At 44.8% G+C, this 144,179-nt stretch overlaps 1 protein-coding gene across 1 annotated transcript; it reads left to right on the top strand.

Annotated features, from left to right (window-relative positions):
* The first annotated feature begins 38,056 nt into the window (after nucleotides 1–38,056).
* On the top strand, nucleotides 38,057–86,296 carry LOC144754191 (E3 ubiquitin-protein ligase TRIM39-like). Its single transcript, XM_078641774.1, has 7 exons — nucleotides 38,057–38,521; nucleotides 47,405–47,500; nucleotides 54,089–54,319; nucleotides 57,927–57,949; nucleotides 73,730–73,782; nucleotides 82,898–83,505; nucleotides 83,752–86,296. The coding sequence occupies exons 1-6, from the start codon at nucleotides 38,108–38,110 to the stop codon at nucleotides 83,407–83,409; spliced, it is 1,329 nt and encodes a 442-aa protein (XP_078497900.1). The 5' UTR covers nucleotides 38,057–38,107; the 3' UTR covers nucleotides 83,410–83,505; nucleotides 83,752–86,296.
* The last annotated feature ends 57,883 nt before the right edge of the window (nucleotides 86,297–144,179 follow it).

Genomic DNA, 144,179 nt, shown 5'->3' with positions numbered 1-144,179 from the left:
CTTCATCAGCCCGCTCGCTCTCGCCTCCTCCGACTACATCCTCCTTGGGGACCTCAACTTCCACCTGGAGAACAACAAGGACAACAACACCACCTCCCTACTAGACAACCTCGCCAACAACGGACTCAAGCAACTGGTCAACACCCCCACCCACACGCTCGACTCCGTCTTCTCCTCCAGCAACCACATCTCCTTCAGCCACGCCACCGAACTTCACTGGATCGATCACAGCTGCGTCCATTTCAACTTCAGGAAAACCACGACCCACCACCGCCCGCAACAAGCCCCCCGAAAATGCTGGAGCAAGATCACCACCGACCAGCTCACCACCTCCCTGAGCCAAAACCCACCCACCAACACTACGGACCCCAACGAAGCAGCCCGCAACCTCACACAGTGGATCACCTACTGCGCCGATGCCCTTGCACCACTGAAGAACCCTCCAAACAACCCCGCCAGCAAGAAAGTCTCATGGTTCACCAACAACCTCAAAGACTCCAAGAAGTCCTGCCGCGCCCTCAAGAAAGCCTGGCGCCACGACCAGTCAACGGAAAACATGACAGCCCTCAAGAACGCCATCCGCAAACACCACCAGCTGATCCGCACCACTAAAAAGGTCATCTTTCACAGAACGACTGGACAACAACACCCACAACAGCAAAGAACTCTTTAGCATCATTAAAGAGCTCTCCAACCCCAACGCCAGCAACAACGACATCACGCCATCGCCAGACCTCTGTGACTCACTCGCCACGTTCTTCCACCGCAAGGTCGCCGATATACACGACAGCGTCAGCGCTCAGACCACGTACCCAACCACCGAGCCAGTGCCCCCCACCACCACCCTCGGCACCTGGACCCCCGTCAGCACGGAAGACACCACCCTTGTGATGAACACCATCCACTTAGGATTCCCAGCCGACCCCTGCCCACACCACATCTTCAACAAAGCTTACTCCATCATCGCACTCCAACTCCGGGACATCATTAACAATTCACTTGCATCCGCCACCTTCCCGGAGAGCTGGAAGCATGCGGAGATCAGAGCCCTCCTGAAGAAACCCACCGCAGACCCCACAGACCTCAAGAACTTCCGCCCCATCTCGCTCCTCCCCTTCCTCGCAAAAGTCATCGAGATAACCGTCAACATTCAGCTGACCGCCTTCCTTGAGATGAACGGCTCCCTCGACCCATCACAATCCGGATTCCGAGCGAACCACAGCACCGACACCGCCCTTATCACAGCCACCGACGACATCAGGACCCTGCTTGACAACAGGGAAACTGCCGCCCTCATCCTCCTCGACCTATCGGCTGCTTTCGACACAGTCTGCCACCGCACCCTGACAACCCGCCTCCACCACGCCGGGATCCATGGAAAGGCCCTGGAATGGATCACCTCCTTCCTCTCCAACAGAACCCAAAGAGTCCGTCTCCCGCCCTTCCGCGCAGCGGCCACCAAGATCATCTGCGGCGTACCCCAAGGCTCCTCGCTCAGCCCCATCCTCTTCAATGTCTACATGAGCCCCCTCGCAGCCATCGCACGCAAGCACAACCTCAACATCATCTCCTACGCCGACGACACCCAACTGATCCTCTCCCTCACCAACGACCCTGCCACCGCCAAAGCCAGCTTCCATGAAGGAATGAAAGACGTCGCGGAATGGATGAAGCTCAGCCGTCTGAAACTGAACTCAGACAAGACGGAAGTCCTCATCCTCGGCCCATCCACCTCTGCCTGGGATGACTCCTGGTGACCCCCTGCACTGGGCACCGCCCCCAAGCCCACGAACCACGCACGCAACCTGGGATTCATCCTTGACTCCTCCCTCACGATGACCAGGCAAGTCAACGCTGTTACATCTTCCTGCTTCAACACCCTCCGCATGCTCCGTAAGATCTTCCGTTGGATCCCCACTGAAACCAGGAAGACGGTCACCCAGGCCCTCGTCACCAGCCGACTGGACTACGGGAGCGCCCTATACGCTGGGACCACTGCCAAACTACAGAAGAGACTCCAGCGCATACAGAACGCATCTGCACGACTCGTCCTGGACATCCCCCGACACAGCCACATCTCTGCCCACCTGAGAGAACTGCACTGGCTCCCCGTCAGCAAGAGGATCATGTTCAGACTCCTCACCGACGCACACAAGGCTCTCCACGACATGGGCCCCGAATACCTCAACAACCGCCTCATGTTCTACACACCTTCCCGCCAGCTCCGCTCCGCCAGCCTCGCCCTCGCCACCATCCCACGGATCCGCAGAACCACTGCTGGAGGAAGATCTTTCACCTACCTTGCGGCCAAGACGTGGAACACCCTCCCCACCCACCTACGACTGACCCAGAACCATCTCTCCTTCAGGAAGCAACTCAAGACCTGGCTTTTCGAGCAGTAGCGGCACCCCCCCCCCCCCCCCCCAGCGCCTTGAGACTCTCGTGGGTGAGTAGCGTGCTCTATAAATGTTCCTGATTGATTGATTGATTGATTGATGAATGGGACCTTCTGCGTGTCTTCATCTGTTTGAAAAGCGTGACGGGGGCGTCTGTTAACAGCTGCCAGTGTCTCGGGGCACCTGCTATTCACGGCTAGGCTGGAGTTTGGCAGCGGCTGCCCAGTGGAGAGGCTCCCGGGCTCGTACAGCACTGCGGCCGTGACAGGCAGAGCCAGAAGAAGTCTGCGTGCAGGAGCATCTCGGGCACCCTCATTGCTTCCCTGCCATGATATTCTCAACGCTGAGACAGGTGTGGTGTATGGAAGGTTAGAACAAGAGGCTGTCCCTGCACAGTAAAGATACGGCCTGCATGACTGAAGCAGCCCGTTTGCATAGAAGTGTAGAAAAAGCCTTCTAATCTTAGGGTGCAGAAAGCCATACTTCGCCAAGTGAGGAGATATTCACCACGTGCTCTGTGCAGAAGTGAGTCTCAAGCCTCTCTCCATTTGTTCCACCCCATCCTCGGCCTCTCCCAGGGACATCTTAAGGATTTTGGGGGCCCTGGGACAAACATATTTTGGGGGCCCCTGTTCAGAACAGCTTTGAATTTATGATCCAATTTGAGCCCCTGTTTCCCACGTTGTTTCCGCTTCCTCAGCTGCGTTAGCGATCCAGTTTGCATCATAGGCATTAGCCAATATATTCCCGATGTAAACAGATGCGCACAGCTGACAGCGGTAGGATTTAGTGTTTCCTGCCCTGCTAATAGGTTTTTAATACTTTGTAAATTGTATATGTGTGGCTGAATTACTCTGTGCCTTTTAACAATTTCTCCTACCTATGCGCACTTGCACTTTACTTGATTCTGCTTGCCTACACCTCCGTAGCTGCTTCGATTCGCATCTTGCTTTTCCTCCAGTCCTGGTCCGCTGCGGCTGATACACCAAGTGTGCAGGGGGCTGGGGCTACTATCAGGCTCCTCACTTCCGCCCATGCGGTTTCCGCTTCCTCAGCTGCGTTAGGGATCCAGTTTGCATCATAGGCATTAGCCTATATATTTCCGATACAAACGGACGCGCGCAGCGGGCGCGCCGCTAGTGCGCCAAAGGCAAGTCCGTCTGCACCCGTCAGAGTCCGGGAGGCATCCGGTGCCGGGCATGCTGCCCTGGTTCCTCTCCAGTGAGTTTCTTCCACTATATTACTATAGGGAAAAACTGCTTAGCCTTAGGTGGCTAACATTATGGCAGTGTACAGCGGCTGATCCGAGCTAGGAGGTACACTTTCGATGTAATAAGTGCAACTTGTTTCTCCTCCAGCCCAGGAAACTCGCACCCAAGATACTCCCATGCAACAATAAGTGTAAAAACAAAAAGAAAAAAAGAGGACTTAAATGCCACCCTCTTAAATTGTCACTGAACCACACATTTATGACCTACTTTTAGATGAACAGCCTGATGCGATTGGAAATTGTATTACTACGCTCAATACAGCCACCACCTCCCTGGACTTAAAATACAACAACTGCCTTATTCTGGGAGATTTCAATATACATATGGACAATGGAAAAGACCCTCAAACTATTTCCTTGTTGGAGACGCTGCAGGCCTGCAACATGTTTCCATCTATATCTTCTGCCACTCATGAGAAGGAGCAAATCTTTCACAACTTTGACATATCAGTAAGCCTACTACCTGGTCTGACCACCTCTTATAAACATTCGTCATTCCCAACTCTGCTACAGCCCCTCGGGCTAACGCAGGGCAGAGGGTCCCTAATTACAGGACGTTCAATAAAATATCCATCCCGATATTAGCAGATGCCCTCGGTCGTTCCTCACTGTAGCTGTCTGGCTGCCCTGACTCTGACGCCCTCTCAATAGATTCATGGCTCCGAACCAACATTGGTGCAGCGGTGCCGGTTGTTTCCCGCTCCTCAAAGAGGTCGGCCCCACTAGCTCCACGGTTTAATGGTTCCCTCAGATCTAGCAAAATAAATTGTAGAAAAATGGAACAAATGGTGTAAATCGTATCTACCCGAGGACAGAAAGGTGTATAAAGATACCTTAAAAGATCATTACATTCTCGCGAAGGCAGCCAAGAAAAACTTCTTTCAATCCAAGATAGAAAATGCCCAAAATAAGAGTAAGGAAATCTTTAGCATAGTTAAATCCTTTCCCGCCGAAAACAGGCGCAAAGTAAGGGCCATGAACGGAAGAATTGCCTAAGCCAATAGCTCAATTCTTCCACAAAAAAGATCTCCGTGATCCAACAAGCCTTCATTAACATCTCAGAGGAAGAACTGCTCTTCGACCTTAGCTCTAATAGCAAATTGCAAATTTCACCTCTTGGATCCTCCATCTTTACTAGCTTTCCCAGAATTTCAGCTTGAAGAGTCACTGACAGACCCTTCTCCAAAGCATTAGGTCTGGCTCTCCTACCGACCCATGGCCAGCGAATATTCTGAACCTATTAACTCCCACCATAAACCCCCGGTAAACCAGCCCTTTAATGCTTCCCTCTCCTCAGGCAACATGTCGAAATTATGGAGTAATGCTAAGATTCTTTCACTGGTAAAAAAAGACTTACGCCAAACCGACGGACTCTGCCAACTACAGACCAATCTCCCTTCTTACTGCCCTCTCCGAAGTATTAGAGAAGCATGAAAACAAGGCCCTCCAAAAAAACATTGAAGATGGGACGGTCCTTCACGGGCTAACTACAGTACTGAATCCGCTCTGCTGGCAGTGACTGAATTTCTCAAGGGTAAGCTGGACCAGGTAGACAAAAGACACACAATTGACGGACAAAATGCAGAACAAATCAAAACATTCACCCCCCAGTCAAGAGATCTGGATTGAATCCATCATTCTTTTGCTCACCATGCCACCAAAGTTTACAATGGATTAAGGCCCAGATCTCTGTACTGGGGTGAATGTACGACATTGTTCTGCATTCTGTCCATCAATTGTTGTTTTTGCATTTTTAATAACGAGTGGGACTGGTATGCCCAGACGTGGGTCCAGCGCTCTCCATGCCACTGGAGTCAAGCTCTCCTGGCTGATGAGGGCTGAAAGCCCGAAACCGGTCCTAGGATGCTTGTGTCCAGTCCACGGAGGACCTGGCCTGGCAGTTCGGGCTGGACTGTTCCCATTGGGCGCAGGGTCAAGACTGATTTGCATATGGCTGGGTCCAAACTGGAATGGCATGGTGAGCAAAAAACCAATGGATTAAGGCCCAGATCTCTGTACTGGGGTGAATGTACGACATTGTTCTGCATTCTGTCCATCTATTGTTGTTTTTGCATTTTGTCACCCCAAGTGGGACAGGTATGCCCAGACGTGGGTCCGTGCTCTCCATGCCACTGGAGTCAAGCTATTCTGGCTGATGAGGGCTGAAAGCCCAAAACTGTTCCTAGGATGCTTGTTTCAAGTCCAGGGAGGACTTGGCCTGGCAGTTCGGACTGGACTGTTCCCATTGGGAGCAGGGTCAAGACTGATTTGCATATGGCTGGGTCCAAACTGGAATGGCGAGCAAAAAAAGGATGGATTAAGGCCTAGATCTCTGTACTAGGGTGAATGTACGACATTGTTCTGCTTTCTGTCCATCAATTGTTGTTTTTGGACCAGGTAGGCAAGGCTGTTCTGATACTGCTCCATATGTCGGCGGCCTTCGATGCGGTCACACATGAGAAGCTCCTGGAGAGAATTGCTAACGTCAGCTTGGGGTGACTGCCTTAACATGGATGTCATCCTTCTTGGCAAATAGATCTCAGGACATATGGCCCCCCCTTTCTCATCCCCGGTTCCAGCCATGAATGTAGGAGTCCCTCAGGGCTCCATTCTCAGTCCTACCTTTTTAATATATATCTATCATCCCTTGCACTTCTGGTAGAGGAAGAGAGCGCCAAAATTGTTTCCTATGCTGATGACACTCAGCTGATTTTTACATGTGAAAAAGGAACCGACTTTGACGGGGCAATGATTAGATCTTGCCTCACAAAGGTTTTTAACTGACTTAAGATCAATCAGCTGAAGTGCGAGCCTGACAAAACTGAAGTTGTTTTCTTTAGTAATCCAGAAACGCCTAACTGCAGCTCTTGGTGGCCAAAAGTTCTGCCGCCCCCGCCGGCGGAAAAGAAGAAAGTCAAAAACTTAGGAATTGTCATAGACAACACACTCTCCATGCACTTTCAAATCCAAAATCTAACTGGTGGTTGCTTTGGCATACTCCGGATGCAAAAAAAAATTCTGCCACCATTACAGCTTGAGAGCAGAAAGATCGTGGTGCAGGCTCTGGTGACATCAAAGCTTGACTATGTCAACAGCTTATACCTCGGTCTTCCCAAATCCCTTATTCAGTGCAGTAGTGAAGTAGTGTGGCTCACTGGTTAGAGGCGGCAGACCCGAGAGCAGAGGACGGCCCGGGACCAGGGTTCGATTCCCGGCGCGGCAGGTTTCTGGACCAGGGTCAGCGGACTCGATAATTCTCTCGCCTCGGTGCCCACTCTGATCAGCGTTCACACTTGGCAATTCTGGGCATTAGCTTGCCTCATCTTCACTAACGGCCCCACCAGACCGCCGGGGATGCCTGGTCTCACCCTGGAGATACCCATTAAGGGACCATCTCTCAGGGAAGCCAGGAAGGGTTTCGCAGCGGTCGAAGCGCCTTGGGACCCTACGGGTAAGTAGTGCGCTATATAAATGCCTATACATACATACAGTGCCTACAAGGGGTAAAAAATGCAGCAGCCAGATCAATCCTGAGACCTAAACCCAGATCTAGTACGACCCCTATTCCTAAGTCTCTACATGGGCTCCACATAAAAGAACGGATCTACTTCAAAGCGATGACCATCTTCCTTAAAGCTTTCCACAGCTTAGGAGCCGGCTACCTAAATAAGCGTGTTAATCGCTACACAACATCTAGAACCCTAAGATCTTCCAATGCCAACCTGGCCAACATGTTTAAATATGCCGTGCCCGCACTGGAGGCAGATCCCTCGGCTTTCTAGGCGCAAAATTGTGGAAAAGACTCCCTGAGTCTCTGAGACTAACCACAGACCTACTCTCTTTCAGGAAGAACTTAAAAACCTGGCTTTTTAAAAAATAACTGATGGGTTTTTTATACACGTTTTCCTCCCGCTGTCACGCGGCAGGACACTCTAGTCTGAGTAACTGCGCGCTTTATTAAATACACTATGTCATTTCATTTCATTAGGTCCCTGACAGTGCAAAGGAACACACGTCCAAATTCTAAAGGCCTTATTTATGAGGCCTTGCTTCACTTTTATGCCGCCGTGCGTCACTTTTTGTGACGCACCAGCACCGTAAAAAATTTACCATATTGCGCCGTATTTACAAAGTGACGCATCTAGGCAAATGAGTCTCTTTGTAAACCCATGCAACACATTATACCTGCGCCAGGTATAATGTATGCAGAGTGGGTGTTCCCTCGCAAAAAGCCTCGTAGAAGTGGCGCATTGAAATCTATGAGAACTCAGTGCGCCACTTCTAGGACGCCATTGTGTCAATATCTTATACCTGCCTCGCAGCAGTCGTAAGACTGATGCAGGCCCTTTCACATGGGGCTTGCCCCACGTGAAAGGACACATTGTTGGAGTTGCGTCTATTTTCAGACACACCCCAGCAATGCATCACTTTTGTGCCTACAGATACGTCAGAAATACTGACGTTATCTGTAACTCATTGCGATATGATGTGTCATACAGTAAATATGACGCATCCGTTATGTCGCAAGGAGGGCGCACTAAGAAGTGACGCATCCCTGTTTTCACTCAGCGATGCATCATTTCTCATAAATAAGGCCCTAAATGTGTTTACATCTAATATTCAGGGATAATTATGTGTGTTTTCAATATTGTAACACAGCAACAGCTCACCAATATTACTGCAAATAATCTCTATGACGCCCTTCCATTTCTTATATGTTAGGCCTTGTTTTGATCTGAAAGAAACTTTTTTTATATATATTGCACGAAACATAAACACAACATTTTTCTTCAAAATGGCTGTACTAGACTCTCAGTTATCAGGTACATTAAAAATAAATTAAAGGAAAACAGTATTTAAAACAATCTGTTACAGAAATATTCAAGTTCATTAGGGCAAAACTCTGGAGAATGTGGATAACTCAGCCAGGGGGCCCCCTGAAAGACTGGGGCCCTGGGCCAGAGCCCACTTTGCCCATGCATTAAAACGTCTCTGGCCTCTCCCCCGCATTGCTTTCATGCTGCGCTCAGCCTGAAGAGTAAGTGGCTTGATAACGCGGCGCTGATTTTTAAAGCCCCTTTATGTTTCAAAGGGGTCAGAAGGGGGGGGGAGTGGGGTTTACGTGTGTTTATAATGTAAGCTTTCTTTAAGAGCAGCGTCTATGCCTTCACCCAATGACATCAAAACGTACAAGCAAGGCCACATGCTTAACTCACGCCAATAAGTTCAATCACGAGATAGGCAGCGCATTGCAAAGCCGAGAAAGTTATTTCTTTGCACGTTTTTTTTTTTAATTCGCTTCCTTCTTTGCCCACAGTTGTTGCAGGATTAATTCGTCCAGAATGATAAGTATCTCATCAGAGTAGTATTTGTCAAGACAGCAGCACGTTGCACCAAAACCACCAATACCAAGACATCCATTCACCAGAAGCACACGGGGTGCGAGCTAAACTTTAAATCTAGGTGCACAAGAATTTAAAAAGCTTGAAAATAAGTCCTTTTAAACAACATTGCATATCTACATGTATAATGCAAGGCATTAAAAAGAAGTGGATGGTTCAAAATCAGTAAGATTTTCATTATGTCTTTCACACCAACCACCTCTGCAAATCGATACAACCCAGAGAAAATATAAGCAAAAAAAAAACCACTCCTAGGAAAAAAAATCCCTGACGGCCTCAATAGTAGCACTGCATACTGTCCCCAAAGGACCAGACGAGAGCATGCATGTGTCCCAAATAATGAATCCCAGAGCCCCGGGGCAATTATCAATGGTAACTCAGTAGGCGTATGTGCCTATTACCTGAATAATCGATACTGCTTCTGGGTCATAGGTCCAGACCCTTGTGAGGCCAATCAGCCTTTCATCATTCTGAGATTAACAATTTGAGCGCAGCATTTCACGTATTTACAGTTCTCCATCAACAATTGTACGTTGTATATGGGTCCAAAGAGGACCACTGTTGCGAATGGGCCTTTTTGAATTGTGGTATTTTAAACAATGAGATAAACATGTATTACAGGGAGCAGGCGCCAGCTCTGGGGTTGGGAAGTGTTACTGTAAAGCAGTGAAAAGCAAGGGTTGTTTCTCAGTCCTGTGACATAATTACTGCAGATTGTGAGCCTGTTCAGACAGCTGTATGTCCCAAACATAAGAGATCAGTTCATTATAGGCAATTGTTATTTTAAGCTCTGGAAGTAATATATAAGACAATTGATGTAAAGTGTAAGTGAACTTCATAGGAAAGGTACACAAATATATCTCCCTAGAATTGAATATTGCAGCTGTCCCACCCTCTGGGGTTCCCCTTTTTCTTATAAAATGTCAACACAGATTTGTTTTTCTTTTTAAACCGTGTCAGCACTGAAGCCTCCCTACACTTATCATTGTAGAAAGACTCCAAGCATGCAAGGATTCTATTGATGTCATTATTTAGGTCTCGCCTAGCGAACGCAGCGCATGGGTTGCTTCACCTTGGCGGGGCTCTATTGTTGTGGGTTTGGTGCGCGAACGGAGACAAACCATGTGCGTGCACGGACAGGCGATGTGCACATGCATGGCATCTCCTCTCTGCCTCACACGCTCCCACCATACCTCACCTTGCAGCCTGCTGCCCACCCTCACAGCTTCCGAAGGGAGCACAGAGGCGGTTATATAGCATGATGCAATCTACAGCCCCTCGCCGCTCCCTGGCAGAGGCTGCAAGCCCAGGCAGCGGGCCTGTCTGCCGTGCGCCACCCGTGTCTAACAAATGGTGCTCCAGTGCTGCGGTGTTTACACAGATACCTTCGCACCACCGACATGTCAGGGAGCCGGGGCTTTGTTTTCGATGTATTCCCCCCCCCCGCCCGTGGAAAAAGACACTGAGTCTGGCTTATGACACCCAAGGGCCTGTCTGCTATGGGTGTATGGGTTAGTTATGGGGCTGGAGGAGCGCTCAGATTCATCAATTTGACGCCCCCGTCACAGTGCTGCACTCATGTAACAGCTGTGATCACGTTTACAGTAGCCTGTGATTGCCCTTTTACAAGATAAACAGCAATTAACTCTCTTCAATACTTCTATCTTTATTATGGTTATTGTAGGAAGGTGAATATCTGACTATGGTTACCCCCAACTCTTTGCCTAGTGTTTAGCTGGTTTTCGACCTAGTTGGCCTGGGGCCCTGCTATTCAGGACCCCAGACTAATTGCTCTCTCTGTAAAATGGACTCCATGTACCTTAGGTACATACCTAATTGGAGGCTGGGTCACCTTATCAGCCCCTGTACAGTGTACCTTAGGTACCCAGGGCATAGGTGTACCCAGGGCCTACCAAGGGCTGCAGCATGTATTATGCCACCCCTGGCTGGCCATCCAAACTGATACAACTGGCTGCTAAGACAGCTGGGGCAAGGTGGTGTAATCACCCGTTGCTGTAGATATAGTATACCTATATCTAACCCCAAGATGGACACATATATTCCTATAAGTCACTCCTATGGCAGGCCTTATCAATCCTGAAGGCAGAGTGCTTGGAATTATGTGAGATGGTGCTCTAGCATGAGCTGAGCCTGTCTGCAGCTTTTGGAACCAAGTCCTTTAGCTGTTTCCATGATAACGCTATACCATATACTCTTAAGTGCATTATAATCCTCGCGGTTATTGCTAACTTTGGTATAGCATTATCAAAACATGTCGAGTAAGGTGTCATACGATTTGGAATACTACCCCCTCGCCAGTTCTGGCGATGGGGGTAGCATTCCACCCTTTTAGAGGGACACGACATGTATGTAACTGTGAACCCCGGTTAAAGTTAAACGAAGCCTCAGCATCACAAAATGGATGCTGCTACCACAGACACAAGTCTGACTTCCTGCTGCTGGGAGTCCGTCCAGCGAGGGAGGCCTGGACAAAGGGTTTCCTGCCTTGGGAGGTGCTAGCACCACCCCAGACAGGATTTTGTGTATTAGGTAGGACAGGCCTGAAAGGAATGAGACATGCCTGGGGCACACAAGGTATCCCTCTGCATACCCCGGTTCAAACCAGTTGCTGGGGCACTCCAGCCCCAGCTCTGGTGCGAAACCGGACAAAGGATAGGGGGTGTAACCACCCCCCTTCCTGGTCCCACCCATAGGAGGGACCTAGTCACAGTACAGCCCCCTTTAGCAGGATAAAGGTAGGAGCTGGTCCCATTCCAAATTAGATTATCCTGAACAACTTTACAAGAAGAAACTCTGGACTTCGACGTTCTGCTCAACAGAAGACTGAAGAATCTCCCTTGTGGACAAAGAGTGTCCACCCTGCAACTGCAGGCACCACCAAGCGTCCTAGCGGTTCACTTTGTCATCCTTCCTGCCGGATCCAGACTTCAGAGCCCGACGAGACCCGGATTCCCAGACCTCTCCGACCTCTACCTACATCTGCAGCACAGCTGAGACCCGTGGGTGCAACGAGACACGTGGGTCCGGCCATCTTGAAGAAACTGCACTTCGCTTCCAGCACGACTTCAGAGGCATCCTCGAGAAAGTGCTTTGGGAATTGAGAAGCCCCAGCCCTGAGCAGCTCCTGCACCGAAGACCAGCCCTCCAGCATCCACGAGATCTGCATGGGGCCCTTTTGCTTGGTTGCTGCTTGACGCGTTGTCTGGTCACTTGCCGGCTGGCTAGTGACCTCCTAGACGACGAACCTTGAAATCTACACTGCTGGTCTGGTTGCTCCAGACTGGCCCTTGCTCCCTTCCAAAAGAGGAGCACCCCGGACCCTCCGGGTCCGCACCAGACGCCTTTTCCACTCACCGCGTGGGTTGCCTTTGCTAAGGCCTGTTGACGCCGAATCCGGAACAGGCACCGCCGACAGCAAGAGCCTGCGTGGGACAGCTCGTGCCTCCAACCTGGTTGTCGAAGACACCTCCTGGTCCACGTGGCTGCAGAGTCAAGCGTCCACTCTTCACCTGATCGCGACGACGACATCTGGTTCCTTCCTGGTTCCACACCGGTCACTGGCTAGTGACTTTGAACATTGTCCCCTCTGCTTTCAGGTATTCATCTTCCTCGATCCACCCGTGGATCGCTCGGGACATCTTCCTCCTGGTCGCCTGCAGCATCTTTCTCCAAGGCTCCATAGACTTCGACGCGGAAACCCAACACACTTTGACACCTATGCACCCGCAGCCCGTGGGTGAGGTAACAAGAGCATTTAGGTGCTCAAGGGTAGATTGACTCTCCTAGTGTCCAGGTATCCTGTCGTTTTAGTCATAACTATTAGGAACTGTCTTTTACTTACCTTTTTGTAATTTGTTCTGCCCATTGACTTTGTTCCGCATCTCACGTGTGAGTTCACACTCTGCACACGCGTCCCATGGGCCTCCCTTTACTTACCTAAGGTTAGGGTAGGGTAGTCCCAGCGAACCTACAGCCTCTGGGCATCTTCATTTCCTAAATCGTTCTACTTATACCATTTACTTATAGTATATGGTTTGCCGTGCCCCTAGGGCACCATTGTAATATTTTTACAGACCACCCAACTTGTTACAACGGCAAACCTCCATGTTTGAGAGAGATAATCATAGGGAAATAAGGCAGTTTAGATATCCTATACCAACCTATAATCGTTTTGACGCACTGAACTCCCTAGAAAATATTGATTGACTGGACCCTGTGGTTTTTCTCGTGCCTCCCAGTCCTGTAGCCAGGAATAGAGTAGGCACGATAAAAAGGGATAATGATACGTCTTCTGCATCACCCAGACATGCAAACAGGAGTGAAGCTGGTACACCAGCAAGGAATAGTGACAACCTCCCCCCAAAAATTGTAGCCGGAAATATTAGAGATGGAACTCAGATCACCAACACAAGTAACTGTACTGATGATGGCAAACCTCCTTCCTGTAATATTGTATCAGGGAACATAGCCGGGATTAATGCTAAATTAAATAATTAACTATGGTGGGACTTTATTACCAAGTTTGAGATTTTGTGTCTTCAAGAAACTTGGACTAAGAAAGAGATACATCTGAACGGATACAGGACCTACCGTACACCAGCAGTTAATGTACAGAGTGGGAGGGCTAAGGGTGGTCTGTGTACATATATATGGAATACTCTAGATATAAAGAATGTTACGCTGCTTGCCAGTAAGAATTATTACCACCTAATTAAACTGTATGTGGATGCAATACGCTCCATAGCCTTAGTAAATTTTTATAATAACATTCCGGTAAGAAAATTGGGCAATATTATAACAAACATCTCGCACTCACTGAAATTAGCCAACAGAGGAAAGTCAGAAGAAATCATGATATTGCCCTCTCGTAAGAGATTTAGACCACATAGCAACAATGACCAATTGTTGGGAACTATAACTATTGGAAGTACCAATGGATACTCCCTTCGGTGGGCAGCCGTTGACCAAGAAAAACTTACCAATATAGTGATACAGGAGTGTAAAACTGATATAGACCTCTGTTTGAGCGCAGAAGCTGCCCCTGAAAAGATTTTAGCTTCCTTTATGGGTATAACCACCGTTATAAGCGAATACCTTATTAGACGTAAGAAGAATAATGATTCTCAACGTGGATGGTTCGATTCGAAATGCACTCAAGCACTTTCCCGGCTTAAGAAAGAAGTGCAGAAAATTCCTAGAAACGTTTCTGCAATAAGGCTAGCCAGATAGGCATATAGACATGCTTTAAAGGCTAGAAAGACCACAATGAAGAATGAAGCTCGGGAGGCCCTACATGAGGCCTCAGTAACTAACGATAGTGCAGCGTTCTGGAGGGCAATTAGAGCCCATTTCCAGAATAGTGAGGCGGGCCCAACTATCAAGATAGCCATACCTGAGGATCAGTGGATTGACCACTTTTCCCAGGTATACAAAGGAGAGGGTAGACCCCTCAAGGACGATAATCTCCCTCAGGATACTTCCTGTAGGAAGGCGGATACCTGACTATGGTTACCCCAGATTTTTTGCCTTGTGTTTAGCTGGTTTTCGACCTAGTTGGCCTGGGATCCTGCTAATCAGGTGGAGTGGTGTGGCTCACTGGTTAGAGGCGGCAGACCCGTAAGCAGAGGACGGCCCGGGACCAGGGTTCGATTCCCGACGCGGCAGGGTCGTGGACCAGGGTCAGCGGGCTCGATAATTCTCGCCTCGGTGCCTACTCCAGTCAGGGACCACACTCGGCAACTCTGGGCACTAGCCTGCCTCATCTTCACAACGGCCCCCCAGACCGCCGGGGATGCTTGGTCGCACCTTAGAGATACCCATTAGGGACCATCTCTCAGGGTGAGCCAGGACGGGTTCCCCAGCGGTCGAAGCGCGGAGATACTCCTCCGGGAGTTGATTCTAGCGCTATATAAACCCACAATTAATTAATTAATTAATTAATCAGGGCCCCAGGCTGTCAGCTCTTTCTGTAAAATGGACTCAATGTACCTTAGGTACATACCTAATTGGATTTGGGTCACTCTTGTGAGTCCCTGTACAGTGTAATAGGTACCCAGGGCATAGGTGCACTCAAGGCCTACCAGGGGCTGCAGCATATCTTTTGCCACCCCTGGCTGGCCATCCAAACTGACACAACTGGCTAATCACTCAGCTGGGGCAAGGTCATGTAATCACCCCTTGCTTAGATATAGTATTCTTATATCTAACCTTATATCTAGACACATATACACCTATAAGTCACTCCTATGGCAGGCCTTAACAATCCTGAAGGCAGAGTGCTTGGTTTTATGAGAGATGGTGCTCTAGCATGAGCTGAGCCTGTCTGCAGCTTTCGGAACCATGTCCTTATAGCTGTTCTAGAATATTGCCATACCATATACTCTTAAGTGCATTATGAACCTTGCGGTTAAATGCTAACTTTGGTTTGGCTTTATCAAAACATGTCGTGTAAGGTGTCATACGCTTTGGAATACTACCCCCTCGCCAGTTCTGGCAACGGGGGTAGCATTCCACCCTTCTACATGTTACTTCCACTAATCCTGGTTAATCCCGGTTAAAGTTAACCAGAGCCTCAGCATCACAAAATGGATGCTGCTGCCACAGACACAAGTCTGACCTCCTGCTGCTGGGAGTCCCTCCAAATAGGGAGGTTTGGACAATAGGTTTCCTGTCTTGGGAGGTGCTAGCACCACCCCAGACAGGCTATAGTGTATTGGGGCAGGGAGGGCTGAATGAGATGAGACACTGCCTGGGGCACACAAGGTGCCCCATGCATAGTCCAGTTCTAACCGGTGCTGGGACACTCCAGCCCCAGCTCTGGTGTGAAACTGGACAAAGGGAAAGGGGTATAACCACCCCCTTCCTGGGCCCCACCCATAGGAGGGACCTAGCAGATAATCCAGCCCCTAAATTTGGTATATAGGTAGGAGCTGAGTCCCAAGACTTTAGATTTATCCTGACTGAAACTCTGATACGAAACTCTGGACCTTCGACATCCTACTTGACGTAGAAGACTGAAGAATCTCCCTTGTGGTCAAGGAGTGACCACCCTGTGCAAACAGGCACCATCAAGCCATCAACGGTTTGCTTTGTCGATGCTCCTGCCGGAGCCCGAGCACTGAGCCTGACAAGTCTCAGACTTCCAGACTTCCAAAAGCCCGATCCACAGTCTCAGCAGAGCTGAGAACCGTGGAGGTGACGAGAGAAGTGGGACCGGCCATCTTGGAAAGCCAGCGAATTGCTTTCTGTGCAATTTCTGAGGCACCCTCGAAGTTGTGCATTGGGGATTGAGAAGCCCCGAGCACCAACTGCACAGAAGATCAGAACTCCACGAGTTCTGTGTGGGGCCCTTCTTCATTTTCCTGCTCGACGCGTCTGTCCGGTCACTTGCCCGTTGGCTAGTGGCCTCTGTGACAACAAAACTTTTGATTTGCAATGCTGGTCTGGTTGCTCCAGACTGGCCCCTGCTCCCCTGAAAAGGAGCAGCCCATCAGACCTTGCTGGTCTGATTAAAAAGCCATCTTCCTTTTCTGCGTGGGTTGCCTTTGCTAAGGCTTGTTGACTCCAATCCGGAATCCAACACCGTCGACAGCAAGATCCTTCGTGGGACAGTCCGTATCCAGCGCCTGGACGTCGTCGACACCTCCTGGTCCACGTGGCTGCAGAGACAAGCTTCACGACATCACCTGATTGCTTTGCGACATTGCCTGGTTCCTTCCTGGTTCCATCCTGGTCACTGGCTAGTGATCCAGACTCTGTCCCCTCTGCTTTGAGGTACTCTTCATCCTCGATCCGCCCTTGGATCCAACCGGACGCTTCTCTCCTGGTCGCCTGCAGCATCTTTCTCCAAGGCTTCATAAGAATCAGCGACGAAACCCGACACACTTTGACACCTATGCACCCGCTTCCTGTGGGTGAGGTAATGTGAGTATTTTGGTACTCCTGTGGGTATTGACAATCCTAGTGTCCTAGTTTCAAGTAGCTTTTCCCTAGTCCATCCGGAAGTGTCCTAAAAGAACTCATTTCCAATTCTTTCGTTCCCATTCTAACTCTATGGTAACTCGCGTGCGTGTAAAGACACTGCACACTCATCCCCTGGGCCTCCTGCTCTCTATCCATTGGTAGTACAGTGTAGCCCCAGCGATTCTACAGGCCCTAGGCCTTTCGTTTGTTTGTGACGGTGTTCTTATACCACTATTTTAGTATATGGTTTGAAGTGCCCCTAGGGCATTACTGTATTTTGTGCAACTTATTGTATTTTAATTAAGTATCTTGTACTGTGCTGGTGCCTCTGAACTCATAAAGAGTTCAGAGGATTGTGTTAGAAATAAATACATATATATTTTGATATACAACCTGTGTGGTGTCCTTTCACTTGGTGTTAAAGGGGTTACATATGGTAAAATAGCTGGCTTCACATGCCCTTTTAAGTTTAGCCTAAGACTGCTTTGTCCATGCTACCACTAGGATACTGGTCCATAAGGTTCACTTTACAACCATCACCATAAGGGTTGTTTGGACTGATACAAGGTGCCCACTAGAATAGTGGACATCACATATCAGGACACCTTCTCACATTGGTGTGCAGCAGTTGGGATTTGAGCTTGCTGTTGTTTTACCAATTGTAATCTTTGCAATATCATTTGAAAGATCATACAGGTACCTATAGGTACATATAAAACAAGACTTAGAATACTTAAGTTCTACTGAACTTAGTTGTTGTAGGCCAAAGGTCCTAGCACACCCTGACAACAACTCCTAGGGAGGTTTAGTAGGAAAACACTTAGTGTAGGTAGGTGCACACACCACACCTCACAAGATCATGTCTACCACAGGTGAGCCAAGTGTGCCTCTACCTGTGGGGAGGGACCCTCCAAGGGCACCCTCAAGACATAAAATACTCAACTTCCAAGAGCTGAGACACTTGTGTACCACAAGGAGGTTGAAACAGGGTTCCAACCCTACCCTTCAGCACCTGATGGAAGTCCTAGAAGAGTATGATACCCATAAGGCATCTGGCTCAGGTCCTAAAGGGAATGCAGATGAGGTCAAGCCCTCAGTAGAGGATACCACTGATCCCACTATCATAGATAATGAAGATGATGGGGAGGCAGATGACTCTGAAGATGGGGAGGGAAGCCATGGCCAGGTGGAAGTCAGAAGACTTAGCCAGGCCAACTTAAGCCAATTTGGGGCTGAGCATCGGGGAGCCCCATTCAGGCCTTCAAGTTGGTTTAACCAGAGGTATAGGAGGGACAGATCTCACTCAGGTGAATCTCTCCACTCCAATGGCTCTAGAGGTTCTCAGAGGGGAATGACTTCCTCTCAAAGGAGAGAACATGAGGCTAGGATGAGGGAAGTCCAACTCAGAATAGAGAAGGAAGAACTTGCCCTAGCCAAAGCAAAACTTGCTTTCGCAAGGGAGCAAAAGTTAAGTGGATTAGATTCCACTGGTGGCAGCAATATCCCTAAGGATAAAGACAGGCATATGACAATAGACACCTGAGTAAGAGTGTGCCCCCCTACAAAGATGGGGATGACATCCACAAATGGATAACTGCTTTGAAGAGGGCTTGCAAAGTACAGCAGGTACCCCAAAGTCAGTGGTCAGCAATCTTGTGGCTCTCCTTTTCAGAAAAAAGGTAAAGATAAGCTCCTCACAGTTAGTTATGAGGATGCTAACAATTACACTGTCCTGAAGAGTGCTCTGATTGATGGGTTTGGCTTAACCACTGAACAGTACAGGTTGGTGTTCAGGGATACCCAGAAGACACAGACTCAGGACTGGACTGATTTTGTAGATTGTGCTACTAAGGCTCTGGAGGGCTGGTTATTGGGCAGCAAAGTACAGGACTTTACAGGATTGTATAATTTGATTATGAGGGAGCAGATCCTTAGTAATTGTCACAACCAGCTTCTATACCAGCACCTGGTGGACTCAGATCTGACCTCTCCACAAGAATTGGGTAAGAGGGCAGACGAATGGGTCAGAACCAGGATTAGGCCTAAAAATCAGGGTAGTGACCAGAAGAAAGATTCTACCAAACCCCAAGAGAAAGGTGGGGATAAATCAAAAGACAAATCCTCCACAGGGCCCCAAAACTCCAATGGTGGAGGTGGGTCCCAATACACTTTCTCTAACCAAAAGAAACCTTATTGCCATGTCTGTAAACAGCCTGGCCCCTGGAAGACTGACAGCAGTTGCCCATGGGCCAACAATAAGGAAAACATTCCCCCAAGTAATACTCCCAGACCTCCTGTTACTGTTAGTAGTAATCCCCCAGGTGGTGGGAGTGCCCCCAAGAATTTGGCTGGGTTTACTTTGGGAACTCATGTGGACTCTGGCCTAACCAGGTCCCCTAACATAGCTACTCTTGTCTGTGAAGATGGCACGGGGTTTGCCAACTTCACTGCTTGTCCCAACACTTTGGGCAAGTACAGACAGGAGCCCCACATCAATGGCCAGAAAGTTGAAGCCTACAGAGACACAGGGGCTAGCATCACTATGGTGACTGACAGTCTAGTCCCCTCAGGACAACTTTTACCTGGGTTCACCTATCAGGTGACTAACATTGATGGAGTGCAGAAAGTTCATCCCATGGCAGTAGTAAATCTCAGCTGGGGGGGTGTCACTGGCCCAAAGAGAGTGGCAGTGTCTACACACTTGCCTGTAGATTGTCTACTGGGAAATTATCTAGAGATCCCAGCCTGGGCTGGGGTAGAACAAGAACCCCATTCCAAAATGGTAGGCCTTCCAGAAAAGGTTAGTGGGGCTGTGATGGCTACAGCCCCAGCTCAAGCAGAATTCCTTCCTAAAGAGGTTGGAAGGGCTGTGATGGTCACAGCCCAGGCTCAGGCAGACTTTCCTGAAAAGGTTGGCAGGGCTGTGATGGTCACAGCCCACACCCAAACAGAGTTACTTCCCGAAAAGGTTGGTAAGGCTGTGATGGTCACAGCCCAAACTCAAACAGATTTTAGTGCTGTGAAGCCTGAAACTATGGATCACTCCACTCAGACAGAGAGCATTGGGGAGGAAGAAAAGTCTCCCTCCCACCAGACATTAGGTGAGAGTCAGCCTCCTCAGGGAACTGACCCTCCCCCTTGTGAAGAAACTGCCCCAGAGGTAGCCAGGCCTGGCCCGACAGAGCCTCTGATGTCAGTGGACCCTTCCAAGGTGGGACCCAGTCTGGAGCAGGTAACCTGCCCCTCTCTACCCTGCCTCAGTCAGCCCAGGGCTGTAGAGGTCAGGGAGGCCAGTGGACCCCAAAGGGCCCCCTGTCCACAAGAACACCCCTATCAGCAGATTAGGGGCACCAAAGCTAGCAGCCCTAGCAAGGTGAAAATTGCAAAAACTCCTGAGGGATCTCCATTACTCCTAGTTAGGAACCTCCCCCAGTTGGACACTGCTGGGCACAGCCAAACATGGGACCCAAAGGCCCCAGACCTGACCTATCCCTCCAGTAAGCCAACAAAAGGGACCCAGCCTCCAGCTGTAGGCAACCAGAGGTTGACCCTGAGAGCACAGTGCAACTCAGTCATGGAAAGAAAGGCACACATGGTGGATAGTGATTGGAGGAAGCTGAGCCCTACATTAGTGGAGCCTCACTTCAGTACTCCATCTCAACACCAGCCTTTTACTTTGCCAAAACACACCACAAGTAGAGATTCCCTATGGTGGAGACCCTCTGATACCCCTAGGGTGAGGGATTGCTTAGTTCTACCATGAGACAGGGGGTAACCATGCTAGTGCAGGGACTTCCTTATATGGCCACTTAGGCAATATAGGCTTACCTGGACAAGGATAGCCTTATCGCCTTTCGTTTGGGGGAGTGGTTGTGTAGGAAGGTGGATACCTGACTATGGTTCCCCAGATGTGTTGCCTTCTCTTTAGCTGGTTTTCGACTTAGTTGGCCTGGGATCCTGCTAATCAGTGCCCCGGTCTATCTGCTCTTTCTGTAAAATGGACTCCATGTACCTTAGGTACATACCTAATTGGATTTGGGTCACTCTTGTGAGTCCCTGTACAGTGTACCATAGGTACCCAGGGCATAGGTGCACTCAAGGCCTACCAGGGGCTGCAGCATATCTTTTGCCACCCCTGGCTCGCCATCCAAACTGACACAACTGGCTGATCACTCAGCTGGGGCAAGGTGGTGTAATCACCCCTTGCTTAGATATAGTATTCCTATATCTAACCTTAAATCTAGACACATATATACCTATAAGTCACTCCTATGGCAGGCCTTAACAATCCTGATGGCAGAGTGCTTGGTTTTATGTGTTATGTGAGATGGCACTCTAGCATGTGCTGAGCCTGTCTGCAGCTTTCGGAACCATGTCCTTATAGCTGTTCTAGGATATTGCCATACCATATACTCTGAAGTGCATTATGAACCTTGCGGTTAAATGCTAACTTTGGTTTGGCTTTATCAAAACATGTCGTGTAAAGTGTCATACACTTTGGAATACTACCCTCTCTCCAGTTCTGCCGATGGGGGTAGCATTCCACCCTTCTAGAGGGACAAGACATGTTACTTCCACTAATCCTAGTTAAAGTTAACCAGAGCCTCAGCTTCACAAAATGGATGCTGCTGCCTCAGACACAAGTCTGACCTCCTGCTGCTGGGAGTCCCTCCAGTGAGGGAGGCTTGGACAATAGGTTTCCTGTCTTGGGAGGTGCTAGCACCGCCCCAGAGAGGCTATAGTGTATTGGGGCAGGGAGGGCGAAGGAAATGAGACACTGCCTGGGGCACACAAGGTGTCCCATGCATAGTCCAGTTCAAACCGGTGCTGGGGCACTCCAGCCCCAGCTCTGGCATGAAACTGGACAAAGGGAAAGGGGTGTAACTACCCCTTCCTGGGTCCCACCCATAGGAGGGACCTAGCAGGTAATCCAGCCCCTAAATTTGGTATATAGGTAGGAGCTGAGTCCCAAGACTTTAGATTTATCCTGACTGAAACTCTGATATGAAACTCTGGACCTTCGACATCCTACTCGATGTAGAAGACTGAAGAATCTCCCTTGTGGTCAAGGAGTGACCACCTTGTGCAAACAGGCACCATCAAGCGATCAACGGTTTTCTTTGTCGATACTCCTGCCGGAGCCCGAGCACAGAGCCTGACAAGACCCAGAGTTTCAGACTTCCAACAGCCCGATCCATAGTCACCGCAGAGCTGAGACCCGTGAAGGCGACGAGAGACGTGGGACCGGCCATCTTTGAAAGCCAGCAAATTGCTTTCCGTGTAACTTCTGAGGCACCCTCGAAGTTGTGCATTGGGGATTGAGAAGCCCCAGCCCCGAGCACCAACTGCACCGAAGATCAGCCCTCCACACTCCACGAGTTCTGCGTGGGGCCCTTCTACATTTTCCTGCTCGACACGTCTGTCCGGTCACTTGCCTGTTGGCTAGTGGCCTCTGTGACAACAAAACTTTTTATTTGCAATGCTGGTCAATGCAGCCCATCAGACCTTGCTGGTCTGATTAAGAAGCCATCTTCCTTTTCTGCATGGGTTGCCTTTGCCAAGGCTTGTTGACTCCAATCCGGAAGCCGACACTGCCAACAGCGAGATCCTTCGTGGAACAGTCTGTATCCAGTGCCTGGTTGTCGTTGACACCTCCTGGTCTACGTGGCTGCAGAGACAAGCTTCACAACATCACCTGATTGCTTCGCAACATTGCCTGGTTCCTTCCTGGTTCCATCCTGGTCACTGGCTAGTGACCCAGACTCTGTACCCTCTGCTTTCAGGTACTCTTCATCCTCGATCCGCCCTTGGATCCAACCGGACACTTCTCTCCTGGTCGCCTGCAGCATCTTTCTCCAAGGCTTCATAAGAATCAGCAACGAAACCCGACACACTTTGACACCTATGCACTCGCTTCCTGTGGGTGAGGTAATGTGAGTATTTTGGTACTCCTGTGGGTATTGACAATCCTAGTGTCCTAGTTTCAAGTAGCTTTTCCCTAGTCCATCCGGAAGTGTCCTAAAAGAACTAGTTTCCAATTCTTTCGTTCCCATTCTAACTCTATGGTAACTCACGTGCGTGTAAAGACACTGCATGCTCATCCCGTGGGCCTCCTGCTCTCTATCCATTGGTAGTACAGTGTAGCCCCAGTGATTCTACAGGCCCTAGGCCTTTCGTTTGTTCGTGACGGTATTCTTATACTACTATTTTAGTATATGGTTCGAAGTGCCCCTAGGGCATTACTGTATCTTGTGCAACTTATTGTATTTTAATTAAGTATCTTGTACTGTGCTGGTGCCTCTGAACTCATAAAGAGTTCAGAGGATTGTGTTAGAAATAAATACATATATATTTTGATATACAACCTGTGTGGTGTCCTTTCACTTGGTGTTAAAGGGGTTACATATAGTAAAATAGCTGGCTTCACATGCCCTTTTAAGTTTAGCCTAAGACTGCTTTGTCCATGCTACCACTAGGATAGCTGGTCCATAAGGTTGACTTTACAGCCATCACCATAAGGGTTGTTTGGACTGATACAAGGTGCCCACTAGAATAGTGGACATCACATATCAGGACAACTTCTCACATTGGTGTGCAGCGGTTGGGATTTGAGCTTGCTGTTGTTTTACCAATTGTAATCTTTGCAATATCATTTGAAAGATCATACAGGTACCTATAGGTACATATAAAACAAGACTTAGAATACTTAAGTTCTACTGAACTTAGTTGTTGTAGACCAAAGGTCCTAGCACACCCTGACTACAACTCCTAGGGAGGTTTAGTAGGAAAACACTTAGTGTAGGTAGGTGCACACACCACACCTCACAAGATCATGTCTACCACAGGTGAGCCAAGTGTGCCTCTACCTGTGGGGAGTGACCCTCCAAGGGCACCCTCAAGATATGAAATACTCAACTTCCAAGAGCTTAGACACTTGTGTACCACAAGGAGGTTGAAACAGGGTTCCAACCCTACCCTTCAGCACCTGATGGAAATCCTACAAGAGTATGATACCCATAAGGGATCAAGCTCAGGTCCTACAGGGAATGCAGATGAGGTCATGCCCTCAGTAGAGGATCCCACTGATCCCATTATCATAGATAATGAAGATGATGGGGAGGCAGATGACTCTGAAGACGGGGAGGGAAGCCAAGGCCAGGCGGAAGTCAGAAGACTTAGCCAGGCCAACTTAAGCCAATTTGGGGCTGAGCATGGGGGAGCCCCATTCAGGCCTTCAAGTGGGTTTAACCAGAGGTATAGGAGGGACAGATCTCACTCAGGTGAATCTCTCCACTCCAATGGCTCTAGAGGTTCTCAGAGGGGAATGACTTCCTCTCAAAGGAGAGAACATGAGGCTAGGATGAGGGAAGTCCAACTCAGAATAGAGAAGGAAGAACTTGCCCTAGCCAAAGCAAAACTTGCTTTCGCAAGGGAGCAAAAGTTAAGTGGATTAGATTCCACTGGTGGCAGCAATATCCCTAAGGATAAAGGCAGGTCATATGACAATAGACACCTGAGTACGATTGTGCCCCCCTAAAAAGATGGGGATGACATCCACAAATGGATAACTGCTTTGGAGAGGGCTACCCCAAAGCAGGTACCCCAAAGTCAGTGGGCAGCAATCTTGTGGGTCTTCTTTTCAGAAAAAGCTAGAGATAAGCTCCTCACAGTTAGTTATGAGGATGCTAACAATTACACTGTCCTGAAGAGTGCTCTGATTGATGGGTTTGGCTTAACTACTGAAGTACAGGTTGATGTTCAGGGATACCCAGAAGACACAGACTCAGGACTGGACTGATTTTGTAGATTGTGCTACTAAGGCTCTGGAGGGCTGGTTATTGGGCAGCAAAGTACAGGACTTTACAGGATTGTATAATTTGATTATGAGGGAGCAGATCCTTAGTATTTGTCAAAACCAGCTTCTACACCAGCACCTGGTGGACTCAGATCTGACCTCTCCACAAGAATTGGGTAAGAGGGCAGACAAATGGGTCAGAACCAGGATTAAGCCTAAAAATCAGGGTAGTGACCAGAAGAAAGATTCTACCAAACCTCAAGAGAAAGGTGGTGGGAGCCCCCAGGAATTTGGCTGGGTTTACTTTGGGAACTCATGTGGACTCTGGCCTAACCAGGTCCCCTACATCAGCTACTCTTGTCTGTGAAAACGGCATGGGGTTTGCCAACTTCACTGCTTGTCCCAACACTTTGGGCAAGTACAGACAGGAGCCCCACATCAATGGCCAGAAAGCTGAAGCCTACAGAGACACAGGAGCTAGCATCACTATGGTGACTGACAGTCTAGTCCCATAAGGACAACTTTTACCTGGGTTCACCTATCAGGTGACTAACCTTGATGGAGTGCAGAAAGATCATCCTATGGCAGTAGTAAATCTCAGCTGGGGAGGTGTCACTGGCCCAAAGAGTGTGGCAGTGTCTACAAACTTGCCTGTTGATTGTCTACTGGGAAATGATCTAGAGATCTCAGCCTGGGCTGGGGTAGAACAAGAAACCAATTCCAAAATGGTAGGCCTTCCAGAAAAGTTTAGTGGGCTGTGATGGCTACAGCCCCAGCTCAAGCAGAATTCCTTCCTAAAGAGGTTGGAAGGGCTGTGATGGTCACAGCCCAGGCTCAAGCAGACTTGCCTGAAAAGGTTGGCAGGGCTGCGATGGTCACAGCCCACACCCAAACAGATTTTAGTGTTGTGAAGCCTGAAACTATGGATCACTCAACTCAGACAGGGAGCATTGGGGAGGAAGAAAAGTCTCCCTCCCACCAGACATTAGGTGAGAGTCAGCCTCCTTAGGGAACTGACCCTACCCCTTGTGAATAAACTGCCCCAGAGGTAGCCAGGCCTGGCCCGACAGAGCCTCTGATGTCAGTGGACCCTTCCAAGGTGGGACCCAGTCTGGAGCAGGTAACCTGCCCCTCTCTATCCTGCCTCAGTCAGCCCAGGGCAGTAGAGGTCAGGGAGGCCAGTGGACCCCAAATGGCCCCCTGTCCACAAGAACACCCCCATCAGCAGATTAGGGGCACCAAAGCTAGCAGCCCTAGCAAGGTGAAAATTACAAAAACTCCTGAGGGATCTTCCTTACTCCTAGTTAGGAACCTCCCCCAGATGGACACTGTTGGGCACAGCCAAACATGGGACCTAAAGGCCCCAAACCTGACCTGTCCCTCCAGTAAGCCAACAAAAGGGACCCAGCCTCCAGCTGTAGGCAGCCAGAGGTTGACCCTGAGAGCACAGTGCAACTCAGTCATGGAAAGAAAGGCACACATGGTGGATAGTGATTGGAGGAAGCTGAGCCCTACATTAGTGGAGCCTCACTTCAGTATTCCATCTCAACACCAGCCTTTTACTTTGCCAAAACACACCACAGGTAGAGATTCCCTATGGTGGAGACCCTCTGATACCCCTAGGGTGAGGGATTGCTTAGTGGACTATGAGACAGGGGGTAACCATGCTAGTGCAGGCACTTCCTTATATGGCCACTTAGGCAATATAGGCTTACCTGGTCAAGGATAGCCTTATCGCCTTTCGTTTGGGGGGGGGGGTTGTGTAGGAAGGTGGATGCCTGACTATGGTTACCCAAGATTTGTTGCCTTGTGTTTAGCTGGTTTTTGACTTAGTTGGCCTGGGATCCTGCTAATCAGGGCCCCGGTCTATCTGCTCTTTCTGTAAAATGGACTCCATGTACCTTAGGTACATACCTAATTGGATTTGGGTCACTCTTGTGAGTCCCTGTACAGTGTACCATAGGTACCCAGGGCATAGGTGCACTCAAGGCCTACCAGGGGCTGCAGCATATCTTTTGCCACCCCTGGCTCGCCATCCAAACTGACACAACTGGCTGATCACTCAGCTGGGGCAAGGTGGTGTAATCACCCCTTGCTTAGATATAGTATTCCTATATCTAACCTTAAATCTAGACACATATATACCTATAAGTCACTCCTATGGCAGGCCTTAACAATCCTGAAGGCAGAGTGCTTGGTTTTATGTGAGATGGCGCTCTAGCATGTGCTGAGCCTGTCTGCAGCTTTCGGAACCATGTCCTTATAGCTGTTCTAGGATATTGCCATACCATATACTCTGAAGTGCATTATGAACCTCGCGGTTAAATGCTAACTTTGGTTTGGCTTTATCAAAACATGTCGTGTAAAGTGTCATACACTTTGGAATACTACCCCCTCGCCAGTTCTGCCGATGGGGGTAGCATTCCACCCTTCTAGAGGGAGAAGACATGTTACTTCCACTAATCCCAGTTAAAGTTAACCAGAGCCTCAGCTTCACAAAATGGATGCTGCTGCCTCAGACACAAGTCTGACCTCCTGCTGCTGGGAGTCCCTCCAGTGAGGGAGGCTTGGACAATAGGTTTCCTGTCTTGGGAGGTGCTAGCACCGCCCCAGACAGGCTATAGTGTATTGGGGCAGGGAGGGCGAAGGAAATGAGACACTGCCTGGGGCACACAAGGTGTCCCATGCATAGTCCAGTTCAAACCGGTGCTGGGGCACTCCAGCCCCAGCTCTGGTATGAAACTGGACAAAGGGAAAGGGGTGTAACTACCCCTTCCTGGGTCCCACCCATAGGAGGGACCTAGCAGGTAATCCAGCCCCTAAATTTGGTATATAGGTAGGAGCTGAGTCCCAAGACTTTAGATTTATCCTGACTGAAACTCTGATACGAAACTCTGGACCTTCGACATCCTACTCGATGTAGAAGACTGAAGAATCTCCCTTGTGGTCAAGGAGTGACCACCCTGTGCAAACAGGCACCATCAAGCGATCAACGGTTTTCTTTGTCGATACTCCTGCCGGAGCCCGAGCACAGAGCCTGACAAGACCCAGAGTTTCAGACTTCCAACAACCCGATCCATAGTCACCGCAGAGCTGAGACCCGTGAAGGCGACGAGAGACGTGGGACCGGCCATCTTTGAAAGCCAGCAAATTGCTTTCCGTGTAACTTCTGAGGCACCCTCGAAGTTGTGCATTGGGGATTGAGAAGACCCAGCCCCGAGCACCAACTGCACTGAAGATCAGCCCTCCACACTCCACGAGTTCTGCGTGGGGCCCTTCTGCATTTTCCTGCTCGACACATCTGTCCGGTCACTTGCCTGTTGGCTAGTGGCCTCTGTGACAACAAAACTTTTGATTTGCAATGCTGGTCTGGTTGCTCCAGACTGGCCCCTGCTCCCCTGAAAAGGAGCAGCCCATCAGACCTTGCTGGTCTGATTAAGAAGCCATCTTCCTTTTCTGCATGGGTTGCCTTTGCCAAGGCTTGTTGACTCCAATCCGGAAGCCGACACCGCCAACAGCGAGATCCTTCGTGGAACAGTCTGTATCCAGTGCCTGGTTGTCGTTGACACCTCCTGGTCTACGTGGCTGCAGAGACAAGCTTCACAACATCACCTGATTGCTTCGCAACATTGCCTGGTTCCTTCCTGGTTCCATCCTGGTCACTGGCTAGTGACCCAGACTCTGTACCCTCTGCTTTCAGGTACTCTTCATCCTCGATACGCCCTTGGATCCAACCGGACACTTCTCTCCTGGTCGCCTGCAGCATCTTTCTCCAAGGCTCCATAGGAATCAGCGACGAAACCCGACACACTTTGACACCTATGCACCCGCTTCCTGTGGGTGAGGTAACATGAGTATTTTGGTACTCCTGTGGGTATTGACTATCCTAGTGTCCTAGTTTCAAGTAACTTTTCCCTAGTCCATCCGAAGTGTCCTAAAAGAACTAGTTTCCAATTCTTTCATTCCCATTCTAACTCTATGGTAACTCGCGTGCGTGTAGCATCCCGTGGGCCTCCTGTTCTCTATCCATTGGTAGTACAGTGTAGCCCCAGCAATTTTACAGGCCCTAGGTCTTTCCTTTGTTCGTGACCTGGTTCTTATACCACTATTTTAGTATATGGTTTGAAGTGCCCCTAGGGCATTACTGTATTTTGTGCAACTTATTGTATTTTAATTAAGTATCTTGTACTGTGCTGGTGCCTCTGACCTCATAAAGAGTTCAGAGGATTGTGTTAGAAATAAATACATATATATTTTGATATACAACCTGTGTGGTGTCCTTTCACTTGGTATTAAAGGGGTTACATATGGTAAAACAGCTGGCTTCACATGCCATCTTGAGTTTAGCCTAAGACTGCTTTGTCCATGCTACCACTAGGATAGCTGGTCTATAAGGTTGACTTTACAGCCATCACCATAAGGGTTGTTTGGACTGATACAAGGTGCCCACTAGAATAGTGGACATCACATATCAGGCCAACTTCTCACACTTCCAGTATGAACTGTTCCTTGCAGAACAAGGAACTAGAGTTTACCCTAGAGGAGGTGGAGCAGGCCCTTCATGTTAGCCAAGGTGGCAAAGCTCCTGGCCCAGACAGGGTTCCCGTTGATATTTTTAAAATAAACACTCAGTTGTGGGGGCCCCTCCTGGTACAAGTGCTCAATGCTAGTTGTAGCACTAGTCTCTTGCCTACCTGGGTAGTCTCCACTATCGTGCCTATTTTTAAAAAGGGTGATAGGCACGATCCAGGATGTTACAGACCCATCGCCTTATTGGATGCAATAATGAAGGTGGTAGGCAGAGTTCTTCTTGAGCGTCCTCAAGACTGGGCTGATGAGAACTCTGTTCTGTCAGACATGCAATATGGCTTTCGGGTTGGGGTGGGGACTACTGAGCAGGGTATAAACCTTTCTCTATTGGTGGGGAAATACACAAGGGGTAAGAAAGATAACTTATTTTTAGCATTCGTGGACCTCACATCTGCCTTTGACTGTGTGGTCCATAATAAATTGTGGTCAATTTTAGAAGTCATGGGGGTTGAACCAAACATTATTCGTTTTATTAAACGCTTTTATTGTGAGGCCAAGGCCCACGTCCGCTATGGTGTGAGGGGAGAATGCTCAGAAGCCTTTCCGATTAAGAGCGAGGTCAGACAGGGTTGTGTCTTGGCCCCGTTCCTTTTTAACTTGTATATAAATGGACATGGGGAGGCGCTTTTTAGGGATAACCAGGATTTTCAGATAGTAGCGGACGTCCTATTCCAGCCCTCATGTACGCAGACGACGCGGTACTGATGTCTCGTACCCAAATAGGTCTTCAGCGTGTTCTGGATAGTTTCTCCCGCTTTATGAAGGATCTAGGTTTAAGAGTAAATTTGTCCAAAATGTTCATTATGCGCTGTGGTAATGGCACTAAGAAGCGTAAGAAAATTGCAGAAAACAAGGACCCCCTGAATAGTGCCACTGTATTAATGATTTTTTTTTTTTTTTATATAAATTAATTTTTTTGGTTGTTTTTCTAGCAACGGTTTTATTTCATTTATGTATGTATATGTATGTTGCATTTTTGGATAAATGAATAATTCCTTATGAAAAATTCAATAAAAATATAATGTTTTTATAAATCTTTGATTCCTATGTGTCTTCCCTTAGCTACTTGTGCCCCCTTTCTTTGACTAATTGCCTAGGATTTGATACACGCAATTAAGAAGCGTAAGGACATGTTTGTGGCAGGGCAGAAAATTGATGTTGCAAATAAGTTTTTCTACTTGGGCATTCTCTTTGCCCATAACGACACCTGGGCTCAAGCAGTTTTAGCTAAAAGGTTGGTTTTATTACGCACTACATCTGCTTTAATCACTTTTGCTAGGAAATTAGGGAAAAGACCCCCCGTAGAACTTTTTAAATTTTATAAAGCAAAGTGCATTGCAGCGGAACTCTATGGTAGAGGGGTGTGGGGTTTTGCTGATTTACTCTCGATCCAGAGAGTGGAAAACTCATTTTTAAGATACATTTTATGCTTACCGAAAGGTTCCACTGCAAGCGTTTGTCACGCAGAGTTAGGGCTTCCATTTATCTCCGACCTGATCAGGGTTGAACCTGTGCTTTTAAGGCACAGGTTGTGGTCAAAAGATGAGGCCAATTTAAATAGAGAAATCCTTGCAGATACGTTGAACCTGGGAGGAGCAATGAGGATTCCATGGCTAAGATATGTGCATAACTTTTTTAAGGATCTTGGTCATCCCGAGTTTTTCACCGATCCCCGCTCCCTTTAGCTTATAACAAAGAAGAAGCTAAGAAAAGAGGGTATGCTGCTGCTGGACTCTAACAGACTGTTGTCTGAAATCTTAAAACCACCAGTTCTGCACAATCAGATGGTTTTAATCACTTTTAACATTCAACCTTACCTGACTTACGTACAAAGTGCCTATGATAGGTTCCTATTGACCCGTTTTCGGTTGGGAATTTTTTATCGACTAGTTACCTTTCCCACACCAAGTGACTGGTCCCAAAATCTCCAATCATGCCCCTGTGATAATTTGTCCCCACAGTCCATGATCCATGTTACCCTTTTTTGTAAATTTTATACTGCTGCAAGGGCCCTGTACTTGTTGCCTATTTTTAATCAGCTTGGGTTGCGCCAATTCCGACCAGCCATTTTGGCTCTACAATTTTATGTCAAAGGCCCGGAGGCCAACATTATGCATATATCCCTTTTATTACTGCCCAAACACAGCAGCAACATCACTTAGAACTTAGAATACTACCAAACATTCTAGAACTTAGAACATGAATAAGTCCCCTTGAGCAGCAGCCATCTTCCTCTTTTGTTGCTGCTCAAACATAAGATGAGTACCATAATTTTATTCTCTGTTTGGATTTGGTTAAACAAGAATGATTGATTTGCTGATTTTAAGTAAATTTGATTGGAATACTAAACGGAGTATGTATGTCAGATGAAAGGTTTTTTGGAGGAGAAAGATAACGTATATTTTTAGGAAACGATCGTATGAAACTATAACTGAGGTTTTTTCTTGTATTTATCAGAAAGGAAAGGTATAATAGAAGGTTATTTGGGTTTGGATGTAAGAGGTTAGGTTTTTTACCTTTATTAGGGTAAATTATCCGTTGGTGTGGAGTGTCTCGAACGCTTGCTGCCTTGTGTCTCGAGCGCACTCTGTGCGCGTGCAGCGTGTTGTCGGTTAAGAGCGCGCGAGGAAGAACGACTGCAGACACGAAGGGAGAGAAGCGCACGCCGCGAGAGGAACGGAAAACTTAGCTTTCTGGACATTGGGGGCCGCCGTACGTTCGTTACGTGCGGCGGACATTTTGGAAGATTGGGAAAACAAATAGTGTTGGTTGGGTGACGTGGTCGGCCATATTTTGGGGAATTTTTTTCTTGTAGTCTGACTGAACGAGTGTCAGTTTCAGTCAGACGGAGTTCGGAAGGTCGGGAGGTGTGTCGTTTAAGTGTGTTGAGATCGGTGAATTGGATTTAGACTTTATTTAGAGGAGAATACTTTTAGGAAGGATTGAGGAAGGAGAGGAATAGTTTATTTAATAATAATTTGAAAGGAAGGAAGGTAAAGATGGAAAATGAGGATTTGAGTATGGAGGATAGGATGAAGGAGTTTATGGAAAAGAAATTTGGAGAATTTTGTGCTAATATGGAAAAGAAATTTGAGAACACAATTTCAAAAAAAGCTAAGGAAGGTGAAAACAGACAGGGAACTGGTGAGGAGGATGGTTTTTACACCACAGAGGAAGTTGAGTTAGAGGCAAGTACTTCTTCTGGAGGAGTTAAAAGGAAGGAAAAGAAGAAGAATGTGATTAAGAAGAAGATAACAAAAGATATGGAGAATAAGGGAAAAAAGGAGAAGGCTATAAAGGCCAGAGAGAGTGCTATAAAGGCACAAAGAAAAGGACATAGTACTGTGGCATGTGATGATAGTTCAACCAGTGGGGATGTAGAACTCACATGCAGCTCTAGTATGGATGATTCGGATGTGGAGGAAGTTAAGGTTAAGAGAAGGAAGTTGGATGAGGAGATTAAATTGGAGTTTGAGGATTTTGTGTATCCTCAAGGGGAACAGATGTTTGATCCATTGTTGATTCAACATCCACTATCTCCTCAATGGTCCCCAATGGAACACGTTGCAAAGTATATAAGATATTGGATCAGGAGGGAGATGCCAAAAGAAATAAGAACTCGACTGAGGTCGGAGTGTCCGAGGCCAACACTAAAGAGTAAAGTGGCCTTCACGCCAGAGTTAGACCAAAAAATGTTAACCTTTTTGAATAACAAAGGGGGACGAGACCCGAGAAGGGGTCTAGACAAGGGATTGAAGGGATGTCAGGATAGAATGCTTGATATTCTGGGTCCCTTAACTAAGATCTTTGATCTGTGCGAGGAGGCACATTCAAATAACACTGGTGTTGACGTGACAGAGATGCGACAATGGATTCAACGTGCTATATGTTTGCTGGGAAATGCTAACGCAGCACTCTGTTTGGAGAGGAGAAAGAGTATTTTGTTTAAAATAGATCCAAAACTTGCAGATTTGGCGGACAAAGAATTGGGAGAACAGAGCAATGGGCTGCTGTTCGGAGATGATTTCGTGAAGGATATGTCTAAGTACGTGGGTACTTTCAATTCTTTACAAAAAGCTCAGAAGGATATTAGACGTGTTTTTGGTTGGGCCGGGAGAACAAGGGGTCGGTTCCCCGGCCGAGGAAATGGTGTTACCAGAGGTTTTTATGGAAGAGGTAACAGACCCTATGGTGCAAGTTATGGAAATGGATTCGGATATGGTTATTCTGGAGGATATGGTTATCAGAGAACCAATCAAGGAAGTTTCTTCCCACAAAGACAGAGGGGAAGAGGAAGAGGAGGAAGATCAGATAGGAGATCGAGAGGTTTCTCAGGTAAGTTGCTCACGAGACCCTTTATTTATGGAAGTAGAATTGGGAGGCAGACTAGCCCAGTTTGTTTCCAGATGGCAAGAGATAACTCAGGATCCGTGGGTTTTGGAAACTGTGGTTGGATACAGCATAGATTTTATCAGTGTGCCAATACAGGAAAGGGTTCCAAAGGTGTTAAGATTTTCAGGAGAGATGGAAAAATTAGTAACAAAAGAAGTATTAGAATTGGAGAAGAAGGGAGCGATAGAGTGCGCAGAGGAGGTGCATGGTTGCTTCATAAGCAATTTGTTTCTTGTGGAGAAGGAAGACAAGAAAATGAGACCGGTAATCAACTTAAAGGAGTTGAACGATTGGGTGGTTTACAACCATTTCAAGATGGAAGGGATACATATGTTAAGAGATTTGTTGAGGAAAGGGGACTGGTTAACGAGGCTGGACTTAAAGGATGCTTATTTAACGATCCCGATGTGTCAAGACCAGAGGGATTACCTTCAGTTCAGGTGGTTGGGAAGGCGCTGGAGGTTCAAAAGTCTCCCTTTCGGTTTGACGTCAGCTCCTTGGTGTTTCACCAAGGTGATGAGGCCAATTGCGGCTTGGTTGAGGTCAAGGGGAATTCGTTTGATTGTCTATCTGGACGATATTCTGATTATGGCAGAGGAGAGAGTTTTAGCGAAGGAGCAAACAGAGTTTGCGGTGAGAGTAATAGAGGATTTGGGATTTGTTGTGAACAGGGAGAAGTCTTGTATGGTTCCGAACCAGGAGATGACGTTTTTAGGTTTCAAGATACAGACGTTGGATTGTATGTTGAAGTTGCCTATGGAGAAGGTGAAGAAGATCAGGAAGGAGGTAAGGAGAGTGAAGTCTGCAGAGTGGATTACGTTGAGACAGTTGGCACGTCTGTTGGGTCTTCTGTCTTCTTCGATTCAGGCAATATTCCCAGCTCCTCTACATTATCGTGCTTTACAGAGACTGAAGGCACATTATTTAAGGAAGGATGTGAGATATTCTCAGAGGATCATGATGAATCAGGAATCTCAGGAGGAGTTGGAGTGGTGGTTGACGAGTCTGGAAGCTTGGAACGGTCGAGCGATTTTTGGAATGATGCCGGAGGTAGAGATAGAATCGGATGCAAGTTTGCACGGTTGGGGAGCTCGATGTGGAGAGGTTTCGACGGGAGGACAATGGTCGGAGATGGAAGGTCGTATGCACATAAATTGTTTGGAGCTGTTGGCAGGGTCGTTTGCGATAAAGAGCTTTGTGAGGGACAGGATGAAATGTTGTGTTCTTCTAAAGATGGACAATTTGTCTGCGGTTCAATATGTAAACAAGATGGGTGGTCCTCGTTCAAGAGGTTTAGCGGAAATAGCGAAAGAATTCTGGAAGTTCTGTCTGGAAAGGGAAATTGTTGTGCAAGCTCAATACATACCAGGGTTGAGCAACGTAGAAGCCAATTGGTATTCAAGATACCTGAGGGATGCGAGCAGTTGGAAGTTGAAGAGAGAGGTGTTTTTGAGTCTGGAGGACATGTGGGGGCCTTTGTATGTGGATCTGTTTGCAGACAGGTTGAATGCTCAGCTGAAGGAATTTTACAGTTGGAGACCGGACCCGGAAGCGAAGGGGGTGGATGCTTTTCTGCAGAGCTGGAAAGGGGGAAGGTGTTATGCGTTTCCCCCGTTTTCTATGATTCAGAGGGTCCTGAACAAGGTCAGGAGGGAGGAAATAGAGATGGTTTTGATAACTCCTTTTTGGAGAGCACAGGTATGGTTCCCGGATGTGATGAATTTGTTGATGGAAGATCCGATAGTCCTGCCAGATTGCAGGGAGATTTTGATGGATGTTCAAGGAAATTGTCACGATCTTGTGATCTCAGGTCAGTTGAAGTTGATGGCATGGTTGATTTCAGGAGAGTTTGGCAAATGCAGGGTTTATCAAAGGAGGCTGAAGAGCTTGTGTCAAAGTCGTGGTCTAAGGGAACATCTAGGGTGTATGGATCAGCTTGGAGAAAGTGGAATGGTTGGTGTGTTGAGAGGGATTTGGATCCCATTTCGGCACCTGTGGTAGAGGTGGCTAATTATTTGTCAAGCCTCTTCTGTAGTGGATTGGCTTATAATTCGGTTAATTTGAGTAGATCTGCAATTTCAGCAGGTCATGATTTTGTGGAAGGAGTTCCGGTGGGACAGTATGTTTTAGTTAGGAGGTTGGTTAAGAGTGTAAGGGTGGTTAATCCGCCAAAGGCTAAGTATGGTACACTCTGGGACGTAAATTTGGTGCTGAGAGAGCTTGAGAGTTGGGGTCAGAATTCAGATTTGTATTTGAAGTTTTTGACTTGGAAGGTGACAATGCTTTTATGTCTGGTCTCTTTTAGGAGAGTGTCAGACGTTAGAGCTTTGGATGTGGATTCGAGGTTTTACCAACCAGAGGGTGTATGTTTTGAGTTAAAGAGGAGAACTAAGACTATGTCTAGGACGATTTTTTACCCTTTTCTAGAGGGTGAGAGTTCTTTGTGTGTGGTTAAATGTCTGAAGGAGTATGAGAAAAGGACTTTTGCTTTGAGGAAGAAGGGTTGTACTCAACTGTTAATTTCATATGTTAATCCTTATGGGGCTGTGTCAGCTCCTACTTTGGCAAGATGGATTAGGAATGTGATGGCCAAGGCTGGTATAGATATTGGTTTATTTGGGTCGCATTCTGTTAGAGGGGCAATGGCTAGTAAAGCCTTTATTAAAGGGTTCAGTCTGAGTGATATTTTAAAGGCTGCGGATTGGTCGAATGATTCGACTTTTAGAAAGTTTTACTTTAAGCCTGTGGAAAATGTTTTAGGGAAGGTTTTGGAAGAACTTTGAACATGCATAATGTTGGCCTCCGGGCCTTTGACATAAAATGCAGATTTTCCACAGTTTTAATGTAAAGAAAATCATGATTTTATTAAAAAAGGCACGGAGGCTAATATTATCCCTCCTCTGTGCCCGCCCTGTAATTAATTTGTTTTGTTTTGTTAAAGGATGAAGATGAAAATGAAGAAGGTGTTCGGGTTGAAGAAGAAAGTTTGGAGATGGAGTCTGGAGAAGTTTGGAGTCAGAGGAAATTTGGAGTTTGCTACTTATTGTTTTTTTCGCAGTCACAAAAGAGGAAGATGGCTGCTGCTCAAGGGGACTTATTCATGTTCTAAGTTCTAGAATGTTTGGTAGTATTCTAAGTTCTAAGTGATGTTGCTGCTGTGTTTGGGCAGTAATAAAAGGGATATATGCATAATATTAGCCTCCGTGCCTTTTTTAATAAAATCATGATTTTCTTTACATTAAAACTGTGGAAAATCTGCATTTTTAGATAATGAGCATACGGTGTTTAGGATATTGATCTTTCTGAAAAAAGTCTTGTCCTGTTGGAAGCAACTGTCCATGATTTGATACACTCTGTCAAGAGCTTGCTTTAGTTTAATACTGTTTTAACTTTTTTAAATGTAGTATAAATTAATTAATATGTGGTTTCTTTTTATCTATGTTTAATTGTACTGAATTTCCTATGCGCTTTTATGATTGTCTGTGCAAACAATCGAATAAAGCTTTCTTGACTTGACTTGACTGTATATTTCAGCGCATTCCTTGTGTCAAAGTTCTTATTTATAGCAGAATTCAGGATATATCATTGTCATAATTGTACCAAAGCTTTTTTGATTACTTTAGTTTATAAGGAAGCATCTTGTGAATTTCTCTGGCAAATTTACCTCTATGTATCCACCCAGTTTCTTCAAAATGTTCCTGTTAACACGGGTCATTTTCAATAGCTCTGACTGGAACAATTGCGAGACCTATTGCATTTGTAATGCTTGTTATGTCACTAGTTCATTTTTTAAATCTACTCATATATTTTGCCTTTCTCACTGCTTGTCTTAAAGTCTTCCTCCTTCGTTTTATGTTTTACGTTTCGAGCAGCAGAGATCAAACATCGCGAAGTAATGAATTATAGGCATGTTTGAAAGGATGTTTACATTTTCATATCAACCAATAGGAACCAGCAGGCTGTCAACAAATCCGAGCCTGTGCTGCCCTCACCAGCAACCAATAAGAACAAGCAGACTGCCGGCGATACCCAGTCGGCGCTGAGTTTAATGAACCAATGGAGCCCACCAGACTTTTATCTAATTAGAGCATGCTTTGTCCACAGCAGCAAGAAGCGGAAGCCGGCAGACTATCAGCCAATCAACACTGGTGGTACATACCCTGCAACCAATGGCAGCCTGCAGACTGTCAGCCAATCCCAGCCGATGGCGCCGCCACACCCCCTTTTCAAAGGGAGGCTTTGAAAACAAAACTCAGTTTGTCTTTTGTACTTCTGCATCATGGCGGCTACAGCTCAGCTCGGGAACCTCAAGGAAGAGGCCTCTTGTTCCATCTGTTTGGAGTATTTTATCGATCCGGTGACTATTGATTGTGGACACAACTTCTGCCGCTCCTGCATCACCCAGAGCTGGGAGGGAAAAGATGAAGACTTCCCCTGTCCACAGTGCAGGGAAACATCTTCCGGGAAAAGCCTCCGACCCAACAGGCAACTGGGGAACATCGTGGAAATTGCAAAACAGTTTCATCTGCCCCCCGTGAAGCCCCCGGAGGAGAATCTGTGCGAGAAACATGAAGAGAAGCTGAGGCTGTTCTGTGCAGAGGATCAGAGGATGATATGCTGGGTCTGCCGGGAGTCCAAGGAGCATAAAACTCACTCAGCAAGTCCTATAGAGGAGGCCGCAGAGGAGTACAAGGTATGTGTGTGTGTGTGTGTGTGTGTGTGTGTGTGTGTGTGTGTGTGTGTGTGTGGGTGTTCAGGGATCACATCGTCACACTGCGAGGAACCACGTAAGAAGACACTGTAGAAATTCAAAGATCACAAAGTCACTTTGTGAGCCACTTCAAGGGGCAGCTGGAGAGCACAAGCTGTGTGTGCAGATGCTCAGAGGTCACACGTCACCCTGTGTGTACCAAAGAAGAGGCTGCAGAATAGCATAAGGAATGTTTGTAGATTTAGAAGGGCTCACAAGACGCCCTTTAGATTCATATAGTAGACTGCTCTAGGGCATTATGGATGTGTGTCGAGATTTACGGACAATTGTGCATCCTGTGGATCCTGAAGAGAAGGCTGTAAAAGGTACTTGTGTTCCACAGAGAGAGAACTGCAGAGGAACACAAGGCATGTGTGTGGGTGTTCAGGGTTCACAAGTGAGTTCACTGGTGAAGTCTAAGCAGATGCAAAGTTTGGGCTTGGATAATATGGGACTCGAATTTAATCCAGCGGGTCTCATTGAGAAGGGTGCTTAAGAGCACATAGTATGTATGTGAGTGGTCAGGGTTCAGAAGTAAAGACACTCTTAGTCGTACAGGAATATAAAGTTTGTACCTCAGCTTTCAGGGATCACAGCCTATATACCGAGCCTCATAGAAGAGGCAACAGAAGAGCTCCAGATGTGTATGAAGGTATTCAGGGATCATAATGAACCCTGTGGATCTCCAAGGGAAGACTGCCCAAAAGTATGCAGGATGTCTGTGGGTGCTTTGGGATCGTAAGTGAATACATTGTGTGGGAATCTATATAAGAAGGTGCACAAGAGCACAACTTGTGTTTGTCAGAGCGCTGAGACCACAGACGTTTTTCAGACTTTTTACTTTGGGTGAGTCTCAGTGCAGGTGTCTCACCCAAGGTAATCACATGGTAAACAGACTACACGTGTTTACCGTCAGTTTCCAGCTTTTAAGATAAGGGCACTGCGACGCAGCAAGGGTAACAGGCCTATAGCTGGTTACACGTCAACACGGGTCCACACGTGTGCGGGCTGTGCTTGGGAGTCTACTGTTGTGCGCAGCACAGAGCCTGGCACAATGGGGACTCCTCAGGGGTAGGTATTCACCTGGGATAGCCTCATGAGGTTAGTGCACACTATAAGGGGAAGTCAGAGTGGTTAACTGTTTTAACTTTAGTGGCACTCCTTTATACACATGGTGAGTGACCTGTTCTAGAATGTTGTTCCCATGGTCCTACAGAGACCATTGACGTTTTAAATTGGAGTGTAACCTGTGTGGGAAAACCACATTTGTAAGTTCCAAAATGATAACTGTACATCTTGTGGGTCATTCAGAGTGTCTGGCTAAGCTCAGGATCAGAGCCCAGGCCTTTTGTTGCCCTGCTGTGTCCAGTTGATTATATTCCTCTCCAGCAGCTGGAACAAAGGCCGCCCCCACACAAAAGGGGCAATAGCAGTACTTCTCAAAGCTCCTGAGAAGGGGTGGGGTGGGGCGGAACGGTCTCCATCAATCACTCAGCTTTCATACTGTCCCGGGGATGCCTACTGAACAAAGAGTGCCCAGATAACTGGAGCCAAGCCACGGGGGCTCTTTGAAATTCTAGATGCACGTTTTTGGCTGTGATATCAGAAAGGGGTGGAGCTGAGACCCCAGGAGCTGATGTGACCACTGGCTGCTGGATGACGCCATTTTTGATTGTCCCAAAATGCTGTGTAGGAGGGTTGGGACAGGGATGGAGAGGTGATGTGGCACCCCTGAATTGGTTAGAGGAGCCTGTCTTCTGGAACCTTCCTCTCCCCTTTATGAACTCTTGCAGAAGGAGAATACTCTCCTCTTGTCTGTGGGTTTTCTACCGCGCTGCTGGATCCTGGGACTCCCATGGAGAACTGGAAGTGGGAACCCCCTGACCCCACTCAGGACTCAACTCTGTCCAGTTGACCCCTAGACCAGGTGGTCCCTCCAAGGGCCAGTAAGCCGGCCCCCTTACTGCCCCAAGGACCTGTTGGGTGGGGTGGCCTGGATTTATCTGTGCCCACTACCAAAGACAAAAAGTAAAACCGGTGCAGGGTGCCAGGAAGACCAGCGGTTAGAGGACTGCCCTGCTTTGGTGGCGAGGAGGGTTGTTGCAACTGCCCCTGGTGGATAGAGGTCGCCAGCAGACCCGGAGTAAAATTAGCACAGGATCGTCCAGATCCACCCAACGGGCCCTGAATTATGGCATTCTAAAGTTTAGTAGTCTTTGACCTAATTTTCCTCCCTCTGGGCGCATGAGGCTCCACTGCCGTTTGGTCGATTACCCCCACAGTGGAGATGGCACAAATAAGCTATATCTACACCTTTGGGGGTAGGGTGTGCATGGGGCCCCCTCCCTGTGTGCTTAGGTTGCCCGGGGACCATATTGCATGGTCTGGGACCCCAGCCCGACCTCCGTGTACTTTGGTTACAGGAAGGCGCTGTCGCGCTTCCCTGGGAGGAGAAAGGCGGGGCCTAGGACTCCCATCCCAGGGATGTTGTGGAAGCCAGCAGCAACCACAAACGTCTACCTGCTGGAGCGGGCAGACTCCACAAAGTCTCCTGCCGGCTCCCGCACACAGAAGTGTTGGATGTTTGTGGGGAGCCGGCGAGGGCAGTCTGGGTTGGCTCCCTGTGCTGCCCTCCAGCAGCTGCAACACCTGGAGTGTCCGGTGGGGCCGGGCAGACCCCCATTAAAAGAATGTATAAGCACGGCACAAGGCTGCATACTTGGAAAACAACACGAAAAACATCAGTGTCCCTCCCCAGCACAGCAGGGGAGCTGCTGCTATACTTACCTCTCCACAAAGATTTCGCCCCATAATGCTTTGCAGGCCTTTCCAAAACACTATCACCCATAACTCAGTATGTGGTGATCCTAGTATGATGGGACCACCACCAAATCATTTAGCATGACGTGCTTTACGGATAATCCTCTGGGTCCTCACCCCTAAGGTGGACGGGGACCCCAGAATCATCACCATTCCCATTGTTTAAAGCATTTTCAAGTTCTTCCATGGTTGGAGCTTTTGCTCTACAGTCAGGAGTTGTTTGTTCTCTAGGGGCCTTGTGTATGGTAACATTTTAGAAGACCTAAAAATATGTAATGTGCTGTTCATGGGTTACCCCCTCTAAGGGATGATTGTATGGTTACACTGTTTGTTTATGTTTACGTAATTTGTATAGCGCAACAAATACCCTGGGGTGTCTCGACGCTTGTGCTCTTTAAGGGACAGGACCAACGGATGGGATCATTGATCGAATAGCCAGGTCTTCAAGGCTCTTCGAAAGGAGATGAGCGTAGGGCTAATTTTGATCGACAGGGGTAGGGAGTTCCAGAGTTTGGGCGTCGCCACCAGAAAACTTCTGTCTCCCCAAGTTGAAGTTCTGGTGCGGGGAACGGGTAGCAGGAAAGTGGAGGCTGATCGTAACGGTCTTTTTGGGGCATAGATCTGAAATGCATTCCTCAAGAAGCGAGGCAAAGTCTCATGTATGGCTTTATAGGCGATACAGAGTGCCTTAAATTTAATCCTGTTCCTGACTCGTAACCAATGGAGATGGCGTATTGCCAAAGAGGTAGAGTGATGTTTGGGTATGCCGAGCAGGACTCTGGCTGCCGCGTTTTGAATGGACTGCAGCTTGTTTAGGACTTGTTCTTGCGTATTAAGAAATAACGCATTACTGTAGTCCATTTTAGAAAAAACCAAGGTGGTGATGATTTTTCACATTGCTGTTTCACTGTGATGCCCACTAGGGGTTGTTCTGACCATTACAGTTTACTGCCAACTATATAAAAGGATGCACAATCATAAAGTTTATTGCTGATAAATGTTTTATTGGGTTTTCATGATAATTGCATGTTTTATCGATTCATTGTTATCTCAACCATGACAATGATTCAGGTCAAAGTAATATAGTTATTATACCATGACTGTTGAAACTCACCCAATAAGTTTGGGTGACCCCTCTATGGGGTGACCAGTGATTACACAATCTGCCATCTGCCAATGTATACATTTGTAAATTATTGCATATCATTTAGTAGTGTGTGCATAATAAATGTACTTCTACTTTTTCTAAAGAAAAGGTATTGACTGGACAATAATTTTAGTGTTATTCCGTGCCAGTGATTGGTGACTACTAGCCCACTAAATACTCAAATATTTTGACAGTAGGATCCAAGGGATGAAATATTTAAAGACCAGGTAGTGTTCTGTCCCCAAACAACAGTACGTAACAACAAAAATAAACTACCGGTCTATACAAATGAGGCAAAGTAAGACAGAAAACTCAGTGGGAAAATAGTCAAAGAACACAAGCTATCCAAATTTTAGGAAAGAATCCCCTCAGCCCACCCAATTGGCAGAACTTCATCATCTGGGATTGGTTGTGAATTACATTATCAATACAGCCGGCTCTATAGAGTAGATGGTTGTCGTGGAATGTAATCCCTGAAGTGGATAAGGCCACAACTCGTTGGTGAATGATGGTGCTGAAAAATTTGCAGTGCTAGAAAATATAAAGAGTGCAGTTTAAAATTGACTACTTATGATACCACAAAACTTTAATACACGCTATCATAGTGTCAAGCTTAAAAACAGTGCGCTGATAGTTTTGAAAGAATAACTATCGAGATGTAAATTTCTGGGTCGACATGTTTCAGCCACATGGTTAGATTTTCATCTAAGGCTTTCGTCAGGACCAAATTGTAAACACTACTGCAAATGTTGAAACTGTGCAAAAACAAATGTTAACATACTAATAGCTCACACCATCTCCCTTGAGTAGGCCATGGACTGCTCCGCTACCCTGTGAGAGTCCAGCGCTACAATGGAGTGTTTGGTTCCCACTGAGGACAATTGTGGAGCTGTTACTTTTGATGGCCACACAACTAATAGCCCAATTTCCAACACTTTAGTTGTCTGTTCTCTGCTGCAGACCCTGTATGAGGCTGCTACCCGTTCTCTTAATGTGTCTGTTTTCTGCTTTAACCCCAGAATGAGGCTGGTGCCTGCTTTCTTGCTGTTCTCTGTCTCGGGCCCTGCATGGAGATGGTGCGTGTTCTCCTGCCGTCTGTGTTCTGTCACAGACCGTGCACACAACTGGTGCCCACTGTTTCACTTTGGTTGTCTATTTTCTGTTGCAGATCCAATATGGGTCTGGCTCCTGTGTTCTGTTTGTGCCTGCCTGTTCTTTGTCACAGATCATGTATGACACGATCTGCTGCTCTCTCGCCGTGTCTATATATTCTTTGTCACAGATCATGTAAGACACTGGCTCCTGCTCTCTCTGGCTGCCTGTTATCTGTTGAGGCTATGTATAGTGCTGGTGCCTGATCTATCACTTTCTCTGAACTATCTCCTGTTTAAGGTTAAGCAGTAGAAGGAGTTGATTTATAGAGAACCCTCAAAGAGCGTTCAATACGGGGGATGGTCCCGATGTCAATTAACGGTAAATGGAATAAAAAAGTACCTCACAAATACAAAACTGCTTTGAGAAAGTGTTTAATTGGTCACGGGGACATTGATGTAACTTATTCAAGACCAATATTGATATGTGTGGTCAGAATTTACCATCTGGATATCAGTTATTGGTATATACGTTCATGATATATATGTGGCCAGTACTTACTGTCTGGATACAGAGCGCTTAACTTGAGACATGGCCCCTGGGAAGATGCAATTGTTTGGGGGAAAGTGAAGAGCAGATTGTCGAGTTAGGGGTAGTGCTCCTTGAAGGGATGTGTCTTCAGATTCGATAGGGATGATGTGCCAGATGCTGGCAGCATGAATTGAGAAGTCGTACCTTCGGTTTGATGTCTTCAAGCAGATTTTTGCGTCTCCAGTCTGATGATATCCACACTCCTGGTCTGACGTTGTTCCCTATTCATGGTTAGTTTGTTTGCCAGGTAAGCTGGGATCTTGTTGTTGAGCGCTTTACAGCTGATGCAGTTGGTCTTGAAGATGACCTGGGCTGGAAGCAGGAGCCAATGTAGGTCTCTGAATGTGGAGGTGATATAATGAAATTACTTAAAGACCTTGATGAGCTGTGCCGCTTCGTGTATGCTGCCTTTAATAGATGAGGGGGTGGTAGTGGGGAGAGTTGATCTTCCAACTTCACTTTCTTCAAGCTAGACTAGAAAACCAACTTTCTTGGTCATGTTTGCAATGTATTCCTTGAATGAGAGGTCTGTGTCGCTGGTAAGGTTAAAGTCTGCTTTAAGATGGAGAGCCAATCGTGAAAATGGGATTGTTTTGAGCTGTTGGAATACTACCAAAAGCACTCTTTGCTCTGGGAGCTAAATATCTCCAACGTAGGCTTGCTTTTTATTATCCGGCCAGAGCACTGCGCTCTAACTCTTTGTCTCTTGCGGTGGTGCCTCGAGTCAGGAAAGCCCGAATGGGGGGGGGGGCGCTCCTTTGGTTTGAGGGCACCCCAGCTCTGGAACACTCTGCCACTGGCCTTACGCTGCACCTCCAATCTGTTGTCTTTCAGGAGAGGCCTAAAGACTTGGCTTTTTACTCTCTAGTGTTGCTGTCCAGTTGTTTTCTGAATCTCTGTGTTTGTTATGTCTTTTATGAGCTGCCACTATAAAGCGCCGGGACACTCCGTTGGAGTAGCCGTGCGCTATATAAAAATAAAGTTAACATAACATAAAGTTACCAGAAACCTTCACTCCACCCAACTGGCCCATGCCACTGTCCCACGGATCCGCAAAACCAGGACCGGAGGAAGATCCTTTTCCTACCTCGCCACCAGAACCTGGAACACCCTGGCTCTCCCCTCAGGCTATCCCCGTAGCTGACCCAATTTAGAGAGGATCTCAAGACCTGGCTCTTCGACTGAACTTAAGCGACCAGTCGGAGCTGCAGCTCAGGGCACCCCCCATGCCCACCCTTTCCCCAGCACCATGAGACCCTCACGTGAGTAGTTACGCTAAACAAATACTAATTGATTGGAATACAGAAAGAATTCACTCTTTGTGGGGTTTAACTTTAGTACTTTAGTTGACATGCAACTGTATAGGTGTATGTCGTTGGATGAGGATATATTTAGGTAGCGTTGAGTAGCATCTGCATATTGATGATCTTGATGCTGCTGTTGGTAAGAATGGATCCAAGAGATCCCATGTAGAAGTTAAATATGAAGAGAGAAAGGATGGCGCCCGGAGGTACTCTGCAGGAGACAGGACATTTCTGTGATTGTGGAACCTATTTGCATGAACTTGCACCAGTTGGTGAGATAGGATGTGAATCATTTCAAGATACTGCCCTAAAATGAGCTTATGGAAGATGGCGAATGTATGTGGTACAGGGTAACCGCATAGACTTCATCTTCTGGCTATCGTAGGCGACCAGTAGGTAAACTGGTTGCAGTCTCGGGACATAGGAGTGCCCTGCCCCAGCAACCGTGGTCCGGAGAGGCCGCGCTAAAGCCTCCCAGGTGCCCCCGCAGAAGTCTATGTCTGACCTAGAAGGGTGTCAAAACGGGGCCGGTAGAGGACACCATGAACATCGCTAGTGCCGCCAGATCCTCCACGCATACCTGTGACTGCCAAACGGGATCTTTTTTTCAACGAAGGGGGAGAGAGGTAGCGGTGGTTTCTAGTCAGACGCCATCTTGCCCGCTGTGCAAAAAACCCATAAAAAACAGGATTGCAACTTTCAGAGCAATAGGAGTGCTTCCAAGCTCCTGGTTCCTGCTAAAAGGATGAGTGTGCTTCACAAATGGCGTCCATGCTTATGTAGGTGAATTTATCTGCTAGTGTAAGTTGCATCCGTCAGCCAAGTCTATACAGTCACCACAGGGGAATACATCTCCTATCTTAGTTATCCCCCACCCTCTTCTTCTGTTGAAGGCCTGCCTGTCAGCTGTGAGTGAGGAAAGTGCTGCTGGGTCAGAGGTTGTTCCTGGTCATATAGCTCAGGGCAGGCCGTGCATTTTCTGATGCCCTGCCAGGCCGGTTCTGCACTCTTGACTGAGTTCAGTATGGATGTTATTTATTATTTATTTATTTGTGCGTTTTTATATAGCGCGGACTTTACCCGAAGGTGTCAGAGCGCTTCACAATAGGAACAGAACTGATACATGAGAACATTACAAGTGAACAAAATGCAAAAGCAAACGTTACATTAAATGAAGCAAAAATGACAATCTGTCAAGGTGCCCTCCCAATTAGGGCTCTCAAGGTATTTGTGCGGTCTCTCGCTCAATTGTTAAGTGGGCAGTATATGGCAGAGGGTGTATCCTGGAGTGTGTGTGCTGTGCCTGTTCACAGTAGCAGTACAGCTCAAAGTCTGGTGCTGCTAATCCCCCTTGTCATACAGCAAAGTGAGTGTTTGTCTGTTCTGGGCTGACCTCCGCCAGGCCAGGGTGATAGATACTTTCACTTATGTCTTTCAAAATGTCACTAGAACAACATTTTTTTTATTTTTTTTTTAAAGTAGTGCCACATCTAAATGTTGTTGTGTATTTAGGCGTAAAATACTAATGATTTTATCAAACAGAAGTAAGTGCCAGTGATGAAGCTAGTTTACCTGGAGCAGGGGTTCTTGCCTAGTCCTTTCACATTCGAAAAGATTCAAATAGTTGACACCCTTGTTTGCGATACTTGGGGGTGGTACTTACAAGCTGTATATGTGTGGCTGGTTCTTACAGTCTTCATATGTGGGGCCGGTACTTGCAATCTAGATATGTACAACTAATGCAGTCTGTATATGTGGGGCTGGTACGAACAGTCTGGGCAGGTATGTTTGGTACTGTAATGATATATTTTTTTTAACGTAAGACTACACTCTACGGATCTACACTTATTTCTTGCCCTCTCATCTCTGCAGGTAAAACTTCAAGAGTGGCTGCGTCTTTTGAAGAAAGAGGAGGAATATATTCTGGAGTCTAAAGTCAAGGAAGAAGAACAATATAAAACCATGAGGGTGAGTGGGTGCGACATCCTACAGTCTAGGTAAATATCCAGACCAGAGTCACTGCTGTTGGATATTATGGCTGAAATCAGCAAAGGGTGTGTCTTAAAATATACAAAAATAAAAATTAGTCTGCTCACTCTAAGGTAATACTTACTTACTTGCTTACATACCTACGTAGTGTGTGTTAGTGTATGTATTTACATGTGTGGTATTATCTGACAGGGAGTTTATACCTGTGTGCGTATGTGAGTGTGCAGGCATTTTCACACCTATGTGTTACAGTATGTGTTCATCGATGATTGGTCTGGAGGTATCTTTGGGTGTGCATGCATTCTTGTGCTTCTCTATAGTTGTGTATTTCTGTGGGCATGGTTGAGTGTTTGTGTGTGTCTTTGTATGTATGTATTTTGAGCCATAGAATATGCCAATATATGTGCACATTTGTGTGCATGTATGTTTGAGGGGTGTGTATGCTTTAGTCTGATTTTATTGGCTGTGAGATTGTACTTCCATATGGAAATGTTTGTCTAAGTTTGCATATCACAAGTTCTGGTGGTATTTATGAGTATGCAAATACATGTTTACATCTATATGAGGGCTTGCCTTAGAGTTTGTGTATTCATGGGTCTGGAAATCTACCTCTGTGAGTGTTCCACCGTTATAGTTCGTTCAGTAAACTATAACTCGCACACCCGCAATGCACTACTCTTGAGGTCACATATTACATCATTCATGACCTGGTCAGTGACATCACTGATGACATCTCAATTGACCTCACTGAAGACTTCATCCAGTGACTGGTTGTCTGTAAAGTTTAAATATGTTTTATATATGTTCCAAGGTGTATTGAAGAATGAGTGGGTGTATAAGTGTCTGGATGAAGGATTTAGTAGGTGCGTGACTGACTGTATAAGTGAGTGATAAAATGTGTCTTACTGAATGCATGGGTTAGTGACTAAACTGTGTGATTGACTGTATCAGACAAGCTGCTGCATGGGTTGGTCAGTAGCTACATGAGTGTCTATATAGGTTATTGATTGGTTGTCTGAGTATTTATTGGGGAGACGGAGTGTGTGTGGGTGGGGGTTGCGTGACTGTACATAGATGTGTGAGTGGTTGATTCACTGGGTGTATGGGTTCAAGAGTGCATGTGGAAACTGCTGTATGGGTGCATGAGTGTGTATGGTTGTGTTGGTGAGCGAATGGATGTCTCAGTGGTACATGTCCTAGTAACTACATATGTAAAAGGCAGTGTATGTGAGAGTTGAAGTATATAAACAACTCTAAATGATAGTCAGTGATTGTGAGACTGGCTGTATGGAGGAGTGTTCTTGTATCACAGATTATATAAGAGAGTAAGTATGCGTTAGTATCTGTATGAATACGTGAGGTGGTGTGTGTATAATTGTATAGGTGAGTAAATGGGAGTGTGATTGATTCTTAGCATGACTGACTAGGCATGTGAGTAACTGCATGGATGAGTGGCGGTGTGTGTGTCTATAGGTGTATGCGTGCATATGATAGTGTTGTATTTATGAGTGACTGCATGTATGAGTGATTGTATGGATGAATTAGTGCATGTGTGTGTAGACCTAGGAATCCGTGAGTGCATATGTAGTAGCTGGTATTAGTGTGTCAATGATTTAGAAAATGGTAGTCTGTATTTTACATTGAGTGTATCAAAGGTTATATTGGCGTGTGAGGAGGTGCATCAGATTTTGACGTGGATGTCATCCGTGATGTCTCTGACCATACCATGAATTATGTAATATGTGACATCATGAGCAGTGCATTGCGGGTGCGCAAGTAATAGGCAAACCAGTTTAAGACAGGACCAGGTAGCCCCGTCCTCTTCTCAAGAAGAGGTCAGTCCTCTCTCCCCTCCCATTTCTTCAAAAATGTGTACCACTCAACAAGTCTGATTCAAGCGTTAAATCTATGAAAGATCCAATGCTGTAGAAGAAAACGTCATGTACCTGTAACTACAGTTCCTCAACATAACTACTGTGCCAAGGGGTGCCAGAGAGCTGGTGTGCAACATGGCAGCACTCTAGTGGGGCTCCTGCTGTCGGAGGCAGCTATCCAACACCATACCCATATTAGAGTGACTATATGCCAGCTAAGAAATTTGGGAATGCATTGTTCAATCTCACCATTCATTGGCCAAATACTGTGCTACGCTGACTGTTGTGGCCAGCAGCATGGATTACACTGCAAGGTGATGAAATCGTGGCCACATTTTCTTAGCGGCGAGCACTAATGCCAACTAGGGGGGGATATGGACACCTGTGAGCTGCTGAGTTGGGCAGGGATGACCCGCAGCTCCTCCTGAGGAGGGTTCCTCTGATGGCAGGGCACCCCCGGGCATTTGCAGAGCTCTGGAGATGGTGGAACTGATCCCCAATTGCTGAGCTGTCATGTTACTTGTCCAAGGAGGCTGGGAGGTGCTCAAGCATGTTCTGGGTGACAGAGGGAGACCACTTTACCCCCGTAGATGTATCAGCTTGAACGTCTGCCGCCGTGCATTTTACTGCACAGTGTGGGGAAGTCAGATGGCCGCCAACATAAGCTACCTTTTGGAGCTGTGACTGGGCACGAGAACAGCCACTAATGGTGATGGGCTTGCTCAACGGCAGGACGAATCGTGGAGGCAGGTGGCAAAGGTGACAACATGAAAACACTCCAGAGGGCTATGGAAGACCGCCTGGTCTCCATCATAACATAATGGACTCTATTTCCTGTAACCTCAAGAACATAGCAGCAGGTTGGTGGAGGTTAGAACAACAAATCTCAATGAGAAAGGACTATCTAGAGGCAAAACGCGAGGCATTGTTGTATATGGAGAAGGTGCTGTATATAATTACAGTGAAAAATGCGGAACTGGAGGTGAGATTTCACCTAAATAATATCTGTATATTGGGAATTTCCAAAACCAGGCAAACTGAAAGAATATGTGGAGCATCTACTGCTGCCAAATTTGAACACTGAGGCCATCTCCCTCCTGTTGGTTGTGGAGAGGGTGCACAGCTCATTGGCGGTAGGCCACCACTGGGCAAACCTGGTTGTCACATTATTGTGCAACTCCTAAACCTTCATGATAGAGATGCGGTACTTAATGCTATACCTGGCAGGTCAAAGAATCACCTCTCTGGATAAGCAACATATCTTCCAGACAAGCTACTGGTCTCCCGAAAACACTTCCCCAGGAGGACTTTGAATGCCAGGACCTCTGTGTGGAGAGGGTTGGTGTACTCTGTGACGACTCACACTGAGTAGCCCCATCTGGGTTATGTTGCTCGCTGCGCTTGGTTGGCCAGGCAAAGTCGTATGGTGATATTGTTTGATTTACTTGAAGACTATGCTGACATATGCATGCTTAAAATATATATTTTGAATAGCCCTGTCTGACAAATGGGAACTTTTGATTCTCCCCAGTTCAAGTGTATTTGTACTACCTGTTTGATCCCTTTGCACATGTGTTTTACTTGTATTATCGACCTACCTGATTGTTTATGCTCCCTCTTATTTGCACTACTTGCATTGATGACCTACCTTCTTAACTATGCTCCCTCGTGTACCCACCCTACCACTCACTTACCCCTTGCCTTTGTAAAGCGCTCTGTTATCTGCAAAGATCTTGTTCGCGCTATATAAAACTTTCAAAATAAATAAATAAGAAGGTCAATCATATTTGAAGGTATCGGAAGCAAAGGAGATATCGAGCAGTATAAGTAGGCAGGGTTTGTTATGGTCTCGCATTCTCAGGGCGTCGCACGACCTACCTCACCTGATAACACACAGGCTCCTGCTCTAAGCCACAGTGTGACATACCTCACCTGATAACACACAGGCTCCTACGCTACAATGTGACATACCTCACCTGATAACACACAGGCTCCCGCTCTAAGACACGGTGTAACATACCTCAGCTGATAACACACAGGCTCCTACGCTACAATGTGACATACCTCACCTGATAACACACAGGCTCCCGCTCTAAGACACGGTGTGACATACCTCAGCTGATAACACACAGGCTCCTACGCTACAATGTGACATACCTCACCTGATAACACACAGGCTCCCGCTCTAAGACACGGTGTGACATACCTCACCTGATAACACACAAGCTCCTGCTATAAGCCACAGTGTGTCGTCCCTCACCTGATAACACACAGGCTCTTCCTGTAAGCTACAGTGTGGCCTACCTCACCTGATAACACACAGGCTCCTCCTGTAAGCTACAGTGTGGCCTACCTCACCTGATAACACACAGGCTCCAGCTCTAAGCTACAGTGTGACGTACCTCACCTGATAACACTCAGGCTCCTGATCTAAGCCACAGTGTGACTTACCTCACCTGATAACACACAGGCTCCCGTTGTAAGCTACCGTGTGACATACCTCACCATGATAATACACAGGCTCCCGTTGTAAGCTACAGGGTGGCATACCTCACCTGATAACACACAGGCTCCTGATCTAAGCCACAGTGTGACTTACCTCACCCGATAACACACAGGCTCCCGTTGTAAGCTACCGTGTGACATACCTCACCATGATAATACACAGGCTCCCGTTGTAAGCTACAGGGTGGCATACCTCACCTGATAACACACAGGCTCCCGTTGTAAGCTACAGGGTGGCATACCTCACCTGATAACACACAGGCTCCTGATCTAAGCCACAGTGTGACTTACCTCACCTGATAACACACAGGCTCCCGCTGTAAGCTACAGTGTGTTATACCTCACCTGATAACACACAGGCTCCTGCTATGAGCCACAGTGTGACATACCTCACCTGATAACACACAGGCTCCTGCTCTAAGCCACAGTGTGACATACCTCAGCTGATAACACACAGGCTCCTACGCTACAATGTGACATACCTCACCTGATAACACACAGGCTCCCGCTCTAAGACACGGTGTGACATACCTCACCTGATAACACACAAGCTCCTGCTATAAGCCACAGTGTGTCGTCCCTCACCTGATAACACACAGGCTCTTCCTGTAAGCTACAGTGTGGCCTACCTCACCTGATAACACACAGGCTCCTCCTGTAAGCTACAGTGTGGCCTACCTCACCTGATAACACACAGGCTCCAGCTCTAAGCTACAGTGTGACGTACCTCACCTGATAACACTCAGGCTCCTGATCTAAGCCACAGTGTGACTTACCTCACCTGATAACACACAGGCTCCCGTTGTAAGCTACCGTGTGACATACCTCACCATGATAATACACAGGCTCCCGTTGTAAGCTACAGGGTGGCATACCTCACCTGATAACACACAGGCTCCTGATCTAAGCCACAGTGTGACTTACCTCACCCGATAACACACAGGCTCCCGTTGTAAGCTACCGTGTGACATACCTCACCATGATAATACACAGGCTCCCGTTGTAAGCTACAGGGTGGCATACCTCACCTGATAACACACAGGCTCCCGTTGTAAGCTACAGGGTGGCATACCTCACCTGATAACACACAGGCTCCTGATCTAAGCCACAGTGTGACTTACCTCACCTGATAACACACAGGCTCCCGTTGTAAGCTACAGTGTGTTATACCTCACCTGATAACACACAGGCTCCTGCTATGAGCCACAGTGTGACATACCTCACCTGATAACACACAGGCTCCTGCTCTAAGCTACAGTGTGACGTACCTCACCTGATAACACTCAGGCTCCTGATCTAAGCCACAGTGTGACTTACCTCACCTGATAACACACAGGCTCCCGTTGTAAGCTACAGTGTGTTATACCTCACCTGATAACACACAGGCTCCTGCCATAAGCTGCTCTAAGCCATGGTGTGACATACCTCACCTGATGACACACTGGCTCCTGCTCTAAACCACAGTGTGGCATACCTCACCTGATAACACACAGGCTCCTGCCTTAAGCTGCAGTGTGTTATACCTCCCTGAATATCTCACAGCCTCCTGTAACTAGGATTTATCAGTTAATTATCCATTGAATAACAGTAAACACATAATTTATTTATGATTTTAAACATTAAACCACCACATCAGTGATTCTACTTCACTCTGAATGAGGGCCATAGCAGGATACCCCCTCAGCGTCTGCTTCTGGATGAACAGATTGTCCTGGAAGGACAGTGGGAGTCTGCACTCCCGAAATCTTGTATCTTCTATCCCAAGGTGCTGAAACGTTCTGTCTTCACTTCTTTTACAGTCTTTCCTGTCAGTCACATCCCCTCACACTTGACTTCGCTAGTCTCTCCACTCAGCCTGTCTCTGGGACTTTGACTGTCTCTGCCTGCCGTGGGTTCTCTTACTTGAACTCGCTCCATGGATCGAGCGTCTCCGTGCCTTCACAAATTCTTACCTCACTATAGTCTGTGACTTTTCTGAGGAAAAGGGAAGGGCAGGCGTGAGAGAAAGACATAGGACAGTACATGGGAACATAGGAGGAGGCTGCAGTTCAGAAATTAGTAAAAGCATGCTAGTGTTCTGATTTGTGAAATAAACGATCTACCACTCTGCTCTCCTCTTGACCTCCCACTCTGCGGACTGCTTGTAGGAAGCTTTAGTATCTAACCAGCTTTTTTTTGCTTCTCACAGAGCAAGTTAAGAACTGAGAAGAAGAAAATTGAATCTGAGTTTGAAAAACTGCAGCAACTCCTGAAAGAAAATGAGCAAACACTACACAGAAGACTGGAGGAGATGGAGAAGAAAATTACCATGGTAGAAAATGAAAATATTACCAAACTGTCCAATCAAGTCACCTCTCTCAATGCCCTGATAACAGAGATGGAAAAGAAGTGTGAGGAGCCAGCCTGGGAACTCCTGAAGGTGAGACAGTGTTTGGTAAATAAAACAGAAGAAGGACTTTGTGTGCAGCATTAAATGTATGAGTGGAACACACATGATCTCCTGCCAGGGTCCATGTACATGACCACATGCACTCGGACAGCCGCATGCAATATACAGAGATGGATAATTTAGATTGTCCTACTTGATGCTGAAAGCTCAATTCAATATACAAACAATGGGACTTACAGTGACCTCTGACAGTGTTATATACAAGTTAACCTGAGCTTCTCACTAATATATGTCCTAGTTTTTTGTAGATGCAAATTTCAGAGCTCGATCACTTTAGCTAGTTTAAGACAGTTTTGATGTTTTATTTATTAGCACAGACTGGTTAGCTTAATATATTTGTCACTCAATCTTGGAAGGAAGAGAGAGTGGGGCTATGTATGCTGTGACAGAGGAATCTGAGACAAAGGCTCAGAAGAGAGGCCTTCCCACTCGGCTGTTGCCCACAACTATATTAACTCTTCTGGGGATGAAGAATGCAGGAAGTGGGCAGTGAATGTCCCTCAGAGCATCATTTGTCTCCCTCATTCCTTTCCTTTCACAGACGTCTGGTCTGCGTCAAAAACCTCAGGAAGGTTTCCACAATCTACCTCCCTATCTGGCAGGATCCCTCCATCCTCCATCATATGTACAACTCAGCTGAGGATCAAAAATGGAGTGCTGTCCCCATACATTAAATAACAATAGAGCCACTCCATGCTCTCCCAAACCTCCATATGCAGCATGCATGTAACATGCACACTCTCCATAGGTGTCTAGGCGCTATAGATTAGTTAGTAGCTCAATTGTAACAAAGATTATAGTGGACTAGCAGCCCGTCCCGACGTTGTCCGGGTATGAATTGCTGCCGGCCAGTAGTATATTGTTTTGTAGGATTTCGTTTTGATAGCATTTCTGATCTGTGACAGGCCTGTGAAACGCTCCGAATCACAGTGCACTGCTGATGCACTTAAGTGTGCGCGTTCAGTAGTGTGTGAACTCGAGTTTCCCTACTTTATTTTTCCTTGCAATATTATATAGCACAAACTCGACAACATGGCATGAGCACAATTTACATTACAGAAGAACACATTCATTTGTGGTAGGCACGGGGAGACAAAGCGATTTGCCTGGAATCACAGGATGTTGAGCTGATGTCAAGATTCGAACGTAGCTCCCCAGCTCTAAAGTTCGCAATTCTAGAACTTGTGGCGGGAGGTGTGTCCAATGAGAGAGACCTGTGCATTTTTCAAATCGGTGCTGAAAAACTATGAGTATGTTGCTGGAGATGTGGGCCGCCGTGCCACCAATGTACTTACCGGGGGGGGGAGGGTAAACACCCATTATTCCGCAACTTTCTTTCTGCATACCATCACTCCGCATACTTTCATTGCAAAAGTACCATGACTCCGCAATGCCATTATAACGCATGGCATTACATTTTATATGTTTTTACCACGCATACATTTACAACGAAATTCGTTGTAAATGCATGAATGGTAAAAGCATGTTTTTTTTTAATGTTTGGATAAGGTAAGTATGGGTATAGGGGTATATGTTTTGGGGTACTGATGTATGTGTTTTGGGGTATCTGGGTATTTTAAGGGTTCAGATATAGTTATGGGGTACAGGGGTAGTTTTAGGGTTTAGGGATAGGTATGGGTTTTGGGGTACAGGGGTATTTTTAGGGTTCAGGGCTAGGTTTGGGTTTTGGGGTACAGGGGTATTTTAAATGTTCAGGGCTAGGTTTGGGTTTTGGGGTACAGGGGTATTTATAGGGTTCAGGGATAGGTTTGGGTTTTGGGGTACAGGGTATATTTATAGGGTTAAGATGGGTTAGTGTTTAAGGGTGTTGGGGTATTTTAAGGAGTACAGGTGGGTTATGATTATGGGGTGCAGGGGTATTTAAAGGGAGCAGGGTGGACACCCAAAGCTGGAATGTACAGAACCTGGGAAGAAAGAAAAAACAATGAAATATTGGGCACAACGCTCGCTTTTTTCTTTCCGTAATCCTGCGCCCTGCCCACCGCACACGATATGACATGGCATGAAGGACGGAACGTACCACACACCCCCAGCGTTTGTCACGCCCCCAGCACACGCCCACAGGATAACGCAGACACGCCCATAAGGGACTACTTTGCTGGCACAGTTCTTTTACCTTTTAAATGTCTATGATGGCCGTCTGCATAGCCTATGTCCTCCTGCTGCAACTGCCCTTTCCAACTCTGTATTGGGTGTTGTGATTGGTGCTGTGGTTCCTGAGATTACCCGCCTCAAAGGTTTGGGCTCTCTCTTTATTATATTAGTATAGATGATACTCCATTAGGAAGGCTCCCATCACTGCAGCGGTCCGAATACCTGTATGCGAAAGGTGAAATACAGTGTGTTCATGGGTAGAAACCAGTGTCCATTTGTCACTCTAGCTGTGCTCTCAGCGCGTGTTATATCATTTGTAGATCTTGTAAAATGGCTCCTCTACATGTGGAAATCATTCATGATAGTATGTGTAATTCTCAATATGCTGAGTCATGTGACACAGATTAGAATATAACCGACAATGCAGTGTCATCTGACTCTATTTAGAATATCAGACTGTCATATGGCCTCCTTCAGAAAATTGTAGATTTTGAAGGTTTGTGTTATCCCTGGCAGAATATTACAGATTTTGCCATGTGAGTTGTTTAGGGCTATCACACTTTGTCATGTGAACTCATTCATATTACCTACCCATGTTTGTCATATGACCATAGATGTTGATTCAAGAAAATGCTTGGCGTAGTGGAAGTGAAATCCCTCATTGTCTCCTTCATTCATCCTCACTCAGGCTAACTCTTACACATACTTTTTCCATTCACTTCTATTGTCAATCATTCTGACACACTGACTGTCTCACTTATTCTCACTCACTACAGTCATTGAATCTCACTCCCGTTTACTCACACACACTCATGCTCACACATACAGACACACTCACAAAGACACTCTCTCTTGCAACAACAAAAAAACACACATTCGCCCACATGTATTCCCCCATTTTTTTTACTTACAACATCTGTCACTCATTCTAGATCCTGGTTCTCCATTTTTTTTTATTACACTAATAGTGAATAAAAAAACAGAATTCACTATTCGTGTAATAAAGAATTGGCAGAAAGCAAAGGTGGGGCATGACTCCCATAAGGGCGAGCTGAGTCTTTCTTCTTGGCACTGATTTTGCTACCTAGGAAGCCAGCGGTCACTAGGGGGCAAGCCAAGAGTCATGCCCGTGGCAATCACTAAATGATATCCATACATGTGGCACTTTTGGGAACATCACACAGTGTGTCAAGTGTCTCCATTCAGAATATCAGAATGTGCTATGTTTTGTGACTCCATTCAGAATGACACTGTGCTATGTCATTACCATTCAGAATGTAAGTTTCGACTCTGCCACATAACCTCATTCAGAATAACACATTCTGTCCTTATTCATGCGATGCCACAGAATGTGCTGTCATGTAGCCTCAGTCAGTGTTTTTGAACTATAGATAGAAGTGTTTGAATCCTACAATATTGCCATAACTTTAACATCTTCTGTGTTTGTTTCTCTATTTTTCAGGATGTCAGAAGCACCCTAAGCAGGTACGGCTGGTTTATTATCCTCCTCTCAGTGTGTAAGGAGCAGGTCTCACTGCCGCAGTGTGTAAATGCCACTACTGAGCTCACACAAAGTGTTAGTAAACTTTCAGATCCTCATACAGTTACTTTGCAACCTCCAAAAACCCCTGAACTCCTAAGAAAATACCTTGGATTTCCCTGAAAACTTAAGCCCTCAGAAAATTCCCTTGCATTAGCAGGAAACTCTCTTAAATTTTCATAAACCCCTGTGACTTGTCAGAAAACTCCTTTGAGGCCTGAAATAATTGCTACAGGTATGAGCTGCTGTCCTCACCAAAAATATTTGTATCTTTTTAAAACTTAACTGAAGTTCTTAAAAAAAAAAGTACCCTGAACACACAGAAAATGCAAGTGCATTCTGGAATAGTCCTATCTGGTTTTCCTCAATTCAGATTTGCACAAAAACTCATTCAAAAATTCTTAACTACGATGCTAGCCTTCAAAACATCCCTTCAGTGCTTTCAAGCATCAATAAAGTCATATTCAGGCCTCATTCTTTAGTCAGTTCCCTCCAACAAGAAAAGGTTGCGTCCAGATCTCGTTAACTTCACTGTAATCCTCAGATCTGCTCCTAGTCCTAAGGAATCTCTCTCCGGTCTACAGTGACCACTCTCCAGTCCGTAGCATCCTCTTGAGTCTTTAGAAGCCTCATTTCAGTCCTCAAACCTCTGCCCAGGTCACTGTCCACTCATTCCAGGCACCAAATCCTTCTTTTTTTAATTTTTACTTATTTTTATTGCAACACTGCACAGATATCACATTACATGTGCCCCAATTCGTTTACAATCAGGCTAATTATTAACGTGTTATATCGTAGCAGTCTACTTCGGTGCCCGTATTTTCCACTCAATAGTTACATTGCTGGGTGCATAGTAGCTATTCTGTATTTACAGCCTTTCCCACCCAGGAGAAATGCACGCAGCAATACTTATAACAAGAAAATTAAAATAAAAAAGGAACCTTGGCAGCGACCGGTGGCGGAATCCCAACCCATAATTAAACAAAAAAAATATATATATATTCTTTCACTCACTCTCCACCAGCCGTCGCTCCTCTTCTCCTCGGGTGCCTCCTTAACGCACAGTGGGGTGCGTAAATATCCTTAAAACATGCAATCCTTACTCCTGGGACCGCTCGGCAATTAAGGGCACTCGCAGCACTTTTACGTAGTTTTAGTTGCCATATTTATTTCAGCGCTACAGATATCGTCAACAAACGCGCTTCGGCGTTACCGCCTTCGTCAGTGTCAACCGATTCACATTTCTTAAGTGTTTAAATAAAGTTACAAAGTGATGCTCAATCACGTGATTAAAATAAACAAAAAACGGCACAACAATTCAGAACATCAAGGTGGCGGCCATCTTATAGTGTCCTTGCGCTTGGTTAGAATGGCATTCCCTTACTATTTCATAAATTGCCAAAATACATAATCATGCAGTGTATTCATGTTTGTATATATACATCACATTATATTCTTTAATTAAGCCCTGAATGGGCTCTTGTTGTTTTCACAAGATTCGTTCCCACCGCGCCTAACATCTGACTGTATGGCCTATATCTGAGTGCCTGTTTACTCACGCTTTTTAAGACGATACTGCCCTGAATGGGCCTAAGCGTGGGTATTTTAGTTCTCATGACTTTTAGGAATTAGCTTTACAGGGATATGTGGATGTTCAAGGTTTTCAGGATATTAAAAATGATCGTGGACAGGTACTGGCCTAGCCTATGTGTACCCACATCTCCTCCTCATTGTTCAGACCAACCAGGTTCTTTGTCTGGAGCATTATAATATATCTTGATTCTAGGGTCCTTAATTTCTTTACCCAGTCTCCACCTCTATCTGTTTTGGTGAGCTGATCCAGTATGAAAAAGGTTAGCAAATTGCTGTTGCTTTTATGCATCTTTTCATAGTGTCGAGCCACTGGATAGCTTTGATCTTTGTTATTGATTGCTCGCATGTGTTCTAACACTCTTAGTTTCGTCTGTTTAGTGGTACTGCCAATGTATTTCTTACCACATGGGCAGACCAGACAGTATACAGTGAATTCAGAATTACAATTCAAAAATTTGGAGATTGTGAATTTCTTTGATTTTCCTGGTACCTCAAACTCTTTGACTTTCTGAGAGTTCTTGCAGGCCTTACATTTCATGCACGGGTAGAATCCCAATGCAGGGGCCTTTTTCTTGCATTTGGGTTCATAATGGCTGTTGACCAAATGGTCTCTGAGGGAATTTCCCTTCCGATAAGTGACTAGGGGGTGGTCTGATATTAGCTTGCCTACCACATTATCTGACTGCAAAATGTTCCAATTTTTTCTTAAAATCTGGAACATCTCGGGAGACTTCTCCGTGAAATTTGTTTGAGGTCCGACGTGGCTTCCCCATGTTAGCGCCGCTATAAGGAATATGACTGACGTTCGGCGGTTAATATGCAAGCCTGATGCTGATCCAAAAAGTCTAATATATCCAGAAGTGCTGGTATTGTCTCTTGCAGGTGGCGACTATAGAGAAGCGCATTGTGTGCGTATAACAAAATTACATTGGTGCGACAATCAGTAGTGATACTCCACCGGTTCATGTCTCATCGTAACTAAATCTCCAGTGGCTCCATCGCCAAGGCAAAAAGAGACGGGGCAATGGGCACCCCTGTCTCGTGCCCCTCTCAATTGGAAACAAGCATCCTAGGACCGAAACCAGTTTGTTTCCAGTCCAGGGAGGACCTGGCTTGGCAGTTCGGGCTGGGCTGGGCTGTTCCCATGGGGCACAGGGTCAAGACTGATTTGCATATGGCTGGGTTCAAACTGAAATAGCATGGTGAGCAAAAAAAACGATGCATTTAGGCCCAGATCTCTGTACTGGGGTGAATGTATGACATTGTCCTGCATTCCGTCCATCAACAGTTGTTTTTGCACTTTTAGGCTATGGTCCCTCTAGTTTAGGACCTTCGCAGTGAGAGTTCGGGAGAGGGCACCTGCTGCAGGCGGCGGCAACAAAAGGCGGATGCGCCCTCTCGATTATGAATATCGCAGATGGTTCCGCCTTGGGAAATGTTTGTTTGATCCATTTTTCAGGAAAGTGTTCCAGAGTTCTCCCTTCAGCTCCCTCTGGAAATCCAACAAATCGGAGATTGCGTCTTTGAGTGCTTCCCTCTTCATCCTTGGCATGGCAATCCAGGACCGCTGACTTGGTGGATAAGTCTGTTAGGGCTGCTTTCAGGGTGGAGACAGCGCTCTGTAGTTCAGTGACGTTTTGTTCAGTTGCTATGGATATTTCCGCTACAGTACGGAGGTTGACCTGTAACAGTCCGATATAAAGGGACATTGCGTCAATCTTAGCCTGCATGGCTGTGATGCAGCTCGGCTAATAAACCCTCCTTACTAACAACATCAACCCAGGAAAAAGAAAGGAATTTTTTTTTACACATTTAATCAAATCTATGTCGGTGAAGTCTCCATTCACTCAATTTCCTGGATTAATGATAGACGAGCTGCAAGGTGAACGGGGTAACTTATTAAAATGATTGATTATACATTATATACATTAATTTCGTACACAAAGTCAGTTGATGGCAATTAAGTCCAGCTCAATTTGCAATAAAACCTTTAACTTTTATTAATCATTTGATTTAAGAACTACAAACTCAGATTTGGAGTAAGAATTATAATTTTATCTGATTTTATTGAACGAGAATAAGTAAATTGTATTAGCAATTACATTTTGCATTTAATGATAAGCATTTAGGTAAAGATTTTAAATGGAAATGCTCATTAACCTTGGCCAAAGGGCACTGAAGAGAAATGGTTCACCAAAGAAAGATGAACCGCAAATCAAAGGATATGTCTCCTAATGCTAGCTGACTGTCCCTCTAACCTCCTCGGGTGCAATCTCCTCCCAAGGCATACTCCCGTAGCCGTCTCGTTCCTTCTCCCCGTTAAAATTCTATGTCCATAAGATGACAGAGTCTCTCACAGCATCAGGATAGGAAATACAGGAATGCACGCACGAATGCACGCACGAATCTCGCTCGCATCTCGTTCAAATCTCGCCATGAACTCCAACCCCTAATAATGTAAATCCACAAGTACTTATACCCTTTTTGTTAACTTGCTTCACTCAAAATTGCAATCTTTTGGGGACTGAACTCATTCTAATTGGTACATTGGAGGGGTGGTGGGGTGGTGATGGTCATCTCATCATCTTCCTTGTACTAAAAGAATCATGTATTCATATCTTCTCGTGATTCACAATGTCCCAAGCTAATTTTAACATGTCAATGAATTTTGCAACAAAGTTCGATGAACAGTTTCTTTAGCTTGATTCTCCCATCTGTTCCCATGCATTCATGATGAACTCTTGGCACAACTCTTGTTTTCCCAGGGCAGATCGGCCTTGACATCTCTCGCTCTGGGCATAGGCTGCATACACGTGATTGAAGCATTCATTCTGCTCATGCGCGGGGGCATCTTTTTCAGGGCACACAGTCTCCCCTCTCTCGGGAAGCAATTTTCCAGGCACGGCCCACTAGGCCCGAACGAAACTAATATAGAAACAAACATAACTGGTTTTAGACATAGAAAATAAGCATTTCTGTTTACCACCCGCCATTCTAATGACCCGTATTAGATGTTACCTAGCAAATGCGACATTTAACGCCATTTTACTTACCATCTGCATTCTTTGTGACAATACAATTCTACTATACGACTCGGATACATGTAATTTATTTTATTTATTAGAAAATCGCACAAACCTATATTATTAACTCATACCTGTAAGTAAATTAGATTTTTGCAAAGCCAGTTAGTTTTCCCCATATGTAGTGTCTAATATAGGTGTTGATTAATACACATATTCAAACAATTAGTGTTATTAAAGTTATGAGGTCATTAACTGCCAAGGGGTATAAAGTTTTCATTTCCCCTGCTCCATCAGCCGCACTTGTAGTCTCTATGGCCGCTAGGATTTGGACTCCATTAGGGACCGGCTGCACATTTCACTCTCCAAGGGTGTCTCCCGTGAGGTATCTGACTTTGAGGTGCCTCCCTGCGCTCTGTATTGATCTATCTTCATTTGCTGTGCCCCGCTCTGTTTTTTCTAAAGACAGTGGTCCCTAGACACTACGTAATATGTTCAACAATAAATATAGACTGAATCGTTACTATATTCTTTCTCCAGCCGGACAGTATTTAATATAACAGAAATATGACAGTTAAGATGTGGTTGGAATTCAAGTGGGACAACACCGGTGTCCTACGACCACACTTAGAACAAAACAAACACAAGGGAAATGAATTGGAGGCAAGGGGAACAGGGTCTGCGGATCTAGTCAGTAGGTAAACAGAAATCCAATAGGTACACTATTGCTTCAAATCATACATTTGTAAATTGTGAGCATATAGTGTATTAAGGTCGGCGACGTTTCGAACTCTATTTTAGGAATACAGAGTTCATCTTCAGGACATAGAATGCATGCCTTCAATTGCAATAATTATGAAACATAACCCACAACTGTGGGACAATAATCGAATGAAACGCATAAATTGTAGGAAAAAATAGGAGAAAGCCGTGGGAGAAAAATGGGGGAAGAGAAATAATACACAGAAAATTAAGTAGGGCAGAACAAAATGGTTAAAACCATTACAAGTATTAGGTTCATTATAATTGAAATGGTGATTAGTACACAACGAACAACGGACGTTTGGTGATGGAGAAAGAAGAACGGATTGGGAGATACTTTCAATCCTAAAAGGTGAAGGAAGATAAGAGGTGAAAGAACCATGCGGGGCAGCTATGTGTCAAACGAGTGAGACAGGTGATGATGTACGGAGAAGTGTCTAGTGAAAAGACAACACGGCGCTTGTGATATAAGGCGAAATGTGTAATGATAGGAAAGCAAGGCATCTGTGATAATGAGACCTCGAGGTGAGAGAGATCATGTGGGGCGCCTGGATGCAGCTATATACAGTGAACTGATGATCTAGTGAACAAGGCTAACACTAGAAATAACTGTAGTCTGATGAGTGATTGTGACGGCGATATAAGGATCTGTGGTGAATGGTGCCATTTGCATGGGGAGACAACAGACACATACCGGGGTGAGTATAATGGGAAGCGCCTTCAAATTGGAATGTGCGCTATTAGTGGGTTTTCCAAGTCAAAAACTGTGGGGGAGGGATAATGAAAGGTTAGAGCGGTGAACCTAGGCAATTTAATTAAAAAGAGACGAAAGGGATCAGAGTATGGCTTACCTGTAGAGAAATTGAGGGGATCTTCAAGGAAGCAATGTCCTGTTAGTTGTGTGGTCTACTGCAACAAGGGGTGGGCCCTGAACCCAAAGCAGCACCCCAAGTAGTCATACGGATATTTCAATGCAGTTTGCTGCACTGGCCTTTCACTGTGTACTGCTTAAACACCAGCGACTGTCTCTATATATCTGCAGTCTTGCATGTATCATGTATCTGTGTCTCAGTTCTGGATCTTATGTATGGGCTCGGGTCCGTCTAAGTGCTCATGGGACCAGAGGCGTAGTAATGAAATTGAAGTTCAGGCAGGGTCACACCACAGCTGCCAAGGTTTCAGATTGCTTCTGTGTGACATTTTCATAATTTCATCGTAATTATGAGTGACATTCAATGACTTTGAGAGACATTTTCTTGCGAGCAAAATCAAGAAATGAAGAGAAGGGTAACCTATAAATATCAACAATCACAACCATTTGAGCAACGAAAAACTCTAACTAGATCCTAAAACTGCTATAAAGTACAAGAAATGAATGGGCACTAACTTAGTAAAAAGCAGTAATTGACAGCTAATCCACATTTAATACAGTTTTGAGAATTTGCGTGGTTCATGTTCTTTCGTGAAAACTTACTAAACAAAACGGTAATCTTGCTCCAATCAGACCTCCATTATTCACAAGAGTGATTTTGTCAATTTCATTGGTGCATGGAAACTCTTGGACACACAAAGAATTCAGCCTCAGAATTGTCACACTTTGAGTGTGATGGTCAGTAGTTGCGTTGCTACTCATTGGCAGCTTAGCAGGGGGAATGTGTAGTGCAAGCTGCTGTTGTCTCCTGACGAGAGCCCTGACGCATGTTTTTTTTTTTTTTTTACTGCAACTAAAAGTCACTTTTACGGAATAGGGTTTTTATGGGAAGGTCCTCGCTGCCTGCCTGTTTTTGGCACGGTTACTAGACTCGGTACAGCCGTTCAGACGGTTAATGTGAAGGGGGTTTGGGACGAGTGGTTCACACGGTGCTGGGCGAGCGGTCACTCTTTGCAGAGCCCCATCATGCCAACTAAACATCGCTCACTTACACCGGCCTAGTTTTTCCTAAAAGGCAAGACGCACTCATCGCTGCCGTAATTAAAGAAGGACTAGATGAAACCGAAAGAAAGTTACAGATGCTATGCATTTAATATGCAACATTTGTTCATGTCCATTTCACTCCTCCTCTGTCCTCAGCGGCCTCGGGTTCCTGAACACTGATGGTCAGGGGATTTCCTGGCTATGACACAGGATTCAGGTGATTACTTTGTCTTGGGGATCTCTCCAACCTTTACCCACATGGAGATCCTCGTCCCCTTCCAGAAGCCCAGACTTTGGAAAGGTAAAAACTTTGAAACCTGCAAAAGAGATGTTTCTTTTCACCTCCCCTAGTCCTCCTTTCACAGTCCCCATTGCTCCTGAACAAGGGCTCCCCCGTGGAGTCAGTTCATCGGGGAGTCTGTGCTTGCTCCTCGAATGACATTCTTTGACTAGCGTCAGTTTGTTCGCACACAGATCAGAGTGACTGACATATGGTCTACAACAGTCTTCTTTTTTGCCTTTGCTTCTCCTATCCATGATGGCAGCATCCTCTTCTGGGGTTGGTGTCCACCTTGGATGGTGGGGACTAATGTCTGCCAATGTTCTACCCGTATGCAGTTGGCTTGGAGCTTGTTCCGCCATCGCATGAAGCATCAGCAAGTAATCTGTCAAGAGTGAGTGGATGCCTCGATCAATGTTCTGTCAGTGCAATTTGTGTTGCTTTCGCGAGGGTCCACATAACCCTTTCACCCTTGTCTGGACATCAAGGTGTCACGTTTATATTTATATTTTTCATGTGACACAGGGTTGAGTAATCAGACGTTTTTTCCCCTAAAATGGTCGCCCCTTGTCTGTTCTCCATTTACTAGAGATGTTGAGGGCTGCCAACTATTTTTTCACAACAAGGGGTGGTGATGGACAGAGTCTCTGAATTAAGCAGAGTACTCTCACCCAGTCAAGAGATCAGGGCTAGATCCAACACCGTTTTTTAGCTCATTGCACCATCCCAGTTTCAGAACCTGGCTGTATGCAAATTAGTCTGTCCCTGGCCCAGTGCATCATGGGAACAGGGCAGACCAGACTACAAAAGCCAATTCTTACACTGGGAAGGAAACAAGCTTCCGGGGACCGGTTTCTGGCATTTCAGCCGTCTTCGGCCCGGCTTGCTTGAATCCTGATGGTGCAATGAGCAAGGGACTCACATCTGAGTATACCCTTCCACGCCTAGGGTGGACAAAATTATTTACAACAAGGGGTGGTGATGGACAGAGTCTCTGAATTAAGCAGAGTACTCTCACCCAGTCAAGAGATCAGGGCTAGATCCAACACCGTTTTTTAGCTCATTGCACCATCCCAGTTTCAGAACCTGGCTGTATGCAAATTAGTCTGTCCCTGGCCCAGTGCATCATGGGAACAGGGCAGACCAGACTACAAAAGCCAATTCTTACACTGGGAAGGAAACAAGCTTCCGGGGACCGGTTTCTGGCATTTCAGCCGTCTTCGGCCCGGCTTGCTTGAATCCTGATGGTGCAATGAGCAAGGGACTCACATCTGAGTATACCCTTCCACGCCTAGGGTGGACAAAATTATTTGCAACAAGGGGTGGTGATGGACAGAGTCTCTGAATTAAGCAGAGTACTCTCACCCAGTCAAGAGATCAGGGCTAGATCCAACACCGTTTTTTAGCTCATTGCACCATCCCAGTTTCAGAACCTGGCTGTATGCAAATTAGTCTGTCCCTGGCCCAGTGCATCAAGGGAACAGGGCAGACCAGACTACAAAAGCCAATTCTTACACTGGGAAGGAAACAAGCTTCCGGGGACCGGTTTCTGGCATTTCAGCCGTCTTCGGCCCGGCTTGCTTGAATCCTGATGGTGCAATGAGCAAGGGACTCACATCTGAGTATACCCTTCCACGCCTAGGGTGGACAAAATTATTTACAACAAGGGGTGGTGATGGACAGAGTCTCTGAATTAAGCAGAGTACTCTCACCCAGTCAAGAGATCAGGGCTAGATCCAACACTGTTTTTTAGCTCATTGCACCATCCCAGTTTCAGAACCTGGCTGTATGCAAATTAGTCTGTCCCTGGCCCAGTGCATCATGGGAACAGGGCAGACCAGACTACAAAAGCCAATTCTTACACTGGGAAGGAAACAAGCTTCCGGGGACCGGTTTCTGGCATTTCAGCCGTCTTCGGCCCGGCTTGCTTGAATCCTGATGGTGCAATGAGCAAGGGACTCACATCTGAGTATACCCTTCCACGCCTAGGGTGGACAAAATTATTTACAACAAGGGGTGGTGATGGTCTGCATATAGCCAGGTTCTGAGCTGGGATGGGGCAGTGAGATAAATAACTGTGATGGATCAAGCCCTGATCTTTGGACTGGGTAAGAGTGGTCTGCTTAATTCAGACACTCTGTTCATCACCACCCCCTTTTCTGTATCGTTTTTGGCCACTATAGGTGTGGCAGGGTATACTCAGACATGAGTCCCTTTCTCACTGCTCCATCAGGATTCAAGCAAGCCGGGCCGAAGAGGCTGAAATGCCAGAAACCGGTCCCCGGTAGCTTGTCTCCTTTCTGGTGAAGAATTGGCTTGGTAGTTTGGTCTGCCCTGTTCCCATGATGCACTGGGCCAGGGACAGACTAATTTGCATATAGCCAGGTTCTGAGCTGGGATGGGGCAGTGAGATAAATAACGGTGATGGATCAAGCCCTGATCTTTGGACTGGGTAAGAGTGGTCTGCTTAATTCAGACACTCTGTTCATCACCACCCCCTTTTCTGTAACTATTTTTTCAAGCTTTGGTATCACTTTCTCCGCTAATTTGGACCTCCCTCTTGAACCTCTGGGCATTTTCAATAATCGTTAAGAATTAACCCCACAGATTCGGAGCATTCAGGATGTCTTCGCTGATTATGGGCTGAGAGGGCTCCGGCCTGCTCGATGCTTGTCAGAGTGAAAATTCTTTTACTGCGTTCCCCTCAAGGTCACCCAAATGCTGAAATCATACTCAGTGCAGCCTATTTTTTGTTCTCACCATCCCTTGTTGGCCCGCATAGGCCAGGTTTACCAGTTGTATCGCCAATGCAGGATTACAGTTCTAATAATGGGTGAAGTAATATGGGTGTCTAAGAGAAGAAGAGTCAATACCTATGGTTATAAGTAAAATTGGTAGCAGAAGCAGACAATAAGGATGTTGACAATGAATCTAAAGATTAATTTAAGCTATAAATTTGCGGAGTTCGGTTGGGCTCTGATGCTCCCTTGTGCAAGATCAAGGTAAATTGAGAACCTGTGAGGAATAGTGGATTATGACGTGCATTATAAGTATATTGGAGATGATGTGGTCGCGTGTACCAGGGAGTGGAATTGAAAAAGCAGGATATCAAATAATGGCATATGGTAGGAAACAAGTAAAAGTTGTGGAATGTTTTGACGCCCAGGCCATGTTATAGGCTGTGGTGGCTGGCGACATTTAAAAGTGGTTTTGTGTAATCTCTGACTCCAATTCTTGTAAGCGAGCCTGAGTTGCCATTGTCTTTGAGGACGGCTCACTTACTCCACTCTCTCATTCTCACTCTGACTCACTCTTAGTGTCAGCCATTCTCAGTTAGTCTAACTCAGTCTCATTCAATCTCACTCTGCCGAACACACTAACTAAATCAATCTCGCTCTGATGCACCTATCACTCCGTCACACTTGTTTCAACTTAGTCCCACTCATTCCACTTCACTCTCACTCAGTCTCTTTCACTATGAATGTGACTCACTCTTACTTATTCTCAGACTCACTTAGTGACACTCATTTTCACTTATTCTCAGTGCAACAAATTCCCCAAAAGAACTATTTCAAACAGTCTCGGCATTGATGAAGTGTCCGCGGGATGTAACTTTTGCACCAGACCAAAGGTTTGTTGATAAGCTGGCCAGCTTTTTTCAAAGTAAGTTCCAGTCTGTATACAACGGTCTTTTTGAAGCAGCTAAGGATACAGTGGGAAATGTCTCCGCTCAGTCTGATGACAAGGTTGAGTACTGTGGTCTATCGCAATTTCGATCATTGCTACTGGACAAAGTAGCCGACCTGTTGTTACAAATAAAATCGGGCTCTTCCCTGTACCCTTGTCCTCAGTTTATACTTCAGTAGGCACCTGAGGAAATAAGAATGGTCTTATCCCCTGTACTAAACCAAATTATGACTTCAGGAGTTTTTCTTATGGCATGGAAAAAAGCATGTATTCGCCCACTGTTAAAAAAGCCTAAGCTGGACCCACTAGACGAGAAAAATGACAGTCCCATCTCCTGCTTGCCTTTGCCTGCCAAGTTTCCGGAGAAGGCTATGAACTTAGAATGTAGATCTTCTCTGGAGACCATCAACATCCTTGATAATACACAACAGGGCTTCCGTTCAAAATACTCCACGGAGACAGCCTTAATTATGGCAACGGAGGAAATACGCTAGGTGATGATGAGGGAGGAAGGGCCATAGTGGTCCTGCTTGATTTAACAGCAGCCTTTGATACCGTGAACCATGCGGTACTTATACATAGACTATACAATGTAGGTATAAGTGCTACTGCTCTTGCTCTCCTCTCCTCCTTTTTATCGTCTAGGGAACAAGTGATCTTTTGGGGTGGATATCGATCTGAGGAGTTCACAATCCCTGGGGGAGTCTCCCAGGGCTCGGCCTTATCGCCTACACTTTTCAACATCTATGTAGCCCCCTAGCTAGAATGATAAAAAGTTACAGCTTTACTCTGGTGTCATGCTGATGACACTCAGCTTATAGTGTCTGTAACTAAGCATGGGCGTAAAATCCGTTCCGCTTGCAGATTTTCGGTAAATTCGCAATCCGCGAACTCTCGCGAACTTGCCGAAAATTCGTAAAATCCGTGCGAAGCGGATTTTTTGCTTGGTCGCACTTGCCAACTAGAATACTATACAATTTTGCGGGAGTAAACACTTGCGAACACGTAGATGCGGCGGGCAGCGACAATCTCGCAATTGCGAGATTGCAAAATTTGCAATTTCGCACAAGAAATCCACCAGCAGGCAGCATAAACCTTGAAAAGTATGATTTTTATCAGAATAACTCCTCAGGTCGACATTTGCCTGCACTTTTTCTTTGCAAGGAGTCCATTTTGGGGGGTGGGGGTGGGAGGAAGGAAGTGCCCCACAGTCTCCAACTTCCGGTTCCTGTCCACCAGGCTCCTCCCAGTGCTTTCTTCATGTGCTGGTCACTTTGATTTGGATCTTGACCTGGAAGGATTAGCTTTTGTGGATGCTGCTGGATATTTGGATTTTTGCAAAACTGAAAGCACTCAGCAGGTGCAAAAGTTCAATCTTATCATTAGTAACCATTCCCTGTAGTGCTTCCTGAGGGGCACCTTCAGAGTTCATTTGCCTACTTGCAACTATTCTATGACCCTGCTCTGACCCTCACAGCAGGCTCAGAGAATAGCTACAAGTATACAACAAAGGTCCTGTTAAAAAAATTACACTGCAACAGAAAGCAATTACAGACAAAACTGAAAGCACTCAGCAGGTGCAAAAGTTCAATCTTATCATTAGTAACCATTCCCTGTAGTGCTTCCTGGGGGGCCCCTTCAGAGTTCAGTTGCCTACTTGCAACTATAGGCCACAAAGGTCCTGTGAAAAAAAATTGCGCTGCAACAGAAAGCAAATTACAGATAAGGAAGCAGGTGCCAGCCAGACTGGAAGTTTAAATTCAGTGACACATTAATCAACCCCAAATTAATTCATGTCAGTTGAAGCAGGGCAGGTGTGCTTGCTTTTTTTCACCCCCATAATCTACAGTGATAAACCAACCAGAGGATGGAAGTGATGTACCAGAGGTGGCATGGGTGTACCAGAGGGTGGCAGTGGTGAAACAGAGGGTGCTGTGAACCTGTGATGAGGAACCAGATGTAGAAACAACATAGTCGCGGCCGTTGCGAGCCGACAAGTAAGTTCGCAATTGCGAACTGGCACAGAACCCTCGCGAACTGGCAGAAATCCTTGCGAACACAAAAAAGACAATTCGCGAGAGTTCGCGGATTTTGCAGATTGCGAATCCGTAAATACGCAAGTTCGCGGATTGCCAATTCGCAAAATCCGCCCATGCTTATCTGTAACCCAATCAGTGGATACCATGGCAGGTGAATTTTGCAAGTGCACTTCTGCCTTGATGACCTGGATCAACTCTAACTTTTTTAAGTTGAACACTGATAAAACTGAGGTCCTAGAGTTTAGTCAGAAAGTTTCGATCTGGAATCATATTCGGTGGCCAACTACAGCCGGTACCTGTCCTGTGCCAGTTAACAAAGTCAGAAACCTCGGATTCATGTTCGACAAAGACCTCACCTGGGCCTCTCATATTAATCAGGTCTCATCCGCTTGTATTTGTATGTTAAAAGGCCTTGCGAAGATTCTTCCGTTCATCCTTTTTGATTTGAGGAAGACAGTGGTAGGGGCCACGATTCTCTCTAGAATTGCTTATTGTAATGCTCTTTATTTGGGAGCAGGTGCTGCCCAACTTGCCAAACTTCACTCAATTCAGAATGGGGCAGCTAGAGTCTTGCTCAGACTCCCTAAGCATCATCCCACATCTAATTCTATAAAACAACTTCATTGGCTCCCAGTCCAACGACGTGTCGACTTTAAGACTCTTTCAATGATGCACAAAGCCTTGTTTGGTGGTGGGGCTGAGAACGTTCAATCATTGTTCTCCTGCTACCTGCCATCACGGTCTTTAAGGTCAGCCTCTCTTGGCCTGGTACGCCTCCCTAAGATAAAAAGAGTAAGGTGTGGAGAAAAACGCTTTTTCTTCCTAGCATCCAAACTTTGGAATTCATTGTCCTTACACCTGAGGAGATTACCGAATAGATCGACCTTCGGGAAGGAAATTAAAACATGGCTCTTTTCCCAACCAGAACATGTCAGTTGGCTGTCCGTCACTTTACCCCCAGTGCCAAGACGCCTCGGCAGTAGTGCGCTTTATAAATACCCTCAGTCAGTCAATCAGTCTTACTCTGGTTCATTCAATTTAACTGACTTTCCTAGTCTCATTCATTCTCACTAATTCCTACTTCGTCCCACTCATTCAGAATCGCGATAACAAAAACAGTCTCACTGATTCTCACTCGGTCACACTCATGCTGACTCACTCACACTGTGACTCACTAAGTCTTACACCCAGTAACATCCAGTGTTATTCTCCCTCATAGTAACACTCCCTGTCATTCTCCCTCACAGGAACACTCACTGTCCTTCTCGCTCACTCATCATTTATCCACACTTGTACTCCCTCTTCCAATCACTCCTTGTCATTCACTTCGTATTTGTATTTTGTAAAGCGCAACATTCATCCCAATGGACATCACAGCGCTAGGCTCGACGGAAACTGTTTAGGGTGAAATGTGATATATGATAAGTACATCAGGTTTGGAGCCCTTAACCAAGGGTATCACTACTGGGGTCCTGAAAAGAACCAGGTCTTCAGCTTCTTTCTAAAACTCACGTGATCTTCATTGAAACGAAGCTCTACCGATTACTGATTCTTTCGCCCACACACGCACACTATCTCTCACTGACACACTTTTACCAACAAACACTCACGCTTTAAAGGTTTTCTCTTACCCATTTGAAAGATTTCTCCTTTCAGTTTACAGAGATGGAGCATGAAACTGAAACCTTGCACATTTACAGGTTTGAGGTTTCAGTCTCTGCCCTTTCACCCTACCCTTTCCCAACTCTGTGACAAATTGGAAAAGGGTGAGATGGCAGGCTGATTGGCGTGCCGCCATGAGCACTGCAGGGCTTAAGCCTGCTGCCCCAAAGGCTACCTTTAGCTGTGATGCTTAGCATATCACAAAGGGGGGAATAGGGGGCTCACCGATGTGTGACATGGCTCCAAGGCCAGGGTTGGGATTTCGCCAGCCCTGGTGATCTTTCTTTGAAAACTGGTGCTGGTGCCTTCATTGCATGTTTTACACTGGCAGTAATTGGGTGTGGCAGTGTTATGTTGTGGGTGCTGGCAGGGATACTCGTGGAGATCAGTTAAGAAGTTATTTATTAAGTATATACTTGAGACTCCACAAGGAGCCAATGTAACCTGTTAGTCAGCCCTGCTCTCACTGAGCTAACCACTGTGCCTAGAAGACCCACACTGTAGCACTCCATGGCATCACATGATGCATGCTACTCTCACTGAGCTATCTGCCTGACTTAGAACACCCACATCCTGGCATAAGATATTAAAGGTACTTTTGGATATCATTAGAACTTTGACTGTTGTGTATAAAAAGTAGCTCACACTGAGCTCTAGTCCGCAGGTGCTGCTCTTAATACTGAACTGGTCTTATATGATGTTTATCCTTTGTTCCTGTAAGATGTCATTGCTCTTTAATACAAAGATGATGTGTGTTATTACAGGTGTAATAATGTGAAGATTCAGTGCCCAGAGGCCATGGTGATGAGTTATAAAGGTAAATATCGGCTCTGTATGTTACTGTTCATGAAAATGGCATGGCATGGTGGTGTAATATGGAATGGTGGGATGGCACAGTAGTTAATGGTAATGTGCACTCGAGTCAGTACAATTACTTGGTTTGTGTTTGCAACCTTTGTCTTTTTCAGCTTTTTCTAGAATTTTACTTCTACATTCTATATGTGCTGCTGCATTTTTTGGGTTTAAATCATTCTTCCCCCTTGGACATTCATACTAAGTTTGTTGGAAATTTAGATGCCGTTATTTTAAACCTAAAATTAATGAAACTGCTAGGATCAACAACTGTGGGCAACTCGGTTATTGAAGTATTCTGAGATTTCCACTCTTAAATGGTTAATTACCTCAGAAATCGGTATTTGCTGTAGTGCCAATGCAAGTGCACAAATGGAAAAAGTCCAGGCAAACCTTATTGGTTTACAGGGCTTACTTTAATATTCCAAGTGCTCTATTTGTGGTAGTGTGGTCGAGCACCGTAGGCTTATCAGGGGGGAGTGTTAAGCATTTGTTGCACACACAAGAGTCAATAAATAGTTCAGACATTCAAAAAGAAATCCGAGACCAAGTGATAAAAATGCCACAGATTTTTACATACATTTAGACACCAAGATCCTTCGAATACTTTCATACATTCAGAGTTATTGATTTTACAAGAAAATAGCAAAATAGTGCAAATAAAATTTTTGAGGTATAAACCTCAAACGTGGTAATGTCATCCTATGGAAGGAAAGACCTACACTGCAAACATATACTTGCAGAAGTTCAGAGGTGCTGTCCCGGGGTGATTGATGGCTTGGGGACAGGGCTAGCTGCTTCTACTCTAGTCGAGGCCTTGGTGGACTGTTCAATTGAAGCAGAGGCAGAGAAATTGAATAGACTTTTTAAAGAGGACTTTATTTGGGTATAGGTCTTTCTCTGTCTGCTGGTTTTGCGTTCTCTGGCGAACGCGGCGGGATCGTAGGTCGTAGTACGGGAGGATCCACGATGCCTCGTTCTCGGGTCCGGTCTTCCAGTGAACCAGGTCGCGCCGTGTGGAACAAGAGACAAAGGAAGTATTAGGACCAAGCAGGTACTATACGTTTTAAGGACCGGGGGTGAGGGAAACCAGTGCTCAGGTGTAATTACAAAGAGCGACTCGTGAGGGGGTTAGTGCTCGTGATTCCGGGGATCAGGGGTAGCTGTACCCGGGTCTGTACACTTATTCTATGGGAGGCAGGTTTCGGTGTCCCATCCAACCCGCCACACGACCCCGTACCTGTTGGAGCCACACTCCTCCCGTGGGAGTGTGGCGGGGCGGCTCGTTGTTCCGTTGGCCTCCTGGCTTCTCCGACTCCTCTCCTGGTCTCGAGATGTTCTCCTCAGCTCCGCGGTAACTGCTCACTCGCTCCTCGGTTTCACTCCTCTCCTCCTCCTGGGAAACGATGTTCCTCGCTTCCGGTTTCCGGGCCTCTTTTGACGCCGGCGCGTTCTTCCATAGGGGTGGGGCTGTCAGTGCGGGCTCCAAATCCTTAAAGGCACAGGGTTTGATTCCGTCCTTCGTCGGCCACCAGTATTCCGGGTCTCCGGTGTTCCAGTCCTCTTCCTCGGGGCTGTCAGGCTACTGCAGGGAGGGAACGGAGGTACGTGAAACAGCGGTGGCTGACCACCAGCCCATAGTCTGATCCCCCTCTAGGGGTGCAAGGGAACCCACCCCGTCACACTCCTCCCCCCCTGGACTCTCCCGATCGGGGAGAGGAAATACCCGTGATAGGAAGTCCGCATTCCCGTTGTCTTTTGTTTTGTTGTTACCACAATGTCATCAGCATAAGCTAATGCTCTATATTCAACCTCAGCAATGGTAATAGGTTTAATTTCTCTGCATTCCGTTAGTTTAACCAAAAAATAATCAATATATAGGGCAAATAAAAGAGGGGAAGATGGGCAACCTTGCCTAGTGCCCCGTAGAATTGGAAAAAAGCAGACTCATTACCAGCAAGGTGTATAGCTGCCTTTGGCGCCGAGTACATAGTCTGTACTGACTGAAGGAACCGAGGCCCGAACCCCTTCAGACAAAGGACTTCCCAGAGATAAGGCCAGGCAACCCTGTCGAATGCATTCTCGGCATCCAACAGGGTCACACCTATAGCTGTTTTAGTCACCTCTGCCCAATCCATTAGAGCAATGACACGACACACGTGATCCGTTGTGTCCCGGCCAGGAATAAACCCATGTTGCAACTGGGAAACTAAAGAAGAGATCAAACCAGAAAGCCGAGTAGCTATGATTTTAGAGTATAGCTTACTGTCAGCGTTTATCAAGGATATTGGTCTATATGAAGATGGAGAAAACGGAGACTTATCTTTCTTTAGAAAAATCGTGATTATAGATTTCAAAAACGAGGCGGGAGATATGCCTTCTTGTGCCGTGGTTAAACTTCCAACATATAGTCCTTCAAGACTGAGAAAAATGTACGAAAAAATTCCAGGGGGATCACATCGGGACCCACAGCTTCCCCCACGGCCAAAGAAGAAATCGCCTCTTCAAGCTCCTGCACTGCAAATTCCCCCTCTAACATTTCACTCTGGAAATTAGTTAGTTTCGAAAATACGCAGTCCCCAATAAACTCGGCAACCTCCTCAGCAGTATATAAAGAGTCTTCATTTGAGTATAAGTTACTATAGAATTCTCTGAACGTATCTAAGATTTTTCCCGGTTCAGTATGTGTTACACCACTAAAGTCTTGTATAGCCTCCACCTTCCTAGCCACAGCTTTCTGTCTTAGCCTTTTGGCCAATAGACTTCCTGAATTTTCGCCAACCTCGTACATATCAGAGCGATGGATTGCTATTTGTGCAGCTAATTTCTCGGCTAGAACTTCATAAATTTTAATTCTTTGGATTGCCACCTCCTTCAATTTTTGTTCATAAAGTGGGCTTGAATTAATGATGCGGGATAAAGCTAGTTCTAAAGAGCGTAATTTGGACAATTCCATAGCTTGTTTGACCCTGATGCTGCGTTGTTTATTTATAGAGAAGCTTAACGTCTCCCCCCCGCACGCCGGCTTTAAAAGCATCCCACATAATGCCTATCGGAGCTGAATTTAAGTTGAACTCAAAAAAATCAGGTATCCATTGGACCATATGTTGTACGTAAGTCTGGTCAACTAATAGCTGACGATCAAAGGTCCATGATCTCCTATTAGAATATGACCCATTATCAATCACTAATTCAAGAATAACCGGGTTATGGTCTGATATTATCCTAGGATAGATGTCGATTTTGGCATTAGTTAGTAGTTCTGAGGCAGCAAAGAAATAATCAATACGCACATGCTTTTGGTGGGGAGCTGAATAGAAAGTATACCCAGGCATGCCAGAGTTTTTCAGCGACCAAACATCAACTAAACCAAGCTCCTTAACCATCCCCCTGGTGGCTTTAAACACCTTATGCTTTCTACCGGAGTAGACACCATTGTGACGAATCTCAAAGTCTGACGGTAAATGGAGATTAAAATCTCCGCAGACCACGAGAGGAGCGGGCCAGGAAGCAAGTTCGATGCTGATCTCATTAAGCATTTCCGGGTCATCAAAATTAGAAGCGTATATTGAACAAATAGTATAAACAGAAGTGTTTACCTTCAATTCAATAATAGCCCACCTCCCATAAGAGTCTGCCTTGGCCCGTTTACAATCCCCCCCCCCCCTCAACCAATTTTTTTCAAAATCGCAACCCCTCTAGTAGTTGAGCCTTGCTTTGTACACACCAAAACTTCTAGCCCTAAATCCCTCAGACAGTCCCTGTTATTCCACACGATATGTGTTTCCTGGACACATAATAGCTGCACCTCCATATTCTTTAAGATCAATGCCATAACACCCCTTTTTTCCTGTTATTAAGCCCACAGACGTTCCAAGAGCAGATACATATCTTAGATATCTTAGCCTTTATCAAAGAAGAGAAAAGAAAGCTGATGAAATTTTATTATTGCAACACCTCGCTTGCATTCTCAAATCCTTAAGTATTGTCCCTGCCCCCCAAAATAGACTACCTCTGCTTCTGCTGTTCCTTGCCCCTCTACCCCAACCCCACCCCACCCTCCCAACCCAAAATCCCCCTTACGAACTCCCCTCACCCCCCCCCACCACCCAACAAACCCACCTCTCTGAGGCTAAGGGACTGAATGGTCCCTGTTGTGATAGAAAGAAAGGTGTGGACGCTCTCCTACCACCCCTGACCCCCGCTACAATAACAGTGACTTCTCTATGTACAGCGTTTTTTAAGAATAAGCGCAGAAAAGCAACAATGGAGGTACCACTAGGATATCTGAAAAACAAGACATGAGAATACCTTACAGTGAAAGGAAAGAAGAAGAGATTTTTTTAGCCCCACATCAGAATAATGATCAGCTGGTTAACCCAGAAACAGACATGATAGGAAATTTGATAGATATAGCATGTACGCCAGCTGAACATCACAAAGTGTTAAAGAACTCCTTTGCCTTGATTTCAGAGGTGAAAAAGAAAGTTTTCTCTTTAGCAATGACCTTCAGCGTAGCAGGATTTAATAGAAAGGCTTGTGCCCCCTTACTTTGAAAATTGGCAATAAGTTGACGAAGATGCCATCTTTCCTGTACCGTCGCCTGACAGTAGTCAGGACGCACGAAAAACTCACAACCTTTGGCCCTACGTTTACGGTCAGGGCGAGCAAGATCGTATAACTGCTCTCGTAATAAGAAGTTATTAAGACAGATAAGAATAGCCCTTGGCTTACTCTCCTCACCCCTACGACCTGGCCGAATCTGAAAGGGGAACCTGTGAACTCTTTGCAGCTCTTTCTCCCACTCCCAATCTTTTAGCTCAGGGAACGCTTCAATACAGAGATCGATAACATACTGACGTATATTATGCTAACGCGCTATACGTCGGTATTTCTGAGTACCAACAGAGAAGACTCCAGCTGATACAAAATCAGGCTGCGCGCCTGATTTTTCACCAGCCTAAAGATCAGCACGTCCGTCCACTCTTAAAGAGTCTTCACTGGCTGCCGGTTTCCGCCCGCTGCCAATTCAAGTTAGGCTGCACTATTTTTAAGTCTCTCTCTGGTCTAGGTCCTTCTTTTATTTCCTCTCTTCTTCATTCTTACACTCCGTCCCGCAACTTACGTTCATCCCAAATGGCCCTGCTATCCGTCCCTAGGTTCAAGAGGAAAAAACACGGGGGCCTGAGGTTTTCTCTTTTGGCCCCATCCTTTTGGAACTCCCTTCCTCTCTCCCGCAGACTGGCACCTTCATACTCTGGCTTTAGATCACTTCTTAAAACCTTCCTTTTTACCATCTCGTATCCTTAGATTCTGATTCCTCTTCATTTATCTTCACCACGCCCCAGCACAGCGCCAAGAAACCTAATGGTGTTAGTCGCGCTTAATAAATTCTTTTCAAATCAAATCAAATCAAATATTTTGTCCCTCTTCCCCTTCCGGAATACCCAGTATTCGGAGGTTATTCCTCCTAGCCCTGTTTTCCATATCACTGAGTTTCCAGTTAATGTCGTCTCGCAAAGAATGCAGGGCTGACACCTCATCTTTGCAGGAGGAAAAATCGTCTTCGATAGTAGATATCCTATTTTCAGCCTCCGCAACTCTAGTTGAAAGTTCTGCGTTGGTTTTAGCAATCCGCCGAACTGAGTTCTGTAGCTTACGTACTGCACCATGGATACAAAGACTTTCAGCTTTGGTCTCCTCCCTATGAGTCATAACAGCCTGATAAATTATAGCAAGAGTATGAGGAATGCTGCTAATTGGATCTTCAGATGAGGGTATTTTATTCATAGCTGCATCGGTAAGACTAGATTCAGTAATGACCTGTGATGATGGTAGCGCAGCACCTGACTCCAAAACAGTTAACACAGAATTATCACCCCCAGATGAGCTCAAAAAGTTTTCCTCTTCCTCTTCCCCCAAGTGACTAGAGCCAGCTAGACTATGATCATCAACCCAGTCCAGATCAACCTCTGCGCGCTCACCTTCGAACCCCACATTTTCGTCCTCAACCTCCCCCTCAGAGACCACTGATACATCTGACATGGAATAAAATTTCCCCCATGAATCACAAGAGTCCAAATCGTTCGTTATTTCTTTTTCTTTTTCGTGAGAGGGGAGCCCAGTTGGCAACAGAGGTAAAGTGACAATTATAGGATCAGTATGGATAGTAGATAAGGCAGGGTCAAGGCTACATGGAGCAGTGCCCAAGGCAGTGAGGGGGGAGGAGTTCACTTCTGACACTCTGGCGTCCGAAAGCTGTTCTGGTATTTCCTGGTCTGTTACTTTATCTTCCTTTGGCTGATTCCGTTTCTTGTTTTTATTAAAGATCGACAGGATTATAAGTTTGGGTCTTTGTAAGGAGTCATCAGGCCTTGCTGAGGAGACTGAGGAGACGAGAGGAATTGTGGATGTATTCGTCGGATCTGGATTTACCCCGTCCTCCCCACTAGTAACAGTGCTGGAGTCGACTTCATTCGCCCTCTCTGTTCTCCTCTGGACCCTGAGATCAGACTCTGTACTTAGTGTTGACCCCCCAGGGGTATTAGCCGCCGCTGCTGCCCTCGTGATTGCTCCTTTAACACCTTTAGCACCAGGATTAGGGTTAATATTCGTAGCCTTCGGCCTCATCCTTGCAGCTATGTCACTCCGCTCCGGGTTTCGCAGGGAACAATCCAGGTGCACACTGGTCCCAGGAGCTGCTTCCCTCACGTTGGCACACTTTTCAAAAACAGCGGGTATACCTAGTTTACAGTGCGGGGGTGCCAGCCAATCTTCAGCCAAACAACAACCTGAATCAACACCCCTTGAAGCGAGACAGGAAAGACAGGACGCTCTCCCGCAGCACCTACCGGAGAGTGAAGAGACACCGAAGAGCAGCCGCCGAAATCCAATGATTGAAAGCTGCCGCCGTCTCAGGGCAGCAAAATCGGCCAAGCAGAGAAAGTTCAGCATACCAACATCGCGTCAGACAGAGACCACCAGGCTCCGATAGATGGCACAAGGAGACAGCTGCTGAAAACTACTATTATTTTTTTTTTTACTCCCGCCGGAGCCAGAGCCAGAGTAGAGCGGAGATCGAAGATCGGGAAGGAGGGAGGAGGGGCCCCCTGGAGCAGGCAGTTGTTCCAACAGCACCTTCGGCGGCACATACGAACGCCTCTGAGAGCGTTACTTCTCTTCTTCAATGCAGGTTGAGAAGACTGCCGTCTAGATCAAGAAGCAGGTAAGGCTGACGAAGTATTCTCGACAGCCATGCGAGGATCAGGGAGGTGGTAGGTAGAGCGAGCGTCGGAGACCTCCCTTACTCGGACACCGGAGTGTCCGCCATCTTCCTCGAAATGGGAATACTTTCATAGTAAGATTAGCTACACAAGCTCCTTGCTGGTTAAAGATCAGAGAATTCGGAAAACATAGGACATCAAAAGAGCATCATCCGCAGAAAGCAGAGCAGGTATGAAGGAGCCCGCTAACCGTGGGCAATCATGGATGCACTCATTCTACACTTCAACAAAACTATTTATAGAGGGAAGAGTATAGGTGCAAGGACACACCCTTCCCACACTCCTCTCCGCACTGATATGCTCTCTGTCAGATTTCCTAGCATTCCCCATTTGATTTGGGCAGTAGTAGTATTATGAAGTCTTGTTAGTACATCTAAGAGGTCATGGTCAATGCCCATTTTGGCCAGGGTGGACCACAGGAGCCGCCTCGGAACTAAATTAAAGGCCACCCATAGGTCTACAAAAGCCAAATAACGGTGATTCAACAGTCTGCCGCAGATATTTTGCCAGGATAAGATCAAATCAAAAGATGTGATCAATAGTACTCACCCCTGCATGTAAACCCACCTGCGGGGGAGAGAAGATTATCACCATATCAATCCAATCCTGTAGTCTATCTGATATCTGTCAGCAAAAGATCTTCTGTAGATGATCAATTAAACGATTTGGTGAATAGTTAATAGGGGTATGACTATCATGCTTTTTGTATACGGGTAAGATTTCTGCATTTGACCATGTTTCTGGCATCGCCCCTCCTTTCACTATTCCATTTGTGAGTGAATTTATATACAGTCCCCAGATAGAGATTTCTGAACAATACAAATCCCCTGGGATTCCACCAGGCCCAGGGGTTTGCTTTCAGGCATAGGCTGTATGGCTTGGTTGGTTTCCTGAGGCGAAAAATGAATTGAATTTGTCCCTAGATTACTATCAAATTCTGGTACAAAGACTGCTGGCTCCGCCTCACCTGGGGGAGGAGCTGTTGTAGCATAAATCGCTGAAAAATGCTCTACCCATTACTGGGGTTGAATCACTGACTCAAGAGCTATTCGCTTTAGGATTGCCTTGGGCAAGAGTATGCCAGAATGTCTTAGTCTTTACTGTTGGAAGCCTCATTACGCGCTACCCAATTTTCATCCACCCATCATTGTTTGTGAGTGGAAATAATCCATTTATATCTTTTCCGAGCATCTCAGACTGCCATTTACAAGCTATTTAAATGTTACAGGTTAGAATAAAAACATGGCATCTTACAGCCTTTTGTTTCACAACTGTCACACAGCTCAAAAACCTCGAACTGTAGTAAGAGTGGAAAAAAGCTCAATTTTCCAAGCAGCGATTTGGAAAAAGACAAACTGACATTTGACCTCTTTCCTTGAACAGACAACAAGTGTGTCAAGATAAAAGCAAGATTTAAAGCCCTCTTTATTGCTCAACCACCTTTTGAATGAACAGAACACCTGTTCCTTTCCAGATTATGTTCACTCGCCAGAATGGACCAGTAAGTGCTAAAAATAGCTCAACCTGATAAACTCTGACTGGCCATTGCAAGTGGGTGAGTAGAATTTTCGAGTCCTCAGTAGAATATCGTGTCTATTTAGTACAGTGTGCTGTTTCATGTAGTGTGTGCTTTAGACAAATGCATACTTTAGTGTATGTAGTGATCAGTCTAGTGCGGGGCGCTCTCTAGCATAGCCTGCTTTTTCCAGATGTGTTTTAAATGAATCCTATGTAAAACAGTAATTACAGCCTTTCTTTGTGTCATTAAATCTCTAATTGTGAATCTCTTCTCTGCAGTGATGGTGACTCTGGATCCTGAAACGGCTCATCCTCGGCTCCTCCTGCCTGAGGGGCAGAGACCTTTGAGATGCTCAGACACCACACAGCTCCTCCCGGACACCACGAAGAGATTCACCTACTACTACTGTGTGCTGGGGAGCGAGGGGTTCACCTCCGGCAGACATTACTGGGAGGTGCAGCCGCTGCAGAAGGGAGGAGGCTGGCATGTGGGTGTTGCCGCAGAATCTGTGAACAGGAACGGACGCTTCACATGGTCACCTGAGCAGGGAGTCTGGGCTATAGGGGGATGTCATGGCCACTGTAAGGCTCTAACCTATCCTGAGACCCCTCTATCCCCTCGTGAGAAGCCCCTGAAGCTGGGGGTGTATCTGGACTACGAGGGGGGGCGGCTGTCCCTGTATAATGCTGACTCCATGGAGCTTCTCTACACCTTCCCCCAGGCCCCCTTCACACAGAGGCTCTTCCCCTACTTCTGGCTCTGTCCAGGAGGGGAGTTGAGGCTGGTGTGAGAGCTGCAGGGAGCTTCAGCCCCTCATCCTTCCCTCCTACCCCCCTACAGGGGAGGAGCGGAGCTGAGGCTGGTGTGAGAGCTGCAGGGAGCTTCAGCCCCCCCCCATCCTTCCCTCTCACCCACCCCCCCTTCAGGGGAGGAGCAGAGCTGAGGCTGGTGTGAGAGCTGCAGGGAGCTTCAGACCCACATCCTTCCCTCTCACCCCCCTACAGGGGAGGAGCGGAGCTGAGACTGGTGTGAGAGCTGCAGGGAGCTTCAGCCCCCCATCCTTCCCTCTCACCCCCCCCCTTCAGGGGAGGAGCGGAGCTGAGGCTGGTGTGAGAGCTGCAGGGTGCTTCAGCCCCTCATCCCTCCATTCCACCCCGTTCTGCAGTGATAACAATGAGCACAAGAATAGATAGATTGAAATAAAAAAAACGTTCTGTTAGGGGAGAAGTCTTTTGAGAGGGGCCCAGCTATTGCAAAGTTTATTGCAGCTGTAAAGGGCTCCTCTGCCCCTGTACAGCATTCCATCAGGATTGTTCTCATAGTGACATAGATGTTGTCTCCCAGTAAACTGGTATGTTTGTGACTTGTTATTATTAATAAATCATTGTCCCCGTATTTCCGCACTGACTTATGTCACACAGTTCCGAGCTTCAGCGCTCTGCCGCAGGCCGTCAGAGTCTTTGTGTTGTATGCATTCTTTAGTAATGGGGCTCCATGTGCTGGGTCAAAGGTCAGGCCGGCTTTAGGGCAGTGCGACAGGTGCAGCCGCACCTGCGCTGACCTAGGAGCGGCTCTGTGTTCAGAAATAACTTGAGATTTTTAAAGCACCTTCTGTTTCCTTGTGTATCCCGCAGTTTACGGCAACAATAAAAGTGTCAAGATAGCACAGGTGATTAATGTTTCTGCTGAAGAGAGATGTAAGTTTTGTCTAGTAGCAGTTTTGACTCATAAAGTAGCGCAGAGGGTTAATACGCGGCTTGCAAAGAGCATGCACATGCTGATCACAGAATCCTCATTATTTTGTGTAACATTTCCTATAGACTGATTTACACATGTAAGATTAATTGCCTCTGTATAACATGTGTGGTTTAAAGTGATCTGGCATCCTTAGGTTGGTATGAATAGCACTATGAAACTAACGAAATGCATGTGAGATGGGGGCTGTGGAGAGATGGGTGGCACTGAAGGAAGGTAGTAGTGAGGGAATCTTTGCAAAAGGTGTCGTGGGGGGAGGGGCGCCAAAAAAAGATTGTCGCACCAGGTGCCTCTAAGTCTAAAGTCTGTCCTGCCCACATTCTTATATATAAAGCAACAGTATAGCCTATTATAATCAAACACAATATGTTTTTGTGCCACTGGCTTCCTAAACTCACTGATTTGAAGGTGTTTTCGTATTCGATAGTGAAGAAAATGGAGGATCGGTGAAGTAAAAAATGTGCCTATGGTCACACAATTTGGTTTAGCGGAGAAGCTACAGTTAATCCAGATTATCTGGTTTTACTTTGTACAAATCAGCCACTAAATGGGTATCTATTTGCCACTCTTTTTTCACCTTAAATGTTAATGCTTTTGTGTTCCATCACCAGTGAATTATGCTGACATTTCTTTACCATGGTTTAAAGCCTTTTTCGATGAACAGTTTTTTTTGTTAGATGAGCATGGCAACACCAGTAAAAATATATCACAATACAGAACCATTTTTTACAGGGCGCCACGCGGAGCTCACGGTTCGATCGCTGGCAGCAGCTAAGCATCATGTGACTCTGGGCAATAGCTCATTTAATCTCCCCGACATCCCCCAGCGTCTTGAAATCCTTAACGGGGTGATATGTTTGTGCTTTACAAATAGGAATTATTATATTAAGTGGTTTTCTTGTGAAGCATCTGCCCTGCTGCACAATCCACTATTGTAATTTACAAAATGTGCACTGTGCAAGGACATGTGGACTCTAGCATTTGGAAATAAGGTTCATTAACTGTGAACAATTTAATAATGTTGTATTCCATCACAAATACAACACAATATCAGCCTCCTGCAGTGCTTTCATGGCTCCCCAAACATTTCCAGGTTGTGCAAACATATTAGGTAGGATTATGTTGTATCTTCGTACTTGTTCCAGATGTTATGTTATATATACAGGCCATTCTGTATTAAAAGCAGAATCTTTTTTTTCATGATACTTTAAGAACACCATTTAGATGTTATACAAATCTGCCTTTCAAGCCAACACCATGTGCATGCTGGGACTGAGATGACGAGGTACTTAATTGAAAGAAACAAACCACATGTCCCAAAATGCTATTGATACAAACGGTCAGGGAATGAGGGGGTCACTTGGAGTGAGGTTTTGGCACAAGGACAAACAAATCAGAATGATTTTGCTCTGAGTTTTAAATGCTGCTCCTGGGAGAGCAGGAATGATGTGTAATACTCGTCACCTCGTCATCCCTTTAGGGGTTTCTGCCTCTTAATATCCGAGTCTCTGCTTCATGGAGATTGGTTGTAATTCTCGTCTCTTGAGTAAGACGTGGGCTCATTGTGTTCTCTTTCAGCCTTATTGTCGTGACTTCCATAAGGTAGCGCAGTGGGTTGAGGCACATCTGAAGGACCTATAATCCAGATGTCACTGGTTAAAACCCTGGCAAGGGCTTTCCCGACTTTATAATGATTGTACTGTAATGTATCATTTACATAAACATTCATGCTGTTACCAATGGCTGCCAGCTGACGTCACTAAGAAATGGATCTCCAAGCCTTAGACATTCATTTAAACTCATTATGAATTCTAGGATTGTGGTTTTAATTTACTTCAGTATAACTATTAAAATGTTGATAAATTAATATTACACATGAAACATTTTACAAAATCATATTAAACAGATCAATTTACAAACCTTGCAATTGTCGAACTTTTGTCAGGAGTGCTGTGTCAATCTGGGGTAACTGGACTTGAATTATAACAAAGAGAGCCTCTTGACACTGGTGCCCTAGGGCTTCACCTTACTGTGGGGTCCAAGACTGAGCAAAACACAAAAAAATCAGAGAAGGTCCAAGGGAGATAATTTATAGACCAGCAAGAAGAGTATCCCCTTTCACAGTACAATAATAACACCAAAAACTTCTCGGGTGTGTGCTAGCATGAAATCAGTTTCAAAGAGGAAAGAGAATGTGTCTCACAGAGAAAAAAGCCCCAAAGAGGAGCAATGCCTTTCAGGACGAATGCCCTCACCCACCATAGCTGGCATGCTTTATCATATGAGCTTCTCCTCCCGGTGGGAAACCTAGTCACCACTGAGGGTTACTACTCCCTCTCTGTGAGGAAGGAGCTCTGGGATGTTTTATGAGATGGTTTATTGAGGTTGTTAAAAACCCATATGTGAGTTACTAGTGTAGTGAGGACGCAGCACACAAAAATGTAGATAAGTGAGATAGAAAAGTGAGTTTAAAACTACCTAGTGGGGCAAAAAAAATGTGTATTCACTTGCTCACACTGGTAGGGTTAAAAAGTAGTGCAGAGAGCAGTATAGATTCAAACTGCTAAATATAAAATACGGTCAACATGTTTCAGCCTCCTCGATCTGTGTAAGTATCAAGGCTTTCTTCAGGACCAAAAGTAGGAAACAAAGCTGCTGCTATTAATGTGAAATAAAGAAAAAGATACAAAACCAGTAATCCAATGTAGTTTGGTATTACTGGAACTTATCCTAGACTTTAGGATAAGTAACCCCACCTCTACCTGGCAACAACTCAGGGAAGGGGGCCCGCTCTCGCCGTCAGTACCCCGTCGTGGTACACGAGCTGTGAACGGATGTACCACGATGAGATACACTGTGAGGGGGAGAGAAAGAAAAGGGGAGAGAGGAAAGGAATGGAGAGAGAAATAGATGGAGTGAGAGGGAGAGTGGCTAGAGAGTGTATAAGAGAAAGGGAGATGGAGGGGAGGGAGAGAGAGAGAAAAAGGGTCGGTGGAGAAAGAGAGAGAGGCTGCCAGTAGTCAGTCTGCAGGGCGAGTGTCTTCTCACATGAAGGTGCTGCACGTCTGAGGGTTGTCCGGCTCCCAGCGCCTGTGATAGACTGAGGTGACCCGGGCCCTTGGGATCTTCACTAAGAGGACACCATGCTTCTGACCTGCCCAGATAGACCCCAAGGATGAACGGGTGTGTAATCTAGTGCCTAGGTGCCCAGACCTGGGGATCATGGCAGCCCAGTTAAATTGCACCATAGCACAGGGGGGTACCCACAGGTTCCTGTCGGGGGCACAAAAGCTTCCTTGATGCTTAAAGTATCTTCTAGTTCTTGGTGGTTTTAGAATAACATTCCTAGGGTGAGTTGCTACCTCTTCGTGCAGCAAAGAGAACCCCTCATTCATTCCTGAAGAGGTGACAAAAGGGAAAGAGTTGAATGTTTGTGACTGAACTTTCACTTTCTATGACCATATGGATGGGAGCCTTGAACTCTAGAGGCTGCAGTGGGACTAATTCACCACAATACATCCCTTCTAATGACGTGGATGCACCCAGGGCTACTGAATCCATGGAATAAACTGTACTCACTTTCTGTAGCAAGTTATGATTTTCCTCTTTTTATTTTTTTTTATTGTTTTCAGATAATATATACCCATTGTTTCCCACCTTCGTTTAGTTATAATAACCCCACGTATTAATTCCACTATTAACATAATGATGCAATTCTCTGGGAAGAAGCAGAGCTGAAGCTAGTGTAGGGGCTGAACATTCCCGCCCCCTCCCCCAACCCCTTCTACAGTAATAGAAATGTAGCAAGGAGTACAAGCAAAGATGTTTTTAGGTAATAAAACACTGTTTTTTGGGATAAGTCTCTTATGAGGTGCCAATTGTTTAGGATGTTTAACCTTTAAAGGGGCTTCAGTGCACAGAACAGGCTGGTTTCCTTGGTGACTGTGATTGTGAGGAGTCCAGGAGAGGTTAGACTGACCGCGATGGTGAGAGAGAGCAGGTGCGGGTCACCACTGGGACAAGATGTAGCAGTAATATATTGAGGGGACAGTTTATTTTAAGGGAGTATTTGCCACCCCCTCACTATCCATTCACTGCGGTACGTGGAGTATATTCCAGTGCCTCATTAACCCCTTCGATGCTGATGACGGCCCCCACCCGTCATGCATCACAGGGCTCGTGTGCTGATGACGGCTGGGGGCCGTCATGAACCCGCCCACTACGGAAGACGCCGCACAGGCGCAGAATCGCGGACGCGCCCAAGGGGTTTAATCAGAAAAGTCTCTGAACAGGCCAGCCTCATCTCCATCTAGTCAACCATTCATATAATTGTGGATCCAAAGTGGATTCATCCTGGCAGCATCTGCACACCCAACTCCACAGCCCAGGTCCAAAGAGGAAGGTGCAAAGGACCTGGGTGAGGAAGACTCTAGCAGACTTCAAAGGCCGAAAGACATTTCTCCCATGGTGTTGAAATTGAAAGGCCTGTCTCGTCCACTGTGATCGATGCTTCCACCAGTGCAAGTTCCTTACAGCAAAGTGAGAGGACAGTGATAATTTAACTAGGATGGTTGCACTTTGGGTGCTCCTCCGGACCTTAACGATCTGTGCATTGTGTCATTGCACAAGAGGTTGACAGTGAGTCAAAAAACAACAGTGACTATCAGGGGACATTCCTGTCCTAACATAATATTATTCTAAAATTCTTGGGTAAACATATCGCTCAATGTTCTTCAGTATTGACCCATAACACTCTTGCCCTTCTGAACTAGGGATCCGCACATAACCCTGCCAATCTTCTCAATTCCAACTTTTAGATACTCTGCAAAACCAGCCCTGGCAGCTCTACCAGGGTATTAGAATCCTGCCATGAAGAACTTCACCCCAAACACGTTATCACTCCATCCCAAAAGCTGCTGATATGGTGTTACGCGTTTTTACCAACAAAGGGGAATTGATCAAGCTTATAGTTGGTGCCAAATCGTATCACCTCTTGAGCATTCAAAGAGACCACACTACTGCTCTGCGGGCATTTATCCACCTACTCAATGATATCACATACGGTAAAGTGTTTGTCAGTATGGGATGTAGGGATCTCTAGGAAGTGAAGGCTTGAAGATAACTCCGTTGCAGTGGGTGATGTGCAAATGTCAAGGGTGCAAGAGTCGAGGGGTGGGAAAAAAGTCAACAGGTCAGATGCAACATAAGGAGACAAGAGGGATAGTGTCGCTTGTGAAGATCAGGAGGTAAAGTCTGGGAGCCGAATAGGAAAACGTAAAGAAAGGGGAAGAGAAGGGTGGAAATTCAGAAGTGAAGAGTGAGACAGAAAAAAGATTCTTACGCAGTAATAATATTAATACAACGGAACAAGATCTGGCGGGGAGAATGTGTGGATGTTTCCAAGTTATTACACATGGATACAAGCCAAAGAGGGATCGGAGGAAGAGGACTGGGACCTGCCAGGCATCCTAGGGTTCTGGTGAATATTGAGACCTGGACATCAGTGTTTTTAATCTATACTAGTGTATACTGCAAGCCTTACTGTGAGAGAGGTGCTGATCTCCTCAAGTACATTGATGTCATTCGGTGGGCACAGTTGAATTTGAGGGTCTCTGCATGCAATAGAGACACAGGAATTCAGGGCACTTTAGAGCATTAATAAAAAGAAACCCTGGGGAGGAGTTGATTCAGAATTGTGGTTGCAGTGGATGGCACCTACACGTCCAGCACCAGCTGCACATACATCAAGTGATATGCCGATTCAGTACTAGCCCTTTCTGGGTTGTCCTGTCTGTGGGGAGTGTGAAGGAAATGATCCGCTTCGGGTCACTAAGACCCCCTCTCTGCCTTCTTATACTAAATGAAGAGTCAGTCAGACAGTAGAGAATACCAATCAATAATTGTTTATTTGTATACACTCAGAGTGGAGCCCCATCTGTCCAGTCCCTAGGAGTGCTACAGAGGGAACTGAAATCAATAAGCATAAAGATACATTATGTATATTTCATAACCGGGCAAAAACACACCCACAGTGGAATTTTCCAAGCAATTGAACTGTGAAATACAGAAAAAAATATCTCCAAACTCGTATCTTAAACAAAGTAGCGAAGTTCAAGGTTGCTCCTTCCGGAGCCTGCTACCAGACAAGGGGGAGAGGGCCTCTATCTTCTGAGAAAGTTATGTGCTAACGAGAATAGTGTGCTCATTACCAAAACAACCTAATGGGGGCCCTTTCCTTGTAAAAAAAACTGTGGGTTTTGAACAGCCTAAAATGGCAGCTAAAAAGAAAATGGTGCGGCTCATGTTAACTTACACAAATCACTGCCTAAACGTAAACAGTTCTATTCTAACAAACCCTCCTTTTAGCATAAGTTAAACATTTTCTAATAGCATGAGGAATTACAATCAATAATGTAAATAATATGCAAAGAAAAACAACTAGGATCATTCCATATCCTCAACATCAGAAACCGAAACAGTAAGGAGGGATGAAGTCTCAAAAATCCCCTCGTCAATATTCATCATATCATTTATCTCTTTCTGGACCATTATGGCAGCATTAGTGTCATGAATTGATATTTTTCATTTTGGGGTGAGAAGTGTGGAACAATAAGAGAAGCAGAGATGAAGACACGGAATAAGAACACAGCAAAGTATCAATATCACAACAAAAATAAATCAATTTTTCAAAAATCCAGCCCCAGCTCCCAAAGAGAGATTAACACCAATTTCCACTTTCCATTCCCTTGACATTGTCAAGAATATCCAAAATATGCTGGGTGATATTCTTTTTCAAGTTTGTTATCCTGACCACATACTGGTTGCCGACTACCGTGCATACACCGCCACTCTTAGCCAAAATAAAATCCACTGCATATTTAGTCTGTTCTGAATATATCCGCATACTGTCTGAGTGGATGATGTTACATAAGGCTGCTATATGGTAGTATTGGATAAAATTTGTAACTTTCATCCAAAATTTTCCCTGGCCTCACCTCTAGCCATGGAAGTACCACCCAATGTGAAAATAGAAGAAAGAATGTACCCAAAAGTTCTACCATTGCTGTAATTGTTGACTTCTATATCTGTCACCCCCTCGCAAAACTCTTTGGTAAGCGTTCTTTTGACCCATCTAACTTTAGGCTTTGCAAATTTAGAGGGTACACCCAAAGGCAGTACCATTCCAAGAGCCACATCTTTCGTGCAGTTATGCTCATTGGAATAAGTCCCATTAGACAAAAAGAAAAACCCGGCGTGTGCATAAACTGGCCTATCATAATCCACTGCAGAGTACTGGGAATTCATTCCAAAAGTACTAGGATCTTCTGGATTCACTAAAGAGAACGTCTCTTTATACAATATCATCCCTGAGCAATTGATGTACAATGAAGTGTCAGGACTGTTGGTAATAGGACAGCAAGCAGCGTATTAACCAGCTTCCCGAGGAACTGTCAATTCCTTATAATGCCAACACACCAATGTTATATTCTGTTTGTACATATAGAAATGATCACTATTATTTTTATCACAATCAGGGTAACCTCCTGCTGGTTTTCTATAATATAGGCATGGCCCTGAATACCCAGAACCAAAAACTCCTTTAACTTCTACAAAGTCAGGTGGTCGAGTGTATGTATAATTTACAAGTGGCCATGGATAAGCAGTCCAGACTAGTGACAGATTCAGTTGGGTAACAAGCTGTACCTTCACCCAAAAACTTCTTATGTGTCTCCATGAATATATTGCTCGAGGCAGCTCTCTTGTTTCTTTTCGGGGAAATAACATTACCCGAATTATGTAACAGTACATTTGGATCATTTTCCAAAACCCATGATACCCCACACCGTATTATTATCAATAGAACCACAAGAGCAACACAAATCTTTTTTCTTTTCCGGGTCCACATCATAATATGCTGTGCAATAGGAATTACTGCTTGCTCCCCCTCAGCAACCTTTCTACCAAAGGGATGCATAATGAACTACAAAGGGGCAAAAATGCAACAGAATATATACGTTCCCAGTGTCTGTCATAGCCTTACTGGTACAGGCTCCTATTGTTCATCAAAAAGTTGGCACTCTTTAGCACTGGCGATTGAGCTTGCTCTCTTCTAAGCTCTTTTAATCCATCCCACATCGATAACGGTGCTATACTCACAAGGTATACTTCCAGTTCTCCTGACTAAAGTCCTAACAATAAGGGCAAGATAAAGGCAAACAACTCCACTACTATTTTATTTCATTGGTACTGAACTCATTACTACCTATCTTGTGCAGTCCATCCCTAATCTTTCTTCTTCTTTGATTCAGTTTCCCTCAACCAAGGGCGCAAATTGTACCTAGTGGCCTCAGGCACTGTATGATCAACAAACATTCTTCTCTTTCGCTTGCGTCCAAGTCAACTGAGCGTCGCTAAAGGGAATAAACCTGGGCGTCTGTTCGCACTCTGAATTAATCACCCACGCCGTCCTTCACCCATTGGTCGTATGACAGTGGTAAGGGAACCCGCCAACTGTGGGTGGCATTTACCCAGTTCTTCTGACCAGCGACCTTACCAGCCGTCCGTGTCACCAACAGTACCTGTTTTGGGCCCTCCCAGTGTGGTTCTAAACTCTTCTTGTACTGGAAGTTCCAGAGCAAAACAAAGTCACCAGGCTGAATATTGTGTCCGGGTCCTTCTAGTATAGTAGGTAGGGATTCCCGCACCTGTTGATGAATAATGTAAACTTTCGGATAACTAGCCAAGATAACCCAGCAGCACAGGATATTCAATATCCAAGAACTCTTGACGCCCCAGACATTTGCCGGGTGTCCAAACCTTATAAGGTGACAATCCTGTTCTAGAATGAGCTGTTGTCCTTGTAGACAAAATAGCATCTGGACATTTCAACACAGTTTTCTCCTGTATTTTTGCTAATTTCAGCTTGAGAGCACCATTGTACTTCTCAACCAATCCCGCTGACTGTGAATGATTTGCACATGAAATTTCTGTTGAACGTGCAACCCTTCACAAAGCAATTTAATCACCTTTGCATTAAAATGACTTCCGTTATCACTCTAGATAACTCTGGGCAAACCAAAACGAGGGAAGAATTCTTTAAGGAGCACCTTTTCCTTTGTAATGGCTAAATGGTCTTTCCTGGGGTAGGCCTCAACCCTTTTACTAAATGCACATATAACTACCAAAACATACTTTAAATCAGTGGTTCCCAAACTTTTGACTCCTGAGGACCCCCATTGTGTCACCACTGGAAGCCGGGGAACCCCAAGCAATTTGTATGATTTACATTTCAAACATTAAAATAGTAATTCAATAACAATAAACACACGTGTGCACACAAAACAATTACTCAAATTACTAAGTATTTTAGTATTTTATATTGAAAGAATTTGCAAAAAACAGGAAGGTTAGTGCTGTATCTCCGTGACTAACTTTAAAATGGTTGGTTTTATTTCACAGTACGAGGCTCCTACCAGGGCCAGACTGGAAACCCAAAGCAGCACTGGCAAATGTTTTCAGACCAGTCCCCGTACAGTGCACACCAAGTGCACCAAGTGAGCCTGACCACTACAGAGGGAGCTTTGGGAGGCTCTACCCCCAAGAAAATTTAGGAAACAATGGTGCATTCTACAATAAATTTATCATTATATATTGAATCGTATCAGCTTTTAAAGAATAGTAAATGATGGCCTTACTATGCTCCAGGATCCGACAATCTTTGTTGGGGTTCTTCAATGATTCTCTTATTGTCACCCTCCAACAGTGCCTCTCATCTCTCCATAGCCCCTCTGTAACATGTATTTCGTTTGTTTTATAGCATCTCTCATACCATTGAAGGATGTCAGAGCACTTTACATCACACACATATAGGGGGCAGATTTACAAGCCCCTGCGCCACGGGTGTGTCACAAAAAGTGACGCACCAGTGGCGCATTTTAGTGCCCCATATTTCCAAGGCAGGAAAAGCCACCCTGCGAGACTTTTCCTGGTCTTGTAAATATGACCCATTAGCACACAGCACTTTGTGTGAAAGGGCGTTCCATGGGTGTTGCTGTGGGGTTTCCCACGCAACACCCATGAAACCAGTCACATTTCCAGATTTACTAGAAATCATAAATCTGGAAATGTGTCTTAATGCTATGCCTCCCCAGGGGAGGCGTAGGGAAGCGCAACGAGGAGAAAAGTATTAATTTCTCCTCGTTTTTTCCTCTTTCTGCAGAATGCAACACGCATAGAAAGAGGATATCACCTCTGGTGATTATTTTTGTACAGGAAAGTCTCCCTTCCTGCACATAAACAATCAGTAAAACAATGACGTTTTGCAAGCTCTATGTGTGCTAATGCAGCACACTTAGAAATTGAAAAACGCAATTTTTGAACCCTTCCTGCATATAACCAATCTCCCCACAACGCAGGCATCCTTGCACCATGGTGCAAATGTGCCTGTGCATGCGCATGGCAGCAGTTTGTGCGCCAGTGCAGGGGCAAGCACAGAGATAGGACGTCTTGTTGTAAGTGTTTCGCATCCCTGTGCTTTGAAAGGGACTCAGTGCGGCACAGTCAAATGGCTTGCGGCACACACTGAGTCACTTTCCTTGTAAATCTGCCCCATAGAGACAATGATTACATAAGGCAAAGGCGACTACAAGGTGTAGGATTCACATGTCATTCATACTGATAGGCAATTTTTAAGAGTGCTTGGTCTGGAGAAGCACAAACTCAGGAATCCGAACATAACACAGTGGTTAGCATTGACTTTAACAATAAAAATGTATTTCCACCCAAATAAACCTTTTTAGCAGCATCAGGATAATGAAAGACTTGGAAAAAAACATATGTTTCTAACTTGTACCATGCAGTTTGCAAAAAGCTCTCTGATGACAGTATATAGGTCACTGTGCTAGATTAAGATTGTCACTTATGAACTGTACAGTAACAAAAGAATCTCTGACAAAAGCAGTAACCCAATAACCTATGCACATAAATAACTGTTTTTTAAAATGCATGGTACACGTTGTTTGCAGTAGGCATATTAACCCTCTGTGCTACATTAGATAAGTCAAAGCTGCCACTTGACAAAACACTCATCTCTCTCCAGCAGGTACATTAATCACTGACGTTTTATTGTAGCTGGAAAACTGCTAATTCTAAAAGGAACTTTTTTGTGTTTTTAAAATTACTGCCTGAAGACCCCCTGGGAAAGTGCCACTGACCCCTGGGGGTCCGCGGACCACAATTTGGGCAACACTGCTTTAAATGATTGCATCTCTCCAATTCAATATAATCCATTTGGAAGAATGCAAAAGGAATTGTTAGTGGTGCAAAATTAGCAGGTGTTGTAGGGGTACCCTTAACTGGATTATGCATCATAAATGCAATATTTCACTAAATGGGCGGCAGTTTTCGAGATGTTGACATTATGACACACACAGGCTAACAATTTACAAATTACTTTTGCACTAATATGAGCTGGGCCATGTGCCATAGTAACCACGGGAAGAACATATGCATTGGGCAACATTCATTTCTGTTTTCCCGATTTATCAATCCAACACCCATCTTCATCCAACTGTGCTGTACTCCCCTGCCATTTTGCTAGTTCCTCTATTGTGGCTTCATTTTGTATCTCATTCACACTCTCGAGGGTCTTTTCAAACACAACAACCTTTGGAACCCGCCTAGCTGGACCTGCTACAAACATGGGTTTCATTTTCTAAATGCTCGTATTTACTGATTTTGAAATTGTGTGAAGTTAAAAAGAAGTCCAGCCTAGATGATGAATCATATTTTGGGGAATGACAAGAGTATTCACGTTTAAACTGGTTTTTAAAACGCCAATTGTCAAGTATATCTAGATCTTTCTTACAACCCCGCAAAGTGATAGCGACTTGTGGTTTATTATTTTGTCTTCGGTCTTTTTTTGTTGAGTCAACCGTGGGATTTTGTAAGAAATTAAAATCACCTCCCCATATTATTTGACCAGGTATGCCTGACAGTGCTTGCTTTAATTGTAAAATAGGGAGAGGGTCATCTATGACTGGTGTGTAAATTGTAGCAAGTATTATATTTGTCTGATTTATTTTCCCATGCAAGAATGTCCATCTACCACTCATATCTGAATGTGATGCTTCAGCATGAAATTGAACGTGCTTGCCTATAAAGATACTCACACCCCTGATACAGATGAACAATAAAAACCCGCCCAATTTTTAAACATTTTACTAGAATCTGATAGGGTCCGGTGGTGTGTCTCTTGTATAAAGATCACGTCTAGGTGGTGACCTTTTAACCAACTTTCTATTGCACACCTTTTACGTTATTCAACCCATTAGCATTCAGAGACAGAAATGTCAACTTACTCCTATTCATAGTGTATTAAGAAACAGGAAGTCATTGCTTGTTTTTGTCCACAGATTACAGCTGATACCAGCTAAAGTGCAGCTTTGTGCTCTATGTGCAAAAAAATGCGTCTCTAAAGTGCGACTTGTGCAAAATATGTAAATATAGCGTGGCCCGGAAATCCCCTATTTATTTGGGATTTATGGATTTAACATCCGCCTTCGATTTTGTAAACAGGTCACAATTATGGTCTATACTTTTAAAATATGGGATGGACAAAATTTTAGTACACTTTTTAGCGTATTTGCATAGGGATCTAAAGGCACGGGTGCGCATTAGCAACAGCGGGGAGGTGACTGAGGACATCATCATTGGCAGGGGCGTCAGGCAGGGGTGCGTACTAGCCCCACTGCTGTTTATTTTATACATCAATGAATTGCACAACTCCCTGACAAAACTTACAAATGATGTCCCTAAGATTAATGGCAGCACCCTCCCTGCACTTTTATACGCAGACAATGCGGTCTTAATGGGCCGCACTCCAAATGCACTACGCACTTTAATAAAGGGCTTTGTGGATTTTATGGCTGCTTTAGATCTCCGTACTAATTTTAATAAATCTTTTATAATGGCCTGTGAACCAAAGAAACACCCTATTAATTATTTCCTGATAGGAAATGATCGTTTACAAAGCACCTGCACTTTTCCCTATTTGGGCATGGTATTCGCTCATGTCTCACACAGCAGAGGTAAATTTGCTCAAGCTATTAATTGTGTTCTCTCCTTACCTCAGCAAGGAAAGGCAGAGGTAGTACAACCTATTATTAAAATCTTCAAATTGCAGTGTATCCTCTGTGGCAACTTATGGGGCTGAGGTTTGGGGATACTCAGATTGTAAGGGCATCCAAACCGAGGAGAACAGATTTTGTAGAAAATTGTTAGGAGCCCAGATTAATGCATCTAAGTATCTATAAAATCAATCAATCAATCAGAACATTTGTATAGCGCACTACTCACCCGGAGGGTCTCAAGGCGCTGGGGGGGGGGGGGGTCCGCTACTGCTCGAACAGCCAGGTCTTGAGCTGCTTCCTGAAGGCGAGGTGGTCCTGGGTCAGGCGGAGGTGGGTCGGGAGGGAGTTCCAAGTCTTGGCGGCCAGGTAGGAGAAGGCCCTTCCTCCTGTGGTGGCTCTTCGGATGCGGGGGACGGCGGCGAGGGCGTGGCTGGTCGATCGAAGCTGGCGCGTGGGAGCGTAGAAGTTGAGGCGGCTGTTGAGGTATCCTGGTCCTTGGTTGTGTAGGGCTTTGTGTGCGTGGGTGAGGAGCCGGAAGGTGATTCTCTTGTTGACCGGGAGCCAGTGCAGGTCTCTCAGGTGTCCGGAGATGTGGCTGCAGCGGGGGATGTCCAGGATGAGTCGTGCTGAGGTGTTCTGGATCCGCTGGAGTCTCTTCTGGAGTTTGGCGGTGGTGCCGGCGTAGAGGGAGTTGCCATAGTCCAGCCGGCTGGTGACGAGGGCCTGGGTGACCGTCTTCCTGGTTTCGGTGGGGATCCATCGGAAGATCTTGCGTAGCATTCGCAGGATGTTGAAGCACGACGAGGAGACGGCGTTGACTTGTCTGGTCATGGAGAGGGAGGAGTCCAGGATGAAGCCCAGGTTGCGTGCGTGGTCAGTTGGTTTGGGTGCGCTGCCCAGGGCGGGGGGCCACCAGGAGTCGTCCCAGGCGGAGGGTGAGGATCCCAGGATGAGGACTTCCGTCTTGTCCGAGTTCAGTTTCAGGCGGCTGTTCAACATCCATTTGGCTACGTCTGTCATCCCTTCGTGCAGGTTGGCTCGGGCGGTGGCGGGGTCGTTGGTGAGGGAGAGGATCAGCTGGGTGTCGTCTGCGTAGGAGATGATGTTCAGGTTGTGCTGGCGTGCGATGGCTGCGAGGGGGCTCATGTAGACGTTGAAGAGAGTTGGGCTGAGCGAGGAGCCTTGAGGGACGCCGCAGATGACTTCGGTGGCTTCCGATCTGAACGGGGGGAGGCGGACTCTCTGTGTCCTTCCGGCGAGGAAGGAGGTGATCCACTCCAGTGCCTTCTCCTGGATTCCGACGTTGCTGAGGCGCTGTACTAGGGTGCGGTGGCAGACAGTGTCGAAGGCCGCGGAGAGGTCCAGGAGGATGAGGGCCGCTGTTTCTCCGTTGTCGAGCAAGGCTCGGATGTCATCTGTAGCTGCGATCAGGGCGGTCTCGGTGCTGTGGTTGGCCCGGAAGCCAGACTGCGAGAGGTCGAGGGAGCCGTTCGTCTCGAGGAAGGCGGCCAGTTGCTTGTTGGCGGTCTTCTCGATGACTTTGGCTGGAAACGGGAGCAGCGAGATGGGGCGGTAGTTCTTGAGGTCGGTAGGGTCTGCTGATGGTTTCTTGAGTAGAGCGCTGAGTTCGGCGTGCTTCCAGCTCTCCGGGAAGGTGGCGCTGTCGAAGGAGGTGTTGATGATGTCCCGCAGGTGGGGTGCGATGACAGCGTCGGCCTTGTTGAAGACGTGGTGAGGGCAGGGGTCTGTTGGAGATCCGGAGTGGATGGAGTTCATCGTGCGGATGGTGTCTTCGGTGCTGATCGGGGTCCAGGCGCGGAGGGTGGCGGTGGGGGGCGGTGGTTCGGTCGTGGCGTGCGTTGGTTGAGTGCTGAAGCTGTTGTGTATGTCCGCGATCTTGTTGTGGAAGTAGGAGGCGAGGGAGTTGCAGAGGTCTTGCGAAGGGGTGATGTCGTTGTTTCCGGCGTTGGGGTTGGAGAGCTCTTTCACGATGTTGAAGAGTTCCTTGCAGTTGTGTGCGTTGTTGTCCAGTCGTTCCTTGAATGCGGTTTTCTTGGTGGCGCGGATCAGCTGGTGGTGTTTTCGGGTGGCGAGCTTGAGGGCAGTCATGTTGTCCGGTGTTGGGTCTCTGCGCCAGGTTTTCTCGAGTGCTCTGCAGTTCTTCTTGGAGCTCTTGAGTTCGTCATTAAACCATGGGGCTTTCTTGCTGCCGGGTCTGCTCGGCTGGGTCTTCAGAGGGGCGAGGTCGTCTGAGCAGTCGCTGATCCATTTCGTGAGGTTGGTGGCCGCTTGGCTGGGGTTTGTTGTGCTGGTGGGAGGGTTCTTGCTCAGGGAAGTAGTGAGCTGGTCTGCGGTGATCTTGTTCCAGCTTCTGCGGGGAGCCTGTTGCTGGAGATGGTGGAGCGTGGTCCTTCTGTAGCTGAAGTGGACGCAGCTGTGGTCCGTCCATTGGAGTCCCGTGGCGTGGCTGAAGGCGATGTCCTTGCTGGAAGAGAAGATCGGGTCGAGTGTGTGTCCGGCGTAGTGGGTGGGGGTGGTCACCAGTTGCTTGAGTCCGAGGTTGGCGAGGTTGTCCAGCAGGGTGGTGGTGTTGCGGTCGTTGTTGTTCTCCAGGTGGAAGTTGAGGTCTCCGAGTAGGATGTAGTCGGTTGAGGGGAGGGCGAGCGGGCTGACTAAGTCGGCGATGTCCTCGCTGAATTGTGCGCGTTGTCCCGGGGGTCTGTAGATGAGGGTGCCTCTGAGGGTGGTCTTGGGGTTGACGTGGATCTGGAAGTGCAGGTGTTCGGCGGGTGCGAGGTTGTCGTCGGTGTTGGTCGTGATGCGGATGGAGTTCCTGTGGATGATGGCGATGCCTCCTCCTGTCTGGTATATCTCCCATGGGGAGCTGAATCCAACATACATAGAGGACTTTATTAGAGCCCGGCCCGCTATCTTTTGGCTCAAAGTATGGAAGAACCCTGCAGCTATCCTAACACAAAATATAATATCTGACTGCTTCAGCTGTGATAAGGGGTTGGAAATTCCATGGCTTTCAGAGGTGTGCGAAAGCCTATTGAGTGTAAACCTTGAGCACCTCTTTGTAAATCCCAGCGACCGGGGTACCATAAATAAAAAATCACTACAAAAGATGTTGTATAAAAAGTATAACATGTTAAGGAAAGCGGAAGAGCTGCCCAAACAGTCAGTGGGAAGGTATGTCGATAGAAAACACCTCATCCATTTTACCATCAGGATACCTTCTTAGGAATTTTAGTCGCTGGGAGAGACGATTACTGTTTAGGTTAAGAGCGGACACTATGAAATAAATGCTCTGTTTTCCATTAGGGTACACTACCAAACTTGAGCAAACGATGTGCCCATGCGATATTCATAGCAAACAAACAAACCATGGCACATTTTCTGTTCTTTTCTAATTTTTACCAAATGTACACCAAATTTTTGCCTGCTTATTGACCACAAAACAGCTTATATCAAAATACTTAGTCTGGAAGAAGATGTTTTGGTCATTCGAGTATGCTCATTTCTGAAGGCAGCTTTACGGGCCCGCTCTAGCATGCATAATGAATGAAGTTGAATCTTAGTACACATTGCTCAAATATGGTCTCAAGCAAACGATAACTTTATTGTGTATAATCCTCATGCCATTCCTTTTTTCTTATCTTAAATCGTATTTTGTATGTATCATAAAGATTTTAAAATGTAATGTAAATTTATGAAATGGACCTGTGCTTTTATGGATTCGATAAATGGATCTGAATAAAGATTTATTGAATTGAATTAAAAATATGCAAAGTATTTTTCCTACTAATATTACAACAATACTAAAACTACAATAGATAGGTAATATATGTTCTACAAAACAAGTCATTTCAGTTGTGCAAATTGTGCAAGTATTGAGCCAATACTATTATAGTAGTTGTGCAAAATAGCACTAATGTGCAAATCGCGCAGTTGTTGTATCAGTTGTGCAGAGAATATTTAAAGTGCAAGTCGCGCAAACATTATACCAATATACCATGCCTGAGTTAAGCAAACCGAGTGCGTCAAAAAACAACTTTCCATAGCAGCATTATGCGTCCTAGAAGAAAAATAAACCTTTCCCTTTGTCTATAAACTCTCTTTTTCTAACTGCTTCACCCCCACCACCAACCACCCCTTTCTGCCCTGGAAGAAGGGGAAATCCAAATTGTCCCACTGTCCTTCCCTCCTTCTCCTTCTTTTTACTGGATGCCATCTTATTGCATCCTGGTGCGTCCCCTGGTTTGCCTCCCCTCCACCCTTTCATAGGAACTCTTTTCAACTATTTACCATAACCCTAACCAAAAATTACTTATTACTTTTTTTTTTCATGATGTACGTATAAACACAGAGACTTCTTTCCCTTATATAACCGCACTCATTAAGACGGAAATAATTCTAGGAAGTACCAAGAAGATGGTATTTCAACAAACTCAATCTAGCAGAGAAGCAATGGTGTGCAGAAATTGAGAAGGAGATAAGGGTCTTTTTTAATATAAACAAGAGTTCTGCCCCAACTAACATAGTATGGGATGCTTTTAAGGCTACATCGAGAGGCATAATCACCTCCAAAGAGATACCAAAACAGAAGGCCAAAAGGGAGGAGAGAATAGCTTTAGAAACTAGGCTGGCCCATGCAAATCAAGAATATTATAGAAATAGGACCCCAGCCACTAGGCAAGAAGTACTCCGTGCTAAAATAAAAATGAGGGAATTTTACTATGAACTAGGGAATATGGCAAGTAGGTTGTACCTTCAGAGAAGTTATGAAGAAAGCGAGTATACGGGGAGATGGCTAGCCAGGCAAACAAAAGAGAACAAAGTCCGTAATAGAGTTGATTGCATACAGGATGAAGTAACTAAAGCTCTGCATGAAGACTAATCATCAATAGGTGAGGTGTTCCTTAAACATTATAAATATATATATCAGACATCTCACCAGGTCGCATTAGAAACCATCAACGACTTTTTACAGGAATTGCAAATCCCAACGTTAGGAAGTAATTATAAAGAGCTGTTGCTAGCCGAATTTACAAAAGAAGAACTAGATGTGGTTATCAGCTCCCTGCCCAACTGTAAAGCCACTGGGGTGGATGGTATTTCAGCAGAATTTTTTAAAGCATTTTTTACAACACTTTGCCCTGATTTTTTAACACTTGCCAATTACTTACCACAAGGGGGAGGGGGGGACCCCCCAGCATCCTTTCGTAATGCAGTGGTGGTCAGTATTTTGAAGAAAGATAAAGATAGTGAAAACGTGAATTCTTATAGGCCAATAAGCCTTTTTTTAAATACTGACTATAACATTTGTATTAAACTGCTTGCCAATAGACTGAATAAGATGGTAGGATCATTTATTGGGACAGATTAGTGCGGTTTTGTAGCAGGGAGACAACTCTATACTAATACAATTTTTTTACTGGAAGCTTTGGATTTTTTTTAATGTTAATAAGGTGGAGGCACAGATCTGGTTTTTAGACGCAGAAAAGACATTTGATCTTGTCTCATGGAATTGTCTCTTTGCAATTTTGGAAAGGTTTGGTTTCCCGAATGAATTTGTATTTTAATTAAAGCAACTTTATATGAATTCCCAGGCGCAAATTTTAATCAATTCACTAAATGTGGGGACATGCCAAGTAAACAGAGGCACTAAGCAAGGCTGTCCACTCTCCCCGATTTTATTTACTCTATTTATTGAACCATTGGCAATCGCAATTAGGGAAAAAGAGCTCATACGGTTCTGGTTAGAGGAATGACCTATATAAATCTCTATGCAGACGATATTGTTCTCTTTCTGGACTCAAAGGTAGCCACTCAGTCAGAAGTTATGAGAGTGTTTGCAAACTTTCAAAAAATAGGCAGGCATAAAATCAATAAGACCAAAACAGAAATCATCACCCGCCCAAAGAGATATTTAAGGATTTATGTAACAGAGAAAGTAGAAGATCTCTATTCCCTAAATTATATTCCATTGCTGAAAAAGGTGAACTCTGTTAGTACGATGGACCCAGCTCACGTTATCAATAATGGGACGGGTTGCGTTAATTCGAATGTCTATCCCTCCACTTTTTAATTTTCTTTTTAGTGCAGCTCCCTGTGCAATACAGACTTCCTTTTTTAAGCAGATAGACTGTATGTTCTCCTCTTTCCTATGGGCAAATAAGGTACCAAGATTGGCACTCCGCACTTTAAGTTATCCGGTCGCAGAAGGAGGATTATCTCTCCCGAATATTAGAGGTTATTAGTATGCGACATTTGCACATCACAGTTTTAGATTCTTTTTTTTTTTAGACGCTCAAGAAGTAGATAATTTTTTTATGAAATGAAAAAGATTTTTAGGGAACACTATATTCGACCCTACAAGAGAGACCAAGTACCCTAAGAAAGTACGTTATAAGACCTTACAATGGCTACTTAAACAAAAACCCCAGCTTCTGGAATACTACAATATTTTAATAATTAATAACTCAACCAGGCTTGTGAATATATATACAGGAGAAATGGGTATCTTGGAGAGCAATATATTGCGATTGTGGGAAGAAAATGGGTATGATAAGATCCAGGATTTTATTAAGGGGAATAGTTGGAACAGGGCTTCAACAATCTAATATAATTTTAAAGTGGTCTTTTATTAGATTAAAGTCTAGATTGGAAAAGCTAGATATGGAAGAACTGCGTTATAAAGCTAGCATTAGTGAAGCCCTTAATTGCCCCTTACAACGGAAGGTCAGTAACTGGATTCAAATCTTTGACGAGAACGAATCTCTTTTATTATACGAAAAGATTAGGGATAGATGGAGGAAAAGGGAAGACCTACAGATTACTAAACCAACCTGGAATAAGTTAAATAAATTCAATGCAGTTATATTCCAAGGGGCACATTTTAAATGTATGCAAAATTATTCAAAATGGTTTATTTATAGAACACCATTGTTCCTCCATAAAATATACCCGCAAATAGAAGACAAGTGTTTTCGTTGTGCAGAGAAAGGCACTTGGACGCATATTATGTGGGAGTGCCCAAAAATTCAGAATCTGTGGGAGGAGATTGAGAAATACCTCAGATTTACAATAGACCCCCCAAATATCACTTAATGAATCCATTGCAGTACTGGGCTGCTCTTCTGCCATCTCTTCACATGAGGAATGCTTATTTATTGCAGCTTTAATAGCAAGATCTTTAATTCTGCAACTCTGGAGAACAGAGAAAGTACCTACTTTCAACGCATGGAGAGTAAAATTATCTAAAATACAAGAGCTAGAAAAGAAATGTGCACTAAGATCGGGAGCAGTGAGAAAGTATGAGAAATATTGGAGTGTGTTTGAATCATAGGATAACATCCTCTACGTGGGATAAACGAATAGCACACAGTCGTATGTACTTATCCTTGGGTATCACTTTGCACTTTACTTTAATATGATCTTTATCAAAACTCTTGGAGTGTCTGGGATCTTAAAAAAAAAGAATATTTATGTATGTATTTGGATTCAGCACTTTGCACTTTAAATGAATATGATCTTCCTTTTTGTACTATGGGAATATTGTGATTGCACTGTTGAACACCTTTAAATGAGTACCTAAAGCACTAGTTACTACTTGTGTAACGATATATCTGTAAGAGACATTAGTTAGTGATAAATTCCTTACCTTAGAATATCCCCAGGCGTCAGACTGGATCCGGAAAATACCCCTGCGCGCAGGCAGGCGTCGGCGTCGGCTCCACGTCCATCATCTGCGTCGTTAGTGCCGGAATGACGTCGCCGGAGTACTTAGATGCCGCCCTCGCGCGCTGACGTCCGTTCTGATACACAGCTTTTCCGCGCCACATACGCAGAGCCATGATAGAACAAACACTGGTGCCATGAAACTAGGGTCCTGAAAGGGGATGACCTTAACCCTAGATATCGGTTCGCAGAACAGGGAGGACGGGTGGGTCGGTAAGGAATCTATCACTAACTAATGTCTCTTACAGATATATCGTTACACAAGTAGTAACTTGTGCATCTGAAAGAGACACGTTAGTGATAGATTCCTTACCTTAGAATAGATACCCCCGCAATACCAACCCCAGTGGTGGGTCTGCGAACCAATAATCACACCAGAAAGTCCTGGAGGACGGAACGGCCAAAGAAGCCATCCCTCCGGACTTGGCTGTCCAGGCAGTAGTGTTTCGCAAACGTGTGCAGCGAGGCTCACGTAGCCGCCTGACAAATGTCCTGCAAGGGCACTCCTCAGCCCAGGGCAGTCGTAGTCGCCGTGGCCCTAGTGGAATGATCCCTCAGCCCAACAGGAGGTTCCTTCTTAGCCAAGGAGTAACACGCCTGGATGCACAAGATGATCCACCGAGAGATGGTCCGCTTGTGCACCGCCCGTCCCTTCTTAGCGCCCACGTAACCAACAAAGAGTTGGTCATCCACCCGGAACTGGCATGTGCGATCCAGATAGTAAGAGAGCGCACGTTTTGGGTCCAGACGGTGGAGCCTCTCTTCCTCTTTCGAGGGATGCGGAGGTGGAAAGAAGGTGGGCAAGGTGATAGACTGCCCGATGTGGAAGGCCGTGACAACCTTGGGCAGGAAAGAGGGTCTCGTCCGCAACACAACCTTGTCCAGATGGACAGAGAGGAAAGGAGGTGTGGAAGAAAGAGCCTGGAGCTCACTCACTCTCCTGGCAGAGGTGATGGCAACCAGGAAAGCAGTCTTCAAAGTAAGAAGACGGAGAGGACAGTTATGGAGCGGCTCAAAGGGAGCGCACATTAGATAAGTAAGGACAAGGTTCAAGTCCCACTGGGGCATCACGAAAGGAACAGGAGGAAACATGTGTGTGATGCCCTTCAAAAACCTATTTACAATTGGGGACTTGAACAGAGATGGCTGATCAGGTAGTCTTAAGAAGGCGGAAAGGGCAGAAAGGTAGCCCTTCATAGTGCCCAGAGCAGAGCCCTGCTGGGCAAGAGAAAGAAGGAAGAGGAGAACCTCAGAAAGGGGGGCAGAGAGTGGATCCACAGCCTTTGCTGTGCACCATGCCACAAATCTATTCCACCTGCAGGCGTATACCGACTTTGTGGAGGGACGCCTGGCTGCCCGAATGACATTAGACTTCAGGAGGCAAGTCAAATGGCCTCAACTGTCGCCGCTCAATCTCCAAGCTTGTAGGTGGAGACTGGACAGGTTCGGGTGGAGAACCGTCCCCTGCTGCTGCGACAGAAGGTCCTCCCGAAGAGGCAGACGAATCGGGGGATCGACAGACATGCTGAGTAGCTCTGGATACCAATATCTTCGTGCCCAGTCCTGAGCCATAAGGATAACTTGGGCCCGGTCACGCCTGATCTTTTTCAGCACTCTGGGCAGAAGTGGTATAGGCTGAAAGGCGTACAATAGACCGCAACTCCACTCGCGACGAAAAGCATCTCCGAGCGAGTGCCGCCTTGGAAATTCCAACGCGCAGAATTGATGACATTGCGCGTTCTCTTCTGTGGCGAATAGATCTAACCAAGGCTCTCCCCACTGCTGAAAGAGACCTTGCGCCACGACCGAGTTCAGACGCCATTCGGGATCCATCATGCACAGACGGCTGAGTTTGTCCGCCCTGGCGTTCAGAAAACCTGCCAGGTGTTGAACCACCAGGGTCACGCCCTGATGTTCCAGCCACTGCCAAAGGCGCAGAGCCTCCCGGCATAGGGTCCATGACCCCTCCCCGCCCGGTTTGTTGCAGTACCACATGGCGGTGGTGTTGTCCGTGAACACCTGCACTACACTCCCCCTGACAGAGGGGAGGAATGCCTTCAGTGCAAGTCGGATCGCCCGCAGCTCCAGAAGGTTGATGTGGAGCTGTGACTCTGCTGGAGACCAGAGGCCTCTGATCTCCGCCTCTCCCATGTGGCCCCCCCCAGCCCTGGAGGGACGCGTCCGTCTCAACTACGTGCTCCGGTTGGTGTAGGGAGAGGGATCTGCCGCTCACCCAATCGCGGTCCGTGACCCACCACTGCAACTGTCTTGCAGTGCCCTCCGAGATCAAGACATGGTCGGACAAGTTTCCCTGATGCTGGGCCCACTGAAACTTCAGGTCCCACTGCAGAGCCCGCATCCGCCACCGGGCGTGATGCACTAGAAGGATGCAGGAGGCCATCAGCCCTAGAAGCCGCAGCGTCAACCTGACCGAGACTCGGGATAAAGGCTGAAAGATCGGAATCAGAGCCTGAATATCCCTAACCCGCTGTTCGGAAGGATAAACCCGAAACTGTGCTGAGTCTAGAACTGCTCCGATGAAGAGGAGCTTCTGAGAGGGACACAGGTGTGACTTCGGCACATTGATGGAGAACCCCAGCAGGTGCAGGAGATCGGCCGTAGTCTGGAGGTGGCTGACGACTGTCTGGAGCGAGCCCGCCTTCAACAACCAGTCGTCGAGGTAGGGGAAGACTGAAACCCCTAACCTGCGCAGATGAGCTGCGACCACCGCCATCACTTTCGTGAACACCCGTGGGGCGCTGGTAAGGCCGAAGGGGAGCACGGTAAACTGAAAGTGCATGTGACCTACCGTGAACCGCTGGTAACGCCGGTGGGCCGGCCAGACGGGGATGTGGAAATAGGCGTCCTGCAAGTCCAACGCTACCATCCAGTCTCCTGGATCCAGGGCAGCTAAGACCTGAGCCAAAGTCAGCATCTTAAACTTCTCCTTCCAGAGGAAGCCGTTGACGTTCCGTAGGTCCAAGATAGGGTGTAGGCCCCCTTTGCCCTTCTTGGGTACCAGAAAGTAGTGGGAGTAACAACCACACCCTACTTCTGGCCCAGGAACGCCCTTGATGGCCCCCTTGGCCAAGAGGGCCGTAACTTCCTCTTGCAGAAGTTGCAAGTGGTCCCCCGACACACGGTGGTATTGCAGTGGCATGGCTGGAGGGGTAGTCTCGAAGGGGAGGGAGTAGCCCCTTCGGGCGATTTGCAGCACCCACCTGTCCGACGTGACAGTGCGCCAGTGAAAGAGGTGATGGCGAACCCTGCCCCCCACTGGCGTCACATGGGCCTGAAAGCACGGACGAGGAGAGTCGAAAAATGTGGCCTGGACATCGGCCGAAGAGTTGGCGGACCTCAACCAGGCGTGGCGGCGAACCGCCACCGTCGTTGGCATCGCTCTGCCCAGTGAGTCTGTGGTATCCAGCCCACACCGGATGGAATAGCGTGCTGCATCTCGACCCTCCACAAGGGCTTGGGCGAGTTTAGTCCGGGCCTCCTTCGGACATTGTGGCAGCACGTCCACGACCCTGTCCTACAGGGTGTGGGTGTAGCGGCCCAAGAGGCATGCGGTGTTGACTGACCGCAGTCCCAAACTCAGGGACGAGAACACTTTCTTTCCGAATTGCTCGTACCTCTTGGATTCCTGATTGCACGGAGCCGTCGGGAATGCGGTCTGGGAAGTGGAGGCCTTGATGACCAGGCTCTCGGGGGTGGGATGGGTGGACAAAAAGCAAGGGTCGCCCGGGGCCGGGCGGTAGCGTCTGGCCACGTTCCTATCCACAGGCTGACCTGTAGCGGGCTTGGATCAAGTGCCCAAAAGAACGTCACACAAGGCCTCATTAAACGGCAGCAGAGGCTCAGTGGAGCATGCTTGCGGTTTAAGGACCTCAGTGAGGAGGTTAGTCCTCACGGCCGCGACGGGGAGCGTCCGGCCCGAGGCCTTGGCCGTCCGCGTCAACACTACACTGTAGGCAGCCCCCTCCTCCGTAGCCACGGTGGGAGGGGAGACGAATCCAGTGTCTGGCGAAGTGTCAATTCCACTGGCCTCGCCAAGCTCATATGTCCAGTCCTGTTGAGACTGGCACTCCTGTGCCAGAGGGTCCAAAGACCCCTCCCAATCACCCTTGTCACCCATCTCCTGCAAGTCAGGCTGAACAGATGGGGCCGGTTTGTGGAAATAGAAACCTCCATACGACGTCGAGAGCGGCGCCCAGCGGCGCTGCTCCTGCGCCGGAACCGAATCGAGGGCAGGATCGGGGACGGTGCCCATAGGCGGCGCCGGGGGCGACACCCGCAGGGCCGGCGCCGGTGAGGTCGACCGGCGATGATCCGGAACCGGATCCAGCGAGGGCCTGCGGCGCCGGGACCGAAGTCGCCGACGGGGCCGAAGCACCAGACGGCATCGGAGCCGAAGCACCCGACCCGCTAGGCCCTCCAGCCGGGACCGTTGAGCCCGTAGGCGACACGGGACCTGGCGGAGGAGGGAGGGACCTCATGGCCATGAGGTACCGCTCGACCTCCTCTGGCGTCGCACCGTGCCCAGGGACCAGAGGGTGTGGGGCAGGTGGGGACGCCTGCGACTCCGTCGGAGCCGCGTGGTTGGTGTCACCCGAACCCCCCGGCCGTCGGGGTGGATCGGAAGAACGATGACGTCTCTCCAACCTCTCATGCCTCTTACCTGAGGACCTGGATCCTGAAGACCGATGCCGACTCTTGGAGCTACGAGGGCTCCGACCCCGCGACCGGTCCCTCGACTTCCTGTGAGACCGGGACCTGGAACAGCACAGGGCCGACTGCCAGAGCTCCAGCAGCTTGTGGGACCGCTCCCGCCTAGCCTTAGACGTCAGGGCCCAGCAGTCGGAGCAGGTGCGGTCATCGTGGTCGAGGCCTAGACAATGAAGACGCCGGCGATGGGGGTCGGTAACCGACATCAGTCGGCTGCACTTGGAGCAGGGTTTGAACCCAGGCATCCCTACCCGCACCGTAGGAGTCGAGAGACTCGAGAGAAAAATTATCAAAAAGATCAAAAAGTTTATTCAAACAATGACTACGGGGTAGAGCGTCTCCGGGTCTGTGCTAGCTGGTGCGGAAAAAAGAAGAACTGGCGTCCGCGCGCGAGGGTGGCATCTAAGTACTCCGGCGACGTCATTCTGGAGCTAATGACGCCGACGACGGATGTGGAGCCGCGGACGACGCCTGCCAGCGCGCAGGGGTATTGCTACGCAAAATTTTCCGGATCCAGTCTGATGCATTTCCTCTGCCCACATCATCTGTAATCTTCCTAGGGGCACTACACTTGATTATTATACATTTTTTGGGAAGCGTTAAAGCACACAAAAGCCGCAATATAAGGTGCCCATGCTGAATCTTAGTGCCATGGGAGGTAAGAAACCCTCTTTCTGCCCAGAGCCGCCCAAAATTATGGGCGACCCATAAGCATATTGGCTGTCAGTATGAATATTAACAAATAGTCCGTCACTCAATTCGCAAGCTCAAATAAGGGCAACAAGTTCAGCGGCTTGAGCCGACTGACCGGGAACCCATGATGTCGCTACGACTGTCTGCAATGTGGTGATAGCATAAGCTGCAGTAGTTGTGCCATCTGGCAATTTAAAACAAGAATAGATGTGGATGAATGTCGCACACTCTCATACAATTATTCATTGTTCAGCGGTATGTGTGCTGCTCTGCATTAGTGCCTGCTAAGCACTGTTGAATAAACTGAAAATTGTGGCCTAACACCACATAGGCTGCTAGGACTGCAGTGCGCACTACTTGAATCAAAATTAAAATATTCAAACTACTTATCCAATTAACTTGTGTACAATATCATAGCATTTATTTAGATCATCATTAAATCATAATCATAAACACTTTTCATAAAGTTCCTTCATATATCAATGTTACATCATTATTTGCAAATTTTCTGAACCACCACCCAATGCATTTCGGGACGTCCTTGTCCCTTCGTCAGGGGTTCCAGTTGTCAACTACAAAAGCAACAAGGAAACAATGTAAAACGATGCCAAATCACATATTATCAGTAGAATTACAGAACTACGTCAACATTAAATCTCAACATTAAAAAACATAAAAAAGGTACTATCTGCAATATCACAACATCATAGGTCACAAATGCAATCTCACACATAACATATGAAATCATGTGTAAACAGACATATATTAGCATTGCCCAATCTACTGCTAGCGAAAAATAGAAACAAGCGTACCTTGCAAATATATGAGATACTCTTATCTGGAAAGAAAATAAATCCAAACCATCAGTACGACTTATCAGGGAGAAATGCTAGGACTACTCAGTTGATGGTGTAAACTCAACCTGCTCACCTTATGTAACAATCGAAAATCCTGGTTCAAAAAAACCAATAGCGTTGTCTAATGCCGACTCTGTAAATGAATGAGGTATCCTTAATCAGTCACTCCGTTTTTTTTAAAAAAGGAAGAAAAGAAGAAAATATACGTAGCGCTGTTATGTCTATCAAACGCTCACCTCATATGCCACTAGACGTTTCAAACCGAGAGTCAGAAAAAGCGATCATCCGTGCCTAAAGAAAATAAAAGGTAACATCAGTACCTTTCAAAAATTACCCGATAATCAAATTGTCACGCGCTACACACCATCAGCGCTTACCTCAGAGACACGCCGAGTATTTCCAAACTGACCCGCCTGGCTGTATGTTGCACTTCCGTGTCAACACATACAGCCTATAAACACAACTCCCGGGTGAGTAACCACCATAGACAACAGACTACGTCGTATTCAAACGGAAGAGTTCAACAAACTCCGATTTCTGCACATCACTTTATGAGTATTTATTTAAATGCGCACATAACAATAAGTGACTGATTATTCGAGCTCACGCAACGTCTTTGTGAAAAACGATGGTCACTAAAAAAATGATCGACCATGAGCATAAAAGCGTCCTATTCAATCTGAAAAACTTTATACACATAAACACCAGACAACACTCCCTTGTGACTGAGTAATGGTGGATAAAATAAATAACATAAATAAACTGTGTAACAAAACTGTATAACAGGACATAATAAATCCCTGCCTACTATTTACACCTTATGATCATAGAAGCAACATGCTGATTTTCCTACCTATTATTTACAACCAGTGAGTTCACAATATATACATTTACAAGCTTTGATTAAACCCATCTGTTGTGATTGCCATGTGTTGTGTTGTTACAGCTTTTATGTGTGTGTTTCTAGGATTCGTGGAGGTATTTTGAGGCTGTCATCCTGCCGATGGTTTAGAGAAAACAGCTAAATTCATATTTATTCTTGAGCCCCATTGGGGTCAGGGTCTGTAATTTTTTAATCCAGAAAGCCTCCCTCTGGAGGAGTGCCTCCTCATTGTCTCTGCCTGTGTACCGGGCTACTGCTTCGATAATCTGACATTTCATCTGTGCAATGGTGTGTCTTTTTTCAATCCAGTGTACAGCCAATGGTGATGTACGATTCTCATTCCGTATACGACTCTTATGTTCAGATACGCGTGTTTTGAATTTCCTTGTGGTTTTACCGACATATAACAGTCCACATGGGCATTTGATTGAGTAAACCACAAATTCAGTATTGCAATCAGACGTGTGATATAGTGGTATCTTTTCACCAGTCCTGGGGTGTAATAATATATTCCCTAGTATCACATTATTACAATTGTTGCAATTCCAACATTTGGTAGTCCCACGAAATGAACCACTTTTCAGTTTGGCTTTGGCTGGTTTTGTAAGAAATTCTTTAAGATTTTGGGCTCTTGAATATGCACATAATGGTTTTTCAATGAACAGATTACCAAAATCAGGTTCCACTTCCAACAATTCCCATCTATGTAAGATGATCTTTTTTATGTCTCTGGATGCTGAAGAAAATTTAGAGACAAAAATCATTCTATTAGTCTTAGTTTTTTCTTTTTTGCTCAGCAAATTACTCCTTGTCATGTTGTTAACCTTTGTAAGTTGTTTATCAAGTATAGATTCTGGGTATCCTCTTTGGATGTACCTTGCCTTTTGTTTGAGTAATGATTCTGCACAATCTGTTTCGTTAGAAGAGATCCGTTTAATCCGCATGAATTGGGATGTAGGCAAGTTGTCAATCAGATTTTTTGGGTGAAAACTACTATACAAAAGTGCGTTGTTTCTGTCAGTTGGTTTTTTGAATAACTTGGTTTCTATGGCTTGCTCATTCAATTTTACAACAACATCCAAAAAAGAAATTTCATCATGACTGATTGTGAAGGTAAATTGTATCCTCAGATCAACTTGGTTCAGACGAGTGATGTTCTTCACAAGTGAGTCTTCTGAAAGGCGCCAAATTACAAAGATATCATCAATGTAACGTGTGTTTTTCCGACAATCAGTCATGATGAAATTTCTTTTTTGGATGTTGTTGTAAAATTGAATGAGCAAGCCATAGAAACCAAGTTATTCAAAAAACCAACTGACAGAAACAACGCACTTTTGTATAGTAGTTTTCACCCAAAAAATCTGATTGACAACTTGCCTACATCCCAATTCATGCGGATTAAACGGATCTCTTCTAACGAAACAGATTGTGCAGAATCATTACTCAAACAAAAGGCAAGGTACATCCAAAGAGGATACCCAGAATCTATACTTGATAAACAACTTACAAAGGTTAACAACATGACAAGGAGTAATTTGCTGAGCAAAAAAGAAAAAACTAAGACTAATAGAATGATTTTTGTCTCTAAATTTTCTTCAGCATCCAGAGACATAAAAAAGATCATCTTACATAGATGGGAATTGTTGGAAGTGGAACCTGATTTTGGTAATCTGTTCATTGAAAAACCATTATGTGCATATTCAAGAGCCCAAAATCTTAAAGAATTTCTTACAAAACCAGCCAAAGCCAAACTGAAAAGTGGTTCATTTCGTGGGACTACCAAATGTTGGAATTGCAACAATTGTAATAATGTGATACTAGGGAATATATTATTACACCCCAGGACTGGTGAAAAGATACCACTATATCACACGTCTGATTGCAATACTGAATTTGTGGTTTACTCGTTCAAATGCCCATGTGGACTGTTATATGTCGGTAAAACCACAAGGAAATTCAAAACACGCGTATCTGAACATAAGAGTCGTATACGGAATGAGAATCGTACATCACCATTGGCTGTACACTGGATTGAAAAAAGACACACCATTGCACAGATGAAATGTCAGATTATCGAAGCAGTAGCCCGGTACACAGGCAGAGACAATGATCAGGCCCTCCTCCAGAGGGAGGCTTTCTGGATTAAAAAATTACAGACCCTGACCCCAATGGGGCTCAATGATAAATTTGAATTTAGCTGTTTTCTCTAAACCATCGGCAGGATGACAGCCTCAAAATACCTCCACGAATCCTAGAAACACACACATAAAAGCTGTAACAACACAACACATGGCAATCACAACAGATGGGTTTAATCAAAGCTTGTAAATGTATATATTGTGAACTCACTGGTTGTAAATAATAGGTAGGAAAATCAGCATGTTGCTTCTATGATCATAAGGTGTAAATAGTAGGCAGGGATTTATTATGTCCTGTTATACAGTTTTGTTACACAGTTTATTTATGTTATTTATTTTATCCACCATTACTCAGTCACAAGGGAGTGTTGTCTGGTGTTTATGTGTATAAAGTTTTTCAGATTGAATAGGACGCTTTTATGCTCATGGTCGATCATTTTTTTAGTGACGATCGTTTTTCACAAAGACGTTGCGTGAGCTCGAATAATCAGTCACTTATTGTTATGTGCGCATTTAAATAAATACTCATAAAGTGATGTGCAGAAATCGGAGTTTGTTGAACTCTTCCGTTTGAATACGACGTAGTCTGTTGTCTATGGTGGTTACTCACCCGGGAGTTGTGTTTATAGGCTGTATGTGTTGACACGGAAGTGCAACATACAGCCAGGCGGGTCAGTTTGGAAATACTCGGCGTGTCTCTGAGGTAAGCGCTGATGGTGTGTAGCGCGTGACAATTTGATTATCGGGTAATTTTTGAAAGGTACTGATGTTACCTTTTATTTTCTTTAGGCACGGATGATCGCTTTTTCTGACTCTCGGTTTAACACGTCTAGTGGCATATGAGGTGAGCGTTTGATAGACATAACAGCGCTACGTATATTTTCTTCTTTTCTTCCTTTTTTTAAAAAAACGGAGTGACTGATTAAGGATACCTCATTCATTTACAGAGTCGGCATTAGACAACGCTATTGGTTTTTTTGAACCAGGATTTTCGATTGTTACATAAGGTGAGCAGGTTGAGTTTACACCATCAACTGAGTAGTCCTAGCATTTCTCCCTGATAAGTCGTACTGATGGTTTGGATTTATTTTCTTTCCAGATAAGAGTATCTCATATATTTGCAAGGTACGCTTGTTTCTATTTTTCGCTAGCAATAGATTGGGCAATGCTAATATATGTCTGTTTACACATGATTTCATATGTTATGTGTGAGATTGCATTTGTGACCTATGATGTTGTGATATTGCAGATAGTACCTTTTTTATGTTTTTAATGTTGAGATTTAATGTTGACGTAGTTCTGTAATTCTACTGATAATATGTGATTTGGCATCGTTTTACATTGTTTCCTTGTTGCTTTTGTAGTTGACAACTGGAACCCCTGACGAAGGGACAAGGACGTCCCGAAATGCATTGGGTGGTGGTTCAGAAAATTTGCAAATAATGATGTAACATTGATATATGAAGGAACTTTATGAAAAGTGTTTATGATTATGATTTAATGATGATCTAAATAAATGCTATGATATTGTACACAAGTTAATTGGATAAGTAGTTTGAATATTTTAATTTTGATTCAAGTAGTGCGCACTGCAGTCCTAGCAGCCTATGTGGTGTTAGGCCACAATTTTCAATTTAAAACAAGAGCCATTGATGTATAGTTCTCCGTTGGGGTCAGATAAGGGAACATCAGTCAGGTCTACCTGGCCTTTTGTCTCTTCTATCCGGAAAATACAGTCATGCTTATCAACTGCATCATTCTCAGAATGGAGGGGTAGTAACGTAGCTGGATTCAAAGTGGACAGTGTCCCCATCAGGCACACCGTTGGGGAAAATATCCCTGATAATATTCACAAGTAGATCAGGTAAGTAAGTGGTAAGTTGAATTTAAATCGAATTTAATGGTGGAACCTTGTTACATCACAAAGGTTTCTTCATCCATGCAGTAACTGTTATAAACATTCCAAATGCATATGTGAACAACTTGAAATCAGTCTATGATGCTGCATCAGTTTCCAACTCTGATGCAGCACGCTAACTACGGAGACTCGGAGCACAGTTCTTTACATCTCTGAGCGATAAAGGGCTTCCCCTGATGAAGGGAACGGTCCTGAAATGCATATGGAATGAATGCCCTCAATGACATCATCATAGACAGATTTCAAGTTGTTCAAATAGGGACCCTTGCGTCTAGTTAGGGTAAGGGGATACACTCCTAAAATAACCCCTGCTCACCCCCTTGGTAGCTTGGCGCGAGCAGAAAGGCTTATCTCAGAGGCAGTGTGTAAAGAATTTGTGAACACATACAATAACCCAGTGACAACACTACAGATGGACACCACACAAGTATAAGTATTTTTATATAGATTTAACACAAGACCACAAATGACAAAAATCCACAATACAGTACTTAAAGATGGTAGAATTTGCTCAGTTCTCTTAAGATGTAAAATGCGACACTTTGAGTTCAATTTACCTTAGGATGCGTAACGCTATACAACGAAAGTGTTACTGGGAAGGTGATGCGTCCGTTCTTTACAAGCAAGAACAGTGATGCGTCGGGTCCCTACTGATGCGTAGGGTATGCGTCGGTTCTTCTCTGTGAGGGGAGGTGATGCGTCGGTTTCTTACTGCGCTTCAGTGGCGATGCGATGAAGATCCGGTGCAATGAATAAAAATGGCATCTTCTCCTTGATACGACACGATGCGTGCACGCCCGATGGCCGTGCGACGACTCACCGATTCTTCTGAGCCGCCACAGGCCCTGCGCCACGCTTCCTGATGATGCGACTGCGTCTGGTGTGACATCGAACCTCTTCTCTGGCGATGCGAGGCGCTTCGGCGTTGTGAAGCGGCAGTTCGGCAACACGCTTCTCCTTCGTGAGTCGTGCTTCCAGCTTCTTGCGACACACAGTCCCTCAGAAAGCACAACACAACTGTATGCACTTCCAAATAACTCTTGGGGAGCTGGTGGTTGAAGTCTGTTGTCCCTGAGACTTCAGCAGGAGGCAAGCTCTATCTCAAGCCCTTGGAGATACTTCACTAGTAGAATGAAAGTAGCACAAAGTAATTTCTCCTCTTTGGCAGTCAGGTAACCACTGCAGGCCAATCCCTCATGCTTAGGGATAGTCTCTCAGTCTCTCTGGTTCCTCATCTCAGCAAAGGTTTCTTCTTGTTCCCAAAAGTGATCTAAAGTTCTGGGGCTGGGTCCCCCTTTTTATAAACAGTTTCTCTTTGTGCTCTGAAGGCAGAGAGGCGTTTGCCTAGTCCAAAACAGTCTGGAGCACTCTGTTTACATGACTTCTTCTTTCCTTTCACAGTGAAGGGCAGGGACATCAGACGCACCACAGGAGGTGGAGCCAGCATTGTGGAGGAAAGGCACAGCCCTATTCAGGTCCCAGGTGCACTCCTCTCCCCCCCGCCCCATCTGCATGCAGATCTCTCTATTCAGCCCTGTGCTGACACCCTGTCTCCTGGAATCCCCCAGCCCGTCACTCAAACTCCAGACAAGGAATACACAACCAAGCAGAGGCAGACTTGGATGGTTAGACAAGAAAATACCTACTTTCTAAAAGTGGTATTTTCAAACACAGAATGTTAAAACCAACTTCACTAAAAGATGCATTTCGTCATTCTGAGTTCAGGCATATTAAACTCGAATTTCTACCTAGTTCCCTGAGTCAGTTAGGATTATAAGATGTAATAATCAAACTATCCATTCTGGCCTATTGGGAACAGGTAGCCTTACAATAGTGAAAAACAAAAATGGCTGTAATTCACTATTAGGACATGCCACACACATCAGGGCTTGTCCTACCTTTTACCTACAATGCACCCTGCCTATGAGCCTACAATAGGGGTGACTAATATGCAGAAAAGGGAAGGTTTAGGGACTGGCAAGTGGGTGCACTTGCCCAGTGAACATGGCAGTACCAGACTGCACACAGGCTCTGCAATGGCAGACCTCTGATACACTTTTACTGGCTGCTTCTGTGGGTGGTACAACCAGTGCTGCAAGCCCACCAGTAGCATTTGGTTTACAAGCCCTAGGCACACTCAGTGCACTGTACTAGGGTCTTACAAGAAAACCAAACCAACCAATCCTGGAATCACTAATCCATACATCAATTTACCATAGAGGCCACTTGCACTGTGGCACTGGACCGCAGTGGCACAGTGCCCAAAGCATCTATACCCAGAAAAAACACATGAGGCAACAGCAGAAAATGGAAGGGGGACCCACTCCAAGGTGCCAGGTCTAACCAGGAGCTTCCATCCCAAATTTCCCAGAGATTAATCAATGAAGTGGACATGTGTTTGAGGGCATGTTGCTGTACAAAGGATTAAAAATCCTGCATAACTCTTCAAATATCCTCGACACTATGAAGCGCATTACGAGCCCATCCCTTAGCCTGCTCAGCTACTACTTTTTTCTCATCTTCCCCCACCTCAGATCGTACTAACAGGCCCCTTTGCTCCTTGAATTTTGTCCAAATCCCTGTCCTCAAACCCTCGTACTGGCATGGTGGGATCCATAAGTGATGGTGGATGAATAACCAAAGAAAGAGAAACAACAGAATCAAAGGGTACAACTGTAGCCAGTGGTTGCACCGGGGGTTAAATAACTGTTCTTGTAAAAAAACAATCTTTTGTTCATCAAAGGTGTCAGTCAAAGGCCACTGCAACTCGGCATTGTCCCTCGTATATTTGTGCCATAACGTACTAAACATAATAGGGCCAAGGCCATGTTTCACATACAGGCAGAGTTTCTTCCCTTTGAGCATCTGCAGAACACTGACGACAAAACAAATTCCACAATTTGCTAAGACCAGGCATTTTGAATAAGGAACTAAATCGATACTTTTACCTGGCAAAGTATTTGCAGATACTTTTGTTATAAAATCATTTCTGAATTTCCTGAAGTTTTTACTTCCTCTACAGGAAACATTTCTAAATTTGAACATGTAATCACATTAAAAGCAAATGCTATCCCTATCACACACAAGTTAAGGGCCATTCCTTTGAGCGTTAGGGATGACCTTAAAGTTTTTGCTAGACAAGTTAGTTACTGAAGGCATCATCAAAGCTACTGACTCATCTGAATGGGTCAGTGCCATTGTCATAGTTAGAAAGAAGGATCCTTCTATTTCTTTGTGTGCCGATCTACGCTCACTCAACAAAAATATAGTAGTGGATTGTCACCCCTTACCCAAGATCCAAGACTTATTTCTCTCTGTCCTCAGCGTACCACCAAATCCCTCTCTCGAACTAATCTACTGATCTTACCACATTTGTTACTCCTTTTGGGGGCATACGAATATTTAAGGTTACCCTTTGGTTTAGCCTCTGGGGCTAGCATTTTTTCAAAGATTTATGGATTAATTTGAAAGACATTGCTTCGGTTCAGGCATACCAAGATGATGTGGTATTTTTTTCAAAAAGCAAGTCTGATCACTTACTGACACTAAGAAAAGTTTTAAACAGATTCAGGTAAGTTGGAGTCACATTAGGTACTGAGAAATGTAAATTCATAGTTAATTCACTAGAATACTTGGATCACACTATTTCTGCTTCTGGCATCACCCCCAAGTTCTGACTCACGCAGGCCATTTCTCAACTTACAGCACCCAAGAATAAGAACTCTCTTTGGTCCTTTTTGGGCATGACCGAGTATTATTCTGGGTTTATTTCAGGTTGCGCTCAAGTTGTTCAATCCCTACACATACTACACAAGAAAAATGCAAATTTTGTTTGGGATCAGGAGACACAGGAGGCATTTGACCTTGTGAAAAAGCTAATTCTTGAGGCGCCTGCACTTACTGCTTTTGCACCTGGTTATAAATGCACCATTTCAGTGGATGCAAGTCAGCATGGACTGGGAGCAGTCCTCTGTCAATGGATTAATGGAAGAGAAAACACCATTGGTTCTCCATCCAGGTCTTTGAGAACTGCAGAAAGCAACTACAGTACCATTGCGAGAGAGAGAGACCCTAGCCTCTTCCTTGGCTGTAGAGAAATTCAGGACATTCATTTGGCATACTCATTTTGAAATTTGCTCAGATCATAAACCATTAATCCATTTGCTTAATGGTAATGGCACGGGCAAAGCTTCAGCCAGACTAGTCCGCATCCTTTCATGCTTACATGAGTATCATTTTCTAATAAAGTACATTCCTGGTGGACGCAACATCTGGGCTGATTGTCTATCCAGACTACCTTTACAGGATGATTCATCTTGTTCTAGGTTTGGTGATGTTGAATGCGTTGTTGCGTCCATTGAGAATCTCATTGGAAATATGTCTTGCATTACCCAAGAAGACTGGCTTAAAGCCTCAGAAGAAGACAAAGTCCTCTTGGCAGTCAAATATATGATTATTTCTGGCTGGCCAAGGGAGCGCTCATTACTTGCTCCATTGAAGTCCTATGCCCAAGTTTCTGAAGAACTTTCTGTTGTTGAAAATTTACTCATGCAAGGTGATCTAGCTGTACCTCCTGCTTCCCTTCGTTGTAAGATTTTCCAGATAGCACATGAGGGGCATTTCGGTGTGGGTGCCACTTCTAGAAGATTGAAGGAAAATTTCTGGTGGCCCGGCTTGGAAAGAGATGTTTCCAATTGGATAAGTTCTTGTCAAACCTGCCTTGTATCAGATAAGCTTTGGAAAACAGTGAAGACTCGTTTACATAATGTGCCTGTACCAGAGGAGGCTTGGTCCAAATTAGCCCTCAACTTTGCAAGACCTTTTGAAGTTTTGTCTAGTGACAAAAAGTATATTATTGTTTTAATTGACTACTTCTCTAAGTGGGTGGAATTTGAGTTTTGTTCATCCCCCAGCATGTCGTCTGTGATTCGTTTTCTGTCAAGAGTGTTTCTGTCAGAAGGTTTTCCAAAAGAACTAGTTACAGACAATAGATCTCACTTCACTTCAATTTCAATGGGTGATTTCCTTACTGCTCATGGTGCAGTGTGGCTCTCAAAACAACCCTCAAACTCATCCCACTTAACTCAGGAGCAACTTATTTCTACTCATCGCTGGGGCCCATAGCACAGCGAGTCACGCATTCACACACTACACTGCCCCTGAATCGGTGAAAAAGAAGGCGAGCTGCTGGATATTGGGATACCTCGTTAACCTAAATTCTATATTCTAGACATTTTATATACATTTCAGAAAAAACTTAACTATCATAAGGAACAAAACATCAAAGTACTCCGCTATTTGATTGATGGATCAACTAGTAAAAGTCAGTTTATGGCGATTTAGACCAGCTCAATCACAATATTCCTGTGACTTTTAGCTTTTAATTTTGTCATGACTTTTATTCTAATAAAAACAGACTCGAGTTTATAGTTTGCAAAAGTTTATCTACTTTCATTTAGGAAAGAAAATTAGCATATTCTTTAGACGAGCACAATTCTAAGCATTTATTTAATACTTTGAGAAATACATTTAGAAAAGCATATTACCGATTGAACAGGTTCCCAAGCTGACTGTCTTTTTAATCTCCTCAATGTCTCCCTTCCAACATAAAATCTCTGCGATTAGTCTTTTTTTTTCTCTGTCCCATCAAAGTTAAAGTCCAAAATATTTCAAAGTCTCTTGCACCATAAAAATCATTCAAACCGACAGCATGTCGTGGTGCTAAATAAAATCCATGGAACCAACTCCTACCCTCTTTCGCACAAGCTCTTTTTTACCCTTTTTACTAATTATCTAACTCAAATTTTGAAACTTTTAGGGTCCATACTCATTTCTTATTGGTCCATTAGAGGGGTGGTGAGGATCACCCGATGTCCTCCTTGTTCAAACCAGTTTGAAATGTTGCTCTGTCATTCCCAAGGCTTTCTCATGACTTAATGTTCACATTTGTATTTGTCGTTCACTTCTTGTATCTCTTGTATATAATAAAGTTTCATCTGCTTCCTTTCCCAAGCTTTTAAATGCAGGCATCCTTTGGCACATCTCCCGTTCATAGGTCAAGCTGGCCTTGACATCTCTCGCTCCGAGCATAGGCCGTTCAGTCACACTTCTCATGTTTACTGCGCATGCGTGGGGGCCATCTTTCGGAGTCCACTTTCATCTTTTCACTTAAACAGACATTTTCAGACTTAGGCCGCGCAGGCCTCAATGGGAACTAATACTAAAATAAACAGAACAGAAATTAGATCTAGAATTTTAACCCTTCTGTTTACCTCCCATCATTCTAATTTTCCCGATTGATTTTACCTAGCAAATGCACACAAATAAGTGTCATTTTACTCCCCATCTGTATTCTTTTTGCCACAAAAAGAATTTCTAATATAAGCACAAATACACATGTTTATACAGCTCTATATTAGTACGACTCATTTGTGTTTATTATTATATTTATTTCTGCAAAACAGCAATTAGTTTTCCCACGTGTTGTGTTGGCTTCATGTGCATTTTTGTTGATTAGTTTTACATGCTTCACTCTAGTAGTATAATTATGGTTATGAGAGAATGACTTCACAAGGGGTACACAAAAAAAATGTCTCTTCCCTGCTCCATCACTCCTGACATTAAACATTTAAGGATGGGAATATATTCCCCTTCGTCAAATGGTCTTGTGGAACGAATGAATAGGTTCATCAAGGAGGTTATTCCAACTACCTCAGCATGTAACTCTCCTGTGGACCTTTTGCATAAAAAAAGAAGATTTGGTCTTACCTCACTACACCTCACGTTCTCTTTGCTTATTCTTTTCTATTTTTGTTTTTATTTTTCTTTGAGCTTTTCTTCTCTTAATACAGACACATCCTAATCTCAAAATTAATACTATCATCATTATTATTGTTACTGGTATTAGTATTTTCCCTACTAATGAACTACCTATTTCTGTGAACCATTTCTTTACAGAAGGCAAACTCCTACCAAGTTTTTCTAGAGCACCATCAACCTCCAGTGGAACAATTTGTTTATGCAATTCAGTAATAGTTTTAATATACCTTTGAATGTTCTGACTTTTGTCAGGTATATAAGTACAACAATGTTGCACTTTCAAAATTCCACAGACTCCTTCCTCTTTTGCCAATCAGATATCAAGAGCAAGTCTATTTTGCATCACCATAGCTCTCATATCAACCATTTCAGTGTCTACCATTAAAAATCCTCCAGCTGTACTTGTTGATAAACGATCTACTTTTGTTGACAATTTTTTGATTTTTATTGCAGCAAATGATATACCCACTCCTGGTATCAGTGCTCCAAAAATATCACCTACTATTTCTAGGAAACTCTCTCTTCTTCTACGTGTTAATGGTTTACCTATCTCATGAATTCCATTAGTTCCTCTATCTACATGAAACATTTTGGGAAAACCAGGCCTACTTAGCATGTCCCATGCCAATGGTCAGGCAATCTATAATAAGTTTTATTACCACATATAAAATAAAGTCCAGGAAAAACAGGATAATTTCCCCCTTTAAATCCCCATCCCCCAATAATTCTGTATGTATCTTGTGGAGTGGTGTGGCTCACTGGTTAGTGGTGGCAGACCCGTAAGCAGAGAATGGCCCGGGACCAGGGTTCAATTCCCGACGCGACAGGGTCGTGGACCAGGGTCAAAACGGACTTGATAATTCTCGCCTCGGTGCCTACTCTAACCAGGGAACACACTCGGCAACTCTGGGCATTAAGTTTGCCTCATCTCTACAACAGCCCCCCACAGACGCCGGGGATGCCTGGTTTCACGTTGGAGATACCCAGAAAGGGACCATCTCACAGGGAAAACCAGGACGGGTTCCCCAGCGGTCTTCAGTGCCAGGATACTCCATGGAGTCGCAGTGCGCTTTACAAGTACACCCACATACATACAATCACTTGCTCCCACAAAAAATTATCATATACAGTATTGTCACATTGAATACAAAATTTTCCCTGTTGGGGAAGATCTTTCCCCAGGCTACATTAGTATTTCCTTTTACATAATTTTCTTCATCAAATTTAAATGATTGTGATTTCAATTTACTAAGAAAAATTCACCGAATACTTTAGCAGGTTTCACTTTGTTCATTCTATGTACTACAGGAACTTTAGCTAATAATTCATCCACATCAGAATAATAGTATTCTAATTTACCTGTTTGATAAAACAAACTTGCTATTACACTACGAGTCATTCCATAAGTCAAGGGAATGTGATGATAGGTTATCCCTTCTGATACAGACAGCTGCGCACAAACATAGCAGTCTCTGACATGCATGGTTTCAACATATTCACTCCATAATCTAGAAAAAACATTCTTTTAAAAATCTTTAATAGATCTATCTGTATGTAATTCAGTTTTATCTATCAGCTCTGCATTACTTTTTACATCATGAATCTTTTCACTCATATTGTTACTTTGTTTTCCACAAGGATGTTCAACACTTGAATGAAATGGAATTAATATTGCTAAAATGAGACAAATAAGCATTAATAAACCTGTGCAAATTAACCACATTTTACACTATGTATGTAACATTCCACATCTGGACGCACTAATATAATTTGCAGGCATTTTGTTTTCTCATTTTTTTATAATAAGTCACTGAGCACCTTTTACAATTGATCTTTCTTCATAATGTCTTTTCACCTCTTTGCACACTAAATATGTGTCCTTGGAGATTCATTAATTGATTATGTCTCTTTGACTTGTATTTGTTGACTTCTTTCTGAACGTGTCATCCTTAATTTCTTTATTTCAAACACAGTTCCTTTTCCATTTGCTTTTATCACTCACCAAAGTCACTTTGAGTCTCTTGACTATTTTCAACTTCTTGTATGTCAGGCAATGAAATATAAATCCATTCAGGTGATTTATATTTTTGATTTGGTCTCCCTACTCTCTTTTGTCTTTGCAAAGTGTCTTTATTTCCTTCTTTCTGACCTTCTTGACGTGTTATTTCATTCACTTGTTCTTTTAGATCTCCATTTACATTTATCAATTTTAACTTAACTCCTTTAATTTCTGAAGGCCAATTGTCTCCCCTTCTGGGCTTTTTAATCACAGGCTCTACCATTTCGTGTTCAACTTTCCAAGCCCTTTTTCTGGGACTTTTTCCTCAAAGCAAGATTCTCCTTCACTTTCGTCAGACTCAGTGTCAGACTCAATGTCAGACCTTTTATCACTTCCTCAAATTTTAAATTTTATGATTTCTGGTTCAGCTTCTGAGTCTTGTTTTTCTCTCATTAGTTCAGCTCTTTTACAAGGAATTTCCCCATAACTGGTACTTGGAATCTCATCCTTATCGTGAGGTATTTCCTTTTCTCCACTTTCAAGGTCAATATTTCTTTTCTCTGAGCTTTCGGCTTGAATTTTAGGGTTTCCACTTTTACCAGTTTTATCTCGTTCTTTGTCAGTGTTCAAACTGGTTTTTGCTGCTTCCAGATATCGACTTACAGGTCGATCTTCAAGATCTGGAATTTCAATTATTTCAGTCTCTGTTTCTGATGCTGAACTTGTCTGATATCTCCAGATGTCGCCTCACAGGTTGAGCTTTCTGATCTGGAGTTCTGTCTGCTCTCTCCTCTGCATCAGAGTCTGAACTTGTATCTGCCTCTTTCAAGTGCTGGTTTCCAAGTTCTGGTACTCAGATGGTGTGGCTAACGTGCACCACCTATTCACACCTGCACACTTCACTGCGGTAGTGCTGACCAGAATCACTTGTCGTGGTTTATCCCGGCGAGGAACCAGGCAATTTCTCCTTCTGTGTACTTTTATTCAGACCTAGTCTCCAGGACTCAAATCGTGAGTTGGATGTTTTTTCTGAGTATAAGCATCAGTTCCAACCTGGTGAAACATAAAAGTGATGGTATCAGACAGACCTTTACAGTAATCCAATATGACACAGGCTTCTCTAGTCTTTGATGCCACTAACAGGTCATCAATGTATTGCACCAATACAGATTTCTCTGGCATATTCAAATTCTCCAATGATTTCTTCAGTATTGTTGTATAGCGTTTTAGGACCCAAGTGTAATTTTCCGGATTCATGCCCTTATGTAGGTACAATTCATATTGCCTTGATATAGATAGAGAAATCATAACCATATTTAGACATAGCCCATGCAGTCCAAATACAGGCATGGATACTTCCACTAGTTTCGAAAAGCCACAACGATTTCTTGGAAAACTCGGCTTCAGCAGTCAGGGACATCCCCTTACTTGAATATTGATTTATCCTAGAAATCATGGAGTTTTCAAAGAACTACCATTCCCTCTGGGTTTTTTGATGACGTTATTATGTCCAACTTTACATCAAACTCAGCACCTTCAAGGTATAAATATGCCCACATTTGCCCTAGCAAACACACAGTGGTTTGGAGCAGTTCGACTATCTACTTGCCTGACGCAGCTCACTACAGCAAGTTCCTGAAGGACGCCGACCCTCCAGTTGGACACACTGAAAGAGAGGCTGCCTTTCTCTCACTGAGAATCCAGCTCCAGTGTTTCCAAGATCCCCTTGCGGGGTGTTGGGAAATCGAGTCCCGAGACAGAGCTATCAGACCTCCTTCATTTTAAACCAAGGTACGGAGCTGATTAGACCCTAACAGAAATCTTGGATCGATTCTTGGCAAAGAGTACTAAACCTATGCTACACCATACTTAATTCTTCCCTCTTATTAGACTTAGGTTAGGTACATTGAGGTAGGCGTATTTTAGAAGCACCAGTTGAGCACTTTTAGTCTTTGTTATTTATGTATGTATTTTATGGCTTAGAAACCATACCATGCTTTTACAGTATTATTTTATAATACTCTTCTTGCTGTACGCATTATACTTTACAGAGTCAGAGTCAAAATCACTTTATTCGATTATTTTAAAATCATAAAAGTATGCTATACCTATACATGAAGACTTTCAGAATTATTATTAAAAAAATATAAAAACAATTTGATGGAAACAATATAATACAATCAATCTGTGGCATTAATAATTCATTATATACATGGTAATACATGATAGCTGTGGCGATTAATCGTTATTCAGTTGAAATGATGTAATATCCCTTTGTCTATTCCGTCTAGCACGGATAGATGCTATCAAAAAGTTCGCAACCCCAAACATTACTACTGAGGACTCCATGAGTTGTAAATATAGCAATGCAGGTTTTAACTGTACAAACCCCCTATCCCTTAGCGAAGGTACAATATACTTTTTCCGTCCTTCCACGAAAAAAGGGCAAAAAAACATAAAATGTATTAGATCTTGGTCAGGGAAACTATCGCATTCACATGGTTCATTTTCCATTGGTCTACACCACTTCACGTAATAGCCCCGCAAAAAATGTGCTTGATTGAATCGAAATTTTGTTAAAACCCACCGATGGTAGGGTTTTGTGACAATAGTCAAATAAGGTTGTATAGACATTGTCGTGATCAGGGAATAATGTACCCTTACTGTTGGCTTAGCAATTTCTCTAGCTTCACGCTCTAATTCTCTGCTAACAACAAAGTGTTTCTTTACCCATACGATATCATCCTTGCATAGGTTTTCGGGGTTAAGATATAATTCTGGCCGACCCAGTTGCTTTGCTGTTGTTTTTACAAATGACAGCCATTGTATATCCTTTCCTCTGTCCCGTCCCATACAGTCCTTAATGATCTTATGGTTTAATGTAAGGTTTGGGTTCAACCATGTTTTGATCCAGAACAAGAGTGGTGCCATGTTAAGGGTATCCTCGATGTAACCTGCCCCAGTTCCATATGTACTGTAAAGGATGACGTGGATTGGGGCAGCCCCAGAAGTGAACGCAGGAATTTATTTTCCTCTCTCTGTATTTGGGCAGAGTCTTTATAGCCCCATATCGCTGCTCCATACCTTGCTATGGCTATAGTTTTAGATCTATATATAGCCAGTATGGCCTCTGCAGGTTTTCCGCCCAATCTTTTTGCGAAGCCCAATATTGCCGCCGACGATCTTCTCATGGCAGCAACCTTATTAGAGATTTGGGGTACCCAGTAGCCCATGTCATCAAACACCACTCCAAGGTAGGTAAAGACTTTAACTTTTGTTAATACAACGCCATTACAGGAGAGTGTTTTAGTATTATTTTTCCCTTTCCCCAGGGACATAACATGGGATTTCTCCATATTTACCACAAGGTCTATTTTGTGCATAAAAGCCCCAAAAGAGTTAAGAAGATGTTATAAACCGATGGGGGTCCGTGATATCAGAACTGTATCATCAGCATACAGTAAAACAGGCAATGGCCCCCCCCCGTGTATGGAACATCAACAGTCGCTGTAGCCAAGGTATTTCCTAGTGAGTTGATATAAATAGAGAATAACATTGGAGCCAAAATGCACCCCTGGCGCACACCTCTTTCCGACCCAAAGCCAGCAGTACACTTCCCCTCTTGTGTCATGCGTATTGACGCCCTTAGGTCTCTGTGGAGTTCTGCCAGAAAGTTCACAAGGGCCCGATCCAGACCCAGATCCAAGAGCATTGTCCACAGCTTTGACCTATTAACTAGGTCAAAAGCTGTGGACAAGTCCATAAAGGCCATGTGGATTGACCCTTTAGATGCCACTGTATATTTATTAATTATAAGCTGCAAGTTTAGACACTGATCTTCTGTGCCTCTCCCAGTTCTGAATCCATACTGCGCATTGCACAAGATGTCGTTGTTATTAGCCCATGTGGAGATTTTTGCCAATATAACTTTCCCTAATATTTTAAAAGATGAATCAATTAAGGATATCGGCCTATAGCACCTTGGGTCCCTCCTTTGGCCCTTCTTAAAAACAGGGATTATAATAGACCGGGACCAAGATGTAGGCACACTAGTGTTATCTGTGCAGGCTGCATTAAAAACATTTGTTTAGACAAGGGACCAAATATAGGGATTAGCTTTATACATGTCTGCCGGCACCCCATCTGGGCCCGGCACCTTATGTCCCGCCGTGTCATCTATAGCCTTCTGCACTTCCTTAACCGAAAAAATCAGGGGGGGCTCTGAGTGCTCAGGTATTATGCGTGTATAAGGCTCTACAGTTCGACCATATTTCACCTCACCTAAAAGCGTTAAACTGGCTTCCATATGAACCGAGAATCCAATTTAAAATGGCATGTATCACACACAAAGCACTCCACTACAAAACACCGAGTTACCTGGCCCAGAAGATTGAGATATCGGGAGGTTGCAGACCTGCCAGAAGTGCCAAGGAGCTGCTGTTGAGGCCACCCATATTCAGGAAAAAGAAAACCTATGACAGAGCGTTCTCTGGGGCAGCCCCCAGAGTCTGGAACTCACTCCCTCCGAAGATCAGGAAAATTACTAACATTATTACATTCAAAAAGGAAGCTAAGAGCTTCCTAATGAACAAGTTCCTTACATAGTCAAGTACGGACCTCAACGTCACTGCATCGGAAAGGGCCCACACGGAGCATCGAATGGAAACTAGAAACAATGTCCAGTAAGCAGTAACGACCTAGAGGCTAGAGCACAGAGAGAACTAGATGAAGTTGCATAATCAAAGCCAAGACAGTATGGTCTACTCAGGAACTCAGCATTGAATTTAACAGGATATTGGAGAAAAGTTATAAACTTTTTGTCAACTTGGGGACAGACACAGGTTGAAAATTTTAGCATTATGCTATCCTGGTGTTAGTACTAACCGCATCTACCTCATATCAGTATGATACGCCTAGTTATGTAAAGTATAAATAACTTACCATAGTCCAGTAGGACAATGCTAGGTGAATTGTAGCAGTAGGTTACACCTAATGTATGGAACTATAACTACCTACCTTCATTCCCTTTAGGTAACGCTATGTGAATGGTTTGTCTAATCTACCTCATGTATATGTATTCTGTATTTCTAATATACCTCCTGTTCATATATTATGTGAAGCGCTCTGATACCCAAGGGTCACGTTCGCGCTATATAAAACTTTCTAAATAAATAAATAAATACAGTGATATTACTACCATAGATTTTCTCAAAATGGTCCAACCATTGCTGTTCTGTGATATTAAGCTCACAAATGTCATTAACTTTACCATTAAAAAGAGGCGTATTAACAATCGACCAAAATTTAGCACTATCCCTCAAGGTTGATCTTTCAAAAAGGGACTCCCATGCATTAGTCTTTATTACTTTCTTACGGGTCTCTACTTTACAGCCAGTATTACGATCGTAGCAGTTAATTTCTTTTGCATGAGAAAGAAGGCTGTTCAATAAATACTTTTATTGAAAATGCCTGTCTCTTTATTTCTCTGCACCTCTGATGAAACGTAACATGCATGATTGACTGAGTAAAATATCTATCTATTGTTTCCACGACTCTGAAGATACATTTCTTATTCTTGGGGAAACAAAGTTGTCATGTTTATGCGTTTGTCAGAAACTAATCCCTTCTTGTTTATTCGAGAAAGTTTCTAGTAACCTCTGAGCTAGCTGGCACTCACAATTAAGTTTAAAATATTCGATAGAGACCCAGTCGACCTAAGTCCTACGTCAATTCTATAGGATATATTATTCCAATGCACAGAGCCTATTGGGAATATAGGAACTACACTACATGGCGCCCAACGTTTGGTAAGGCACTAATTTAACGCTAGATACTAGAGTAACTCAGTCCAGCTTTTCACAGAGAACCCTTTTTTTCCTGTAAAATACTCCAATAGACATCTGGAGTGGGTGAAAGGAAAATATCCACCATAACTGAGTAGGACGAAAGTCCTGTGTATTAGTTTGTGTGTTCAACGTTTAAGGACTCATGTTCCAAAATATTGTGCACCTTATCTTTGTTTCCTTGAAACTTGCTCTGCAAACCTTCAGTCAACAAAATGGCGAATAGCGACACCGAGAACGGTGGACCTGCAAGAAACAACAACGTAACCGGTGGAGCTGCAGCAGCTGCAGCCCGACCAGGGTTAGACATTACAGGTTTTAATGAAACCGACGCAGATGCTATAATCATCCCGGAAAATGCAAGGATAATGATCACTATAAAGCTTCTAACAGAAGGCGTATCATCGAGAGTGGGTAGGGTAATTTTTGTCATAGAGGCACATGAATATCAGCAGACAGAGGTATTCTATTCATGGATTGTCTTTCAGCAAGCAAATCCAGTAACACATGAGTTCCACTTCTACAAAGTAGAGGAACCTCCAGCGGAATACACTCCTTTCGAGGATGTTGAAATTCCATTAACATACCAAGAGCATGCGCTCTTGTTTAAAGGCGCCCTACAACATCAAAATCACATTTCCAGGCTCGGTCCACTAGGTAGACCAGGAGCAACATGGCCAGTACTAGCCGGCTATACACCACATCCTGCCATTGAAGGAATGACAGGTCCAGAACTATTAGTTCAACTAAAACAACTAATCAAAATACATAGACATTTGGTTCAATATGTCATGCGGACTCTAACAGTCCAACCTCCTATAAGGATGCTACAACACACCCCTCACCGGGGGAACACAAATAAAATTACACCACAGACTATACAATCAGTCATTGGTAAATTGCCCACAAAAAGGGAACAAATTCCATTCTGGATAGCTCAGAAAATCAACTATATCGAGGCAGTATTTCCCGATAGTACACCTCATGAGAAATACAGGATTTTAACAATCTGTTTACCAATGGGGATCGCACCACACCTGGAGGACTGTGACACTTGGCATACAGTCTTTGCTGCAATTTACACAAAAACACATGGTGTTCCGTCCATGGCGGTAATACCAGACTTCCTGAAACAGATTCAAACTGAATACGGGGCAGAGCCTGCTTTAAATCTGGGTATGAAATTACTAAACGATTTCAAACAGGTCTCGGCTACAATATTAGCTAATATTACAAACTTCCCCTTGGCCTGAGACAGACTACCAATTATCTCAAATTTAGGAGAACACACATCTGTTTCTGACAGCATAATTTCATTTGCCCTCCTAAAACTCTGTTTTGATGTACATCTGGTAAACCAAGCGCGGAGATACCCCTACGGGGGTCGAGTCCTGCGCTATAAAAGCACTTAAATAAATAAATAAATAAAGGTGAAGCAGCATCCATGGCGATACGCCAAAAATAAGAGAAATTGATATAACTAAGCAACCATATGAACTGGCCAGAATAATAGAAAAATCCTATGAAGAACTAGGTAGAGATAGTTTGGGTGGGAAACCAGTTAAGCCCCAACTAACAGAGAATCCTGAAAAGGTCTTTATTAAAAACACTCTAACCACTCCTAAAAATAAGGGGGAAAATACTAAACAGACCTTTTCGAAAGAGAAGCGTTCTCAATCCAGAGGTAGGTCTCCTCAAAAGGAGCCCTCTGAAAAGAGGTATAACCTCAGGAACAGGGATAATTTGAGAAAACCTGATAGATATGCAGATACTGATACACCTTCCTCTCGTACCTTTCAGACTTCCTCACAGAAATTGAAAAGAAGAGGACGGTCAGAACACAAGGAAGAACGCGTGAAGACCAAAGACGATCAACACATTCCCCAAAAATATGAAAACCCAATTCACCAAAAAGAAGGTAGCAGGTCTAAAAATCAGACATGCCGAGGATCTTGAGGACACAACTCAAGATCGAGGAGTGGGCCCAGACAATGCTGGACAGCGCAGCAGAAGTTACCATAGCTCACAAGATCCTGAAGGATCATCTCTAGACAGTGGACTTGAATGAGTACATTCAAGTTGAAACTGCCGATACCAGGGATAGTGTACCCCATAAGTTATATGTAGTAACTCTCCGGATAGAGGGGGACATAACTAGGAAAATAGGAGCACTCTTTGGGGAGAAGCTCTCTAAGGGTTATGACATTCTCCTAGCTGAAAAAGACTGGCCACCAAAATTTATCAGGGAGTGCCCACATGGCGAAGTCATCATTATGCCAACCTTCTCAAATCGTATTCCAATTCACTTAAAATACACCTATGCCAGGAAATGGGCTATAGCCCAGGCTCCAGCATTATATAAAAATCATATGGGATGAGGATTCCCCTCACCACAAAATCCAGTTAAAAACACAACCTACTGCACAGAGGCAGTACCCAGTTAAGCAAGAAGCTAAAAAACAGGTCAGGGAGATCTTAGATCAACTTGAATATCAAGGGGTAATTGAAACATGCACCTCGTCCATGAACAATCCTTTGTTTCCTGTCTCCAAACCAGACAATACATACTGTTTAGTTTTGGACAACAGACATTTAAACTCTTGTTGCAAAACCTTTGCAGTACAAAAGGCACACAGTGCAGCACTGATGAATAACATTGTGCGTAAAAAATATAAAACCACATTAGATATTTCTAACGGTTTCTTCTGTCAAAATATTGCAGCAGAAAAGCAGGTATTTGACCTCTTTCTCAAGTATGGGGACACAGCATCACTTCTGTCACCTCCCCCAGGGATTCAAGAATAGTCCAGGGTTATTTTCAGCCAGAGTAACATAGTTACTACAAACGTATGATGATGAGGCATTACCTTATGTTGATGACATCTATCAAACAGACAATGACTTGGACAGGCACTTGAACAGAGTGAATACCATAATACTTGGATTCGCATCTGGAGGGTATAAATTACATTTTAAGAAATCACGAATTGTCCACCTCAACGTCCTATTCTTAGGATACGAACTTTCAAGTGAAGGCAAGAGCCTGGCAGCCAACTTTTTAGAAAAGTGTGCGCTGCTCTAACCTCCAAAAATGCTGAAAAACTTACAGTCAATTCTACATTTCCTGAATTTCGTAAGAACTTACATTCTAAATTACGCAGAAAGGGTTAAACCTCTCTATGAACTAATCAAACCTGATTTCAAAACAGTTAATTGGACTCAAAAACACACAGAAATTTTGCGTTCAATGCAAACATACATGTTAGCAACAACACATTTACAGACACGCGTAAACGTACGCAATCTGGTAATCCGAATCATCCCAGGAAGATGCGGATTCATGTACTTAACCTTTAATGAAGGTGAAAAGGTACCAATAGCTTATAAATCACACTTGTTCACACAACTGGCTGAAGAAGCCGCAAAGACAGCTGTGCAAACGGCTTCCGTAGTTGCAATCACTCGTTCAAAAACGAAAAAAGACGGCGAATTAATGCTAGCTGTCAATGCCACAAGCAAAGGGAGCGGTGCAGCGTTACCTCTAAATTATCCACTCGAATATTCATACATAATTGATGCCAACTCGAATCCCTGGAGTGGGGGATAGAGTAATTCCAAACAGACAACGTAGAGTAACTTTGATACACGAAGCACATTTGGGAGAGGGTCTGATACATCAAGGGATCTCTAAATCTATACTAGAATTAAAAGAGATGTACTGGTGGCCAGGGATGAATGCCAACACTCACAAATGATTGCCATTAATTGCCATGACTGCAACAGAGATCGCAGCAGAGAACTATACCTGACTACAGTGTAGCCAGTCCAGTACAGACACCATTGTTAGACAGCATAGGACTTTCTACACGCAGACGTCACTATGGACAAGTATACCCTTGAGGAATTCGGCACCATGCCAAAATACGCTCGCCAAACCTGAATGCAAAAATTGGCTGGCTGTCAGGGTGCAATGGAACTGTAAATAATGCATTACACAAATCAATATCAGTGTACCATTCTGCATCATGTGGAATTTGATATAATATCACTGCTGGATTTGGTACAATTGGACAACATGGAACAACTATTTTATTCACTTTTCACAAATCCTGCACTATCCTAAAAGTGCCGTTTGGCTTTTTCAGCCCCATAAATGGTGAATTACATGGGCTGCTCATTATCTCTTTCAGAATTACTTGCTCAATCATTTTGTTAATCACTGGAGTTACTCCTTGAATTATTTCTGGAGTCAATTTATATTGTGGGATATTTGGATATATGACATCTTCTTTTACGGTAACTTTTACTGGACTTACTCCTTTCATTAGCCCTATTTATTCTCCTGTGAAATCATACACCTCCTCTTTAACTGGTTCTTTTAATTCAGCTGGGATCTGTTCTCTGTCAAATACAGGGAATGTTTCACTTCTTTCTGAATCAATTATTGATATTGTCATTTTATATAGAATATCATCATCTTCTGTTTGGAACACAATGCCACCCGGTGAACAATAAATAGCACAGTTCATCTTGCAAAGTATGTTGCGTCCAAGTAAATTTACAGGACTGCTGTCACATACTACAAAGCTATGCATTTCTTTAAAAGTGCCAATTTCCACTTCTACAGGTTTTGTTAGTGGGGTTTTAATCTGTCTGTTCGTTACACCTACAACTTGGATTACATCTCCAGAGAGAGGAAGGTTTTGAATTTCTACTGATCTAACTCTAGAACAGGTAGCACCTGTGTCCACTAGGAAAGTAACATTTACACCATTTACTTTTCCATTCACAAAAGGACCAGATTGATCTACCTCGGGAGTTGCACCAAGCACGCACTCCACTTCCTCTCCTAGGCACCGTCATAACTCTCATCTGAATTATTTCCACCCAATCTCAGCCAAAACTGTGGAACAGCATTCACACGCGGTGATCTTTTTACCTGCTCTTCTCCGTAGAATCCTGTCTCTGCACTGTATTTTTGAATATTAACACTCTGTGGGAGAGGTGGTAGTGGCACCTGAATTTGCTGTGTGACTACCTGTTGCTGTGGTAGAGCCTGTTGATTTACCTCACTCTGCACCTGTGGTCAATGATTTATTTTCCGGATTAACCTTTGGGGGTAACTTACACTTGTTCCTCCAAAGCACTATCTTTCCGCAATGATGGCATGGCCATTTCTTTTTAACCTCATCTATTTTCATTTGTCCTTTTCCTTTACTCATATTAGTTTTAAATTTCGACTGACTTGCATCATTAGTCTGATTACTAATTTGTGCTTCTTGTTGATATGCGACCTTTACTTGTGCCCACATTGCTTTTTCTTCCAATTTACGCTGCCTAGCTTCAATATCATCACTGCAATATTTCGCATATCTCAAAACATCATCCACTGAACTGGACTGCCAACACATCACATGGTGTCTTATCATATCCCCTATTTCAGGTCTCAGACCAAATACAAACCTATATACAAAATGACTCATATCTTTCTCACTTAGATTTTCATATCCGCTATATTGTTTGAAAACTAGAAGCAATCTTTCATAATAAGCATGTCAAGATTCCTTTGATTCTTGTATAGTCCTATTAATTTTAACCAATCAGTTTCTTTCGGCAGAATTTTGTTTTTCAGAAAGGTTATAGCTTGGTCCTATTTTCTCATTACCTTCGGACCTGGAGCACCTGTTTTTGCGTCTCTTGGATATTCTTCTTTTGGCCAATCAATTGTAATTTTACATTCAGTCCATAAGTCTGCTGACACAACTATGTCAAATAATCCATCTAAATCTTCACACAACACTTTCGAAACCTTTACAAACCTGTCCACTTGTCTTTACCATTCTACAGGTTTTTCTCATAATCTTGGAAAATCATTTGTAAATGACAATATATCCTGTCTACTCCAGGGTACATGTACATATCTCCTCCTGGTATTTCTCTCATAGGGTATTCGGTTGCAATAATAGGGAAAGCTAAGGATACTTTGTCATTCGCTTCTTCCTTTTTCTTTGTCCACCTACTTCTCCATCGATCTACATCTCCCTATTTCCTCAGTAATACAATTAATTCTTTTATTTGGGTTAATCGCCCTGCTGTGTTCAAATTATCTATGTCTTTCTCAGTGAAATCTACTCGATAAGGTTTTTGTAACATTTTTATTTTTGCGAATTCTATCCCTAATTCGTTTGCCATTCCTTCTAGTCTATCAGTTAGATTCTTAGCTCTCCATGTTTTAATTTTACTCATAAATATCAATTCATCATCTTAGTATGTTTTAAATGTTTCTGTTCCAATTGCTCCAATTATTAATTCTTCCATATCTATCTTTAATCTGACCACAACTAAAACCGTAGGTTATGAATCTTTCTTCTGTAGTGTTTTAATCCAATCGCTTAATTCTTCAGCTGATGGGCCTACTGGAGGTCTAGTTAAATCTATGTTATCCATATTTCTCTCTGGAGTTTCAGTTGCTGGTTCAATATATTGGACTCTGATTCATAGTTAGATCTGGTGGTGTTGTTCTAACTGTACTCTTTATTTCATTCAAATCTGGGCAAATGTTCTCTCTTACTTTTTGCATACTAGAGTTTAAAGGAATAGTTAACAAATGTTCATCTATTTTCTGGTTTTCAAAGAGTGGTATTACCGGACCTATAGTTACTGGTACAGTTACAGCTTCCACATTTTAGTTAATTCCTTAATTTTCTCAGCCAATTCTTTGGTTGCTCTCTCTAATTCTGAGGTACTTGATTTTTCAACCTGTACTAACTCTCAGAAGTGTGTTTTACCTCTATTCCAATCTCCATTGGTGGTGCATTTGGAATCATCGCTGCAGAAGGTGACTGATTTGGTGGAGGTCTTCTATTTAAAATACTTTCCAACACCTCGTTTTCCGTATCACTCACTCCATTGCCACTCTTTTCTGATACCGGATGATTTTTCTTCTCTGTACATTTTATTAGTTCAGTTTTGTCTACTGTCCGTCCTGGATACATACCATCCCACATATCAGCACACCGCCATCTTTTCATGCTACTCTCATGAGTATTTCCTCAATATCCTTTCAAACTGCTTCTATTTTCTCACACATCATGAAATCTCTCTTTTTGTTTCTCGTACATCTCATCTTCCCATTCCACTAGAGCCTCAAACTGAGTTGGTCATTGTTTCTCTTAAATTATGTAACACTGCCTTGCTAAACGAACCTGTTTCTGGAAATGCCAATACTCAATCACCTTTTGTGTTTTTTGGCCAATTTTCCAGCCATATACAATTATGATAGCCATATTTTGTCATCATGTATGATGCAGGCGTTTTCGGTGGAGGAAGTAATTTTCCTTCTCTCGTAACTATTTCTTTGTCTTTTTTAAACAGATTCTTGATTTTCTTAAACCATGACGGTTTCTCCCTATCCTGTTCATATTAATAATCAATTTTTCACAGATTTTTCCTCTCAAAGCAATCGTACACTTCCTTGTAATCCGTATTGATGTTCTGTCTTATCCCAGTACGTCTCACACCCACGCACCAATCAGATCAGTCTTCGTCACAATTTCACTGACCTATCCCAGCGCGTCTCACACTAACGCATCAATCAGAACAGTCTATGTCACGGTTGTGTGGACCTATCCCAGCGTGACACTTGCTGATGTCAGCTTCGCTCCTGCTTCTACTGACCCCTCCGTTATAAAATTTATCGGCACAATATTTATATATTTTACACTACCTAAACGTGCTATTTACCACACAAAATACATTTCCATTGTCTGTTTCACTAAAACCAAAAGGATAGATTATTCTAACTTACAAGAATTCTGTATTTCCAGTAGGGAGCGCTTACCCCTTCCCTACCACAGAATTTCGTTTCGCCGATAAAGCAGCACTTCCCTCTACTTTACCCTTCTAATGAGCTCAGGGAACAAACCTGTTACTCTTTCAGGGATAAGCGTAATTCAGAGTACATAATTGACTCCTGTTCTTAAGGGTAAAATTTCACAGGTGGCCTTTGCTATTCATTCACCACTTTCATACGGAAAATGTCCCGAATGATAACACACAACGATGTTACGACTTTGAAATCAGACAATGTACTGTGCAACTTCTCTTGCCACACATTTCCCCCTGCCTACATACAGGGCAACCAACTTCCTACTTCCCAGAAGTTTCAAAATTCCAACTAAATATATCGTAAAACAAACTCAACATATAGTGTTAAACACAAAACATTAATAATCTCCAAACTGGCCTATAGTAACCATCCTCTGCTACCAAGAAAACTGATCCAGCGGAGCTCACCAACAACCCTCAATACTCATCTCACTTAACCCAGTAGTAATTTATTTCTACTCTATGGTGGGGACCATAACACCTCTAGTCACACATACACACACATCACACTACTCCTGAATCAGTGAAAAAGAAGGCGAGCTGATGGTTAGCAGGGTACCTTAATTCTATACTTTATACATTATGTACATCTCGGAAATTTTTATATCTCACTAACCTGTTAATAGGAGAACAACACATCAAAGTACTCCGCTATGTTGGTCGATGGACCAACTAGTAGAAGTCAGTTGATGGCGATTAAGTCCAGCTCAATCATAGTATACCTATAACAGTTTAACATTTTATTCCTGTCATGACTTTTAATAAACTAAAATAAAACAGACTCAAGTTTATATTTCAATATTTTTATCTACTTCATTTAGGAAAGAAAATTTTGCATAATTTCTAGACAAGCAAACATAAGCATTTATTTAGTACATAGTAAAGAAATTGAAATTAGAAAGCATATTACCAAGTAATCTTCAACGAGCGACTATGTTGCATTTAAAACAAGTTCCCAAAGCTGTCTGTCTCCCTATTCTTCTCAATGCCTCCTTTCTGACATAAAAAATCAGTGCACAATGGGACTTGAAGTTTTATTTTGACTGTTTTGGTATTGTGGAAAAATTCCAGGATGCAAAGTTCTGGTGGGTAAACATTGGCTGAAGGTGCCACATATGACACAGTGCACATATCAGCTGTGAACATTGCATGCTGATCTTGGCAACATGTTTACTTTCCTAAGTTTAACAGAGTCCCATAATGAACCCTATTGTTGGCTAAACAGTCAGAAGATGCTAAAGGTGTTGCCCACAACACAGATACTTAGTAGTGGTGAAAAGGTGATACTGATCCAGCGGAGCTCACCAACAACCCTCAATACTCATCTCACTTAACCCAGGATTAATTTATTTCTACTCATCGGTGGGGCCCATAAAACCGCGAGTCACACATACACACACATCACACTACCCCTGAATCAGTGAAAAAGAAGGCGAGCTGCTGGTTAGCGGGGTACCTTAATTCTATACTTTATACATTATGTACATCTCGGAAATTTGTATATCTCACTAACCTGTTAATAGGAGAACAACACATCAAAGTACTCTGCTATTTTGGTCGATGGACCAACTAGTAGAAGTCAGTTGATGGCGATTAAGTTCAGCTCAATCATAGTATATCTATAACAGTTTAATATTTTATTCCTGTCATGCCTTTTAATAAAGTAAAATAAAACAGACTTGAGTTTATATTTCAATAATTTTATCTACTTCATTTAGGAAAGAAAATTTAGCATAATTTCTAGACAAGCAAACATAAGCCTTTATTTAGTACATAGTAAAGAAATTGAAATTAGAAAGCATATTACCAAGTAATCTTCAACGAGCGACTATGTTGCATTTAAAACAGCTTCCCTAAGCTGTCTGTCTCCCTATTCTTCTCAATGCCTCCTTTCTGACATAAAGAAATCTGCAATCGATCATCTTTTCTGCTCCATCAAAGTTAAAGTCCAAAAATATTTCAAAGTCTCTAGCACCATAAAATTGGCCAAACCGACAGCTCTTAGATGCAGGCATCCTTTGGCACACATCCTTTTCTTAGGCCAAGCTGACCTTGACATCTTTTGCTCCGAACATAGGCCTCTCTATTCAAACATTAGGCTCACAGCGCATGCATGGATGCCATTTCTCCCGGAGTCTTGTCATTGTTTCAATAAACAGCCATCTTTTCGAACTAGGCCGCGCAGGCCTCAATGGGAACTAATGAGAAAATAAACATAACAGAAATTAAATTGAGAATTATAGCCCTTCTATTTACCTCCCCTATTCTAATTTTCCCAGTTAGTTGTTACCTAGCAAAAAGCATACAAATAGCGTCATTTTACTTACCAATGGTATTTTTCTTTTGCATAGGAATATTTTACTACTTAAGCACAAATACACATGTATTTGATTTTATATATATTTTATTATAGCTCTATATTAGTATGACTTGTTCACTTTCATTAGTGCATTATTTTTGCAAACAGCAATTAGTTTCCCGCATGTAATGTAAAACTTTTTGCATGTGCTTTGTTGATCAGTTCACATGCTTCACACTGTTAGTACTATTATGATTATGAGAGATTAATTCACAAGGGGTACACAACATTTTTTGTCTCTCCCCTGCTCCATCAATACGCAGTCAGTCCTTAACATTTAAAGTGTGGGGGCCAGAGGGAGTCCTTTACATACATGCCAAACCTCCCGATTCAGGCCGGAGACTAGCGACTTCAAGGCTAGTCGCCTGCCTCCTGATTCCTGCAGGCAGAAACCTGATTCGGAGTTTTGTAAAACGGCAAAAAAAAATGCTGATACCTGTTACGCATTAACTCCAATCTCCCCGTTCAAGAATTATTTATGACATCAAAGGTTAGTGTTGTGTCCCTAATTCTTGGAGGGGAGGGATTTGAGCCTGTGACTGGCCTCGACATTTTATTTTTAGCAGTTTTACCTAGGGCTATGTAATATGATGAAAGTAATGAGTAGAAGACGAGGTGTAGCATATGTATAATGCTTTATTCATAAGATGGTAGATATCAAGGGGGGACCCCACCAGGAGCAGCTAACTTGCTGCTCAGCCCGACTCTAATTGATCCTCACGCTCACACACAAGCATTCCAACACTCCATTCTCACGAGCACCAACATTCCACTAACATTCTACTTATGGCTGAGCAGCAAGACCTACAACTAGTCCACTACATCACCTTCCCCCTTTTGAACAGAAACAAAATAATTCTGTAAGTACATTAACAATATGAATCAACATTGGTGTAAAATTGCAATCACAGAATGTGAAGGAATGTGAAATATGCAATAATTCGTAAAAGAAAATACATTGCATTAATTTGGAGCAAAAGACAGAGGGGCCGATTAGGATTGCGTCCGTCCGCCACCGCTGAGTAGGAGGGACCGTCCGCATGGGCAGCGGCGGTCCCTCCATGGCAATTAGGATGTGACCGCCAGGGTGGCGGTCACATCCTCTATTTTTTACATTGCGGCGGGTGCAGCTTCAAGCTGCACCCGCCGCAATGTTAAAAATGCATGTGTTGCATTTAAATGCACAAAGCGGCAGGCACCGCACGGTGCCTGCTGCTTTGTGTACGCAAATGCAGGGGGGTACCATAGGTACCCCCCATGTGCACCCCCCACCCCCCATTCACCCAGGGGGCCCGCAACGGGCCCCCAAAGTGAATGTCCGTATGCTTTTCCATGGCGGAAAAGCCGCCGTGGAAAAGCATATTTACACAAACATCATAATATGGCAGACGGTGTCTCATAGACACCGCCTGCCATGTTATAGCTTTTCCGCCGCGGTCGGAAGCCGACCGTGGCGGAAAAGCGGCGGACGGAATTCCAGACCCACCAGCCATCCTAATTTGGCGGTGGGTCTTTGGAGTCTCCGCCGCGGTTTTTCCGCATCCTCCAGGCCGGCGGACACTTCCGCCGGCCCGGAGGATGCGGAAAAACCGCCATCCTAATCGGCCCCATAGTATGCAATTAAGAGCAAAAGACATAGTATGCAATTCATAAGCATATTACAAAGACTGAGAGAAAAACTATATATTGAGAAGGTTGAAAACTGCACCCTGATGAACAATAAAATAAGTTCAACGTGACAAGGCAAGGTGTGGAATCATGTACCAGAACCAAAAGCTTTGAGAAGCAGATCCGTTATCTTTTTAGATCTGAAGGCAGCCACGGGCATACTGTAGAAGGGCAAGCTCGCATAAAAGTTTCGAGTCCTGACACACTTCAGCGGGCGACAGGTGAAGGTCACTAGTGGGGTCCCAGGTGTCAGGTTCTTAAATACGTAATTACTGTTTCAAGATAGGTGCTTTACCTTAGTTCATTTCAGATTTTGGTTTCCATCTGTTAAGGCAGCACAAGTAGGTTCTTCCGGATCGTCGCCAGATGTAATATGATGAAAGTGATGAGTAGAAGACGAGGTGTAGCATATGTATAATGCTTTATTCATAAGATGGTAGATATCAAGGGGGGACCCAACCAGGAGCAGCTAACTTGCTGCTCAGCCCGACTCTAACTGATCCTCACGCTCACACACAAGCATTCCAACACTCCATTCTCACTCGCACCAACATTTCACTAACATTCTACTTATGGCTGAGCAGCAAGACCTACAACTAGTCCACTACAGGCTAACAAAAGTAAAGCTTAGAACTCAGTTTTTGTTTGCCAGAGTTTAGAAATTTGCTTTGGATTATGCTATATGCCGATTGTCTGTCACGATAAACACCAATAGACCCTATTGAGGCCTCTGCTTAAATCTAAGTCAGTGGGGAAAATACATTCTCCCGACTATTTTGTTCAAAACCTCCTACTTGCCTGCTCTAAAATTTTAACATGTATGCCTTTATGTTGCGTTTGTTTTTTGTTTTGCTTTTTAACATCAGGCTGCTCAAGAAGTTTTCCAGCCACATTTTTTTTTCTACACTCACAATCAATGTGCAGACATCATTGCAGTAAAAATGAAAGTAAAACAAGCCGATGGGTTCATTTTACTTTCTTGGGCTCATTTTACTTTCACAGACTTGGTGCCTGGGGGCGTATCTCAGCCCCTCTGACCACTGAATGTCATGGGAGAGATACAGGTCGAAAGGGGAGAATCTCACAGAGGGAACACACTCCAACCTCTTACAGGGGTTAAACACACTGTAATCAGATCAC

This window comes from Lissotriton helveticus, chromosome 5_1 (assembly GCF_964261635.1).
Source record: "Lissotriton helveticus chromosome 5_1, aLisHel1.1, whole genome shotgun sequence".
Classification (NCBI taxonomy): domain Eukaryota; kingdom Metazoa; phylum Chordata; class Amphibia; order Caudata; family Salamandridae; genus Lissotriton; species Lissotriton helveticus.
The sequence above is the reverse complement of the archived record's forward strand: the minus strand, read 5'-3'. Positions and strand labels throughout refer to the sequence as shown.

What these genes read in the sequence shown, in the direction of transcription:
- LOC144754191 (XM_078641774.1), top strand. Translation starts at nt 38,108, where the DNA reads ATGGCGGCTACAGCTCAGCTCGGGAACCTCAAGGAAGAGGCCTCTTGT. An exon ending in AGGCCGCAGAGGAGTACAAG is followed by an intron (nt 38,522 to 47,404) that starts GTATGTGTGTGT and finishes TCATCTCTGCAG; the next exon opens with GTAAAACTTCAAGAGTGGCT. An exon ending in CATGGTGATGAGTTATAAAG is followed by an intron (nt 73,783 to 82,897) that starts GTAAATATCGGC and finishes TCTTCTCTGCAG; the next exon opens with TGATGGTGACTCTGGATCCT.